The sequence below is a fragment of the Crinia signifera genome, chromosome 2, assembly GCF_055691185.1.
Source record: "Crinia signifera chromosome 2, ASM5569118v1, whole genome shotgun sequence".
NCBI lineage: Eukaryota > Metazoa > Chordata > Amphibia > Anura > Myobatrachidae > Crinia > Crinia signifera.
The window spans coordinates 174,666,557-174,810,735 of record NC_139218.1 but is presented as its reverse complement, the minus strand read 5'-3'; the positions used below and the strand labels follow the sequence as shown (position 1 = coordinate 174,810,735).

General features: G+C 43.6%; 1 protein-coding gene and 1 long non-coding RNA gene across 4 annotated transcripts; one reads left to right on the top strand and one right to left on the bottom strand.

Annotated features, from left to right (window-relative positions):
* Positions 1-37,078: 37,078 nt before the first annotated feature.
* Positions 37,079-100,710, bottom strand: LOC146060224 (uncharacterized). Its single transcript, XR_014470399.1, has 2 exons — positions 100,512-100,710; positions 37,079-38,669 (listed from the first exon to the last, which is right to left on the bottom strand). It is a non-coding gene; the product is annotated as an uncharacterized LOC146060224 (long non-coding RNA).
* On the top strand, positions 98,590-112,463 carry LHX1 (LIM homeobox 1). Of its 3 annotated transcripts, none has more exons than XM_083173213.1 (5): positions 98,590-98,786; positions 103,786-104,015; positions 104,517-104,791; positions 109,232-109,397; positions 110,780-112,459. In XM_083173213.1, the coding sequence occupies exons 1-5, from the start codon at positions 98,743-98,745 to the stop codon at positions 111,157-111,159; spliced, it is 1,095 nt and encodes a 364-aa protein (XP_083029339.1). In that variant the 5' UTR covers positions 98,590-98,742; the 3' UTR covers positions 111,160-112,459. The 3 variants fall into 3 exon arrangements, with proteins under 3 accessions (XP_083029339.1, XP_083029338.1, XP_083029337.1); XM_083173212.1 differs by lacking the exon at positions 98,590-98,786 and adding an exon at positions 100,783-101,616 and having other exon boundaries at positions 104,556-104,791; positions 110,780-112,463; XM_083173211.1 differs by lacking the exon at positions 98,590-98,786 and adding an exon at positions 100,800-101,616.
* Positions 112,464-144,179: the final 31,716 nt, after the last annotated feature.

Below are 144,179 nucleotides of genomic sequence, written 5' to 3'. Positions count from 1 at the left end.
GTATGACTCTACAAAGCATGTAGAGCATGTGCAGATCAATTTCTACTTAATGAACTCAAATTAAGCATGTGGGTTTTGTTTTCTGTCTGTATGCCATTTATATTTGATGAGTCTCGGATTTGTTCAGTGATATCTGTATTTTTTTTTTCAGTAGCGCAATTACATCAGTGATTATCTGTTTGTATATTGCTTGTGTTATGAGTATACACACCTATAGCACACCTATAGCACACCTTTGCACCTTTACCAGTTCGGGATTCAGTGAAAGGGTGCCATATGTAATGCTGTTGTCGCCGTTTAACCACTTAACCGATGACATTTTTCTCCACAAAACTACTCAAGAATTGTCAGGTTTCTTTTACTTTAAGTAAAAATAAATATGTTTAATAAAATATTCAAATATTAAAACATTGTGTGTATATATATATATATATATATATATATATATATATATATATATGACCCCAATCCATGCTCTATACTAATGAAGCAGCACCTCCTATGATCCCCTGTTAAGCATAATCCAAAAATAGAAATTACAGAAAGAAAGGTTTAGAGGGCGCTATGAAGTAGTTGGAAAAACAGCTGTAGTAAAAAGTATTTCATAACAAATTGTGTATACAACTCTCAATAAAATCAAAAGGTACAGTTATAAGGGTTCCTTTCAGGATATTGACAGTCAATAGCATGACTTCATCAAGGGCAAAAATAAATAAGTTTGATTGAGAGATTTGCACTGAAAATTATAATACATTACTGTGAAAATGTACAATCTTAAAAACATATTTATAAAGAATAATTCCTAACTAATTATTTTACGAGCATATATATATGTATATTTGGTACTTATGTAATATCTGGGCTCCCGTTTTTCTTATGAGACCGCATCCCCTCGCGGGGCTCGCTGCGCTCGCCACGCTTCGGGCACGGTGGCTCGCTGCGCTCGCCACACTATATAAAATCAACTCCATGCGTAGTTGGATAGTAGAGGTATGAAAAAATGGGATGCATTTAACATGGGAGCCCAGATAATACATAAGTACCGTATATTTATATATATCCCATGTCAAAGACCTGGCACTATTCAAACCAGTATACCTTATTCTGGTGCCCCACACATCCAGGCAGCAATGACTGGCAGTATAACTCACAACAAGCCTGGAACTCAGAAATCAATGGACTTGTAGAAAACAGCGGTTTCAACATTTCATTAATAAGAGGATTCCATCTCCAAGTCTATGCATTAGAAGCAGGAAAGAGGTACCATGTCGTTTAAACCCTTAGGATGTAACGTGTTAAGATGATGGATCCATCTTGCTTTGCAGCGCAATAAGGCAGCTTCTCTGTCACCACCACGTAGTGATGGAGCAATGTGATTGATCATGCGATCTAAGTTATGTCGTGCACTAATGAAGTGCTGGGCGACCGGTTGTTCACAGCAGAGTTTAGGGCTGCTTTTATCACAGATGTAGGTAAGACTACATGGGCAGACAATCTGGTACATGACATACCTGCTTTTGCAAGTCAAATGATGTCTGATGTGGTACTGTAAGTATTACCATTATGAGGATGAGAAATTTACCACCGGTTATCATAAACTTACATGTAGCGCATGAACATTTCTGATTTTAGGGATGCCCTTACCAGCTATATAAGACTTAATTTACAGATCTCTGAGGTTCTTTGCTCTGGAAAAGAAGGGTAGCAATCTGGTGTTATTGAGACCCAACGCCTCATCAAATTGTGGGCAGTGTGATTTTGCTATTTTATCGATTTTGTCTGTATGTACGTTATATTGACATACCCAGGGTATGCGACTCAATGTTTTATTTTCTTTCTTTTTGTTGGAATTATTTAATAATTGGGTACTTGTGAGTTATCCGGGCGCCCGATGTGGTCATCGCATGCCATTATAATAAGGCATACGATGCGATGCGATGCGACGCGTTTTACCATCGCGTCGCATCACGTCGCATCGTATGCTTATTGTATGGTATGCGATGCGACGCGACGCGACGCGATGTTAACAGTTCCCGCCCATTTTTAAACCCGCCCTCTGGCACATCTGGCAGAAATTCAGTGTGAGGTAGTTTCCAGAGGAGAGAGCAAGTGATATTCAGAGAGAGAAAGTGTTGTACAGCGTTGGAGTATATTTGTGAGGTGAATTTGTGGACATTTGCCCCAATATTGCCCCATTTGGTCCCTTACACCTGCCCCATTTTGGCCCTTACCCCATTAGTCCCAAAATGGCTTTGGTTGATGGCATTTTCAGCCTCCCAAAAACTGAGGAAGAGACAGTCGTCTTCCTGCAGGAGAAAGGGCTGCTCCCATCGACTGCCACATGCCCAAATGGCCACCCTATGCGCCTGTCCCTGAAAGAGCGCAAATGGCGCTGCTACATTAAAAGCTGCAGCAAAAAACAGAGTCTACGGGCCTCCCTATTCTATCCTGGGTGCAGGCTCCCCTTCATGACTATCCTGCGCTTCATCTGGTGCTGGTGCGATGAACTGACGTCAATCGAGTTCTGCGCTAAGAATTTGAAGCTCTGTAACAAAAGCACCATTTTCTATAACGCCTTGATGCGGGAGGCATGCCAATGTGACTTGCTGGCACAGCCTCAACGGCAGATTGGAGGCCCAGGGCAAATGGTGGAGGTCGACGAAACACTGTTTGTGAAGCGGAAAGCCAATGTTGGCAGAATCCTCCCACAGCAGTGGGTGTTCGGAGGAGTGTGCCGGGAGACAGGGGACTGTTTCATGGTCGCGGTTGCCCAGCGAGATGCACCCACTCTCCTCGGTGCAATTGTGGAACACGTGGCACCTGGCAGCACCATCGTCAGTGATTGCTGGCGCGCCTACCAAACGACTGAACTGGAGCGGGCTGGTTACAGCCACTTGCGGGTGAATCACCGGTTTAATTTTGTAGACCCGGACACTGGTGCACACACCCAGAACATTGAGAGACTGTGGGGTTGTGCAAAATGGCGCAACAAACGCCAGCGGGGCACAGCCCGCCATCACCTGGATTCATACATGCAGGAGTTCGTCTGGCGAAAGTGCCTGGCGGGAGACAGTGCATTTGAGCGCATTCTGCATGCGCTGACGTTACTTGATAAATAATGATGTTGATTGATTATTGTGTGCTTTCTGATTGTTTGTTATTCTAATTTATTCCCTTAATATGTTAATTACACAGTTATTCCCTTTAATTCAGTTGTCCTTAATGTGTCAGATATGAATGATATTGATGAATGATATTGGATGCTCACAGCCACTCCACTATCAACGTGAACCCGAAGCGTGGCGAGCGCAGCGAGCCCGCGAGGGGCGGCGGTACGCGTCCTACGACCTTTTCATGCCCCCACTATCCACGTCGGCGTGGAGTTGAGAATAGAATAGTGTGGCGAGCGCAGCGAGCCACCGAGCCCGAAGCGTGGCGAGCGGACACGGATACCTTCACAGGTAAGCGCGTCCCTTCACGGGCTTCCCAGGTGTCCACGTCGCCATGGACACCTGGGAAGCCCGCGAAGGGACGCGCTTACCTGTGAAGGTATCCGTGTCCCCTCGCGGGGCTCGCTGCGCTCGCCACGCTTCGGGCTCGGTGGCTTGCTGCGCTCGCCACACTATTCTATTCTCAACTCCACGCCGACGTGGATAGTGGGGGCATGAAAAGGTCGTAGGACGCGTACCGCCGCCCCTCGCGGGCTCGCTGCGCTCGCCACGCTTCGGGTTCACGTTGATAGTGGAGTGGCGTTCACAATGGGGATGGGACTGACATTGTGTCACTTTTTGTGACACTTTCTGGGGGTTTTGCACTGCTAAAATCGGGTGCGATCGCATCGCATCGCATGCCATGTGGTTAACATGCGATGCGACATGATCACTTTACATGGTACCCGATGTAAAATCGGGTTCGGGTGGTCATCTCGTCGCGTCGCATCGCATGCCATTTGGTTAACATACGATGCGACGCGATGCGAAATCGGGTTCGGGTGGTCATCTCGTCGCGTCGCATCGCATGCCATTTGGTTAACATACGATGCCATGCGATGCGACGCGATGCGTATACGACCAAAAATCGGGCGCCCGGATAACTCACAAGTACCAATAATTGACTTCTAGGGATAGTTAGCGAAAGGAATGGTAGCACGCTCAATAATGTGGATCAATTGGGTATTACAATAGTAGCATTTATTAAACTTATACTCAATATTAAAATATTGTAGCAGCAAGTGTAATCAACAATAAAACAAGTAAAATAAATAATAAGCAGTGGACATGAGATGTTTTTATACTTATTGATTTTGGAGTCCCACTGGTTGATAATGTGCTCCGTATTTAGAAAATCATAGGTCCCTGGTGTAGATCCATACTAGGTAGTGTATATCTTTAGAGAGTCCATGTACCTTGCAGGATTTATGGTAACACTGGAGTGCGACCCTTTTATCCAAGAATTATGCAGGTGGTTGTATTCCAATTGTAGAAATTATTTTTCTGGACTTATAACAAGGAACCAGTAAAGTGCAGTGCAGTGCAGCTGGAGCTGGAAGTTTGAATCTCCAATAAAACGTCAATAAAAATCCAACAGTTTCAGAAAATACAGGTGCTTTCTGACATGTTTCGTTGCCAGATAAAGTTGCTATCTGGCAACGAAACATGTCAGGAAGCACCTTTTTTCTGAAACTCTGTGATTGAGCCAATACCCTCCAGCGTTACCATAAATCCTGTAAGGTACATGGACTCTTCAAAGATATACACTACCTAGTATGGATCTACACCAGGGACCTATGATTTTCTAAATATGGAGCACATTATCAACCAGCGGGACTCCAAAAGTATAAAAACCTCTCATGTATCTTTTATATCACTGCTTAATAATTATTTTACTTGTTTTATTGTTGATTACAATATATGCTACAATATTTTAATATTGAGTATAAGTTTAATAAATGCTACTATTGTAATACCCAATTGATCCACATTATTGAGCGCGCCACCATTCCTTTCACTTTTTGTATTATTTTGGGGACTAGACACCCCCTAGTGGGAGCTGCTTGACACAACATCCCATTTTATGCACCAGTTCTTTTGTAGCCCCATCGCTGTAAAATACCCTTTATCCCTATAGGGATAGTTAGCACCTTCTCTTTTGTGGAGAGTAAATCACAAAGATGATATCCACTGTCCAAGAATCGGGTATTAAGTCATCAATTTGTGTGATAGCTGTGGCCCGGTTACTGTTAATTCGAAGAATTCTTAGAATTTGTGAATACAGCAAGCTGTAGCTAAACCTTTTAGGATGGCAACTCTTATGTATTATAATACTGCGTGTGGTTACCATGACAACCATTCTTCTTCCAGGACGAGGCATCACACTAACGTGCAGAGATGCCGGGCAGCACGCAATCCGGTCGTGTAGTGGGACATGCGTTAGCCTCACGGTAGGACGTCCTCACTATGCAACGTCTAATCACCGGCGCCCCGGCCACGGTGATGTCCGCGCCCTGATCATCATGGTGGGGTATAAGATGAGCTCAACTTTTATTAATCTTTGTATCCTGATGAAATTTCTACTTTGAGATGAAACGTTGAAACCACTGTTTTCTACAAGTCTTTATTGATTTCTGAATGCTTGTTGTAAGTTATGTATATATATATATATATCCGTCCAGACTCGGTGGCACTCCCCAATAATGCAAGATACAGTACACACAGGTATGTGGATAACGTTTCGAGGCACTTTATTGCCTCGTCATCAGATCTGATCTGATGACGAGGCAATAAAGTGCCTCGAAACGTTATCCACATACCTGTGTGTATCTTGCAATATTGGGGAGTGCCACCGAGTCTGGACGGATGTATTGGTGACCATCATTGGTCTTCTGGCTGAGCACCCTTTAAAGTATATTTCCTTTGGCAGACGTGCTGCTTCTATTGGGACATTATATATATATATGTATATATATATATATATATATATATATATATATATATATTACAAGAAAAGTATGGCCCCGTTGTGCGCTATTACCAGTATTACTAAGCTGCACCTCCGATTAGACTCTCCTGTTAGTGAGAGACTAAGGGTAGACAAAGCAAACAAAGGTATTATTGGAGTGCACTCCAATGAGTATCACCTAGCCTACACAAATTAGTACAAATATGGACATTAAATTGTCACAGTTGAGATTATGAACTTCTGTTGATCCTCAAAATAAAGATGTAGATTTGATTCAAAGGATGTAGCTCTTTATTAAAAACTGACCCAAAGCGTTTCATAAAAACAACTTCATCAGAGGCATGGCAAAAAAGGACCTTTTAATGAGGCCTTGTACAATTGAGTGAATCCTTTACATTGTAATATATTTCAAATATATTAAAATACAGCCATAATGACCAAAAAATTCGAGATTTCCATTAAACTATCACGTTGTGTGCACCGTGTCCAATTAATAGACTGGTTTAATTGATAAATAGAATAACTTCTCGTGGACTCCAGAAAATATGCCTTATTTCTTTGTCCACAAAGCAATACAAAGGTTAGTCACCCACCACAGTGGAAAAGGTCCTCTTATTCTCTATGCAGCTCAGTGAGAGAATAAGAGGGCCCAGACTGGAAATGAGTCCTGCACCATCAGGAATTTTAGGGCCCAGGACTCATTTCCAGTTTGGGCCCTGGGCACCCCCCTCCTCACTTAACTTTCCCATCTCCTCTTCAGCTGAGCTGCAGCCCGGAGGTCCCGGAGCGTAGGCTTCTTCAACTCAGAATGCCAGCGGCCAATTAAAATGCAGCACCGGCTGGTGAGCCAATCAGAGTTGGCGTACCAGCAGCCACTCTGATTGGCTCCGGGTACTGATAGGTTCAAAAGCCAGTGCAGTATTTTTATTGGCCGCCGGTGTCCTCGGTTAAAAAAGCATTCGCTCTGGGACCTGCTTTGTTCAGCGCACTAAGCACAGCGGAGGCAGTTGGGGGTTGCGGTGGGAAAAATGAGCTACCCGGCCCTTCCACAGGCTGGGTCCTGGGACAACACCCCCCCCCCCTTATTGGCGGCCCTGGCAAGTGGTTAAACACTGCTTCAATGGCAATTCGCATCCTTTGCCTGGAATTGAATTACCCCTTTGAGTTTACAGCTATTGTAATTTCAGAATCGTAATTAGGATTGTCACTTTTATGATATTTGGTTTCTTTCTTCTATATTTTAGCTTAGCACCTGGTCACCTATTGTGTGACTGTACTTGTCAAGCAGTTTAGAGCATGTATATATCCTTTCAGGTTTTGCTATATTCACTATGCATAACATTAAATTACCATTCATAGCTCTGTAAAGGGTTACTGGAGATCTTACATGCATGTGTGAACATATAAATTGTTTTAAAAGGAATCTGTCACCAGAAAGCGGCAGGGTATTATTCTTATTTATTGAGGTGTGAGGCCAGTGGAAAAGTCATAGCCCAGCTCATATATGTTGTTTAGCAAATTGAATCCGCTACAAAGCGGACCTTCTCCTGGATAAATCACTGGTGGAAAACCATGTTGTATTTTAGAACACTTAATAATAATACCATCTATAGATAACATTCCACAATACCTAGGCAGCATTTCTTGTAATATGTCACATACATGAAGATTATAAACTCCATTAAACAATGGTACTTTTCATCAGTGGAATGTTTGTTTAGTATTACAGTCATTCTAATGAATATGCCATTGGTATTTTACCTCTCTGTCAAAGTCAGACGACATATCCCCTTGGTGACATCATCCACTCCGTTGCTGGCAGCTTACCACTGCCAGTGACGTGCTGCTGTCAGGTGCATATTAACTCTACCGCGGTGCTATGGTCTAGCACCCTATAGGAAACAACTGAGATATCCTAAACTACCCACTGGCGGTAATGCAGGGCAGGCAGGACCAAGTTTGAACATTTGGTCCGGACTGAAGGACCTGGCAACAATTTCTTACATATGTACTATCACTGCATATGATGCTGTCACCATTGACCGAATGGTGAGGGTTATATGGGTGACAGCATCCAAGTAGGCATGTCAGACTGTACTGGCAGGAAAAAGAGGCAATTTGGAAGCCCCTGTACAAACTGGCTCTATATTACCTCAGTTGCCCCCCCCCCCCCCCTTCCAGTGTGTACTCTGAAAGAGTTTTTAGTGCAGCCGCGAACCTTGTCAGCAAAAGGCGTAGGAGGTTGCTTATACAAAATGTGCAGAAGATGATGTTCATCATCAAAATTAACTATCAATTCTTACAGGAAGACCAGAGTCCACAAAGTACACAGAGACCTGTGCTGGTGGACTCCAGAGGGGACAAATTAATAGTCTGTGAGGAGGATGTACATGAGGTGAAGGGGTGAGGAATTGGCGGATGAGGAGTAGGACGACATCTTGCCTAGGTAGAGCCAGTTTTTGCAGTATTGCCAGCTTATTTTGTGGGGGTCCAAACAAACCAGTCATGTGGAAGACCCTGCCGCTGAAATTATTTGTTTGTTAAAGTGTGCATGTCCTCTTTACACAAAATAAGGGTGGGTGGCAGGGCCCAAGGACAAATCCATCTTGTGCCTCTTTTGTTTTGCATTATGTGCTCTTTGGGGCCTAGTTTTTCAAACTGCCACCCTGTCTGTCACTGCAGTGCCACTCCTAAATGGGCCACGTGTCACTTAGCATAGTCATCCAGCTACCTCAGTGCAACCTTTTGGCCTAAAAACAACATTGTGAGGTGTAAGGTGTTCAGATTAGACTGGAAATGAGTGGAAATGAATGTTATTTAGGTTAATAATAGCGTAGGACAGTGGTTCCCAAACTGTGCGCCTAGGCTCCCTGGGGTGCCTCGGGTCACTTGCAGGGGTGCCTCGGGTTGGTCGTCCAGGACCAATTCAAATTATTTATGATCAATTATTTCTGGACATAACCAGTGCTGGTGGCTGCCAATCATAAAATGTGTACAATCAGAACCAAATCCTGCCCTTTACCACATAACTGACCCTAAGCAGCACATATAAACACAATATACTTAATTTAATATATATTTTTTGGGGCCTAGGGGTGCCTTGGAAAAATTCTGATACTCTAGGGTGCCGTGATTACAAAAAGATTGGGAACCCCTGGCTTAGGGGGAAAAAATCTGCAATTTTAGCAGTTTTTATGTTTTTTTTCCAAAAAATCTAGACCCAAGACCCGGAAGGGTGGTTTCGGCAAAACACATCCAAACCCCAAACCCTACAGAAGATCTAGACCCAAAACCACAAAAATGGGTGGTGCTTATCCCTAGTAAAAAACTAACTAACAATCTAACTTCGGAATGTCCCAGAGTTCCTTTATTTTACTGTTTGCCGAAGATTCATAAAAACTTATCATGCCACCAGGGTGTCCGATAATCTCGGCGAGGGATTCATTATACAGTCCAGTTTATATATTATTTGACTTTTCTACAGCCATGTATCCAAAAATGATCTACCTATCTACATTGTTACTGCATAAACTGGAAGCCATTGGTACAATCCCGTTGGGGACCTGGGTGATCACATTGGACATATGCATGTATACGAGTATCCCCCATGCTGGGGACTCAAAACCATTAGACATTTGCTGGGGGCTAATCCCTACTACTTAGGACCATGCGTGGACCTCTTTATTAAATTACTCTCTTTAAACCTACACAGAAATATCTTCATCTTCAACAGTAGCTTTTACCAACAATGCTCAGGCATTCTCATGGGTTCTCCGGTCGCAACATCATACGGGAATGCGTATAGAGCAGAATTGGAACAGGACCTATTTTAAAAAAATGACTTAGCCACATCTATTTTATGCTACATGCGTTATATTGATGATATTCTGGTTTTCTGGACTGGATCTGAGGGACAATTTACCTCTGCAATAGAGGAGATTAATGCCATGGATTGCCAAATTAAGTTCTGTCACAATCCTGCCAGAACTCAGTGTGTTTGTCCTGTCTTACCTGCCTGTCAGTCTTGTTTCTCAGCCTGCTGCAGCAAGATCTGAGTATTTGCTTGTAATGAGCACCTGGGTGATTCTGATTCAGCCATTAACTCTGTGGTTACCACTTGAAAGATATAAGTTCCCTGTTGGCCTCATCCAGAGACTGTTCCAGGTGTGGCCATTCCCAATCACCCGGATGGCCAATCAGTGCTGCTCTGAGGGGTTATCCTCCCAGCCCTGCATAGACACTTTGCTTTTGCATTGTTGTCAATAACTTGGGAGGAAGCTTCAGCTTGTGTTCCTGCTTTAGCTCTGTGGTATTCCAGTTACCCAGCATTTGTATCCTGCTTCCAAGACCCTGCACCAGCATTCCTACACCTGTGTGCCTCCAACACCCTGCACCAGCGTTCCTACACCTGTGTGCCTCCAAAATCCTGCACCAGCGTTCCTACACCTGTGTGCCTTCAAGACCCTGCACCAGTGTTCACCTGTTCCTGCATTACAAGTACCTGCACCAGTGTTACCCTGTACCTGTATCCAGTACCTGCTTCCTGTCCCTGCACCTGTGTTCCCGAGTCGCCTGCACCGGTGTTCCCGAGTCGCCTGCACCTGTGCTTCCAGTTACCTGCACCTGTGCTTCCAAGTTATCTGCACCTGTGTTCATCTGTGCCAGTGTTCATCCGTACCTGTGCTTCCGAGTTTCCTGCACCTGTGCTTCCGAATTTCCTGCACCTGTGTTCATCTGCACCAGTGTTCATCCGTCCCTGCATTTCGAGTTACCTGCACCTGTGCTTCCGAGTTACCTGCACCTGTGCTTCCGAGTTACCTGCACCTGTGCTTCCAAGTTACCTGCACCTGTGCTTCCGAGTTTCCTGCACCTGTGCTTCCGAGTTTCCTGCACCTGTGCTTCCAAGTTTCCTGCACCTGTGACCACTTGCACCCGCACGCTCCAGCATCTGCACCTGTGTCCACCTGTCTCTGCGTGCCTCAGTACCTCACCCGCAACCACCTTCACCACTGCCTACAGTGCTTCCGGCACCTGCTCTCCAGTGGTCCAACTCCGTGCTTCCGGCACCTGCTCTCCAGTGGTCCAACTCCGTTCTTCCGGCACCTGCACTCCAGTGGCCCTACTCTGTGCTTTCCAGCTCCTGTGCTCCCGTGCCTCTACTACGTGCCTCCAAGTAACTTATCAGTTCCCAGCTTTCCAAAGACTTTTACAGACTTTCAAATGTCCCCTGTACCAGTTCATTCTATGCAATAAACATTACCCATTTGTATCCACTTGCCTCCGTCCTGTTTCCATTGGGTTGTCAGCTAGCCACCAAGGTCACTCCCGGGTCCCAAATCCCCAGTCGTGACAGTATGCAAAAGCCCCTGGACTTGGCTAGTGACTTTAAAGTGGCTATGCAAAATCTGACAGCAATACCAATGGGAACCTACCACCACTCACTTATCCAGCTGCAAGAACTTTTGGCAAAAAATGTTCCCATAATAACTACGTTACTCAGTTACACTCCTGAGGTTGTGAAGCCCATCAGCTGCAGCTCCAAAGTGAAAGGAGTCTCAGTGACAGTGCCTGTGAAATCTGAAAGGCCTCCCAACCTGGTCCCAAGTGGGGGTCCGCGGTCTTCAGCCCCAAGTGGGGGTCCGCGGTCTTCATCCCCAAGTGGGGGTCCGCAGTCTTCATCCCCAAGTGGGGGTCCGCAGTCTTCATCCCCAAGTGGGGGTCCGCAGTCTTCAGCCCCAAGTGGGGGTCCGCAGTCTTCAGCCCCAAGAGGGGGTCCGCAGTCCTGTGTCCACTCCGGTTCCAGCCGGTTCAAGTACCTCCATTGATGATCCGGTTCCAGCCGTCAGTCAGGAGGCTCATTCGGTTCCAGCCGATTCCGACACCTCTGGACCTCATCCGGTCCCATCCGTCAGTCCAGAGTCCACTCCGGTCACAGCCGGTTCAAGTACCTCCATTGATGATCCGGTTCCAGCCGTCAGTCAGGAGGCTCATTCGGTTCCAGCCGATTCCGACACCTCTGGACCTCATCCGGTCCCATCCGTCAGTCCAGAGTCCACTCCGGTCCCAGCCGGTTCAAGTACCTCCATTGATGATCCGGTTCCAGCCGTCAGTCAGGAGGCTCATTCGGTTCCAACCGATTCCGACACCTCTGGACCTCATCCGGTCCCATCCGTCAGTCCAGAGTCCACTCCGGTCCCAGCCGGTTCAAGTACCTCCATTGATGATCCGGTTCCAGCCATCAGTCAGGAGGCTCATTCGGTTCCAGCCGATTCCGACACCTCTGGTTCTCATCCGGTCTTAACCGTCAGTCCAGAGTCCATGCCGGTCCCAGCCGATTCAAGTATATTCAGTGATCATCCGTTGCCATCCATCAATCCTGAGTCCATGCCGGTCCCAGCCGATTTAAGCATCTTCAGTGATCATCCGGTCCCATCCGTCAATCCAGAGTCCCTGCCGGTCCTAGCTGGTTCAAGTACAATCGGATGTCCTCCAGTTCCAGCTGGTCCAAGCTTGTCTACTTCCAAGTCTGTACTATCCTTCAGCCCAGAGACTCTTCCAAACTTACCTGATCCTGATAATTCCAGCCTGTCTTCTATCGACTCCCACTGTGTTGAAAAAACAGTTAGTACTCTAGAGACTCTATACTTTAACACAGATTTAGCTCAGTCCTCCAAGATGGAACTCCCCGAACAAGATCAAGCTCTTCTTGACCAATATATCAAAAATTTTCGGGCTGCCAGAAAACAGGCTGGTTCACAGTCGTCACCGAAGACTCAGTCCATAGATATGAAACTAAATTATATTGCTCTGTCTCCTTCCAAAGATTCCTTCGAGTTTTCTGCTGAATATCCCACATCTTCAAGGTCTGTACCCATGAGCTTAAGAGTGGGCTGTGTTTCTCTGTCTCATCCTCAAGTGGAATCTGCTACGGTACCTTGCCCCAACAAGTCTTCAGAAACCTCCAGTCAGAGCAAGGCAGTCTTAACTCTAGACATGGATTCTGATTCCGAGTATGATGAGGATTATGACTCTACCCCTTTCCTTGAAAATCCTGTTTCACCTTGCCATGTCTTACCTCTGAGCAAAATTCAGTTAGATGCTAAAGATGGCTATCCGAAAGCCCCTGGATATCGAACAAGATTTAATTTGAGTCTTAGTGGTGCCTTAGCCTCAAGGGCCCGATCTTCTCGTCTCTCAGTTCCAGTCAAAAATACTTCAGTTATCCCTGATGAATTTGATTCTACGTCTTTCTCCAGTGGTCCTCTTCGTCCAAGTCAAGTGTTCCTTCAAGACGGAAGTCATCCTCATTATCGTGTCCAATGGAACGGGAATTCCGTTTACATCGATGATGGATGGTCCACCTGTTCTGATGATGAGGCAGAATTGTGACTTTTCTTCAAAGTTTCTGAAATGTCCGGTGGCCACCCGTAAAGGGGGGGTACTGTCACAATCCTGCCAGAACTCAGTGTGTTTGTCCTGTCTTACCTGCCTGTCAGTCTTGTTTCTCAGCCTGCTGCAGCAAGATCTGAGTATTTGCTTGTAATGAGCACCTGGGTGATTCTGATTCAGCCATTAACTCTGTGGTTACCACTTGAAAGATACAAGTTCCCTGTTGGCCTCATCCAGAGACTGTTCCAGGTGTGGCCATTCCCAATCACCCGGATGGCCAATCAGTGCTGCTCTGAGGGGTTATCCTCCCAGCCCTGCATAGACACTTTGCTTTTGCATTGTTGTCAATAACTTGGGAGGAAGCTTCAGCTTGTGTTCCTGCTTTAGCTCTGTGGTATTCCAGTTACCCAGCATTTGTATCCTGCTTCCAAGACCCTGCACCAGCGTTCCTACACCTGTGTGCCTCCAACACCCTGCACCAGCGTTCCTACACCTGTGTGCCTCCAAAACCCTGCACCAGCGTTCCTACACCTGTGTGCCTTCAAGACCCTGCACCAGTGTTCACCTGTTCCTGCATTACAAGTACCTGCACCAGTGTTACCCTGTACCTGTATCCAGTACCTGCTTCCTGTCCCTGCACCGGTGTTCCAGAGTCGCCTGCACCGGTGTTCCCGAGTCGCCTGCACCTGTGCTTCCAGTTACCTGCACCTGTGCTTCCAAGTTATCTGCACCTGTGTTCATCTGTGCCAGTGTTCATCCGTACCTGTGCTTCCGAGTTTCCTGCACCTGTGCTTCCGAGTTTCCTGCACCTGTGTTCATCTGCACCAGTGTTCATCCGTCCCTGCATTTCGAGTTACCTGCACCTGTGCTTCCGAGTTACCTGCACCTGTGCTTCCGAGTTACCTGCACCTGTGCTTCCGAGTTTCCTGCACCTGTGCTTCCGAGTTTCCTGCACCTGTGACCACTTGCACCCGCACGCTCCAGCATCTGCACCTGTGTCCACCTGTCTCTGCGTGCCTCAGTACCTGCACCCGCAACCACCTTCACCACTGCCTACAGTGCTTCCGGCACCTGCTCTCCAGTGGTCCAACTCCGTGCTTCCGGCACCTGCTCTCCAGTGGTCCAACTCCGTGCTTCCGGCACCTGCACTCCAGTGGCCCTACTCTGTGCTTTCCAGCTCCTGTGCTCCCGTGCCTCTACTACGTGCCTCCAAGTAACTTATCAGTTCCCAGCTTTCCAAAGACTTTTACAGACTTTCAAATGTCCCCTGTACCAGTTCATTCTATGCAATAAACATTACCCATTTGTATCCACTTGCCTCCGTCCTGTTTCCATTGGGTTGTCAGCTAGCCACCAAGGTCACTCCCGGGTCCCAAATCCCCAGTCGTGACAAGTTCACCTTGTACATGAGTCAAACCTCTGTGAACTACTTAGGTGTATGCATCCAGGTCCCTGAAGGTACTTTAAACACCTCAATAATTCTCCTTCCGACCCAAAGCCATCACCCGCCAGCCTTAAAACAGGGCTTACAGTTTTCGCAGCTCTTGTGGGTGAAAAGAATCAGCATCTATGGTGACCAAATTCAAACAACATGGCTATTGCAACCAAACCCTTTCAGAAGCAAGAAGGAAAATCAACAACTTGCCATTAATAACTGAGAGCCAACTCACCTGGAGGCATTGCAAGATACTCAAAATGGTACTACAAGGACCAGCAGGCACTCCAAATGCTGGCCCCATCCATGCCTCTCAGTGGTTTAATGGTCCTTCACAGGTGCATGAAAGGGAGGGCTTCTTGGGGGGTCATTCTGGTTGACACGCAAAGTTGCAACTTTGCATGCCATTTAATTACCACCTGCACTAATGCCCGCCCCCCATCCCGCATGCCGAATATCCATTCTCAGCCTTGCATGCGTGGACAAAATCATTCAATGGTCGCTGACAATTGAATGATTTTGCAAGTGCTCGCAGATGTAAGATACCTGTCTGGTGTCAGAGGTTGCAAATATAAGTTTATGCGCATGTGCAGTGGCTCACCATTGCTCCCTTGTGTGAACACGCAGGGGAGCATGGTGATCAGAATATCCTCCTTACTCTAGGAAAAATCATTCACCCAGGACACTGCAAAGGTTCAGCAATTAGAATTGAATATTACATTATAATAGAATTACAGAGATCTCACATATTTTTACAAATACATGTTTAAGTCACCAGAATTATCATGCCTGCTCAAGTGTGTTACAGATTCATCAACATTGTTTTAGTGAGTTGTGCTTGATTGACACCTAAAGGGTTTACTATTATTAAATACATAATGTAAGTATAGTGATGTAAAACAAAATACAATTATTATTTTTTTTAGCAAACAAAATCCATGATTTAATTAAGTTTTGGATGTATGTTAGGCAACAGCTAAATATATATCACTGGTGCTCTTTTGTCTATAAATTAATTGATGACCCTATGATCTGTATGAGAGGAAGCATCAAGGAAACAAAAGTAGTCCAAACTATGCCATTAACAACATACTTACCCATAGAATGAAAAAGCACCAGCTTTGTTTATTAAAATGTCATTGATTTTAATTGTACATATAAATTACTAGTTGTTTTTGGAGAGGATCTGTGGGGTGTCAAAAGTTGTGCTATTTTTGTGTTATGTAATATGTGCATTGCACAATAATAATTTTCGTATTTTAGATTTTTAAATATCAAGAGATACAAATGTCCTAAAAAAAATAAATCCAGTAACATCACAACAGATCTAATCCCTGGCTAGTTAGGTCAGTGTGTCATCCTAACACCTTTTCAGTCCTATTTAAAACCTTTACTAATTTGCCAAGAAAAAACTAGCCCCAGATGGTTCTTGTTATTTCAATCACGTTCAGTCTGTTAATTTAACTTAGTCCCCCACAGAAGGTTTGTATTTCAAATTATATCCCTAACTTTCATCCATATGAAGGTGGTATCCGCCTCAGTTGGAAAGCCATTACTTCCTCTTATGATTCACAAATCCTCTTGAGAGAAATCAATTCAGTATAAAATACTATTTATTATAAGAAGGCTTTATAAATCTCGAACTGTGCTAATCAGAAGAAAAGTTTCATTTGTTGTTCTTTTAAATCAGAGTTAAACGGATGTTATAAAGGAACATGGCATACTACAGTAAAAGGAAAGGTATGTTACATAACAGGGATCATTTGGTATACATATGTAACTGGGAAAGATATAAGCAAGAATAACTCAAAATATGTGTTCATGTTCCATTCTACATATCCCAACATATATGCCTCAGTAAAACCTGTCATTTCCAAACATGTATTATGCATAGCAGATGTGGTTTGACTGTATTAGAAGTAAATGCTACAATCATATTACCCTATTTGTGCACATGGTAATACTGTATTGAAGTGTCATATATACACAAGAAAGAATGTGACAATTATTAATATGTTTTTCTTTTATTTATATTCTTTATTCAATTTTCACATAACATCCATTTTCCTTAATTTCATTTCAAGATGTTTCAGTAGTTTATACAAAACATTTATACAAAACATTTATACAAAAACACAAATATAACACAGATAGGACACCCCCCCAGCCTCTACCCCCTCCCACCGCTTGGTTGGTCTATTCTATTCCAATGTGGATTCTACTTTTATTTTAACACATCACGAATTCATCCCTATGCCTTAGAGCTGGGGAAGCCAACCCTAGTCCTCGAGAGCTACCAACAGTGCATGTTTTGCAGGTCTCCTCACAGAATCACAAGTGAGCTAATTAGCTCCATCTGTGTATCTTTTAAAATGTGTCAGTGATTAATGAGTGCAGCTGTGCAGCAGCTAGGTTGTCTGGAAAATGTGAACTGTTGGTAGCTCTCGAGGGCTAGGGTTGGCTACCACTGCCTTAGAGCTACTCCTAGTTTCATGGTTTTATGGCAAACTTCAGGTCTTCGTTATTTATTTTAGATCTTATAATTTATTTACGTCTTATTAGATACTGTAGGGTGACTATTAATTTCTAAAGTGCTCTCACTTATGCTAACTTATCTTGTAAAGTGCTTAATTTATTATTAGGCATTCCAAGTGCCATTTTCTTCTATACAACAAAGTGCAAAGTGCAGGTAGCTATTTGTTTACCTTGTTTTACGACTAATTCATCTCTAAATTGGAGTTTGTTACTGTGAGTACTCCAACAAATTTAGTTTATACAACCAAATCGTGATTAGAACCAGTGTTATCTTAATTAAATACATTTTAAATTTCTAAATTAGGGTGTTGCTCTATCCAACGGTGCCAAATTTTTTGATGTTTAAATAACACATTTCTGCTAACATATATATATATATATATATATATATATATATATATATATATATATATATATATATATACTTCCCAATTATTTATAATGTTGTATTAAATTAGCTGTTATGTGTCGAAAAGGGGAATAAATACGTACAACCAACTGCTAAATGAAATACAAAAATTATTTAGTTTTTCTTGTTTAAAATGAATGGGTTTTCCTGGAGGAGTCCAAGTAGAAATGTCCATTAATCAGAGTTGTTACTAGATGTTTTGATGCCCTGTACCAGAAATAGAATTGGCTGACATGTGCTGTATCACTGCTGAACCTGTAGGCATTCAAGCGGGACACCCCCACCAGCTCTCGATATCTATCTCTCCTATTATATGGTGGAGCTCATCACCGGGTATTAGTACACTGGAATCTGTGGTCTATATTGGATCTGAGACTGCATTATAACGGAGAAGAGACTGAATGTAATGCTGCGTACACACGGGGGCGATGGGGGCTGAAATCACTGGAAATATGGTCGCTGGTGACCATATTGCCAGTGATTGGGAGTGTGCCCTGGCGATAAATCGCCGGGTGCGCGCTCCCGTTTTCAGCCCCTTTCCAATCGCTGGTCGCAGGAGCTTGCTCCTACGACCAGCTAATTACCTCTGCGGCACCGCCAGCAGAGGTTCCTTTTCATCAGCGACCATCTCTGGTCGCTGATGAAAAGGAGACACTGGGCAATATATTGCTCAGCAATATATTGCTGAGCAATATATCTCCCCCCGTGTGTACGGGGCTTAAGTCAGGGGCTGGCTGGCAACTTTTAGCCCGGGGGAAAACATAAGAGAGTGGCCCTGGAGTGATAGAGGGCGGGATGCACCAAGCTGTAAGGGTACATCCTGCCGCCCCAGTGGTGCGAGTAGAAAAAACGACTTAGTGGTACTGTGCTGCGCGCCTTCGGCGCGCAGCGAAAAATGGGCGTGGTCAGGGGAGTGGCCATGGGCGTGGTCATATGACACAAGGGGGGGTGGTTACATGCCACCGCCCCCCCCCACAGAGTCTGTACGCCCGCTGACATACTATATAACACCACAATGCCCATGACATACTATATAACACTCCGCGATGCCCAAGACATACTATATAACACTCTGCTATGTCCATGACATACTGTATAACACACCATAATGTCCATTACATACTATATAACACCGCAATGCCCATGACATACTATATAACACCGCAATGCCCATGACATACTATATAACACTGCAATGCCCATGTCATACTATATAACACCGCAATACCCATGACATACTATATAACACCGCAATGCCCATGACATACTATATAACACTGCAATGCCCATGTCATACTATATAACACCGCAATACCCATGACATACTATATAACACTGTAATGCCCATTACATACTATATAACACACTATAATGCCCGTTACATACTATATAACACACTATAATGCCCATTACATACTATATAACACTGTAATGCCCATTACATACTATATAACACCGTAATGCCCATTACATACTATATAACACTCCGCGATGTCCATGTCATACTATATAACACACTGTAATGCCCATCACATACTATATAACACACCGTAATGCCCATTACATACTATATAACACAGCGTAATACCCATTACATACTATATAACACACCATAATGCACATTACATACTATATAACACACTGTAATACCCATGTCATACTATATAACACTACGCAATGCCCATGTCATACTATATAACACAGTGTAATGCCCATCACATGCTATATAACACTACGCAATGCCCATGTCATACTATATAACACTACGCAATGCCCAACACATACTGTATAACACACCATACACATTTGACACATAAGTGCCACTTACCTACATGCTCAATGCCAGGGGCTTCATGCCGATGCCAAGGTGGACTGAATTTGCTCGTTGCTCAGGGGGATAGATCTGTGCCACTGTGCTCATTGCCCAGGGGGATATATCTGTGCCACTTTTCTCGTTGCCCAGGGGGATAGATCTGTGCCACTTTGCTCGTTGCCCAGGGGGATATATCTGTGCCACTTTGCTCGTTGCCAAGGGGGATATATCTGTGCCACTTTGCTCGTTGCCCAGGGGGATAGATCTGTGCCACTTTGCTCGTTGCCCAGGTGATAGATCTGTGCCACTTTGCTCGTTGCCCAGGGGATAGATCTGTGCCACTTTGCTCGTTGCCCAGGGGGATAGATCTGTGCCACTTTTCTCGTTGCCCAGGGGGATAGATCTGTGCCACTTTGCTCGTTGCCCAGGGGGATATATCTGTGCCACTTTGCTCGTTGCCAAGGGGGATATATCTGTGCCACTTTGCTCGTTGCCCAGGGGGATAGATCTGTGCCACTTTGCTCGTTGCCCAGGTGATAGATCTGTGCCACTTTGCTCGTTGCCCAGGGGATAGATCTGTGCCACTTTGCTCGTTGCCCAGGGGGATAGATCTGTGCCACTTTGCTCGTTGCCCAGGGGGATAGATCTGTGCCACTTTGCTCGTTGCCCAGGGGGATAGATCTGTGCCACTTTGCTCGTTGCCCAGGGGGATAGATCTGTGCCACTTTGCTCGTTGCCCAGGGGGATATATCTGTGCCACTTTGCTCGTTGCCCAGGGGGATAGAACCCCCCCGGCAGGCAGGCACATACACAGCCCCCTGTGCCTGCCCGCCCGCACGCTCTCGTCTCCCCCGCTGTGTACGCGGGGGAGACGTGCTGCTGCTGCTGCTGCTGCTGCTGCTGCTCCTGATAGTTACAGCTCCTGCTGCTGGACCGCGCGCTAACCAATAGCCGCGCGCGGTCCAGCAGCAGGAGCTGTAACGAAATCATGAGAGCAGCAGCAGCAGCAGCACGTCTCCCCCGCGTACACAGCGGGGGAGACGAGAGCAGGGAAGACCCGGCTGGGGGGAGCGGCGCTAGCGCGCATATGTAAGTGGCCACGCCCCCCGCCACTTACATATGCGCACATGCGCAGTAAATATTTCGGCCTATTTGTTATGGCGGTACGGGGTACCGGCACCATTTGTTTTAATGGTACGCCGTACCACCCCGTACCGCCATAGTTGCACCCCTGTGCCGCCCATCATCACAATGCTCATCGCATATGTACTGACATATGCGATAAGCAACACAAAGGGCAGCTCTCTTGATAGGAGCTGCCCTTTGTGATATCCAACATTACCTGGACTTCCAAGTTTCTTACCTGGAAGTCCCCTGCACATGCGCACAAACCCAGGTGGCCACAGGGCTTCCTGTAAGGGATCCGTTTCAAATCCCTCACACAGCAGCACTGTGGGAGGAGCCCACCCAAAAGGGAAAAGCACATGTGGGAGAGCTAGATAGAGCAAATGGAAAAAGATAGTGGGAGAGAGCACAGTGAAGGGGGAGATAGCAAGAACGAGCACAAGGGAAAGCAAGAGAGCACACAGGGAAGAGTGAGATAGTGAGAGCGAGCACAGGGGAGAATGCGATAGCAAGAGAGAGAGCACAGGAGAGTGATAGCACAGGGGAGGGGGAGATAGCGTGAGAATGCAGGGGAGAGAGAAAAAGCCCAGGGTGGTTTTTAGGGAGAGACCATGGGGAAAGAGTGAAAGACAGCAGGGGAGAGGGAGAGAATGAAAGACCACAGGAGAGAATGTGAAAGAGACAACAGTGGAGTTTGTGAAAGAGACCACTAGGGATATAGTTAGAGACAGCACAGGAGAGAGAGACCACAGGGGAGTTAGTGAGAGACAGCAGGAGAGATAATGAAAGAGACAGCAGAGTAGATGGAGAGAGCGAGACCACAGGGGAGTTAGTGAGAGAGACAGCAGGAGAGATAATGAGACAGCAGAGTAGATGGAGAGAGTGAGAGAGACCACAAGGGAGTTAGTGAGAGGGACAGCAGGGAAGAGGGAGAGAGTGGGATAGTCCGCAGGGGAGATATTGAAAGAAACTGCAGCAGGTGAAAGGTAGAGATAGACTGCAGGGGTCAGGGACTACCTTTTTGTTACAATCTGAAGTTGATCACAGGTCCAGCCTTCTCCATCATGTGCGGTGTCCGAGGAAGCAGGGACCGGAGGAGATCAGTAGAAGACAGGAAGATCGTTGGGGGAGGGGCTACTGCAGAGCCCTGGCAGGAATCTTAGCTGGGGGGTGGGGCCTTAGAAGGGAACCTGTCTTACAGTTTCTAAGTCGGTGCTGCAGCTGGCCCCCTTGCTTGGAAAAACTGTCATCCCAGCTCTGACACACAGAGCTGAGCACAGGCGCACACAGTCTCCTTCCACACAGTGTGGTAAAGCTGCCTATGTGCGGCCATATCACAGCTTGGTAAGAACTGGGGACCTACAGGGCTTCCATAGCCCAGAAGATCCACAGTTACCAGCATTCTGTGATACAGCCACGCATTGGCAGCCTTACCACACTGTGGACATAGCCCTGCATGGTGGATTATGCTTCCGGCTGTGACAGTCCGATCACATATGCAGGTACAGAAAAACGCTGGACCACCAGGATACATCTTACTAAAGAGGTGGCCCACTGGCCCTGTACACTAGATGGCAGAGTGGCCCGGGGGGGGGGCATATGGCACCCTGCCCCTGGCCCAGCCCGCCCCTGATATAAGCCAATCAGCAGCTCCATGTAATGTTACATTGATGAGTGCGATAACTGTGTTGAGACTGACGGGACTACATTGAGAGTCTCCACAGTAATTAAAGATATGTTTTATGCCTGTTGCTGATTTTATATATGCCTGTAAGTACAGAAGCATTGTTAACATCTATCAATTGGAGGATTAATGACCTTTTGTTACTTCCTATGTGGTAACTAGTCAACGCTCAGTGACTTTAATTTACTGATAGTATTGTGTCTATGAGAATAATTTACATATGTTAAGGCCCATACACTTTAAACAATCCCCATCGACCCCGTGGTGAAGATTTTACTCCCAGGTGTGGTGTTGCATATTTTATGGGTATTGTATAATTTTTATTATTATTATTATTATTATTATTATTATTTTTGTGTCTGCTGTGCTTTTGGCAGCGACACCTGATCTGTTTGCTTTGGTATTTATTCTAATTAATGGATTGGTACACCTCCCTTCAGTGCACCCTGGCGCAGTCTGGCACCAGCATTATTTCTTTAAAATTTATTTAGCTTAAGGCAGCTGCTGCATAAGGGTTCTGGGACCCGAGGGAGTGGATTGCTGAGGCTGTTTGGGAAAAAAATAGTGGACGTATCTGAAAAAGACACCCTTCTTCTACATCTGGGGTTGGCAAACTATAGGCGGGCATAGGAACAGACAGCTGCTCAGGGAGTCAGGCACATATGAATCCAACCCACAGAGATCAGCACCAGGGAGAAAGAGGATGCAGAGCTGATGCAGGCAGATGTGGTATGGCGCTCCGACATTGGGGATCCTGACGGTCAGTATCCCGACGTCGGAATCCCGACTGCCGATGCTCCAACTGTGGGGCAAGCGCAAAGAAGCCCTTTGCGGGCTCATTGCACTCGCCACGCTGCAGGCTTGGTGGCTCGCTACACTCGCCACAGGTTCTATTCTACCTCTATGGGGGTCACGGACCCCCACAAGGGAGAATAGCCCCTTTGAGTCGGGATCCCCACTGTCGGAGTACCGCTAAGTCAGTATCTCATAGCAAAATAGACTGTGCCAGCAAGTCTTAAACAAAATCTGTGATGCTCTGCGCTGCTGTAGATTAGTAATACTTAGAATAATAGTCTGCTGATCAAGAATGCTGATCAAGAAATTTCCTTGGTACCATTTTTTCACTTATCATTGGAGACTCCATACGATTTATTATTCTGAGTGCTATCTTAACATTACAGCTCTATTTATAGAGCTATATATGTTACATTTTATCTAAAAGTATTTCTTTGTATGAAATGTTATAATTTTTACTATTGTTATTTTTTATGAAAATGGTTTAATATATACAGTGTGTCCGATTCATCATTCTTGATCAGCAGACTATTATTCTAAGTATTACTAATCTACAGCAGCGCAGAGCATCACAGATTTTGTTTTAGTTCTTTTGTCTTTTTGGTGAGCTCCAGTGAACTCACTAGATGCTTGCAGCAGCTAGCTTAAATTGAATTTAACACACTTGTGCCTTATACCCAATCTTGAATTAAACGCCAGGATTGTGGACATAAACAAAACATAAACAAAATCGCCATTTTATATATATTTAAAATCACCTAATCAAAATAGCTTAGTCAAAATCAGCCACAAGCAAGAATGGCACCGTGACTACAAGCCTTAGGAAGAACAAAGCATAACCCGGGCTTCCAGGTTCCATGCAGGCGTCATGGTGATATCGCGCTTGCACAGAAGCTGTGCACAGCTGGTGCGATCAGCTCCTGAAGTCAACTCCAGATCTCTTGCCTGCATCATCCACCTGGTTACTGATAGACAAACATGGCTAAACCGTGCCTGACTGGAGTCACTGCCACAGCGCAGGACAAAAGTCAGAGCCGGCCCTAGGCATAGGCATACTAGGCGATTGCCTAGGGCAGGGGTGTCCAAACTTTTTGCGACGAGGGCCAGATTTGGCAAAGTGTAAATGTGTGGGGGCCGACCATTCAGCCTGACATTCTTTGATTCATTAATCACATCAGAATGGTCCCCCACTCTGCCCCCATTCACTCTATGTCCCCCAGCCTGCCCCTTCTTCACTGTATGTCCCCCATTCACTGTATGTTCCCCACTCTCCACCCATTCACTCTGTTCCCCAGCCTGCCCCCCTTCTCTTAATGTCCATCAGTGCCTCCATTCATTGTATGCCCCCAAGCCTGACCCTCCTTTACTGTATGACTCCCATTCACTGTATGACCCCCATTCACTATGTACCCCACTTTGCCCCCATTCAATGTATGTCCCCCAGCCTGACCCTTCTTCACTGTATGTCCCCCACTCTGCCCTCTCCCTTCTCTGTATGTTTCCCAGCCCCTTGTGTGAGCCAGAGGAAGGAGAGGCAAAGCAGGCACTGCAAGGACAGGAGATGCTTGGGCTCCCACTGCTGCCCTCTTCCACTCTGCATGTTACGGGAGCAAGCTTCCCCCTTGCTGCCCCCCTCCCCAAACACTGCTGTCACTGTGATTGTGGAGTAGGGTGATATACGATTGCAGCAGCAGGGGTAGGATGCCAAACACATCTGACTGTGGCGGCCGGCACCTCCTCATTGCAGCAGACCGCAAGGAAAAGGCACGCTAGCCGGGCCGCACCTTTAGTGTCATGTGCTGTGCTTCCCACATCTGATGCTCTGCCCGCTTCCAGATGGAGGCTGCGGGCTGCTTGAAATGACAGCACGGGCCGCAATTGGCCCCCGGGCCTGACTTTGGACATGCCTGACCTAGGGCATCAGCCTATGCCTAGGGGCTCCCAGCCAATTGTCAGCGCCGCTGGCTCTGAGCTGACATGAATATTGCCTGACTGGCGCCGCATCGCCCACTCACCCACCCATTTTAGCGCCAGAATGGGAGCTTGTTGCTCAGTGCTGCAGCTGCCTGATGGGCTGCGGCTCTAGTGTAGACTAGAAGAATGCAGCTGTGCATAAGAAAAATGGCCGCTTGTGAAAAGGAGGGGTGCTGCGCATGCCCAGCATCTCCTCCTCCCATGGGAAGAAGCATTGCAACTGCGCAGATTGGCCTGCGGGGATTGACCCACAGCCCTCTTGGCTGACCACCCCCCCCCCCCCTAGTACCTCAAGCTGGTCACCAGAAGCCACCGCTGCTGCATCTAGCCAGGAACGTCCTGGTGCCCATAGCTGGCCCTAGCCAAATTGATGCCCTAGGCAAGATTTTGGTTGGCGCCCCTGTGCGCTAGTTCTACTTTTACTACCACTACATTACTGATCCCACTATACCCACCACTAACCCATCTATACCAACCACTACACTACCAACCCCTCTCTACCAGACACATCACTACCGCAAGGGAGGGTTAGTGTACCTATGGAGCCTCAGGCAGGATTTTCCGTATCGGAATGCCGGGGCCAGTCATTTGACTGACACTGACAGCTGACAGAACACATCCACCATTCCTACAGCAAGACACTGACAACTCCTTCTTCTCTTATACACAGCAAAGAAACCCAAAGATACCTCCTCCACCTTCTTACACACCTCTACCTCACACAGGATGGGATTCTCTAATATCCATGCCCACGGTCCGCCGCACATAGCCGGCAACCGCAGACATAATTATCGCATATGCAGTAAAATATGCGATAATTATGGCAAAGGACAGCTCTTGCGTTAAGCGCTGTCTTCTGCGGTGAAGCAGCTCCCCGGTGGCTCCCCCCTTCCTCACCTGGCCGGATGATGTGCTGCTGTGGGCTACTCTCCTCCTCCTCCCTGCACCCGGAAGAGGATCACAGTGCAGGGAGGAGGAGGTCACAGGTCCAGCCAGCACAGCGCTGTGCTGCCCAGACACAGGTAAGGGGGTGTTCGTGCAATGTGGCGGGGGTCCATTCAGGGCAGCGGTGGGTCGCGGTAGAAGCCCATAGGCTTCTATGGGCCATTGCCAGTTTTTGCAGGCGATGTCCCCCATCGTGGTAACCCAGCGGGGGATCTTTAGAGCATCCCAAATAACAGTGTTTTTACTGCATTTTTAGTTGAGAGAATTCTGCCCACACACTGACTGACACACAACAGTCACAGACTTGTACCGGAGTGGAGGTTATGCCCACTGCCAACCTCTGTCCTCTCACCTGGTGGCTCCCAATCTCACTGCACTTGTCTGCTTCAACTCCCGGCTAGTGGCATCAGCAGGACCGGCGCCACCACTAGGCAGGTTTAGGCAGCTGCCTAGGGTGCCGGCACTTGGAGGGCGGTGTGGAGTCAAACAAAAAAAATATAACAAGTGTGCTCTGAATAATGACACTAGCGGTAACCAAGGGTCTGTTTAGCTGCAGCTGCCGCTATCTCCGCTGTGTCTCTGCACTCCATGGTGGCAGGCGCTGCCTCAGCACCTGCCGTGCGCGCTAGCTCACTCCTTGGCAACCACGCCACTATAGAGAGATGCAGTATGTTAAAAACATAGTGACTGTGCCTTGAGTCTTGGAGGGTGTAGCCGGCACAGGGCTGGTGCTGACAGCGCCATGGAGTGCAGAATCACAGTGGAGAGGCACCGCCAGTACCCCATACAGAAAGCTGAAATGCCCAGCTCTCTCAGCATCCTCCCTTCCATATCTGTGTGGGCTGAGTTGTCCACCAGGAGCTGCTGCAGGGTGAAAGGTGTGTGACCCAGGGTATGAGTCAAAGCATCGGCGCAAGCCGTGGGATCGGAAGTACAGCTGGCCTTCCTCAGCTACCACAGGCCAGTGATAGAGGGAACACCTAGTCATATGGAGTAAGCTGCAGGTGAAAGTGAAGGAGAACACAGCTGAGAGTGATCCCAGGAACCGGAGGTCCCCACTGGGGAGATCGAGAACTGTAGTTAGATAAATCAGACCTAGAGCATCCCCCTACAAGCAGCCCTTTTCAAGCAATGGAGGAACAGGTTATTAGTGACCACAGTAGGGTAATTGTGCTCAAACCTTCAGGGTCATCTTTCCCCCTTAGATTAGATTAGATACGTCTTTATTGTCATCACCCCAATTAGGGTGACAAAATTCAGTTTAGCATCCATCCAAATACAAACATATAATAAAATACAAAAATGATCCACAGATAATTTACCATAAAACTATAAAACATATAGCCTCATCCTAACCCCCACAGCCTAACCCTAAGCATACCCCACCCAGCCTATCCCTGACCATACCCCATAGCCTAACCCTAACCACCCCCTATAGCCTAAACCTAACCATACACCCCCACCCACAACCTAACCCTAACCGTACACCCCCTCTCACAGCTTAACCATAACCCCCCCCCCCCCCACAGCCTAGCCATAACCATACCCTCCACAGCCTATCCCTGACCATACCCCCATAGCCTAACCCTAACCACCCCCCATAACCTAAACTTACCATACACCCCCTCCCACAACCTAACAATACACCCCCTCCCACAACCTAACCATACACCCCCTCCCACAGCTTAACCATAACCCCCTCCCACAGCCTAACCATAACCATACCCCCAACAGCCTAACCATAACTATTCACCATCATCCCATAGCCTAACCCTAACCATACACTCCCCTCCCACAGCCAAACCCTAACCATACACTCCCCTCCCACAGCCTAATCCTAACCATACATCCCCCTCCAACCCAACAGCCTAACCCTAACCATATACCCCGTCACAGCTGCCTTAGGGATTTCATTGCTGGATAACAAAAACCGGCACTTATGTATTATCTGGGCTCCCATGTTAAATGCACCCAATTTTTTCATACCCCTACTATCCAACCACGCATGGAGTTGATTTTATATAGTGTGGCGAGCGCAGCGTGCCACCGTGCCCGAAGTGTGGTGAGCGCAGCGAGCCCTGCAAGGGGACGCGGTCTCATAAGAAAAACAGGGGGCCCAGATATTACATAAGTACCCAAAAAACAATGTCTGGCATTGCACACCTCCCGAGTTGCAGTTACAGCCTGCGCTGCTGCTTCATGGCACACACATAGCAAGTATAGCAATGGGGCAGAGCTGACAAGAGAGGGAGGGCCTCTCTTTGCTAAGTACCCCAGGCCCCCTGAATGCTTAATCAGGCCCTGGATAGCGGCAGCTGCAGCTGAGGGTTGGGTTTGTGAGGCTGTACCTTGATAGAGCCACTTGCCACTGAGGCAGCTTTGTCGGCTTCCATTTCAGTAGCAGTGGTAATATACGGGTCCCAGCTGAAAAATACTGCCTTTGCGCTTTTTCACCTGAAGTGCTGGGGGGGTTATGCTTTAATTTGCCTAGGGCGCTGAGAAACCTTGCACCGGCCATTACTTTAGCAGCAGGCAGGGTTCTGGAGGAGGCAGCATGCACTGATGGCAACATTTTTTAAATTAGGCAGTTCCCATGTGCAAAGCTTAGTTGTGCTGCTTACACCCTGCACCCCCCTCCTGGGATGTTTCACATAATTTCCAAGAATACTACTGGGTGCTTTACTTGGTAGAGATCTAGTGGAGGGACCACATTGGCCAGCTACAAAATAAAAGGACGTCATCAGATGTACATGCCCTTTAAAATAGTCTATTTATATTTCACAAAAAAAGCTCATCCTATATTAAAGCCTTTCATCATTCAACTAGTGTGAACTTTGTCTGCACTTAATGAATGGATCAGCAATTCTAATTAGCCCAATTCATCCGCCTTATTCATTGCTAAACTCCCATTAGCTTTTTTGTAATGAAAAAAGTGCTGAAATATTTCCATTTTATTTAACTGCAACATTCTCTAAATTGTTAATAAAAATTCAATATAAATAAAGTTATTAAACACTTTTGGTTGGGTATATGCCTGTTTGGTAAGTGTAAAATATGTAAATGTGTACTGTACAGTATGACCCTTATTCTGATTCGCTCGCAAAGACAAATTCCTTCTCAAATGGACATAACCATGGCCCTTATTCTGATTGAGTCGGACGGCTGCGTGTGCGGTTGGACGGCCGATGTTTGGTGTTTGCGCATCTGCAGAGGCATTTCTGCGCATGTACGAATGCCTCGCAAGTCCGAACACGGCGTGAGTTCCGTGCAGAAAATGATCGGTCCGAACCATCCGAGCAGGGGTAGGAGAGGGCCGTGAAGGGATGTTTGGGCTCATTACCTTATGTGTACGCCCCGCGTTTCATGGGCGTTCCCATGAAAATGCTGGGCGTATGTATGGTAATCCGGCCGTGACACACGTGTGGGGGGCGGACATCTGACATAGCCGGATGTCAGCTGCCCGCCCATATCCCTGCTTTCATATGGAAAAATGTCCGAGTGGTCTGGAGCACTCGGTGCTGGCTGACCGCTCAGTCCATCATTCGATGTTTGGCAACCATCAGAGAATGGGGGAAGTTTCCACAGAGGGGGGAGGTGTTCACATGAAACATCCACTCGCGGTCCATTCGCTCGGTGTCTTACTGCATTCGGACAGTGTGAGCGATCCGTACGGTAGGCGGGGCTAAGAAACATAGAAACCTAGAAACATAAAATTTGACGGCAGATAAGAACCATTTGGCCCATCTAGTCTGCCCCTTCTTTATCCTTCAGGTAATCTCAACCCTTTTTTATTCTTATTTCTTTGTAAGGATATTCATATACCTATCCCAAACATGTTTAAATTGTTCTACTGTCATAGCCTCTACCACCTCTGATGGGAGGCTATTCCACTATTCCACTACCCTTTCTGTGAAGTAATTTTTTCTAACATTTCCCCTTAACCAACCTCCCTCTAGTTTCAGTGCATGTCCTTGTATTCTATTACGTCTTTTCCTTTGAAGAAAATTTCCCTCCTGTACTATGTTAAAACCCTTGATATATTTGAAGATTTCTATCATGTCCCCCCTTTCCCTTCTCTGCTCCAAACTATACATGTTAAGATCTTTTAGTCTTTCCAGGTAAGTTTTGTGATGTAGGCCATGAACCATTTTAGTTGCCCTTCTTTGTACACACTCCAATGTATTTATATCCTTCTGAAGATATGGGGTGAAATTTACTAAGATGTGAAATACACTTCACAGGTCATGTTGCTATGGGCAACCAATCAGAAGCTTCTTCCTATTTATTTACCACCCTCTAGAACAGGACAGGCCAACCTGTGGCTCTCCAGATGTTGTGAAACTACAAATCCCAGCATGCCTTGCCACAGTTTTAACACTCCCTTATAGCAAAACTGTGGCAAGGCATGATGGGATTTGTAGTTTGACAACATCTGGAGAGCCACAGGTTGGCCAGGCCTGCTCTAGAAGATAGTAGACAGGATTTGATTGGTTGCTCATAGCAACATGACCTGTGAAGTGCATTTTACATCTTAGTAAATTTCACCTATGGTCTCCAGAACTGGACACAGTATTCCAGATGAGGTCGTACCAATGACCTATACAGTGGCATTATTACTTCTTTTTTTCTGCTACTGATTCCTCTAACTATGCAAGCAAGCACCTGACTAGCCTTCCTCATTGCTTTGTTACATTGCCTCCCTGCCTTTAAGTCACTTCAAATAGTGACTCCTAGATCTCTTTCCTCCTCAGTAGTTTCCATTATAGTACCCTTGATACTATATTGAGCCTTTGGGTTTTTGAGTCCCAAGTGCATAATTTAAATGTTTTTAGCATTAAACTGTAGTTGCCATGCTCTTGACCAATTCTCAAGTTTACTTAGATCATCAGTCATTTGATTTACCCCTTCTGGTGTGTCTACTCTGTTGCATATCTTTGTATCATCTGCAAAAATGCATACTTCCCCTTCAATACCATTTGCAATGTCACTAACAAAGATATTAAAGAGCACTAGTCCAAGTACAGATCCCTCGGGTTCTCCACTGGTAACATGTCCCTCCATAGAATGCACTCCATTTACTACAACTGTCTGCTTCCTATCCTGCAACCAGGTGCTTATCCATTTAATTGTTTCATAATCCAATCCCACACTTTCAAGTTTATTTAGCAGTCTGCGATGTGGGACAGTGTCAAATGCCTTACTAAAGTCTAGATATGCCACATATACAGCCCCCCCCCCCCCCCCCTTTATCTATTATTTTGTTAACGGAGTCAAAAAAGTCAATAAGATTTGTTTGGCATGATCTCCCTGTAGTAAAACCATGCTGTTTTGGATCCTGTAAGTTGTTTATTTTAAGATATTCCACTATTCTTTCTTTTAATAGTGTTTCCATTAATTTCCCTACTACTGATATAAGGCTCACTGGTCTGTAGTTACTTGAATCTTCTTTGCTTCCGCTTTTGTGCAGTGGAACTACATTTGCTCTTTTTCAGTCCTCTGGAACTGCACCTGTATCTAGTGACTGGTTGAATAAATCTGTTAATATCACTACCAGCACATCTTTTAGTTATTTTAAAATCCTTGGATGTATTCCGTCTGGCCCCATTGATTTATCCACTTTCAGTCTTGAGAGTTCTGTTAGGACTTTCTCCTTAGTAAATGTTCTTCCATCTGCATTATTTTTATGAATGTCCTTGCAACTTAACTGTGGTCCCTTCCCTTCTCATTCAATAGTGAATATGCAGCAAAAATAATTAATTATATGATCTGCAATTGCGTTGTCTCCCTCCACCAAATTCTCAGTGTCTGTCCGAAGTCTTATTATTCCTCCACTTGATTTTCTCCTTTCACTTATATACTTAAAAAAAGTTTTGCTCCCTTTATCTACTGACTGAGCCATTTTCTCCTCAGCTTGTGCCTTGACACGCCTTTTCACTTTCTTAGCCTCCTTGCGTCTGGCAAGATACACTTCTTTGTCGTTATTATCTTGAGTCTGCTTGTATGTCCTAAAGGCCATCTTTTTTGATTTTACACTAGTTGATACCTCTTTAGTAAACCACACTGGCTTCCTTATCCTGGTACTTTTCTTAACCCTTTTGATACAAAGGTCCGTTGCCTTTAGTATTGCACTTTTTAATTTATTTCACCTCTTCTGCACTCCTTTCAAGTTCCTCCAATCCGCTAATGAATCGCTTAAACATCTCTCCATTTTTGCAAAGTCATCCTTCCTAAAATCCAACACCTTAGTTTTTGTGTGACTGGAGTTGGATACTGCCTTGATACTAAACCATACTGCTTGATGATCACTGGATCCTAGGTTCTCACCCACATATATGTCTGATATCCTGTCACCATTTATGAGTGAGTATTAAATCTAATATTGATTCTTTGCGAGAAGGATCCCTCACCAATTGCTTGAGAGATGCTCCCTGTAGTTGATCTTGCAAAATACTCCTCAAATTCACATCAGGTAGATTAAAGTCTCCCATGATTATGACCTCTCCCTTTAAAGCCATTTTAGTGACATCAAGCAATAGGCTCCTGTCCAAATCCTGCCCCTGGCCTGGTGGCCTATAGATTACCCTAGTGCAAATAGTGTCCTTCTCCCCCATTTCTATGGTCACCCAAAGGGCCTCAGTTTTTTCTTCAATGTTTTGTATTAAAGTAGCATTTATGCTTTTCTTTAGATACATTGCTTCCCCACCTCCGATTCTTCCCATTCTGTCCTTCCTAAATAAATTGTATCCTGGTATAGCTATGTCCCAGTCATGATTCTCATTACACCATGTCTCTGTAATAGCCACAATGTCTAGGTCATCCCTTGTCAGTATTGCAATTAGCTCAGGAATTTTGTCTCCTAGGCCTCTAGCGTTTGCACACATAGCTTTAAAAATTTTGCCTGTGCATCTGTTATTCCTAGCCATGTTCAGACAGTACAAAAATCAAGTCTAAAGTTGAAATGACCTGTATCATTATGTTGTTCAATGTCTGGTTTTTTTTTTTTTTTTTTTTTTTTTTGCTGTTCAGAAATCACTTTATCAGTAACAACACAGCTGCATGTCACTAAATCTAAAGATATAGTGAGTCTGTTCAAGTCAGGCTACACCTGAACACTAATGGCCAAATGGAGATATTTTGCACTGTGTTTGAGTAGACACCATGCAGCATGTAGTGGGGGTATGGAAAAGTGAAGGCTGTAGTAAAGCTTGTGTGGCTACTCAAAAGGGGGCATGTTCTTGAGTGTAGTGTACCACACCATATACCCCTTATTCACATTATGCAACCGAATAGTAGACCTCCTTAAATTTGTTCCTTACACATTTTGACACACGAAATGAGACAAAAATCATATTATGCCACATGAAATGTGCCACATTGCACACAAAATGAGTAAAGATTCAGATCATGTCACACGGAATAAGACATAATTCAAACAGAATTAGCTGAAATTCACTTTATGCCAATTGCTTGAGCCAACATTCACATGATGCCACAAAGAATGAACCAAAATTTCACTAGGATTGAGACAAACTTCACATTATGCCACACCGAAAAAGCCAAAATTCAAGCGAATTCTAATTCTAATTTTGACACAAAGTTCACACAGAATAATTCAAAATTCACAATATGCCACACTGTTTGAGCCAAAATTCACATGTAATAAATCAAAATTCACATTATGCCTCTCATGAGGCCAGCAGCAAGGCCAGATTAACAATGGGCCTGATGGAGCTACAGCTCCCAAAAAAGTCCCATTTTGTAGCTGAGGGCAAGGGCTTTCCAACGAGCCCAGCCATGCGTCACTAGCCCCCGGGAACCAGAGATACCACCAGGCAAACCTGGAACATTTTCCCCATAGGATAACATGGGACCCGCTAATTCCGACCTCCACCCGATTCCAACGGCTGCCAGTTACCCCTCCGGCATCACAGAAGCTCGAGGTTGATCTCAGTCGAACTCAAATCGCTGGACCTTCAATCTGATACCTGGTCCATAAGGGTTCATTGGTTCTAGAGATATTGTAGGTAAACCAATGTTTTTTTTTTCATTTCTGAAATGTACTTTCATGGCTGTTCATGTTGTTTGAGGACAGATTTCTTTGGAACCAAACTGCCCAGTTTCACGGGAGCAAAATTATTTGAAGCCTACGTGTAAATAGGTCAGTTGGTTTAGAAGATATAGCTGGTTGTTTAAAGGGGGGTGGGGGTGGTTTTCTCTCCCCTCATACCAGAAAATGCAGGGACTAGGCTGGTGTAAAAGGGGCCAGTCCAGGAATGTTCCTGCATTATCCTGGGACCATATTCCCGGGTAAGTCCCTGCATTTTCTGGTGTGAAAGGGGTATTATTTCAAATAGCAGTGCTCTGAATACAGCTGGACAGCCCCCTGCTCTCTGCCCGGCTGTCAATGGCTGTCTTTTCTGCCCGGCAGCAGCTGTACCCCAGTTACTATGAGCATGTATTCCCCCTTGGCAATGAGCATGTAATCCCACATGGCAACGAGCATGGAACCCCTGGCAATGAACATGGAACCCCTGGCAATTAACATGTAGGTAAGCAACACTTATGTAGCATAAATTTTAATAGGCATTATGTTGTTTGGCATAATATGTAATGGAGATTATGGTGTGTGTCTTAACATGTAATGGCCATTACGGTGTAAATTTTTAATGCGCGCCAATGCCCCAATTTATGAAGCATATTGTGCATTATTGCTCAATCTGTTTGGTACAGTGCAGGCATGTCCAAACTGTGGCCCTCCAGCTCTTGTGAAACTACAAGTCCCATCATGCATTGCCACAGTTTTGCTATTAGGAAATGCTAAAACTATGTCAAGGCATGCTGGGATGTGTAGTTTCACAACAGCTGGAGGGTCACTGTTTGGATATGCCTGGGGTAGTGTGTATTTTGGCTCAATCCATATGGCACAATGTGAATTTTGCCTTAATCTGTGTGCCATAGTGTGAATTTTGGCTCACTCGGAGTGAATTTTGGCTCATTAATGTAATAGAGGCAAGTACAGTATAAGGGGGTTACTATTGTGTTGCATGATTTGTATAAGGGGTATATGGTGTGGTAAACTTAGGTGACCACATAAAAGGTGCTGAAATGTTGTCTACCAAGTTTCGGCTTTCAGTATTATTTTTTAGGACTGCAGTGCCGCCTCACCCCGCAAGTATCTTGGGACATTGACGTCCCGCAGGTGCACCTTTGGAGTGCACCCGCCAACATATCTCCCTGTATTTTTCCTATGCCAGCCCCCTGCCTTTTCCAGGCATATATAATTAGTTGAAAGTATTTACACAAATACAGACACACCCATGAGCAGACCACCCAAACAGAACACTGGTCACGCCACCCACATTATTAGGTGCTGGCCACAACCCCTATTATTGCACATAATAGGCCCTTGATTGTCGCCTAGGCAGCCGCTGGGGAAGCGGGGCCGACGGAGGAGAGAGGCATCCCTGTTGCCTGACAACTGCTGAGGCAAAGCCTTCCCCTGCCAGAAGTTCGGGGCCAGAAGCGCAATGATGTCCTAGTTGCCTAGCAACAACAGGGACGAGTGCCCTGGGACCCGCGGCAGCCAGAGGAGAACCGTGAGTATGGTTCCTAACAGTTCCAAACCCTTGCCATAAAACTATCAATTGCATACTGAGTTTCTTTTTTTATTATAAACAGTCCCATTGCTCCTGTAGTATTAGGATTGCCTTGACTTAGAGTACATTGTTCAGTCATTAATTGTTCCTGTTAGGTCGGTTCAACCCTGTCTTCTGGGGTTACCCATTCAATATCAGGAATTTAACAACTTTTTTTCAAAAAATGATGCTGATGGACTTCTGCCTCACAGGCCTTATGATTGTGCAATAAATTTAGTGCCAGAGGCTGTTACCCAAAGGGAGACTCTATGCTCTTTCCTTGCCTGAATCTAAGGCTATGAAAGAGTATATTGAGGAGAACCTACGGAAAGGGTTTATTAGGCCATTCAAGTCTCCTGTGGGGGCGGGATTTTTGGTTAATAAGAAGGATGGCTCGTTACGTCCAGGTATTGATTTTTCGAGAGTTAAAATAAGCTAACTATTAAAAACTCATACCCTCTACCCCTTATCACTGTTTAGTTTGACCAACTCCATTCTGCTTTTGTGTTTACTAAAATTGATTTGAATTAATAAGAATTAAGCAGGGAGTGAGTGTAAAACCACCTTTTATACCCATTTGGGTCATTAGGAGTATTTAGTAATGCCCTTTGGGTTATCTAATGCACCAGCGGTTTTCCAGGACCTCATTACTGATGTTGTGCATGAGTTCCTGGGTCAGTTTGTAGTGGTATATTTGGATAAATCTACTCCAGATCCATGGAGGAACACCATGCTCTCTTGATATCAGTTTTCATTTAGGGCAGAGAGAATGACTTATTCGCCAAGCTTAAAAGTGTGAATTTGAGGTTCAATGAGTGTCCTTTTTGGGATACATGATATCCCTGGAGGGATTTCAAATCGACCCTTTAAAGGTGCGGGTGATTTTAGACTATTTTTTAGCTTCGTTAGAAGGCAATTTAAAGGTTCCTTGGATTTGCAAACTATTATAGGAGAATTATTACTTATTTTTCCGATATACTATCTGTGTATAGTAAATGCAATTTTGCTCCTGAGAAAGCTGGAGTGCTATATCCGGGGAAACGCGTTGAGCAGAACACCTTACACACTACCAACTGTAACCTATACCATCCATTGGATCCAGAGAATCCACCACTTTCATTAACTGGACACTGCATTTGGGAAATCTGCATTGCCCCTAATTAACCAGCATACAAGTGGACTGCATCTCAAGGACTTCTGAGCTCTTGCAAATATAGAGCACTTCAAGAGATCCGTAAGAGGCACGTTTGTAAACATTTCCTTCAAATCGTCATCAAACCCCATCTGCCAATATACCCACATGGAATGGTAATATAAACATTCAAAACTTTATTCAGTTGGAAAAGTGTGACCTCATACAAATTTACAGCAAATACAGCTCAAGTTTTAACTTGTATTTAATTGAATCAGGTTTGAAATAACAATCTTTCATTGTGGTTTATATTATTAATAATTTTGTTCTTTATTAAAAAAAAACACCTTTTTAAATAGAACTGTTTTGTATCTATTCAGCCAGTGCTGGAACCTTCTTTATACTTTACAAGTTGGTTTGGTGGCCATTTATGATGGAGGATCTGAAGAAATTCATCACTTGTTGTGAAGTATGTGCCAGAAATAAGAATCCTGAGGTCCACAATTAGGGTTATTACATCCATTATCCATTCATGTAAAACCGTGGATGCATATTTCAATGTTTTTTGGGTTTTTTCAGAAGATCTGGATATTCTGCCTTTAGACATTATGTCCAACTGGGGATCTCAGTTTGTGGCTGTTTTTTTGAGAGCGTTATGTAGAGTTTTGAAAATTATCCTGAGTTTGTCTTCAGGATATCATCTGCAATCTAACGGTCAGACAGAATGATCTATCGCTAGAGAAATTTCTTCGCTGCTATGTATCAAAGTGTCATAGTGATTGGGCAGAGCAGCTTCCATTAGCAGAATTCCAAAGTAAATGCAGTGGTGCTGCAATGAAAGGTCACACAGCTGTGGACATTACTAGTACTAATAAATTATTCTTACTAGTAGTGTCCATGGCTGTGGGCCCTTTCATTGCCCTGGACCCCGGTGCAATGCACCAGCTGCCATGTGGGTAGTTCCACCTCTGCATCAGGGCCAAAGCATGGCTGTTGAAGCAAGACACCAGGCTCAAAGCATGGCAAGCTAAGCAAGACACTGGGCCCAAAGCATAGCAAAGGCATGAAATGAGCCATGCAAAGGTATGCACTGGGGTCAATGTTGACAGGTGTCAACATTGAAAACTATACCTTGATAAACTCATATTGACCTTTTCATGTGCCAACCTTTTCCATGTAGACCTATTGTCTATGTCGACCTATTGCATGTTGGATCTTTGTCTTTGTCAACCTTGTTATTGATCTCTTGATTGTCTGCCTAGACACTATAGACCTTTCAATTCAAACCCTCAAAAGCATATTCTTAATTTCTGATAGACTTACCATAAATTTCCCATACATCATATAATGTTTATTGTCAATCAATTGTATTGGCCATCTGTACGAAGGACAATAAACATCTTTTAAGTTTGTACATTAACTTAAAAAGATCATCAGCATTTTAAACAAATATTTTTAAGTGAAAAATTATAAATTAAATTGTCAATGTTTATTCATTTTCTTTTGCATGGGCTTTTAGCCCTAGAGTCAATTGATGTTTATTTAAGCCCTCTGCACCTAGTTCTGAGCATTGGGTGTTGCGGAAGAGGGCAAGAGTCATGCCCTTCCTCCATCTCAGACTGTGGGCATCAGGCTATTGAGGATGGTCACCAGTGCTATGCAAGCCTACACTAGTGTTCTTTCCAGACTCTCATAATGGTGTGCTTACATATCTTATCTGCGGGAGGGTCCACAGTATTGATGACGAAGTCTTTTGTGTGTTCTGAATTTTCATGCATTTGTGGTGGCAATGCCTTATAGTACTCATGTTGTTTCTCTTCAGTACATGGTTGATCTGCATCTAGGTAAGAAGGAAAATAAAGAAATATTATGTGCATACTTATTTTGACTTGAATTCTTAACCATTACCAAGAGAAAGAACACTGAAGTACTCCCAAATATTAGAGAGTAGAGAAAAAAGAAAAGCAAAAGGAAGATGACAAGTGTTACTATTACAGGAGGGAGAGAGTCACTGAAAGGCATATGTTTAAAAAAAATGTGGGTTGTAGAGACTAAAAAAAAGTGTATGGCATAAAAAAAAAAAAAAAAAATAAGAGAGAGGAGCAGTAATAAACCAGGCACAAATAAACAGTCCTGAGGACACAGTCACAGCCACCAGCAAAAAGGTGCTGCAGCAGACACACACACACACACCAAGTGTCATGAATAGTGGTCTTAGCTGTCCATACAGGGCAGTGGCGTAGCTACCGCTCCGCAGCCCCAGCGGTGGCGGGGGGAGCCGGCGCCTCCAGGGCGCAGGGTCACGGTTCTCCAGTCTCACTGAGCCTGCCTGTGTGACAGTCCAGAGCTGCGGGGAGGAGGGGGATCTGGACCAGTGGATCTGGACCCGTGCGCCAGCCAGACACCCTGCTGACTGTCTCCAGTTGCTGCCCGGCTCCAAACTCCTCCAGCTCACTCAGAGCGTGTGCGCCCAGGGGAGAGCAGTCACCCGCCGATCACCGCTCAGCTGCAGGGCAGGCAGGAAGCTCCGTCCGCACCATCAACAGCCAGATAAGACTGCACAAACAAGCGGCAAGCTCCCCGCCCTGCCGAGCAGTCACCATCACCCGCCGCCTGTGAGTCACACTGCCAACATGGACTTCAACGTGGAGAAGCTGGCGGCAGATCCCGGCACTTTCCTGAACCGCGCAGGGCAGGTACGGGGGGCGGGGGTGGCTGGCTGGCGTTGGCTGTATGAGACCAGCACAGCAAATAGGACCCATGCGGCCATTCCTGTTACTGGGACACCGGTCAGGGGAGGATGATGGCTCCTTCCAACACAGCAGATTAATTATGTCTGCCATTAATCCGGGGGGGGGGGGCGCCAGAATATATTTTGGCAGGGGGAGCTACATTTCTAGTTACGCCACTGATACAGGGTTTAACATTAATTTATTGCTGTATCCAAACCTTCCTTCAGACTTTCTCAGTGATTACCTTTAACCTGACTGTTCACTTGGTTAGACTGCTCTGCTACTGCCATTAACTTGCCTTGCTTCTGGTGCAGGTTTCTGGCTTGACTGTTCTTAATTGAATATTAAGTGGTGACCTGGTGGTTCCTGATTCCATATAAGTATCCATGCATATCAACAGTCCATGGTTCTTATGTGTCACTAGTGTGCTTGATACCCTGTGTAACCTATTAGTAAGATTAACAACAAGTCTCTTCATTTCCTGTGCACCTTGCCTCATAACCAGGTTTCCAAGATGGATACAAATAATACCAGAACCTTGAAAAACAGTTTCTGGTGCCAGAAAGTGTGGTGCAGCTGTCACAGTTAGTAAGATTAAAGTGGCAGATGTAATCAACATTGTATCAGTAATAAGAACCTAAGACAAATCTTTACAACTAATCCTACAGAGGCAGAGATAGCATGCCTTGTAACAAAATCTACTATTTAAAAAAATATATGTCATTAAACCAAAAACATAATATTTTGATTGTGTGGATTTGATTCAAACTTGTATCTTTGTGGGTTAAGCCAGTGGTTCCCAATCTTTTTCAAATCACGGCACCCTAGAGCATCAGAATTTATTTCACGGCACGCCTTGGCCAAAAATCTCTTATTCAGAAATTTAAAAAAATAAAAACTTAAGTAAATTATTTTATATGTCATAGAAAGGTTATTTATGGATGAGGGACAGGATTAGCTTCTGTTTGTCCACATATTTTATTATTGACAGCCCACCAGCAATGTTTTTGCCTTTTACATTGACCATAAATAATTTGAATTGGCCCTGGACCACCAATCCCAGGCACCCCTGCATGTGTCCCGAGGCACCCTAGGGAGCCATGGCACACAATTTGGGAACCACTGGGTTAAGCAATTATGTCGCCCCTACTGGTATACTGAATGGACCAAGCATGAGATCCGGTTTTGTTTATAATAGGACCTCAGGGATGTACTTACTATTCAAAGATAATTAAAACTTTGGGGAAGGGACTTTGGCAATCCCTATTCAGGGATACCAGAGCAAGGATTCTCCATGCGTTGGTAAGTAACACTTTGAATTTTACTTCAGGTCTCCTAATTCCACACAAAATTTAAGTTATTAATTCCTTGTCAAGTTATCCTATAATAATAGGAAAACTACTAATAATAGAGCTTATTACAAGGCACTCATTAAGTAAATATCCTTATTTTGTATTTGTTTTCATTTTACAAAAAAATATTTTTGAATTGGCAAAATATACGTTCATCATGCTGGATCTAGTTGTACTTTGTGTGATGCTCTGAAGTAACAATACTCCTGTACATAAAATGTTTGCTAGGGCACTAGAGTATTAAGGATTCTTAGCAAACTGTACATCACAGCTTATGCATTTACAGTCAATCTATGAAAAACATACTTGAACTATTCACAACCCATTAATACATTAAGCTTTAAAGGATTTGTCCAATAAAACTGTATGTGGAAAAACATGTATAGGTAAGTCGCAATGAATTAGGTTAAAGTTGAAAAGGTCAGAGATTTTGCAAGTGATAGATCCCCACCGTGATCTCTGGTTCACCACACTGGTTGTCCCAAACAACTGGATGAAAATGTTTGAGTCAAGGTGAGAACCATACAAAGGTCAGTGGCCCTTTAATTAATTTATGGTCTGACACTTTTACATTCACACAGTGACAAAGTGTGGTAGATTTCTCTTACTATATATAAACATCAATGATGTTTATGACTTAAAACACACATCTTAAGCACTGTATCAAGGTTGCATGTCGTTTAGAATCTTGAACAATAATTACCACATGATTTGATAACAAACTAACCATTTACATTTTGTTTGCAGTAAAAAGCACTATATAGTATTCTCACTTTATATAGTAATTTCTAACTTCACTTTATCTTAGATTTAAGACATGCTTAAACATATGAATGATATGAAAATTGTGTTTATGATGCTGTCTGGTAGGTAAATTGCGGTTAATCGTCAAATTAAAAAATTGACAAAATTGAGTTAAGCCCCGTACACACGGGGGCGATAGGGGCTGAAATAGCTGGGAATATGGACGCAGGCGACCATATTGCCAGTGATGGGAGTGTGCCCCGGCGATAAATCGCCGGGTGCGCGCTCCCGTTTTCAGCCCCATTCTAATCGCTGGTTGCAGGAGCTTGCTCCTGCGACCAGCTGATTACCTCTGTGGCACCACCGGCAGAGGTTCCCTTTCATCAGCGACCATCTCTAGTCGCTGATGAAAAGGAGACACTGGGCAATATATTGCTCAGCAATGTATTGCTAGCAATATATTGCTGAGCAATATATCTCCCCCGTGTGTACGGGGCTTAAGACATGTCCTTCCTCATGCCTTGTGTCCATATTTGTATATGCCCTAACATTAAACAATCAAATTACAGAACTGATCTGCCTTTTTCACAAATAGGATGATTTACATGTCTAAAAATTTAAACAAGAATTGAACAAATATCAAAATATAATAAAATCATTGTGAATTTGGTGTAACTTCAAATGCCATCAAACTGTTTGATGGCAATTTTTTAATGTTAATACTCCTATGAATTTTAGTGTTCATGTGATCACCACCTTGCTTTACCCAGTACAAACATTTTTTTTTACTTTATTAAAAATACTTCCATCCCTGAGATTCGGGTAATGCCTCATTTTGTTTTTACTGTTTAACAGTTTGCAGCAATTTGAGAAAATCAAAGTGTATGTTCTCTAACCTATAGTAATCCCTGTTTAAAATTCATTGCACTTTTTTTGCACCTTATACTTCATTGTACATTCTTTTGCATACTTTAACACTGACAGGCATAATCAATAATTCCAGTAAGCAAGGTTTACTTCTCCTGACCTCCACTTACACCTCTGTAACATACCCCCTACAGTCGCCCATGATTTGCATATAAATAAACATCGCAAATCAGTACATGTTGAAGTGATGGCTGTGATGCTATAGTGATAATGAGATTACATAGCAAAGCATAAGGGGATTCCTAGTCACAACTGTGACCTTAAGGATGTCAGTGGATTCTGCCTTTGTTTTTTAATCCATAAGAAGTGGATGTGCTTATGTTTATATTACAGATCATGAGCCACACAGATGGGATCCAATTTATAAATAGCATTGGAAGTGTGTGCAAAGAGAAGGTGGCTTTTGCTATAGGATGAAGTTATATTTTTTTTGCTCTATGGTCTTTCTATTAGTGATATTGTCTTGCAATGAGCTTCTAGTAATGATTGAAGTGAAAGCTTATACTATATAAAACAAATAAGTTAAATACATCATATCATATTCCATGAGAAGGATGGCATCCAGTGGCGTAAACATAGCCCCGCAGACCCCACGGTTGCGTGGGAGGCGCTGATTAAATGTGGGCGCCGGGGGTCTGCGGGGCTATCATGCTCTAACCTGCTGCTGGTGCCCCTCTGTTCGCCGCCGCTGTCGCTGGGACCCACAGATGCTACTTATCTCTTGTTTGCGGTCCCGGGTGGCTCTTCTCCTGGCAGGCTTAATGAAAATGACCCTCAAAAAATGGCCGCCCCCATATAGCAGACACTTTTTGAGGATGCTAGAGGAGGCATCAGCCTCCTCTAGCATCGCTGAGCATCGCTGTGGCCACAGTGAACAGAGTGTTTGCCAGGTGCACGCACCCAACCTTGCGGCCACTGGGTGGGTGGGACAGGGAGGTGTGGCAGCCCATTAGCATATAAGAACGCACGTTCTAATAGTACTTGACTGATGACACGGTTGCAGAGGACTGGCAGCTAACATCACCGGATAGAGCTACTCAGGCCCTACCTTCTCTCAGAGCGTCTGGACCCGGAACAGTTGTCCTCATAGCACCCCATCATGGTGGCCCTGGCCAGTGATCCTGGGGTGCCTTAAGGAACTTGCAGGGGTGCCCAGGTTGGTGGTCCAGAACTAATTCAAAATATATAGTCAATGAAGTAGGCAAAATCAGTGATGTGGTTGACAATCATAAACTATGTAGACAAACAGAAGCAAATCTTGTACCTTACCAAATAATTAAACCTGTGTATGACATATTAGCACAATTTACTTGAGTCGATATATTTTTCTATTGTAAAGTTTTGTCCTTTTGTCCTAGGGGTGCCATACAAACAATTATGTTACTCTAGGCTGCCATGATACAAAAAGTTTGGGAAACACTCCATTATTGTGTTTTGTATTTTTTTTATCATTTTTTAAAGCATTTCAGTAAAAATCCAAAAATGTGTTTGTCCTTTGTAAATAAAACATACATTAATTTACCAGTCTAAAATTTATTTAGGGCTAATGTGTTTTTAATTGTATGTATGTACACTTTTTTGAAGGTACATTAATTGAATGTATTTGGGGGTGCATTAAGGGAATTTGGTATTAAAACACATGTATGAAGAGGATTTAATTTGAACAATTGAACTCATATGTTTTTTATAATATATTTCATTTGTCAGCTCTGGAGCCTGTCAGTAATTATTAAGCTAAAGCATTAAATTGAGCTGCTGCTTTGCAGTGTCACTTTATGCCCAGTGCTGTAAATTAAGGTGCTGCTTTGCAGTGTCACTTTACTGCATTAGGGTCGCATAGCAGTAGAGAGCCCAGAAGACTGTCAGACCTCACCAGAGCACAGATCACCAGACCTTGGGTGCCTAAGAACCACCGACCGTTCATGTTTTCCAGGCCACCCAGCAGATACACAGGTGTACTCATTACTCAGTGATATATTTTAAAACAACCAGAGGTGGAGCTAATTATTTCACTTGAGATTCTGGGCCTTATTCTAGTTCACTCTTAGAGGCAAATTCCTTCTTAACTGGACAAAACCATGTGCACTGCAGGTGAGGCAGATGTAACTTGTGCAGAGAGAATTAGATTTGGGTAGGGTTTTTCTTCAAAGTGAGATCTATATTGCAGTGTAAAAATAAAGCAGTCAGTATTTTCCCTGCACAGAAACAAAATAACTCACCCAAAGCTAAATCTCTCTGCACATGTTCCATCTGCCCCCATGCAGTGCACATGCTTTTGTCCAGCTAAGAAGGAATTTGGCTCAAAGAGTGAACTAGAATAAGACCCAGAGTTTGGAAAACACTGAGCTAGAGTAATGACTAACTTCGAGCGAGTGGGCTACCTCTTTCTGTGACTCCCAGTGCTGTAAATTGAGCTTCTGCTCTGCAGTATCACTTTACTGCATTGGGGTCACATAGCAGCAAAGAGCCCTGGTGACTGTCAGACCTCGCCGGAGCACCATCACCAGACCTTGGGGAGGTGAGTATCAATTTTTTTTTTTTTACACAGCTTGTGTGTCCATTTGGACACACATAGCTCATCACTCTGCTAAAGGGCAGAAAAGACTGTGCTGGGGTAGGGAATTCGCATATGAGTCCCGTGGTTTAGCCAATTAGCCCAGATTGCATTTCCTATTATAAGTATGGAAAATGAAATCTGCTTACTAACAAAACATGTGAATTAATTTTTTTTTCACAACAACTGCTCCAAAAGCCCTTTAATGCATTCCGGTAATACCAAAATAATGTGAAATGGGTATGAAAACATCCTTTTTCACATTGTTTCACAATCCACAATTGCTGGTTAAAATAATATAATTCTGTTCCTTCTTAATAAAGCTTTAATGCATATAACCAGTGTTCCCTCTAAGCTGACATTTAGTACCGGTACACATACACAGAAAGGACCTGGGGTCACAGGACAAAACATATAAAGTCCAGTACCGGTGTGGGTCCAGTGATAACTGCGTACGATCCTTTTTGTGGGTTTGAAGAGAGTGTTTTGTGGTACCTTATTCCAAGGTGCAGAAGGGTCTGCCAGCAGACTTACCCGTCACTGCCGTGTTGCGTACATCTCCACATACACCGATGTACGTGGAGTTCCCGCCAACACCGCTTGCGCAACATGGCAGTGACGCCATTTTTTTATACTATCCAGGGTATCTGTAGTGTACCCTTACACCCCGCAGCTAACTACCATCGCACATGGACTGTGGCGCTGTTTTCTCCCCTCTACCAACTCCTCACAGTCCCAGTGCTGCCTCTGATTAAAAACCCTCCCATGACTAGGCTGCTGCTGCTGTTATCCATGGGCCTGAGAAGCATGTAATGAGCTCCACCAATCAGAACTCAGCACAAACGTCTCAGCCTCTGCCCTCTGGTGCAAAGTGTCATGGGACTTAGTCAACTCCCAGTAATACACTGCACACTTGGCTCCCAATGCTCAGCACCATTAATCATTGTCACATTGGCAGATATGTGAAGCTGCAGCACTACCCCACTCCCATGCGCAAAACCTTTAGATAAAAAAAAATACATATATATATATTTTTTTTTTAAATACATGCCAACCACAGGGGGCCCCTAGCTAGAGGGGGGCCCAGGGGCACTGACCCCTTGTGCCCCCATTATAATCCGGCCCTGGTCTTAATATACACATAAAGAGATGTCCTGAAAAGCAGCCTGTCCCTGTAATATGTAAGAAAAGAAAAGATTGCTAATGCAATCATTTTATTGCTCTGTTGGGACACTGCGGTACTACTGTGCATGTGTCACACTCACAGCCATTGCCTAGAAGGTTTCCATAGAACCCTTTCCCATACAAACTTAAAAGGGCTGTTTCTGCTGTTTGAAATGTAGAGACAGCAGAATATAGCAGTAAAGGTGCATTTTGGAGAGTCTGTTTTCAGGGGATATTGTGCAAATATTGTTTTAAAAATATGCCCGTTAGGCATATTTTATTCCCAGTTACAATGTAGGGTGTTGACATGTACACTGTTTTCACCCAATACTGGTGTTCCTACTCATCTATAACATTTCTAATCTCTACAAACTACTATTCTCTCTACCAAAATGATGTGCTACAGGGAGACTTTCACCAATGTGTATTTGTGTGCAGCTTTGTTTGCCATTTTTCATGATTACATGTTTTGCAGGCCTACTTTCACTGTTGAGTCTAAAGGCTTTTGGGACGATTTCATCCGATTTCGGCACTTTGGGCTAATAACGGTCCCGTGCGCATCGGATCGGATCAGGGAAGTCGGGTGGTCAGCACATAAGATCACCTCCGACCTCCAGACTGACTGGGGGAGCAGCATCGCTCATAAGGGGGACGCTGGAGCGGGCAGCGGGTCCTGAGGCTTTAAATAGCTGGTGGCGCCGGCAAGTGCTGACCTGGCCGGGCGGTGTGATCGTGGCGGACTGGCGGGTATTAGATTTTTAAAATTCCTGTCAAATGACTGGCCGTTCTCTGATTGGCTGAAAGCTCTCAGCCAATCAGAGAACGGCCAGTCATTTGACAGGTATTTTAAAAATATAATACCCGCCACTGCACTGCCCGTCCCCGCTGCTGATGTCTGTGAACACACACCACCCCGCCACTCGCCGCCACCAGCTAGTTAAAGCGTCAGGACCCACTGCCCACTCCCGCATCCCCCTGATGAGGATCACCGCCTGCCCCATGCTTCGTATGGGGGCCTTAAGATTGGGATTGAGTTGGGACTGAATAGAAAGTACTTTTCACACATCTGTACATTTCTAAAGTGTGAGTTTTTGGGAAAGAGATGTTGCCCATATCAACCAATCGAATTCTAATTACCATTTATCTAGCACCTTCTAGAGAATAATAACTATAATCTGATTGGTTGCGATGGTCAACATCCCTTGCTTCAAAAAACTCACACTTTAGAAATGTACACACGTGTGCAAAGTACTTTCTATTCAATCCCAACTTGATCCCGAACGAATCGGGATTGAATCACACAGCACCGTGTACACATTAGACTAAAGGTGCCCACAGACGCTACAATTGTACTGTGCTATGCGTTTTTGACTGTACAATGGTTCTATACAATTTTTCTTCCAGCTTGCTATGAGATGTGCACTTGGATGCATGTGATGAACCCATGTTTGTAATGTTAAATTTCAGATGTAGTCTAAAAAGTACGTGCAGCACGTACTTTTTTAGACATACAATATCGGGCTCCTGGGAACGCGCATCGCATCGCACAAGCCCATAAACACCATCCAATAATTGTACATAAGATGCAATTTGTGCTTAAAAAGTACAAAACGCATTCGATAATTGATGCGTCTGTGGGCACCTTTAGACTATATAGTACAGATCCTCAGGGCCGCGCATCGGGATTGAATTGAATTTAAATGTGTTCCATTTCCGTTCTATTTTATTTGGATTCAGGGGTGCCGATTTGTGTTTTTGCTGGGGGGTGCTCGGGGAGGTGTGGTCTCCTGAGGGGAGGGCATGTCATTTGGGGAGGGGGTGTGGCCTTGCAGTGTGCTGGCCTGGGTGGTCCTGGGTCACGGTGTGCACATGGTGATTGGTGGCTAGTGCTGCACACTGTATACACGACACATGGCGGTGTGCTTGCCTCCCACTGTGGGCACACAAGCTGCACAGGGAGGGCGATGTGTGTATGGGGAGAGCACACATTGGGCAGCACGCACGCTGCACTCTGCCCGATGGTTGTTGCTCGCTGGAGCAGTGGCTTTGTGATGGTGCCGGGCATTGTCTTGTGTGTGTGGGTGGGCATGTGCCAGTCATGTGTCCCAGACGGCAGGTTTGGTGGTGTGGGTGCAGTGGATGTTGATCGGCAGGTGGATGTGGCCTGGCAGTGGAACTTGGGAGGTTGGGGTCCAGTGGGTGCTCATAGTTTTTTGTGGGTGCTTGGGCCTTTGAGCACCCACAGAATGGCGCCTATGTTTGGATTTGATTATGCTTTATATAAGCAAAAAAAAATAGAAAATTAGACAAAATCGAACCGTGTGTATGCCATAAAAGAAAAAAGAATTATCCACAATTGTATTTCAATTTCCTGTACATACACTACATAGTTAAAGTTCCTGTATGAGAATACTTTTTCCTAATGAACGTTGAGGTGATATTTTTACATGCAATTTGCCAGACAATCTTTCTACATTTGCTGTACATTAGCTTATTGGGGCCAACAAGCGTGCTTCAGCAGCTCTCTTCAGGGCCCTTATTCTGATCGGTGCGGATATTCCCGCATTCTTACGGTGCGGTCCGCACGCCACGGTGTTTTTCCGCATGCGGCCATCGTCCGTAGAAACGCCCACGTGTCCTCCGCATTCGGACGGACTCACTCTTTAAGAACAGGGCGTGTTTACGGACGACATACAAATCATGCGTGTGCGGGAGAAACACTCCGATTCGTCACGGTATTACAGAGTATTACAGAGTATGCTCGGGAATACCGCATCCGAACGGGAGCCAAGCGGTGCTACCGCACGTAAGCGGAGGATTTCCGCAAAACAACCCACTATGAAGTATCTTCTGCAATACATCACATGACCCACTTATTCAATTACCTACCCTCATAAAAAACAGCTTATTTGGAATTGGAATCAATTAGATTCCAATATATCCTTACAAGCATGCCTAACACATGCATAGCACACATTAACCCTTACAGCAATGTAAGTGCAATGGTTTCAATTAAAGCACTGACAAGCGGCCTATTAGTGAGTAATGAGTAAAGGAGTAGATTCTATTGGGTTCAGGTGTTAATGGTTGTAGTCATTAGGCGTACGTTCGCCTACCGCATGAACGAGTGGTGTCCGCAAAGCAATAGTACACTTGTGGACACCGCACATTTCTGCCCTTTTTTCATCGCGTGCATTCGGAGTGGTTTCCGAATGTACGCCCCCCAACATAAGTGTACTCCCCCGTGTCCGCCCATGTTTCCGCCCCGTTTTGCCCACTTTGAAACTACGCCCATGTGTCATTCCGCATGACGCCCATAATACGCCCCTATTTCCCGACTGATAGCGGCGAACAGTTTTGGACGGGATTTGGCCGAACTGGTACGGAGTCAATGCGTGGCACATGCGCGTAGCGTTCTCCACGCATGCGCAGACGTCATAAAGACGCGATCCGTAAGTACGCGGTAAAGTCCGCATCAATCAGAATAAGGGCCCAGGTCAGCAGCCAAACCAACTGGTTTACGAATGACACTCAGCCCCAGGTGCTGTGTACAAACTTGGCCGGCAAGCTGAGAATTGTCTGTTCGGCTGATTATTGCACAGTGTGTACCTAGATTCAGCAGCTAAAAGGGAAATATGGTGTTTAACAACTGATGTGCAGGTACTGACAAAATGTGTAACAATTTCATTATGGATATTGTAATATAAAATCATAATGCTATATTACAAATTAGAATTATTTTAGAGATATTTACATCTAGTGGACCATAAAACAAGCAAATTGGGTATTGATAGTAATTAGCACATTTCCACAATCACACTAATTAGCTATTTATATTCCCTTTCCCTTTCCACTCAGCTATCCCACTGGGGAAAGCTAATGTGTGCCCAAGGCTATATTTACAGTTGGTGCTGGCCAAGGCTCTGTAAGTGAATACACCCAGTAATAGTGCACCCAGGTGCTCACTTTCCACTACCCAACACATAATCCTAAATTATTTTTTGTGGGTAAGGTAGTTATTAAAAGACCAAAGCATAAAAAAGTTTACCTAATTGGAAAAATGGTAATAAAAAAAAACATGACAATATGTTTTCTCTTTACTATGCTTCCGAATGCTTAAGGTTTGTTGTAGAGTGAATACAGTCAGGGCTGCCACTAGGAATTTTGGGGCCCGGGACTGATTTTCAGTCCCCCCCCCCCAATTGCTCACCCGGTGGCAGCGGTGTGGCATCACCCTCCTGCATCCCCTCGGTCCCTCCTCGGTCATGAACGCACATTGCACAGGGCAACCTGCAGAGTGCCGAGCCTGGGACAGAGGGGAGCGCCCGGATGATGCTGATTGGTGCTCCTCTGTGTCCTGGGCTCGTCGCTCTGTGGGCTGCCCTGTGTGGTGTGCGTGCCTAGATGACCGGGAAGCTCCCGAGTGGGGGGCAGTGTGCAGGTATGGGGGGTGGCGCCGTGGGCAAAATGAGCTCCCGGGCCCTTCCAGAGGCCGGAGCCCAGGAAAGCTGTACCCACGGCACCCCCCTGCCGGCGGCTCTTAATACAGAGTTGCTGCTACCATCAAAGTCTATATGAAATGTTGGTATTTCTGTAACAGAAAAAATGAGAGTACCAACTTTTAACTTACCAAATTATTTTTATGTGATTTTTATGTGATGAATTATCGAGTGATAAACTTTGCCTACATTATTAATCAAAAATAACTTCCTGTAGTATAGCTCTTTATTTCTGTAGAAAAAAGAATGGCACATATAATAAACTCATAAAATATTGAAAAATGTACTGAAAAAAGTAATGGTATACTAAGTAGCCCTGCAAAAATCTACATATCAGTGAGCTACAACAGCTAAACACTGAATTGAAGCACTACAGAAAATGTTCTCGGTGTCTATGAATTTAGGAGCAGCCAGTTATTCTCTGTAACACAAACTGAGAGCATATTACCACTGTCATAGAGGTTTTCCTTAGTTTGGTCAGCAGTGTCTAGGACGACCCCAGCATGCACAAGGTCAACATGTAAAAAGGGTAATACATGGAAAAGGTTGGCACATTAACGGTAGACATGAGAGGTTTTTAGTTATTGGGGGGAATTCATTTTTATCTTGTAGCACATGGACCCCCAATAAGTGCACAACGCAAAAGTCTGCTACCTTCTGTGTTTGGGCTTGTGTGAGAAAGAGATGTAATTTCACTCTCTGCCAGCAGATGGCAATGTTTTGGAGACTCACGGACACTAGACATAAATAGGCCTCAGTAAGTACCAATGAAGAAAAACACGGAACCAGCAGATGAGGAGAGAGATGCAGAGAATGCTGGACAAAGGCACTCTATGGGCACACTAATGGGCAGGCAAGGGATACCCATGGGGTATATTGTACATATCATTTATCTGTAATCCTTATACAGGTTAGGTAAGGGGGGCAGAGTAGGCAGCAGCATAGGTGTGGACATGGCAGACTAAAAACCGGGAGCCCAAAATCAAGGCCGTTTCTTTGAGCCTATCCCCCTTCACATAAGCTGACACTATATAGATAAATGTTGCTAAATACATTTTGATTAAGGAGTACAAAGTTGGAGGGGCGGATCATGGACATCTCCACGTAGAGTGGGAGCCTCTGGTCTACCTGACATGCAAGTGCCCTGAAGCGGCACGCAATGGAGGCAAAAAAATAACCCCTATGACCGGTGGAGCACATACCTGACCAGACGCAACAAAAGTGGAGGGTGCAGAACCAGAGGCAGAGCGCAGTAAGCTGAGAGCCGAGGGTAAAGCGTGTCCCGGAGTGAAGTCAGCGTGAGGTGTCCGAGTGCACGCTGGGAGAGGCGCAGACCCGGAAGGAAACACACAGGCTGGCAGAGCGCCGGGAGTCACAGCAGACGGAGGTACACAGAGGACGCGAACGCAGTGGAGGAAGACCAGGGGCTGCGCATAGGTAAACAGTGCTCCCCCGGCACACAGACACAGAAGGGGACCCGGAGGCGCCGGCGTGAGAGGAGACCAGAGGATCCCCGGCAAGCACAGGGCTGCAGAGGCCAGGTGGAGATCACTATTGGTGAAAATAACAGCACGGCAGATACCTGGGAAGAGACCACATGTATGATAAAGTGGAATGCGACGTAGAAAGAGGTCACTAAGGTATTGGGGTCTGTGAACAGTGGGAGGTCTATGAAAGAGGGTCTGTGTGTGGTGATAAAAGTATACAAGGACTGGTGTGCTGTACACAAAAAAAGAGAAAAAGTGTATAGTGTGTGAAGCCGTACCACTGCAGTTACCACGTCAACACATTAATAGCCTCACTGGTTGCATGCACTGGGGAGTGGAAGGGTTAAAAGTATACCTGCGCAGCCCAAAATAAAAATTACAACTCGTAGGTGTCCTTCAGGGGGTGTGGAGATGGGGAAAACAGGGCAAGCAGCTGCTGCAGCAAAGCTGGAAAGATTTGCAAGAAACGCTGGAGGCCAATCAAAATTCACAAATAATGAATCCAGAGAGTCAGTGTCACCTAACAAATCAATATTATCTAAATCCTCAATATCAGACCCCATACCAGAGACCACACTCCAAAAACTGCTAGAGGCCATAAATGGCAGTGAAATAAGGCTTGGAGAAAAGATAGCACAGACCCAAGCAGAAATTGTGTTAATGAGGCAGTCAGTTCAGAACATTGAAGTTGAAACGAGAATTTCACAACTGGAGGACACGCAGGGCCCATTAGTGGCACAAATTAAATACCTTACAGGTCTCAATGGTGTGTAATCAGTTAGCAGAAATGGAGGGGCGGTTATGCCAAAACAATATAAGGATAATTGGGATACCCGAAAAAAAAACAGAAGGGGGTGACCCTGAGGGTTGGTTAGAAAAATGGCTGACAACCCAGTTTGGAAAAGAGACATTTTCAGCACATTTCTGTGTGGAAAGAGCTCATCGAGTTCCACTAAGACCACAACCCCCGGGAGCATCACCCAGGACGATGATAGAAAAAATTATGAACTAAAGAGACCGGGACAGTATACTTCGCATATCCAGAAATCAAAAGCAAATTATGATTGATGGTTCCAACATTATGTTTTTCCCAGATTTTGCTAAGGAAGTGCAAATGGAAAGGGTGAAATTTGTAAACATAAAAAGGAGATTAAGGGAAATGGGTATTCAATACTCTATGATGTTCCCGAAGAAGCTAAGAATAGTTGCTGATGGTCAGACAAAATTTTTCAATAGTCCAGAGGAAGCATCTGGATGGCTGGATGGTCATAAAACAGAGAATTTTTTTTAGTTTCTTGTCTCTTGAAATGCTGCCTCCATTGTACGGTGAACATTGTATAAAGAAGAAAAGAATGCTATGTCAGAGAGACCACCTGTGAGGGTGATCTTGAAAAGCTATTGCCCCAAGGGTAGAGTAAATGTTAGGTAGGGTGCACAATGTTGTTGTTTCTATACCCCCTATATAGGGTAGGAATGGGGGGGGGGGTCAAGGTGTACTACTATGTAGGTGGTATACAGGGAGGAGGAGGGAAGGGAACAAGGGGGAAATGTCAAATGAAGTATGTCTACTAAACGAAATGTGCCTGTATGGAGAAAAATAGATAGTTATAGAAACACATGATAACATTTTTATATTGGAATACACAAGGATTAAATGATAAGGTTAAGAGGGCTATGGTGATGAATCAGATTAAAAAATATGGGGCACAGGTGGTATGCCTGGGTGAAACCCACTTGGTGGGGGATAGGACGATGGCCCTTAAAAGGGCTTGGGTAGGGAAAATGTTCCATTCCAGCTTTACAAATTCTGCCAGAGGTGTGTCAATATTAATTCATAAGAATCTGCCATTTTATCTGTATGAGACAAGAAATAGACCAGCTGGACAGATACATTTTTTTACATTGCCAATTGCATAGTATGCAGGTATGCCTGATGGCAGTATATATTCCACCACCTTTCCAGTATGAGGTACTACAAAGAGCAGTAGAATTCGTAGCTAGATTTAGTGGAGCGGCAGTATTGTGTTTGGGAGACTTTAAGAACGTTCTTGACCCCAAGATATATAGATGGACCAGAGGAAATAGTATAAGTAAAACAGGAAATAAAGGTATTGATAGGTTTGTGGGTGATAAAGGATGGAAAGATTGGTGGAGGGAAAGGCACCCCAGGACCCAAACATATTCATGCTCTTATCAATCACTCTCATGCATTGATATGACCCTTATGGATGACCGTTTAATGTCCCAAGTGGAGGGGGTGGAGTATCTACCCCGAGGAATATCTGATCACCCACCCATAGGATGTGGAAGTGTCACCCATCATGGTTAGAACAGATGGAGGATGGGTCAGTCCCACAGAATACAGTGTGAGATGTGGGGAAAGCCACTATAAGGGGCTTGTTAATTAAGAGAATATCCCAGATTAAAAAACTAGCTAGAGCAAGATGTGTGGAACTAGAAAGAGAAAATAAAGCACTGGAAATTATGTATTGGCAAGAAAAGACTGAGAAAGCAAAGGAGGAATGGCTAAAAATGAATGTAGTATGGATGGAAGAACTGCAGAGCCGAGCCATAAGACAAGAGGATTAGATCCCATAATAAATATATAACCTATGATAGACCTGGTAGTTTTATGGCAAATTTAGCCAGAGGGGATAGAGCATCAAATAATATAACCCAAATGGTAGATGAGCAGGGGAAAGTGGTTGGCACGACACCAGAAATAGTCCAGGTCTTTGTAAAATACTTTAAGAACCTATATACTTCCACAGCAGAAGGTAGTCCGATAGAAATAAATACGTTTCTGAGGGGAATAGAATTGCCCAAAATAAATAGTGAGATCCGAGGAAGGTTAGAGCAGCCCATAAAATTGGAAGAGGTGAAACAAGCTATTAAATCGGCGCCGGCTGGAAAAGCTCCAGAGAGGAGATTCGGCTAAAATAGCAAGTGCCGCTGCAAATGTCTCAGCTCACCCCGGAGTCCCCGCACGTTAGAGGTAGGGTCAGTACAGCTCACGTACAATTCTAAACGCTCTATTAAGAGTGAAAACATTGTTTTAACGGCTTTTTATTTACAGGTGCTTTTTCCATTTCCCCCTCCTTTCTTTCTATTCTTGGCATTATTATATCTTTTTCTCTTCTCTTACATAGTCATAGTGCTCATTTATTTTTCCTCATTTATACCTCATTTATTATTGAGCTGCTTATTTTATAGCTCAGTGCACACAATATTTTATCAATAACATGGGTAATACTCCCTCTCACAGTAACAGGCAGAGTAAACTTAGTAAAGATGGTGGACCTCCCTAAGTTCTTGTACATTCTGCTCCAATCTCCCGTATATATCCCGAATCAGGTATTCAAAATGATTGACAGCATCACGTCGTCCTTTATATGGGGTAAGAAGAGGTCTAGGATAAAAATGGGAACTTTATCGAGAAATAAGAGTCAAGGAGGATTGGGGCCCCCCGCCTTTAAAATATACTACATGGCCTCCCAATTATGACACCTGAGGGGATGGATAAGGGAGGAATGTGATGAAAATTTAAAAATAATGGAGGACCAAGGGAAAAAAGGGAATACACCCAAACAAATCCTATTTCAAAATACAGTTAGGCATATGAAGGCCCCACTTATTAAACAAGCGAAGAAATGTTGGGAGTATGCAAACAAGGTACTGGACTACCAGGGTGTGGACCCAGAGGTGCCAATATCTGCAATAAAAGGAAATAAAATAGGTGGCCTAGCGGGACGGGCGAAAGGACGTGCGCCTGGAGAGCTCCTGCAGAGGGTCTCCCAAACATCGGAATCCCCCACCTCCGCACCCTATACCAGCCCCCTAACGTGTGCTTAACTCACCTGCTGCCGGAGGGTAAGTGCTGCGGAGCCGGGGTGCACTTTTGAGTGCGCCTGCGGGTTGCGGCCTACCCGCCGAGCTAAAGCCGGGACCTCGATTTGGGCGCTCGCCCGCCGCGATCATCTGGCGGGTTGGAGCTGCCCCAATACGCTGCTGCAGGGGGCCCCATAAGAGCGGAGAACTCCCGCTGTCGACGCCGCTCGCCGGGGAGAGCCTGTAGGGCCTCCTTCCGGGCTGCGGCCTACACGCCATAGAAGCCGGGGGCTAAATTTGAGAGCCCCCCCGCGCCGGCCGGGCTCCGTGACGCAGTTAGACTGCGCATCCAGCTGCTAGTAGAGGGGGAATTGAAGCCCGACCTGCCTGTCTGGCAGGGGGTGACTGCCCCACAGAAAACCAGCGCTTCTCCACCCCCAGGACAAAAGGAGTGACAGGTGAGGGACACTGCTGACTGTGAGCTCCTCTCAGGGACAGCAGCCATTTTAGGAGCATCCTATATGGTAGTGGATGCCTCTCTCCCCCCTCTGAGGAAAATCTATGTGCTGTCTGTATCCAGCCCCTGTGTATATACCAACCCTGCTGTGGTGAGACTCCCACTTGCCTGATCACAATGCCCAAACACCCTATGCATTAACAGGCCCCTCCACACCCTGCGGTCTGAGAGCTTATACTGATCATATGAGCCGTGTTGAGATGACTTTACAGTAAATAACAGTGTTTGTATAATATTACAGTCAGACCCCTCACGCCTATAGTGCACCATATCCCAGTGTCATTTACAGCATTTCACATTTGTCACTATGCCTTCACGGAGAAGCAAAGTACCCAAAATTGTGTCGCAAGTGCCTTTCTTCAAACCATCACCCAAATCCCCTGCCACTAAAAGTACGCAGCCTCTAACCTCAAATTCGACCCCTCCCCCAACGCCGAACGTGACCTCCCCAGTCACGCCCTCCCAGGTGGGACCCTCAATTCGCATGGAAGTAGCGGATGATGAGGCGCTGACAGTAGGCACGCTAAAAATGTTGCTGACACAAGTTAAAGATGATGTCACGGCAGAAATCCGTACTTCGCTCCAGTCGTGTCAGCGCTCCATAGATGAACTGGGGGAGCGCACAGACGCCCTAGAATCTAAAATGGGAGAAGTGGTTGGCTCTCATAATGAGTTGGTCGAGTCACATGCCGCATTGGAGGGTGAGGTTGCAGCCATAAGGGACAAGCTGGCGGACATGGAGGATCGGTCACGCAGAAATAACCTTAAAATGAGGGGCATCCCTGATAACATTTCTAACAGTAGCTTGCATGACTTTGTGATAACCATCTTTAAAAAACTTCTGGCCTCGGCCTCACCCGCTGATCTGCTCCTGGACCGGATACATAGAATCCCGAAGTCGAGGAACGCACCTGATGGGGTCCCCAGAGATGTCCTTATGAGGGTACACTTCTTCCACATTAAAGAAGCGCTACTGAAGGCTGCTAGACCCACTTCTGACACTGCTGAAGCACTAGAATCGTATCAGCTGTTCGGTGACCTGTCTCAGGCGACTCTCGCCAAACGGCGATCTCTGCAACCTGTTACCACAGCCCTCAGGAAGGCAAATATACTCTACCGCTGGGGTTTCCCGACTCGCCTTCTGATCATGCGTGAGGGGTCTACTATCTCCATTTCTTCGGTTGATGAAGGTATGAAACTTCTGCACAAATGGAATCTATCTGGTTCCCACCCGGACGCTACTCCTGACCGACGACTTCAGCGGGACTGGTCGGAGGCGGAGTAGCGACCCATTAACATGGAGACTCATACCTCCCCCAAACTCTCTGGACTGTCATCCATGCTATACAGTTTTATCTTCCTTATATGGGTATCGTACTTGATAAGTAAGGAGTAACCCTAAAATACAGTTATGTTGTGTTTAGATAAGAGTCGCATATTTAGGACGTTATATTTTGATATCCACTGCTTGGTTGTCTGACTCGCGGGCTCCCTGTTCGTGGGTGCCTCTGCGCTATGTCATCAATGGGCAGGACCTGTTGTGCCCTGCGGAAGGGCCGCTGATATTCAAATATGTGCCCCTTTAATTAATGCGCAAAGTGACAATAGCTCTAGGGGGCGCTCTGGGATATACCCGGGAGTCTTTGCTTATAAGACAGAGTCAACAGAAACCAGCAGAGGTACTTATCTAGTTTTACCCTTCTTATATTAATGTGAGAGTCCCATGGGATATAACACTGAGTATATCTCTAATTTGTTCTGCTTTAGCATTTGAAATGGTGTTATGTTTAGATACCATCTTGTTTTCACTTATTCTGTGCTCAATGTAATTATTCTTTTGTTACCTAGGAGACCGCGGGGTGGTAGCCACTACCCCCCTGTAGATATGGATGAGGCGCATTTATTTTGGCGCCTTACTACGACTCTTAGAGTCGCTGTCCTTTTGTTCCCCCTCCTCTCCCTAGGCCTTTCATTGTCCTGTCTCTCCTTCCCTCTTGGTACCCCTCGACTCAACATATATATGCCCAATGTGATTGATATACTGATCCAAGGAAAAAATCAGCACTTTATGTCCTTGAATAATGGTTAATATTCTCTCATTAAATAGGAAAGGATTGAATTCCCCCCAGAAACGTAAAGTGGCTTTGGCCTCCTTTCACAAATTGAAAGCCCAAATAGTAGCCGTCCAGGAAACACACTTCAAAAGATCAGCCCCTCCCAAGTTTTTCGATAATAGATATCCCCAGTGCTACACTGCTAATGGCCCTCTTAAAAAGGCAGGAGTGGCTATATTGGTCTCTGCTAACTGCTCCTTCTCAGTCACCTCCCAACACTGTGACCCAGAGGGGAGATACATTATACTAGTGGGCACGCTGGAAAACACAGATGTCACCCTGGTCTCCTGCTATGCCCCTAACACAAGGCAAATTCCCTTCTGTAGAAAATTATGCGCTTTAGTTCAAAAACACGCAAAGGGAGCTCTTTTCCTGCTCGGAGACTTCAATACAGTCCTCGATCCTACTGTCGATAGATTCCGCCCTGGTGGGCATGTAGGCCCCCATGCAGTAGACCATCCTACCGGGTTCCGTCAGATCCTGGGCGAATATGACCTGCACGATGCTTGGCGAGCCAAGCATCCTGCGGAGAGGGACTACACCTTTTTTTCCCACCCACATCAGTCATACTCGCGGATTGATTTGGCATTAACTGACAAATGGACGCTAGCTTCCCTACGGAAAGTCGATATACTGCCTATGACTTGGTCCGACCACTCCCCCTTATTAATTACATGGGACCAGAGCTCTTATAGAGTTACTCCGGGCCCCTGGAGACTGGGTAACCATGCACTGTCCCATTTGGAATCCCGTCAAGCTATTCAGGATTCCCTCTCCCTGTACACCTCTACTAACAAACCAGAGGACACTAATGTGTTTAATCATTGGTGCTCTCTCAAGGCAGTGGTACGTGGTTCCGCTATACAAACAGCAGCTAGACTAAAGAAGGCCCGCGCTAGGGAGCTTGTATCTGCCGAAACAGAGCTGTCCAGACTAGAATCTGTCCATAAGGCGGACCCCCTTAACAAAGCTATATACAGGAGTCTCCTGCTGGCGAGAGATAAGGTGAATACCTTCTCCCTTCAGGAAGTGCAGCGGAATATAGCTAGACTTAATCAGCATTTTTACTCCTTTGGGAATAAAGCGGGCAGACTCTTAGCTAGGAAATTGAGAGGCCACAGAGCTAAGGCGAGAATTAATCTTATACATAACTCTCGGGGAAATAGGGTTGTAGACCCCTTCCACATAGCAAACACCTTCGCGGAATACTACTCCCAGCTCTATAACCTAAACTTGGACCCCAATACTCCTCAACCTGCTCCAGCTGACATCGAGGCTTTTTTGAGCAACATTGATCTCCCAGGAGTGGACTCCGAGACCTGTCTGTCCCTGTGCTCCCCCTGGTCCTTGTCGGAGGTAGAGGCGGCCATCGATGCTTTACCACGAGATAAAGCCCCTGGCCCCGATGGCTACCCTTCTAACTTTTATAAATCCTTCAAGACAGAATTGGCCCCTATATTGCTAGGCGTTTTTAACGGAGCTTCAGATTCCAAAAGTTTCCCGAAAGAGATGCTGGAAGCCAGAATAGTGGCGATTCCAAAACCAGGCAAACCTCCCACATCAGTACAGAATTTTCGCCCCATAGCCTTACTGAACACGGATCTAAAACTGTATGCGAAAATGATTGCCAACAGGTTATCCCCTCTGCTACCCTCTCTGGTGGCGGCTGACCAGGTGGGATTTGTCCCGGGCAGACAGGCCCCGGACAATACGCGTAGGGTGTTTAATGTTCTAGAAAGCTGTGATCTGAGTCAAGAACCTCTATTGTTGCTCTCTTTAGATGCCGAAAAGGCTTTTGACAGGCTACACTGGGGATACCTCAGATCTGTAATGTTAAAGTTTGGTTTTGGAGGCAGGTTCCTAGATTCTATTTTTGCTTTATACTCATACCCATCCGCGAAGGTGTTTGTAAACGGCTGCCTCTCTTCTAGCTTTGAGATTACTAACGGCACTAGACAGGGTTGCCCCTTGTCACCACTTATCTTTGCGTTGGCCATAGAACCTCTAGCCGAAAGGATTAGATCAGCTGGTGAGATTTTCGGCCCTGCTATTGGAGGGACATCACACAAAATATGCCTATTTGCCGACGACATACTCCTATGCCTACTACACCCAGAAAAATCTCTCGCTGCACTACATTTGGCCCTAACAGAGTACTCTAATATCTCATTCTATAAATTGAACACATCCAAGACTGAAGCCCTCCCCCTAAACGTTCCTCCGGAGACTGTTGCGCTACTGAAAGACAGATACCGATACGCATGGCAGACGAGGTCTATTAAATACCTGGGGGTGCATGTGACCAGGGACAGCGATATATGTGAATGTAACTTTATACCACTACTTAACGCCTTTGAAAAGCTTATTACAGAATGGTCTCTTCATGAGATCTCCTGGATGGGCCGAATCACGGCCTCTAAAATGGTCTTATTGCCCAAGCTCATGTATGTTTTCCGAGCTATCCCTAGGAATCCCCCCAAAGTTATTATATCTAAATTTAATACCTTGTTTTCTAAATACATCTGGAAGGGAGCTAGACCGCAAATCTCAAGGAAAACCCTTACCTTACCCAAACGCTCTGGGGGTGTGGCCTACCCAGATATTGAGGCCTATCAAATGGCTTCTATACTTAGTCAGGCCAGGGATTGGTTCGCACCTCATTCACCTAAACCGTGGGTAATTATGGAACGCTCCTTTCTACCTAAATTTCATCTTGCAGATCTCTTCTGGATACCCTCACATGCATCCCCAACTTGGTCAGGGCCGGGCGCAGCTATTAGAGCCACAATTTCCGCATGGCACAGAGCTATCAAAGACGATGAGGAGATATCCCTACCAGGCCCGGATTTAACGCTTAAAGCCATAGCCAGATTGATCCCTAATTTGCAGTTAGACAGCTGGGCTACAGCTGGCCTGCCCTCCCTGAAACAGTTATTCCCCGAAGGTATCCTCTTACAATTCTCCACTCTTCAGTCGCAGTATAATGTCCCTAAGCAAGATTTCTACAAATTCCTTCAAATACGCCACTGGTTATCCAATGCATTTCAATCTACATCTGGGGTTCCAGCCTTCCCTAGAATTCTATTCTCGAGACTGACTTCCCCGTTACATAAAGGAGGAATCTCCAGATGGTACGACTATCAAATTACCAAATCAAAGAAAGGGAAGCTACCAGCACATATTAAATGGGAATCAGACCTCTCTATTACTTTAACTGAAGAGGAGTGGGACTCTATCTCCTACTCCGGTTTTAAAATGTCCAAATGTCTACAACACTCAGAAATGTTCTACAAGCTGTGTCAGAGGGCATACTTCACACCTCAGCGGTTACATGGCATTTGGCCCTCCGTATCCAACTTATGTTGGATGAATTGCGGAGGAATCGGCACCATTCACCATATCTTTTGGGAATGTCCGATAATACGCACGCTTTGGTCTGAAGTATTTCTCCTCATAGCTGAGGTTTTGGGAATCCACATCTTGCCCAGCCCGATTGTTGCATTGCTACACCATAACACACATCTCGCGGTGGGAGATCAATATATACTCGGTCACATCCTGATAGCCACCAAAGCTGCCATAGGTCAACACTGGAAATCACCTGTCATCCCATCAATCAGACATATAGCAAACAAAATAAATAAACATTTCTTGCTTGAGACAGCCAACGTCAAATACTCACCCTCTGCTACTTCAATCCACCTGAAATGGTTTAAGTGGAGCGAATACAGAGAAAAACATGGTCAATCTGTATTATATACTGAGCCCTTAGACTTGGCAGTTCTCTCCACCCCACCGCATACCACGGATGGGTGATCTCGGCTCCCTTCTCATATTCCCTATTTGTATTGTATCGTATAATATGTTGAGGCCCCCCACCCCCGTTCCTTTCCCTACCTTTTCCTTCCTTCTGTTCCCAACCCCCTCCCCACCTTGTTAAATGTAAGTCTTGCCGACTGGAATAAGATATGGTGAATCATATTACAGATTATGTATCGATTTTAAATGATCTGCCTTCATATTGTTCCTCATTGTTCAAAGTATTTCTGTTCAATGCACAATTGTTACTCTCCTGTAAATTGCTCTTGTCTTTGCAAGACTTAATAAAAATCTATTTTGGAAGGAAATAAAATAGACAGTGGTATAAGGAATAGTGAGAGTAAGAGGTGTTGGGAGAGATTTGGCATAGTGAATATAGGGCAGATATATGAGAAGGGGAGTATAAAAACATTTGAGAAAATAGTAGATGAGTACCAGGTGGATAAGAAAATGTTTTTTTGATATCTAGAATTAAGAGAGGGTCTGAATTCCACATATGGAAACAGAGAGGTTATTATACAGGAATCCCCAATAAAACAATTACTGGATAAAAATGGAGTTGTGAGAGTATCAACGATTTTTAAAGTACTGTTAAACCAACTTGAAAATACTCAGGTAGAAAAAAATAGGAGGGAATGGGGTCTAGATACTGGAGAAGTAACTGAGTAAAGTACTAGCATCCCCAAGTAGGGCGACCTTCTCTATTAGGTATCAACAAATACAACTGTTTATAATACACAGGGTATACGTGCCACCAGTCAGATTAAAACAATATGACAAAAGTAAAAATGATATATGCCCTAAATGCAGAAAGTAGAGGGGTACATACATACATATGATTTGGCAATGTTGTAGAGTCCAACAGTTATGGGAGAAATTGGGTCAAGTGATAAAACACCTAGGCATCGGGAACTTTGTCCTAAATAGAAAATCTGGGTTACTGAACATCTTGCCCCAACAGGGTTTAGATAAGCACGATCAAAAATTTGTCGAGAACGTATTAATATTAACACTAACAAAAACACTAATATTTAAGAAATGGATGGCACAGGAAAGTCCTAAATTCGTACACTGGATAAATCTAGTAAATAGCACAATTAGGCACGAAATATATATTAAACGCACAAACCCTAAAAAAATTTCACCAAGTGTGGGATAGATGGCTGACGTCTAAATATTATAAGAGGGAAAAGAATATATAGGACACAAAGCACAGAGGATATATAGATGGCCAGTAGACCGCTAAGGAAGCTAGATGCAGATAGGAAGTAGAGATGAATATAGGAGCTAAGGGACACAAGTAAGGAAATCTAAAAATAACGACAATAAGTGGAGGCACAAGTACAAGTACCACTTGGGGTGGGGAGGGGGGTATGGGGGGGAAGTAAAATAGATAATGGTATAATGTAAGGGAGTAATATAATGTATTTATGAAATGCAATGTGAAGAACTGACAATGATGTAACACAGAATATATGCAATGTAAGGAGGCAGGAGGTGTGTAGATTACTCACCCGGTTGCTGGTCCTCCGTGCAGGCCAGGAATCCACACGGGCGGCGGGCGCAAATGACGGGACAGCCGGCGGATTAAAATGGAGCAGCTCTCCGTTGCCCTCACTGCCGTTGGAGAGCTGCGCCATCTTCATCCGCCGCCTGTCCCGTCATTTCCGCCCGCCGCCTGTGTGGATCCCCGGCCGGACAGCATACCGAGGACCAGCAACCAGAGTAAGTATCCCCTACCCCATTCACACCGGCCAGGTCCCCGGGTCAAACCCGGGAACAACCCTGCTCCATAGCAGGGTTGAAATCCCGGTATTTTGGCCCGGGAACCTTTCACACCTGCGCTAGACAGGCCCAACCCGGGAAATGATGCTGGTATGAATGGGGCATTAGGGATATTGTAGTATTTGTAGCTTGTTGCTGTGACCTGCATTAACCTGTTCTAAAATAATAGTAGTATTTGTAGCTTGTAGTATTTGTAGCTTGTTGCTGTGACCTGCATTAACCTGTTCTAAAATAATAGTAAGCATATATCTCTCCTACCTGCTTTGTAAAGTTTAATTCCATTACATATTATCTTTTTAAATTCTAAAATGTCATCATGTTTAACAGAACTAGATTATGTAATCAATATTATGTTAATGATAACTGACATAAGTTATTAATAATTGCAATGGAAACATTTGCACCATGTTAAAGATCTCTGTGATTTCTATGTGCCAAGAGGACCAACTATTTTAAGCAAAAATCTTTCTTTTCTCCCTGCTGAATTGACCGTGTTTTTGAATTTATGAAGAAAGATGTTTTAGAAGAACCTCCCAGGGGTCTCTCATCAGCTTTAAATCTCTGCTCTCTTCCCCCTGCAACACTTCATGACACAAAGCATACCAAAACAGCTTCCTTTTGCCTATGCATTAGCAATCTGTTTTACCTTTTTGACATCTCTCACACATAAAACCGTAAGAGAGAAATAAAATATATGTCTCTAGGTGAAAATAAAGCTTTGCCTCCCTCCTGATCTCTGGGATATAAAATAAAGCTCTGGCTTTGATAGTGGCTTTCCCTTATTCTGGAGTCGCCTTTGAATATAGGGAGACAATGAAGATGGATTAGGGAGAATTGGCCCTATTCTCATGGGGGCTTTTTTTGCCCTGTCTTATTCTATATTCTATTTTTATTTTTATTTTGTTTAGGTTTTTGTCTTTTATTTGCCCTTAAAGTTAACTTTGTTTTCTTGGTCAAAAACAGGAGATTTCTATTTTTGCTTCATTGTGTTATATAGTCACTGATGTTTACATTGCTCTTTCTTGTTCATTTGCTTTACCATGAAAATACGTATTGCATATGTATATCAATGTTCTGCTCATTTCTAGGTTAACATTTAATATCATAATGTTCCTTCCCACTGTGTGTATTTGGACAAAAGCAGATAGAAGTGTCTTCAACAGATTACATAGTATTTCCAGTATGCAACAATTATAATAGTGTTTTATACCTATATTGGTCAATTTTCTTGCAGAAACAAAATAATTTCACTAAAATAATGTAATACATAAACTTGGAAAAAAGGACAATTGGAATTGTTGTATATCTTAGTATGTGGTTTTAATTGTCATACATACATACATACATACAGTACTTTATATAGAATTACTATTTCAACTATAAAAAGAATGTACCATTCACAGAAAAATCACATAAACCATAAATCTTAAACTGCTGAAACATGTGCAGTCATTTAAAAAAATGCATGTGCTTAAAATCAGGGGAGGATTTAGGGGTGAGGGCACCCCTAGGCACAACAATAATGGCCACTCAATGCCTAATTGTTTTCATTTTGTTGATAAGCCCTCATTTGATAGTAGCCAAGTTAACAAATTAATATAAAAGCCACTAACTGTGACATTTTTTATTATGTATTCATATTATTTACTGAGTAGGACAGTTTACAGGGGCAGTATCTGCATGACCTCTCCATTTACTTCTTCGTCAGTACAGTGGATATTTTGCAGTCACTGGTGCATTTCAGGCTGATAGTACTATCAAAAGCATCCAAGTGCTGCCCCCAAACATGTGCCACCCCTAGGTGCATGCCTTACCTGCCTAATAGGAAGTTCAGAACTGCTGATAATATTTACAGTGTTACAGTTAAATTACCTCAAGCTAACTGATCCTGCTGAGGCCCTGGAAAAAATCACCAAAAACTACGATGTTTTCGCAATCATGGCTGTGGAAACACATCATTCCATGATCCAATGGGTCTAATTCAGACCTGATTGCAGGACATAATTGTTCTAAAAATGGGCAAAACCATGCTGCACTGCAGGTGGTGCAAATGTAAAATGTGCATAGAGAGTGAGGTATTTTGTTTCTGTGCAGGCTGCTTTATTTTTACAGTGTAAATTAGATTTCAAATTGAACACGCCCCACCCAAATCTAACGGTCCATACACCCAGCGTGTATGGAAACCTATGATAGGGAAAATTGCTGGGCTGAAAAATGCTCAGTGCATACACACTGTTTTTTGCCTGTTTTAGCAGTTTTCCCCATGGCGGACAATGGAGAGCCGTCCACTCCATCACTCATATGTAATACCAGCAGATGAGCAGCCAGGCCAGCGATAATGCTAAATCATGCATCAGTGCTCACTGCTCATCACTGCCCCGTACACACTGGACTGCTCTTTGTATGAAGACAGATAATTTTTCTGGCGGTAGAAATTGCGCTCTAGTCCGACACCCCCCCCCCCTCAAAAATCTGTTATTACCACACGAAAAATCTAGTTCTCCCTAAACTCTATATTCCACATAAAAGAGAGATTTGTTTATCTATATTTCTGTATCTTACAAAGGCATCATTGTGTAAAACCTATAGATATTCCAGAGCATTGGCCCACAGATCTGCTGACAATAGTAAACATTTCATTAGCTATCACATTAAAAACAATTAACAGTATTAAGTAAATTTGGAGTTTGTGTAACCTTTTTAATGATATTTTTGTACTGTTATATTAATATTGGTCTATATATTACAAAATTGTAGTCTTACAAATTTGATTACTTCCAGTTCATATAAATGTCTCATTTAGAAATGTAGGTACTCTTTACCTAGCACGGCGCCCATCGCGGGCATTGAATGCACTAAAAAATCGGGTGCAACGCGACCGACGCGATGCCCGCGATTTCCCATAGGGAACAATGTTAAATTTCTCAATTGACCCGATTTTACTGTTCAATGCCTCAATTGACACGATTTTTCCATAGGAAACAATGTTAAATGGCCCACAGAGGCCAAATAGCCACCCTGAAGTGTGAAATGGCCCCCACAATTGTTAACGCCACCCCACGATCAACATGAACCCGAAGCGTGGCGAGCGGCGGCCGTACGCGTCCTACGACCTTTTCATACCCCCACTATCCACGTCGGCGTGGAGTTGAGAATAGAATAGTGTGGCGAGCGCAGCGAGCCACCGAGCCCAAAGCGTGGCGAGCGGAGGCAGATACCTGTGAAGCCCGCGAAGGGACGCGTTTACCTGTGAAGGTATCCGCGTCCCCTCGCGGGGCTCGCTGCGCTCGCCACGCTTCGGGCTCAGTGGCTCGCTGCGCTCGCCACACTATTCTATTCTCAACTCCACGCCGACGTGGATAGTGGGGGTATGAAAAGGTCGTAGGACGCGTACCGCAGCCCCTCGCGGGCTCGCTGCGCTCGCCACGCTTCGGGTTGACGTTGATCGTGGGGTGGCGTTAACAATTTTGGGGGCCATTTCACACTTCAGGGTGGCTATTTGCCCTCTGTGGGCCATTTAACATTGTTTCCTATGGAAAAATCGTGTCAATTGAGGCATTGAACAGTAAAATCGGGTCAATTGAGAAATTTAACATTGTTCCCTATGGGAAACCACGGGCATCGCGTCGGTCGCGTCGCACCCGATTTTTAGTGCATTCAATGCCCGCAATTTTTTTACCTGCGATGCCCACGATCAAAATCGTGGGCGCCGTGCTAGGTAAAGAGTACCGAAACGTATGTTATTTCAATCAAGGTATGATATATTTGTACTTATATTGACCAGACTAAACCAACAGTAACACTGTCACAGTTTTCAAACCTGTTTTGTGAAAGATTAGTTAATTAGTTAACCCTTAAATATAAATACTGCAGTGAATAATAAATAGTATAAAACACTATCAGTGGTCTAACAATATCTCTACAGATCCCGCGGTGGCTTGGAGGCGCTAGGTAAGTTTGGGCTCCACGGGGTCTGTGGAAGCTATAGTTGGGGGTTAATGGGGCCGACACCACCACCGAATCTGTCACCCTCCTCACCGCTACCACCCTCCCCTTACTCACCGCTGCCGCGCAGTCCACTGCTGCACGCCAGGACCAGTAGATCCTCCTGTCTGCAGTCCCGGCACTCCTCCTGTTATATTGTCACTTGCGCAATGACCGCCCCTTCACAGCAGACAGTTATTAAGGATGCTAGAGGAGGCGATGACCTCCTCTTGCATCCTAAATAACAGTCTGCCATTTTGCAAGTGACATTCTAACAGGAGGAGCGCCGAGACTACAGACAGGAGGATCTGCTGGTCCTTGCAGGCAGCAATGGACCGGGAGGCGGAGGTCAGAAGGGGTGGAGGAGGGGGTGAAGGGGCCAAATCGTACGCCACTGAACACTGTTGTGTTTTTCCCAAATAATCTGTTTATAGCAACTTCTATAGAGGTATCCAATTAGGTGCAATGAAACATGGGGAGCGAAATAATTGAGTTTTTTTGCATTTTTTTTATCTGATCTTCCCCTGATAATTTTTTACAAGGTATCTAATTAGTCACATTGTCACAATGAATGCATAATAATAAATACACATACACTATCAAACGCTCACACATAATACCAAAACACCATAACATTCAGTAATATACACATAAACACATGAGATATCCAATTAGTCACACTGTCACACTGATATATAGTACATAAACACAGGGGCATTGGGAGCAGGACTGGCGGAGCTCTAGCTTAAATAGCTGAGGAGGAGAGGGTGCATGCCACCGCCCCCCTCTCCTCCCTCCTCTGCTGAGTCTCAGTGAGGACTGAAGCTAGGAGCCAGGACATGTGCCACAGGGGCGCAGAGTCTTGGTCATGTAACCCCTGGGAGTGCTGCAGTTGGACTTGAGCACCCAGAGGCTACTAATAACTTCTACACAAATAAGGAGAGAGATGGACAATGTCTTTTAACATTCCAGGAAGAGAAACTACACCTCCCAGGAGGCCACTGTAAAAAGGGGGAGGAGCTAAAAACGGATCTGTGTGTGGGAGGACTGGAATCCCCCAGTGCATGAGGGAGAGGAGATCAAAGAGTATCCAGAGAGAGAGACTGTGCTGTGTGAGAAGTCCAGGAGAGGGGACCCTGTACAAGAAGTCACAATATTCTTGATATAGACAGAACTCACAGTTTGAAGAAGGATTCCAGAGCCAGAGGGAGTGCTGTGAAGTGACAGTGAGGAGCACCAGGGAGAGGCTTGCATGCACCTCTGAGGAAGGACACATTGCTAGTCAGCCATCTTGAGTGAGAATCAAGTTCAAGTCTTGTGATCCCCATGTGTGCAGATAAGTAACTGTTATTTAAGTGGGGTTTGGACTGTGTCTGGCCACAAGGGCTGAAGAGTTAGGGATAGATGGGAGGGCAGGTAAATATGCAGCAAGCATCATGCATTTGAACTTATACTCCATGGTATTCCCCTGATGATAAATAAAAGCTGTGGAACTACAAGTCTCAGGATACACCTAAGCAAGGATACAAGCTGAGGAATTACTATTTGTTGCTGCATACAAGTGTACACACTGGGATTGTTCTACTTTACTGCAAAGGATTAACAACTCCTGCAAAGCTGTAAACTGGACAGAGAGTGTTTCCAAGCCATGCTTACATCAATATAGAAGGGCCCCAACTTGCAGTGCACTGCTCCATTTGTGTGGTTGTGTGTGGTATCATTGTGCATGGAAGGTATTGTAGAGTTATAAGTAAATATGCTACATACAGCACATGTGGTTATTCCCATTAGCCAGCACCTGTAAGGTTAGTCTCTGAGATACTGAGTCAGTGTAACAGTGTATGACAAGTGATGTTTATGTCAGAGACTGTTGGAATCATTTAGAGTTATTGTGCTAGCCGATTGTCCACAGTATAAGCTAGGAGCTGGTGTTATGCTTTCATCCCCAATGTCCTATTATTGTATTTTTCCCGTCATTCTGTCATGTCATTCCAATGTATGATTTTCATATAAAATTACAAAAGCTGCATTTAGTTGCCCCAGTTAAATAAATGTGCCAAGTTGGCTTCTGCAGCACACAGTGTGTCACAGCGTATTAGTACTGGGCAGGGGGTTTCCCGAATCTCCCCCTGGTGTACTTCCAGAACACTCCCCAGAAGAGAAGCAGTGATTCGGGTGGAGGCACTGCCAATAAAGTTCAGAGGTGAGATACACCTACATCATCTGGTACATATATACCCTCACTTCGCATACTACAGAAGGGGGTGTTACAGTGGAGGCACTGCTGAGATTCTGAAGACATCCTCAGTGAACACCACTCAGCACAGACGCCATGGATAGTATAAGAGAGGAAATGTATTTGTGGTGTGAACAGCAGGCTGCAGACCCAACCCAATGTTTAGGGATCTATGGGGATTCTCAAGGTGTGACCGAGGATGAAGTCATGCAGGTGCTTCACAGGGTTTATGGGATTGAACAGCCTAAAATACTTGGACAGAAACATAGAGATGCTGACAAGACCAGCCTGATATTATGTGAGACACAAGCAAAATTGGATAGAGATTTTCTTCCCTCCATCATAGTTGGGCCAAGTAAACAAAGATGGAACATTGTTATTCCTTTGAAGCCAACACCCCTAGCTACAACACCTCTTATTGCTGAAGTGTCTGATGGAAATATTAGCCAACAAGTATTCTCTGCCACCAGGGAAGAAAATCCTATGCCGTCCTCCTGTACTAGTGAAACTGACAAGGGTCAAAGTGAACTGTTCCTCACTGCAGTACAGCAATTGGTGGAACAGTTAGGAAAGTCACAGCATGATGGGAGCTACAGAAGGCTCAGAATCTTCTCAGGACTAACGCCAGTCCCTGCTGGGGAAGAAACTTATGAAGCTTGGAGGGAGATGGCCTCCCAATACCTGGCAGAATGGCATTGCTCAGAACCCTATAAGAGACAACGGGTAGTGGAAAGCCTGAGAGGTCCAGCTGGAGAATTAATCCAAGCTGTAAGGAGAAGTAATTCCCAAGCCACTGCTCAAGAGTACTTAGCGGCTCTGGACCGGGAATATGGGATAGCAGGGGATGCCACTGATCTTCTATACCAGCTACGACACACTTACCAGGAGTCCGGGGAGAAATTGTCCAGTTATATCTATCGGCTGGACAAGCTTATCCATTTTATCGTATCAAAGAAAGGGATATCCCTAGCAGAAGTGGACAACATGCGTATGCAACAGTTGTTAAGGGGAGCTTTGTCCCTTGACCCAGTAGCAATGAAGATAAGAAATTCTCAACTTGGGAAAACATCACCTACCTTCCTTCAGCTAATAGAGGATGTTAAGCAAGAGGAATCTATAGTCGAGTCCAGAGAAAGGGTGACCAAGAAAGTCAAGGTTGTACAGCCAAAACCTGATGCTGCCCTTCCCGGTGCTGAGCTAATGAAGATTGTGGAGAAACAAGGGGAACAGATTGCCCAGCTGTTGGAGATGCAGAAACAGATCCAGTCCCAGATGCAGAAAGGCCACCTTGCAGAACGACTACCCATGTCAGAAGATATCTCCGCTCGGAGGCAGGGAGAGTGTTTCAATTGTGGAGAAGTTGGGCACTTCGCTAGACAATGTTCACATAGGTGGAGAAAGAGGAGGTCTCCTTCACCATGCCCAAGGAATGGGAAGCCGGCGGAAAACTGAGGGGGAGGACCAGGATACCCCACACTGGCCCTCTAAAGAAAGTGAACATTAACACTGTGGGGAACTCTAACCCAGGATGGAGCCATTTTCCTGAAGGATTGCTAGGCCCTACGCCTCATGTTCCTGCATCGTTGAATGGAAGATCATGTATAGCTTTGCTAGATAGTGGTTCTCAAGTGTCCATTGTGTTTGAGAACTGGTACCGAAAGAATCTGTCTGACTTCCCCATCAAGCCATTATGTGGACTGACTATCTGGGGCTTGAGTGACAAGAGTTATCCCTACCTCGGATACATCACTGTACCATTGAAGTTCCCAAAAGAAATAGCTGGAATAGAAGAGGAGGTAGAGGTGGTTGCACTTGTTTGCCCTAATAGTGAAGGAGAACCTCGAGATGTCCCAGTGATTATTGGAACAAACTCCCACTTGTTTGAGATACTGGCCAAATGGTGCAAAGAGGCAGGAGGGGCAAATTATGGTAAAACTCTTAAAATTCACCCTATGTGTTTGGATGCTTATAAGAAGAAGGAAGAGGGAAAGAGTTCTTCAAAAGATACCAAATTGCACATGCAAAGTTTTGATCACTGCTTTGCTGGAAGTGATGCTGGTCAAGAAGACAAACAATGGCTTGTTGAGCAGATGCTGCAAAGAGAGGCTGCCTTCTCCTCAGGGGACTGGGATTTGGGCCAAGCCAAAGGGGTAGAACACCACATCAGGCTGACAGATGACAGGCCTTTCCGAGAACGGTCAAGACGCCTAGCACCTGCTGACTTGGATGATGTTCGAGAACATTTAAGAGAGATGCTCGAGAATGATGTAATTGAGAAATCAGAGAGCCCCTATGCATCCCCTATTGTAGTAGCTAGAAAGAAGAATGGGAAAATACGAATGTGCGTGGATTATCGGACTTTAAACAAGCGCACTATTCCGGACCAGTACACAGTCCCTAAGATAGATGAAGCCCTTGACTGTCTTCAGGGAAGCAAGTGGTTTTCTGTGCTGGACCTACGCAGTGGATACTATCAGATATTGATGAGTCGGAAGGATGCTGACAAAACCGCTTTCATCTGTCCAGTTGGATTCTTTCAGTTTAAAAGAATGCCACAAGGAATAAAAGGAGCCCCAGCCACTTTCCAAAGATACATGGATGAAGTTGTGGGTGACATGAACTTCAGAGAAGTGCTGGTCTACTTGGACGATTTGATAGTATTTGGCCGAACATTAGAAGAGCACAATGAAAGACTCCTCAAGGTGCTGGATCGCTTAATGAAGAAGGGGTTGAAGTTATCTCTTGACAAGTGTAGTTTCTGCCAAGCCAAAGTCAAGTATGTGGGACATATTGTGGACAGGAATGGAATTTCTACAGATCCGGCAAAGATAGAAGCAGTGATAGAGTGGCCTCGACCAACAAAACTGAAGGACTTAAGGTCATTCTTGGGGTTTGGTAACTTCTTCAAACGGTTTGTCCCCAACTACAGTAAACTTGTCAAACCTCTTACAGATCTAACTCGGGGTTACCCAGCTCCAAGAGGCTCTCACCAGAAAGAAAAACCATTGTTCCGGGTAAATGATACCTTTGGTGAAAGGTGGAATGAATCGTGTGAACAAGCATTTGAGGGTTTGAAAAAACTGCCTGATTCAAGCACCCGTTCTGGCATATGCTGATCCAGAGTTGCCATATATTCTTCATGTAGATGCTTCCTTCGAGGGACTTGGAGGAGTGCTATACCAAGTGAAAGAAGGAAAGCTGAGACCAGTCTACTACATCAGTCGAGGCCTCTCACCCAGTGAACGAAACTACCCAGTGCACAAGTTGGAGTTCCTGGCCCTTAAGTGGGCAATTGTTGACAAACTTCATGACTATTTATATGGAGTACCATTTGAAGTGCACACAGACAACAATCCTCTTACCTATGTGCAAACCACAGCAAAGCTAGATGCAACGGGGCACAGATGGTTGGCGGCCCTGGCCCTTTACAATTTCACCATAAAGTACAGACCAGGAAAAAGCAATGTAGATGCAGATGCTTTGTCAAGATTACCGGGCAGGTTTGTGGAGTCTCAAGAAGATGAATGGATAGAGGTGCCTGCTCCAGATGTGAAGGGGATGTGCCACGAGGGGCGAGTTGTGGTGCCCCCAGTCAAAGAGTGCCTAACAGCCTTAGGTGCCACAAAAGATGCACTACCAAGACAATATTGCTGGTTGAGTCAATTGGAGCTCAGTGATCTTCAAAAGCTGAGTCCATGCCAAGTCAGAGAAGATCAGCAGAATGACTCTTCTATAGCAGCAGTTAGGTGGTCTGTAAAACACAGACAAAGACTCCTCCAGGAGAGTTTAAAAACGGAGGAAGCTGTCTTGCTGAACCGACAGAGGGAGTCCTTGGTGGTAAAGCAGGGGATACTGTTTCGACAAACCAGTCACAAAGATGGGAGAGAGAGGAGCCAGCTTGTATTACCCGAGAAGCACCGTCCCATGGTCCTCCGTGCTTTGCATAATAACCACGGCCACCTGGGAATAGAGAAAACCATGACTTTAATTTCAGATAGATTTTATTGGCCGAAAATGGAGAAAGACATTGAAGCTTATTGTAAATCTTGTGGGAAATGCATACTCCGTAAAGCACTCCCAGAGAAGGCAGCACCGTTAAAGAACATCTCCAGCAATGGCCCCTTGGAGTTAGTCTGCATTGATTTTCTGTCAGTGGAACCAGATGAGAGCAACATTTGTAACATTCTTGTTGTGACAGACCATTACACTCGTTATGCTCAAGCCTACCCAACAAAAGACCAGAGGGCTGTGACGGTGGCCAAAATCCTATGGGAGAAGTTCTTTGTCCATTATGGATTGCCTGCCCGCATTCATTCAGATCAGGGTCGGGACTTTGAGAGCAAGCTCATAAAAGAACTGTGTATTGTGTGTGGGATAAAGAAATCAAGAACTACTCCTTTCCACCCTCAAGGAGATCCCCAGCCAGAAAGGTTCAATCGGACACTTTTGGGAATGATGGGCACTCTGGACACTAATAAAAAGGCACATTGGAGTAGGCACATCAGCCAGTTGGTGCATGCTTACAACTGTACGAAAAACGAGTCCACAGGATACTCACCATATCGCCTAATGTTCGGAAGAGAGGCTAGATTACCAATCGACATCTGTTTTGGAGTAGACACTGCTGACCCTAAAGAAAGGCCCCATTTAAAATATGTACAGCAGCTGAAACAGGAACTAAATGAGGCCTACAGAATAGCTGAAGCTGCTGCATCCAAAGCTGGACAACGAAACAAGCGTCGATTTGATTTACGGGTCAAGGAGCATGTTCTGGAGCCTGGTGATAGGGTTCTACTTCGACACTTGGGCATCCCAGGTAAACACAAGTTAGCCAATCGGTGGAGAAAGGATCCTCATGTTGTGATTGCAAAATTGCCAGACATCCCAGCCTACACGATAAAACCTGAAGGACAGACAGGCCCTATAAAGACCTACCACCGACAGCATTTGCTCCCCCTCAAAGCTGAAACCAGGTTCTGGGAAGAGCAAGAAAAAGATGTGCCTAAAGTGTCCACAAGCAGAAGATCAAAAAGATTCAGAGAGCCTCTCACAGAAGATAATGAGGAAGATGATGATTGGGGTTATGATGCTCCAGGGCCATCAAGAGAAATTAATTGCATACAAGATATCCCAAGGTTCACTGGGTCTACCGAGGGGGCCCCTATGAGACATCCACAAGTAGAAGAAAGTATACCTATGGTTTCCATACCATATGAAATAGGCATCAACCCAAGGATATCGGGAAGGTTAGATTCCCAGCATCCAGAGGAAGGACTTGAACCAATCAATGACATTGATAGGGATGTGGTTGTTCCAGATGTGAAGAATACTGAATGCCCCAGAGGAGTGTCAGGGGGAGAGGAAGGGACCCCAGCAGTTCAAGGTCGGCCTAAAAGGACACCTAGAGCTCCAATGATGCTGACTTATGATAGTCCAGGTCAAATAAGTGAGGTTCCTAGGATGATTCATCCGTGCTGGGTCTACCAGTGGCCTTATGTAACTCCCATATCTATTACGACAGGGCTTGTTGAGTATGACTGTGAAAGTTTATTTAGACAGGATGTCTTAACCCCTATTAATTTTCAGGTTGTGGGACAAGCCGCATCATCTGTTCATTATGGACTTGCCCCACCGGGGGAGTGTGTAACCCCTGGGAGTGCTGCAGTTGGACTTGAGCACCCAGAGGCTACTAATAACTTCTACACAAATAAGGAGAGAGATGGACAATGTCTTTTAACATTCCAGGAAGAGAAACTACACCTCCCAGGAGGCCACTGTAAAAAGGGGGAGGAGCTAAAAACGGATCTGTGTGTGGGAGGACTGGAATCCCCCAGTGCATGAGGGAGAGGAGATCAAAGAGTATCCAGAGAGAGAGACTGTGCTGTGTGAGAAGTCCAGGAGAGGGGACCCTGTACAAGAAGTCACAATATTCTTGATATAGACAGAACTCACAGTTTGAAGAAGGATTCCAGAGCCAGAGGGAGTGCTGTGAAGTGACAGTGAGGAGCACCAGGGAGAGGCTTGCATGCACCTCTGAGGAAGGACACATTGCTAGTCAGCCATCTTGAGTGAGAATCAAGTTCAAGTCTTGTGACCCCCATGTGTGCAGATAAGTAACTGTTATTTAAGTGGGGTTTGGACTGTGTCTGGCCACAAGGGCTGAAGAGTTAGGGATAGATGGGAGGGCAGGTAAATATGCAGCAAGCATCATGCATTTGAACTTATACTCCATGGTATTCCCCTGATGATAAATAAAAGCTGTGGAACTACAAGTCTCAGGATACACCTAAGCAAGGATACAAGCTGAGGAATTACTATTTGTTGCTGCATACAAGTGTACACACTGGGATTGTTCTACTTTACTGCAAAGGATTAACAACTCCTGCAAAGCTGTAAACTGGACAGAGAGTGTTTCCAAGCCATGCTTACATCAATATAGAAGGGCCCCAACTTGCAGTGCACTGCTCCATTTGTGTGGTTGTGTGTGGTATCATTGTGCATGGAAGGTATTGTAGAGTTATAAGTAAATATGCTACATACAGCACATGTGGTTATTCCCATTAGCCAGCACCTGTAAGGTTAGTCTCTGAGATACTGAGTCAGTGTAACAGTGTATGACAAGTGATGTTTATGTCAGAGACTGTTGGAATCATTTAGAGTTATTGTGCTAGCCGATTGTCCACAGTATAAGCTAGGAGCTGGTGTTATGCTTTCATCCCCAATGTCCTATTATTGTATTTTTCCCGTCATTCTGTCATGTCATTCCAATGTATGATTTTCATATAAAATTACAAAAGCTGCATTTAGTTGCCCCAGTTAAATAAATGTGCCAAGTTGGCTTCTGCAGCACACAGTGTGTCACAGCGTATTAGTACTGGGCAGGGGGTTTCCCGAATCTCCCCCTGGTGTACTTCCAGAACACTCCCCAGAAGAGAAGCAGTGATTCGGGTGGAGGCACTGCCAATAAAGTTCAGAGGTGAGATACACCTACATCATCTGGTACATATATACCCTCACTTCGCATACTACAGAAGGGGGTGTTACAGTCAAATTACAGACTGAGACCCTGCACCCCTCCAAAATTGTCCGCTGCCTTAGACCCTAGAGGTCCTCCTGTACCTTTAGCACCTGTCAGCAGGGCCAGTGCTAGGTATCTCAGTATCCTAGGCAAATCTTCTGAATCCCCCCTCCCCTCAGTACAGCCACTGGAGACACCTCAACCCCCCCCCCCCTACTCAGCACAGACCTCTCTCTCCTCCCTCCGCCGGCTCTCCTGGAACCCCCCCACTCACCTCAGCATAGCTGCGGGAGATCTCTTACACCCCGCCCCCCCCCCCCCCCACACACACACACACACCTCTTATTAGAGCAGGCATGTCCAAACTATGGCCCTCCAGCTGTTGTGAAAGTGAAACTACACATCCCAGCATGCCTTGCAATAGTTTGAACATTCTCTATTACCAAACCTGTGGCAAGGCATGCTGGGACTTGTAGTTTCACAACAGCTGGAGGGCCATAGTTTGGACATGCATGCATTAGAGGCTGCGGGAGCCCTCTCTCCCCCACCCACCCTCCCTGGCGCTCCTCAGCAGGCCTGTGGGAAGCCACTCTCCCCCCAGCACTTCTCAGCACAGCGGCAGGAGCTTTTTCTCTTCCCCGGCTTCTCAGCACAGCAGAAGGCCTTTCTCCCATCACCAGGTGCTCAGCGTGGCAGCGGGAGACAACTTTTCTGGCAGCTCAGTTAATCATGCTGCCTAACTGCCTGGATGGCACGCATATAGCCGCCAACTGAGGGAGTGGATCTTGTACAGTTATTGGGTCGAGGGATATAGTGCAAAGCAGCTGTGGGAGGCGGGGACATCCTTTACTGTGCAGCGTGCACTCATTTTCTTTTTCAACCAATGCCGCCCTTCAAATGCTGGCACCAACCCCTGGCAATGAGCATTTAATTCCCTGGCAATAAGCTAGATACCCCTGACAATGACTAAGAAACCACTGGCAATGAACATGTAACTCCTGACAACAAGCATGTAGTAAGCTACACCTCAGGGGGAATTATGTGTGTATGTGGCACTAATGAGGGCATTATGTGTGTAAACTGCACTAAAAGGCCATGGGGGGGCGGAAAGTTTGTAAATACACCATTGTGTGTATAGCGTTATCTGAAAATGCTGCAAACACTAGCGCCGCCGGAAGAAGTTGCAGAAACCCCTGGCAGCAGGTATATTGGTTGCCCATAGCAACATCTCATGTGAAGTACAACTCACATCTTATTAAATTTCCCCCATAGTGAGCCATATTCATGTTACACCTCACAGAGGGCCTTATTCTGGTCTGTGCGTACTTTCCCGCACTCTTTCGGATGGCGTTTTTTAGCCGTCTGCGCATGCGTGGGCAACGCTATGCGCATGTGTCACGCAAGGTCTCCGTATTTGTTCTCACCAATACCGTACAGAAATGTGCACCGCATTCACTCATGAAATATGGGCGTATTATGGGCGTCATTCGGAACTACACAGGGGCGTAGTTTCAAAGTGGGCTAAACTGGGCGTAAACATGGGTGTACACGAGGGAGTGCACTAATTCTGGTACGCGTACATTCGGACAGCACACCGAATGCACACGAACAAAAAGGCAGGAAACATGCGGTCTTCATAAGCAAGTATTGCTTTGCGGACACCACTCGGTCATGCGCTAGGCATTCGGAACGCCCAATCAGTACGGGCGCACCTCAACCAATGTCAGTTGAACATAATACAATCCACTCCTTTACTTTTTACTCATTAATAACACTCTTGTCATTGCTTCAATTGGAAACCTTGCAGCTTAAATGGACCATTACTAAACACACAAATATATGCTGCATTTTTTACACACTTTTACACTGCAAGCAATGGACAGAACTTCCTATCACTAATATAAATATACATGTCACTTGTACATTTACCAATAAATGTAATAGTGGTGAGTTTTGCGAAAATACACCGCATCGGTGCGTACGGGCAGGTTCCCGTCCATTCTGACGCGGTAAAACCGTGCATACGCTGTAAGACCGTGCAGAATATGTGTGTGTCCACCGCACACGCAAAGGTTTGGATGTCGTCCGTAAACACGCCCTCTTCTTAAAGAGTGAGTCCGTCCGAATGCGGAGGACCGGTGGGCGTTTTATCGTACGATGTCCGCACAGCGTGGCGTGCGGACCTCTGCGAAATAAATCGGAAATATACGCACCAACCAGAATAAGGGCCATAGTGAGCCATATTCACTATTCTCCTCACTCTGTGACCCATTTTCATGTTATAAAACATAGTAGTGTTCCTTACACACATAATGGCCACTGTATTGCAATTATACACTAAATACCCCTCCTCCACAGCTCATACAGCCAAGCACCTGGGTAGAAGGTCAGATCTCCCCAGTAGCAACATGGAAGTCAGCTCCGCCTTCTCTTTCTTCTCCTGCAAAATATCCGTTCGCAGGTGTTCGGGGAACACGGCAAACGAGGGGAGGCGGGCAGCTGAATGGGCAGCAGGTGGTGTTTAAGCCACATGCAGCACTGCATGTGGCCTAGAATAACCCCCTATGTGTATTACATCCCCTGGGTGCACGACTGCCTAAAGGCTAAAGATTGGAACAGCAGGATCTCCCAGGCAGAGAAACAGATGAGCTGCTACAGTAGGTGAATATTCCTTTTTAATCCACTAACACTGACCAATTTACAGGGTATCAGTGTTCACGTGGATGAATTGTAGGTACAATTAATATAGTGCTACCTAATATTAATCCTTGGGGACATCTAAAATACTATACACCGTTAACAACTAATACAGACACCAATTGATTCTTAAAGTGACACCCATCATAGTGGATGACTTTTATTGTGGCTAAAGAATATTATTGTGTGTTAATTATTACCGGCCTCTGTATTGTATCTACAATTGTATTTTTTATTTTATCTATTTATATACTTTCATTTCTTATTAAGAATATTTGCTAAAATCCTGTTAATTTAAAATAAATAGTATCCTATTTCTAGCACAGTTTATTGTTTGTTTTTCTTGTTTTTCTTGCCATTAAGATTGAGTAGCCCTTTTAGACTGCTGCTGATTAAGTGCGTCTCATAACATCCCCATAGCGCTTGTTTTTCTCTTTTCATGCCTCGATCAGCCTGTCTCTGTAGCAGAGTTGTGGAAGGGTCAGAGTTATGCACACTTGCACAGACTGGGAAAATCATTGATTGTTGAGTGAGTTACGTATAGATTTGCAGTTGGCCGGCAATCTGCAATATATTCGCAACTCATTCACAGACTGGCACAGGGTGGGTTTTCACTCTGGGTGGCAACTATCTGATTGCAGACCTCTGCAAAATTGCACAGCAACAATCCGGTCTGAACAACCATCTAAATCATAAGTTTCTGTGAGAAAGCGAACTACCACGGAAATAACTGAAGTACAGTATACTGTAAGTTGTTCAAACCGTTAAGACACTCAAAATGGTATGCCATTGTACTGCTCACTACTTAAAAGCTTTCAAAGAAATCCCCTATGGACAAAACACACATCTGCAATGTCGAGAACATGACTTCTAAACTCTGCATCACTGCCTCATCCGCACCTCCTCGACACCCACCAATGTCAATCAAAGTGCGATTGCATCCTTCTGGGGTGAAAGTTCACTTTAAAGCTTCACATATGCTTGCTGCAGCCCGTTTGCAAATTTTCAGACTTCTGAAATTCATGCTGAATCAGGCCCATTGTCCTTCCATTCCTCCCTAATGACCAAGAATTTTTTTTTACCAAAGGAGCCAGGCTTGTGAAGACACCAGACAAGTAGCTTAATATACAGTATACATTCATCTTTAAGAATAGTCTAGCAGCAGCTATGCTTTTTTCCAGGTGAAGAAATCTTTCAGTAGAACTCAATGACTCTATAAGCTTAACACATTGAACACGTTTGGGGAAGATTTATTTTTAAAGAAATCCAAGCCTTGTGCGCAATACGATAAATCTAGCTGCAGCTTTGCATGCAGTTTGGAGAGGAGCAAGATAGGAGTGGTTGAGTCCAGTAAAGGTAAAGTTGCATTAGTGAAGGCTAAAGATAATCAGTGAACAATGTTCCCTCTAATTTTACAAAGGCTGTGCGCGGCAAAAGATATTGTCTGTGCAACTTTGGAAGAAAATTTTATTTTTTGTGCATCACATAACGGTAACCGTTAATGGTTAATTTTTAATAATTACAATAACTAACCAACACTGTATAATGTCAAATAATTTATACATTGAATTAGTCAATGCCTTTTCATGTAATATAAGTCGAAGCCTGGAAGGAGAGTATTCGTGTACTGATACCACTCATCACTGACAAATATCTTTTGCCGAGAGAAAAACTTTGAGGACGATAACTGGTATGATAACTGAAGAGTCATCAGTCTTCATACCAGTTATCATTTTAACAGTTTTTGGGGCAGATGTATTAAGCTTAAACAAGAGATAAATGCAAGGATCATAAAGAGAGATAAACATCCAGCCAATAACCTGCTAACTACCATGTTACAGGCTGTGTTTGAAAAAGTCAGTAAGAAGCTGATTGGCTGGATGTTTATCTCTCTTTATCGCCCTTGTATTTATCTCTTGTTAAGGCTTAATACATCTGCCCCATTGTTCTCAAAGTTTTTCTCTGTGATCTTTCAAACTGACCCAGTCTGCATAAATCCTAACAAGATCTATTGATCCTCCATCTTAAAGGTGACTCTTAACATGCATAAGCATTACCAAATGTACATGATGTAGACGATTCCTTAATTTGACTGACAGTGAGTGGACAATGGTTCTAGTAGAATCCTGAGAGAAGAAGGGTCTGATGCAAGTGATGTTGCAGAGTTGAATTGGTCAATAATGACTCCCAGGCAGCAGAGTTGGGAAAATGATTGAAATAGCAATGTTGCTGACAGTGATTTTTTATGAGGGATAAAGACTATAGTTTAAAGGAAAACAATTAATATAGTTTTGGCCATTTTAGGTTTAAGAAAAAGCTTGGACATTAGAAGGAGACGGTGGCGTGGCAACTGGACATCCAAAAAAGGAGACAAATGGAAATGTTGAGTTAGGTTATAATGGAGGCATAAGGAAATGATTAGTTGACCCAGGGCAGAGGTGTATAAAGAAATGAGTTGAGGGCCATGGACAGCACAGGGGAAGCGCACAGGATGGATGTGGAGAGGTGGAAACAGAAGTAGAGACAGAGAAGGAGTGGTTGGGGAGGTAGGTGGTTAACAAGAAAGGACAGTGTCAGGGAGACCATGGTCAGTGGTATTAAAGGCCACAGAGAAAGCCAGGATTATAAGGAGGGAGAAGTGGCACCTGTATTTAGGCAAAAAAAAGATCAATAGTGATTTTAAAAAGGGCAGATTCAGTGAAATGGAGGGTCATAAGCCTAATGGAGAGCATCAAGGATAGATTTTTTTAGAGAGGTTAGAAGGTGAGACAGTTATGAACAAGCCACTTGAGCATTTTTGAGGCAAAAAGAAGAAGAGAAATAAGGCATTAATTAGAGAGTGAGAAAGGCTCAAGGTTTTTTGCTTTTTTTAATGAGTGAAACACAAGCAAGTTTGAAGGATAAGGGGGGAAAGCCAGTGGAGAGAAATGGTCAAGTGAGCAAGGTGGGAGCAGGCAACGGGGGATAAATTTCTACCTGATCACAGTCAAAGTACTAGAAGCAAATGCTGTATAGAAACCAAGTATGTGAGGAGCAAGGATCACCATTGTGGAAGTGTGTGACTGTGTTAGGAGGAGGGGCTTTCCATTTTTTCATTGTCACTTTGTCATTGGGCTACATGGCTGTTACCAGGCAAGGAATTAATTACTATATCCTTCATTATAGCTCTCAGCTAAGAAATTAACATCCCCATTCATTTTATTTGCACAAATGTATATGCACCCGCTCGGTAGTCGCGTCATCTCGTGCAGGAGAGCTTCTTGTGCCGTTTGGATAAGCTATGTAAATGTCATTGTTTATTAAATTATTCTTTATGTCCTGACGAAAGAGGCAATAAATCGCCTCAGAAACGTTGACCGCACTTAGGTGTCAATTCAAGTTATTTACTTACCAAGTCTCCATGAGTGCCGGCTATAGCTCCATTTGGAGCAGTGAAGTATATATATACAGGTTGAGTATCCCGTATCCGAATATCCGTTATCCGAATTATTCCGAAATACGGACATTCCAGAAAGTGAAAATTTATTTTTTTTTTGCTAAAAACTCACTGGGGACATTTGTAACAGCATCACTGGGGACATGATATGTAACTGGCACTATATATGTGCAAGACAATGATTGCTTGGCATTCAAATTCAGTGCTGAGATAGTACATACATTTTGTTGCACGTTTTTGAAACCTTGTTTTTTGAACAATTAAAATATATTTGTGTGTATTTTATGTGGTAATAAAATATATTTGTGTGTATATTATGTGTTTATACAGCATAAATGCAAGATACTTCAAAATACATCATTGAAATATAAAAATATTCCGAAATACGGAATAATCCGTTATCCAAAATTCTCCTGGTCCCGAGCATTTTGGATAAGGGATACTCAACCTGTATATATATATATATATATATATATATATATATATACACAAAATGGGAGGCACGGTACTCACAGCGGGGAATAAATGCAAAGTACTGCAGGTATTCTTGAATACCTGCAGTACTTTGCATTTATTCCCCGCTGTGAGTGCCGTGCCTCCCCCTTTGTATATATAGAATTCTTTAGCAGAGGCACCCGGCCCAGGATTGCCAGCTCATGAGCAGTGGAATTGATGCCGGTCCATATGGAGTGATATATATATATATATATATCAGTTTGAAGTACACCGCCCTCCCAAATCTAACTCTCTCTGCACATGTTACATCAGCCCCACCTGCAGTGCATATGGTTTCGTCCATTAGAGAGTGATTGTGCCTTTCCGAGTGCATCAGAATAACCCTTTGTTAGGAGGAGGGGGCTATACACTTTGTCATTGGGCTACATGGCCCCTAATCGGTGAGGAACTTTACTTTGGCTAAGTAGCTGATAACCATGAAACAACGCAAACTTCCCACACCTCTACCTCTAAGCTTATTTGTTTAAAAATGACCCCGTTTCAAGTGAAGAATCTATATAAAAAGACAAAAGTATTTAGCCCTTTAAAAAGTGGCAAACACTAAGCAGAATGATGCCTTTCATGTGTTAATTTTTTTATTATTTTCACGTTAGATAAAGTTTTACTCAAGTTATTCACAGGAGTCAAATGTAATAGAGTAACAAAACAAAAATAGGAAGGACATACTATCTTCCTGTGATAGCTGGAAATAATATTGTGAACAGAAGTTTTCAGTGCCTTCATTTAAGAATATTTCTATCACAAAATGTGCTAAGGAAAATCAAAAAAATATTCTAACCTTCAATAATGATTCAAGCATGGGCCTAATTCAGCATCAGTTGTAGTAATATTTGCAAAAGTACAACTAGTCCCTCTAGCATGCAGGGTGGCGGTGCCCAGCAAAGGGCAAGGCTGTCCCGCATGCTGGCTATTGCCCCGCGAAGCAATTGCAAAGTTTTGCAATTGCATCAATATTATTACTAATATTCCCTATACATTGAAGCACTCACATGCTAAGGCATTGTCCAGACCATGCCCCTGCACTGCCGTGCCACCACCCCAGCAATGCCATGCCAATGTTTCAGCCCTTAGACTGATGCAACTGCCATTTAAGGGGTCGCACATGCGCTCAAGCACAGATTACCGAATGTCGCCTAGTGGCAATTTTCTGTAATCGATGATCCATGCTGAATTAGGCCCCATGATCCCTAAATATAAATTTCGTAAATTGGTTGCTCTGGGCAACATCTCTTCTAAGAACTCACACTTTACTTAATTTACCCATTGATATCTCAACTGGTAGTTAATAAAATAATCTGGTTTATTTCCTTAATTTTTTTGTTTTACCAGTGTTAATGATCTTTTCACATATTTTATGTATATTTTTTGTAATGAAATCTCATTTGTAAAATAAATAGGAAACATTTTATTGTTCCTAGAACAAAGGAATGTATATGCTACATATTATTTTGCCTTATCTTCAGAGCAAACTTGGGGAATGTGTGATATCTTTATCCTATTGGTGATCTCATCATGTCCCTATTTATATCATAGCCCACAATGATGTCATGCCTCTCCTTGCTGCTACACCACACCCTCAAGTTATTATATTGTGACTTAAATAAAACTCTTAAATACGTTTTACAATATCATTTTGGGAGGAGATTATTGTTTTGGGGGGTTTTGTGAGAGACACGATTAATGAAACTAAGTCTACTGAAAAGTGAGCTCTACAAGCAGATTTATTAGCCCGTCATTAGTTATAGGCAAACTCATAAAACAAACAGTTTAAAAGTTTATTTGTACATAAAGACTAGAAATGTACAGTAAGAGGACTTCGCATTGAAAGTAGCACTGCACTCATATATGCCAAGACAGTCCTCCTATTAATGAATTTGTCTTATGCCCTTTAGGATATTTAGTAACCCTTTTACATGGAATAAAAGTAAGTAATATAATACTGTTTAACTGTAGCTGGCTGACATATCACTTCTACGGGTTCATAAATACATGTAGAATTGTCCTTTATTAATGATCCGAGCAGTGACCTCTGATTTGCATGGGACTGGCCTGTGACATGTTTTCATTAGATATCCCCCTGCCTTTTTATCAGTCACTGATGAAAGAGAGACATAAATTGTATAGACATCTATGTGCAACATAGGCAAATGTCTGGGACTGATGCAGAGTAGGCAGCAAAATGGGCAGAAAATTCAATTTGCATATAGACAGAGCCATACACATGTTACAATTCAGGCTAAATTGGAGGCTGTTAGGAAGGTTTGATAACTCTCCTCCATAGGTTGGTTATGCCAACCTATTCTGGTGATGATTCTGGTTCACTCGCAAAGCAAATTCTCTCTCAAATGGACAAATGTGCACTGCAGGAGGGAAGATGTAACATGTGCAGAGAGAGTTAGATTTGGATGGTGTTTTTACTTCAAACTGATATCTATATTGAAGTGTAAAAATAAAATTAGTCAGTATTTACCCTGCACAGAAACAAAATAACTCACCCAAATCTAAATCTTTACGCACATACTAAATCTGACCCAATTATGTTCAAAACTAACAATACTGTTACATGCTTGCCGATATTTTTTTGCAGGAGGATCCCACTTTAGCCCCAGTCCCCCGGTGCCCCGCAAAGCCTTCCCTATCCCCTGGAATTTCAAAGCCCAGTCTGAAAATCTGGACTGCCCATGCGCTAGTCCGGCGTGATGGGGCGGAGCTTGGCACTAGCATGCATACTTGCATAGTGAGAGCTGCCAGGGAGACTTTACCAGCAGCTGTGGAGCAGTGGTAGCAGCTGTGGAGTCTTCACTTCACCCCGCATGGTGGAAGCTGCAGGACACAAGACAGTGACACAGAGGAGGGAGAGTGATGGGGGACACAGGAAGCAGATAGGAGGAGAGGCTGGGGGAGGAGCAGGTGTGCTCGTTACCAAGTTAGTGCATGTATTTCTGTGTGTGTAGGCTGGTAGTGACCCCAGTGTGTGTGTAGTCAGGTACTGACCCCTTTCAATGTGTGAGCACACTGGCATTGCGTGTGTGTGTGTGTGTGTGTGTGGGCTGGTATTGACCCCTATGTGTGTATAGTCAGGTACTGACCCCTGTCAGTGTGCGTGTGAGTACACTGGCATTGTGTGGGTGTGTGTCTGTGTGTAGGATGGTAGTGACCCCTGTGTGTGTAGTCAGGTACTGAACCCTGTCAGTATGTGAGCACACTGGCATTGCGTGTGTGTGTGTGTGTGTGTGTGTGTGTGCGTTTGTGTATAGGAGAACACTGTCCTGTGTCTTTCTGTATGTATGTATATGTGTGTGTACACTGGTAGTGACCCCTATGTGTGTAGGCTGGTAGGGACCCCTGTGTGTATGTATGTGTGTGTGTGTGTGTGTGTGTGTGTAGGCTGGTAGTGAACCGTGTGTGTGTGTGTGTGTGTGTGTGTGGTAGTAGGGCTGCCGACACTCCCTTATTTTGCAGGAGGCTTCCATTTTAGCCGCCAGTCCCCTCCGCCCCCAATGCCCCGCATAGCCTTTCCAATACCCCCAGAATACTCAATCCTCATCTAAAACTCTGGACAGCACAGCGGGGTCTGGCATGGTCATGCCGAAGAGGCCTGCCAAGCAATGCTGGCCGTGGTCAGCACAAGAGCCACCCAGGCCAGCAAAGCCTGCTAGTGGCCAGCCTCCAAGGAAAAATGAAGAAAATGGGTGTCGCTGCACTGGGCCATTCCCAGTTTACTGGAGACCACACCTACCTTCTTTGTAGCCCCACCCCCATCCCAGTCAGGAGCACCTCTGGTGCGGCAGGTCCTGATTTAACCATGCACAAGTTGTTAGATATGGAATCTCCCTGAAACCAGTTTCTGAAAGTAGGCAAGTATGCTGTTATGTGCTAGCTTCTATATATTATTAATTTGACTTTGTTCTACAACGTTAAACAGTTTATATCTGCATTAGCTCTTGCTGTTTACAAAAATAGGTAAATGAAAATTAGGCATTACAAACAAAAAGTAATATTTTCATTCATTATTCACTAGGCCAGTTGTTCCCAAAAAATTTTTAAATCAAGGCCCCCCCAGAGTAACAGAATTTTTTCATGGAGCCCCTGGGGCTTTATTTCTCATTGATTTAATTAGAAAACAATATTATATTAACTAATATTAAATTAAGTAAATTGTGTTTATATCTCATCCTCATTGTCAGTTATGTGTTAATGGACAGGATTCACTTATGTTTTTCCACATTTCGTCTATGACATTGGTCATAAATAGTTTTTTCCTTGGACATGGACCACAAATCCAGGGCACCCCTGCAAGTATCCTAAGGCACCCCAGGGTGCCAAGGCACACAGTTTGGGAACCACTGCACTAGGCACTAAGGGCCTCATTCTAGTTCACTAGAATGAGGCCCTTAGTTCTGACAAAATACTTCTTAGAAGGACAAAACCCTGTGCACTGCAGGGGGGCAGATGTAAAATGTGCAAAAAGTTATTTTGTTCCTGTGCAGGGTAAATACTGGCTGCTTTATTTTTACACTGCAATGTAGATCTCACTTTGAAGTAAACCCCACCCAAATCTAATTCTACTGTATCTGCACAAGTAACATCTGCCCCACCTGCAATGCACATGGTTTTGTCCATCTAAGAAGGATCTTGTCAGAAAGAGTGAACTAGAATAAGGCCCTAAGTTCTGCAACATTGTTACAACAAGGTAAAAACTTTCACTCCAAACATGACAGATCGCGAAGAATTTCACTGATATATTATAAACAAAAAAATAAGCTATCCAAAAATAATGCTAACATATACTTAACTTACTGGACCTGCTTCAGTCAGGCTTTCATGCCCAACACTCCACAGAGACAGCACTGACTAAAGTTGTGAATGAGCTGGTCACTGCTAAGTCTAATGGCCACTATTCACTACTAATGCTTCTAGATCTCTCTGCTGCTTTTGACACTGTTGACCACACACATCTCATACAAACACTACAATCCCTAGGTCTTAAAGACACAGCCCTCTCTTGGTTCTCATCCTTCCTATCTAACCGCTCCTTTAGTGTTTGTTTCTCTGATTCTACCTCCTCTTTGCTACCTCTTTCAGTTGGAGTACCTCAGGGTTCAGTTTTAGGTCCTCTGTTTTTCTCAATCTATACGTCATCTCTTGGCAAACTAATCAGCTCCTTTGGATTTCAGTATCATCTGTATGCGGATGATACTCAGCTCTACCTATCCTCCCCGGACCTGTCCCCATCTGTATTGAGCCATGTCTCTGAATGCCTTTCTGCTGTTTCATCCTGGATGTCATCTCACCACCTCAAACCTAATATTTCAAAAACAGAATTAATTATATTTCCGCCAATAAATGGTAGTTTCCATCCTGATATCTATATTGCTGTTGAGAATTGCAATAGTCTCCTTATTGGCCTTCCCCAATACAGACTCTCACCACTACAGTGAGTCCATCATGAATGCAGCTGTGAGGCTAATCTTCCTAGCCAGACATTCATTGTCTGCAAAGTTACTCTGTCAGTCACTTCATTGGTTACCTGTATTCTACCGTATTGAATACAAATTTATTTTACTTACACACAAGGCCATAAACCAAACTACGCCAACATACATCTCCTCTCTTATCTCAAAATATCTTCCAACCTGACCTCTAGCTCCTCCCAAGATCTGTGTCTCTCATCCACACTCATTACTCACTCCCATTCCCGATTGCAGGACTTTCTTTGGGCTGCACCCACTCTGTGGAATGCCCTCCCAAGCACAATAAGACTCTCCTCCAGTCTCCAAACCTATAAGCGTTCCCTGAAAACTCATCTCTTCGGGCAAGCTTATCAAAATCCAGAACCAGTCAAGTAACCTTGCATTCTGGTGGAATTTATGCAATAAAGAAAACAGTATCTATCCTTATGTATCAATGACAATTTCCCTATAGACTGTAAGCTTGCAAGCAGGGCCCTCCTACCTTTTGACTGTCTGTAAATACCGTTTGTTGTATCACTGTCTCCTTTTGTGAAGCACAAAGGAATATGCTGCGCTATATAAGAAACTGTTAATAAAAAAATAAAAGCATATACTGTACATAAAAATAGGTAGCATTTATAGTTTCCTACAGCCATATGGTGTTTAGGCTTTACATGCTTGCATTATATGAGCCATCTGTTGGACAGGTATAACTATTTATAGTATTGGTGAGACAGTAAGCAGCCCTTGGCAGGAGCATGTTCACTCATGCTTCTCATGAAACAGTACTGGAGGCCGGGTGTGAAGATACATGACAATAATGATGACCGGTATAGCAAGACCAATGTATGGATGATGATGATGATGATGATGATTATTAATCTTATTATTAATATTATTATCACTATATATACCGACAGTGACCACTAGAGGCCACTCGAAAGACCAAGTTACTCCTATGCAGAAAGTGAAAACAGATGTTTTCCCATTATAAAGTATACAACTCGCAAATTTAATGGGATGCGATTTTTGGTAAACCTTTCTAAAAATTGCCAACCAAATAGACTGACTGGCAAATTTGACAGAACCATGCACATATCATTGAGATCTGTGCATGGTTCTGTGTTAAAATATGTGTAAAAGTTAAAATAAAAAATATTGGCAGGGGAGGCCTGCTGGGACTTGTAGTTCACCTGTAAAAAAGCAATATCAGCCCAGCATCCACAGCCCACAGACATCGGAGACAGCTCTAGATGGGTGAAGCCTGGGGGACCCCTTTATTGGGGGGGGGTCCCCACTCCCCCAGGTACCCCATCCAGGGCTGACCAGCCACAGTGAGCATGATACAGCCCTGGGACCTTATGTAAAAAGTGTCCCCCGGCTGTGACATGACACGTTTGGCTCTTGGAGCCTGGTGCTGGTTCCAAAATACAAGGTACCCCTACGCTTTTTGTCCCCCGTATTTATGGAACCAGGTCCGTCTCAATGAGCCCGGGGCTTGTTATGCTCAGGAGGGGGGACCATGGCTCCCAAATCGCACATTTTCATGACTAGAAATAGCACCTTATCGCACCATATCGCATTTTTTCCACTAATTCACATCTCATTAAATATGTGAATTCAAGCAAAATAATTTTATTTTTAAAAAGTGCCATATGGTGCAATTTCGGAAAATGCGATAAAATCGCATCCTATTAAATGTCACCCTTTATGTTTCAAACTTCATGGATATGGAGAGAGGGAACTGTGAAGACAGAGATTGGAGGTTATACAATTACATAGAACGTTAGGTAAAGATGGGTATAGATATGGCATGTTACTTACCTATGTATATAATTTGTCAGCTACGTGACTAAAAATAGGATATGTGAAGAGTCTAAACGAATTTTCTGAAACAATAAAAATCCAATAATAATTGCTGAATTAAGACACAAAACACATTGATTCCAATAACCACATTCGCCTTATGTGTAGTGTTTAGCTGAGACATAAAATGAACCATTTACCTCTCCTCCACAAATGACTAGATTTGTCTATATTGGCTTTATTGTATATGCCAATATTGAGGGCCTGAACCAGAGGTGGAGGACTTTGTCTTTTTATTCAGTGTGACTGTGCCTTTATGTTAATGTTGCAGCCACTGGTACTCTCAAGCCCAGGAGCGTAGGGAGGGGGGAGCCAGTGGAGCACACGCTCCGGGCGCTGAATGGGTGCAGGGCAGCGGTGCTTAATGTGCCTCTCCTCAGCCCTCAGCCTGTGCTGCGTCTGTGTGCTGCCCAGTGCCTGCCCGCCCGCTGCTGCCCACTGCCTTACGTCATGGTCTTCATCTTCCCCATGTCCTGACTCCTCCCCGCAGCTGCTGCTGCTCGGCTCAGTCAGCTGTGTGATGATGAGCCGGCCAGACAGTGCAGCAGAAATCCGGAGGACACTCCCCTGCCCCAGCTACACTCTCTCTGCAGCCCAGCGTCATCACTCCATCCCAAGCGGTGGTTGTATCAAATTGAGTTGGAGGAGGCTGACTGCTGCTGCCTGCCTGTGTGACAGGCTGTGTTATCATGGTGCATCTCTAAATAAATCAAATATATGTAATAATGGGACAGTGGGTGTGGGGAGAGGGTGTTGAGGACTTATAATTAATAATAATATTATTAATATAATAAATAAGTACATTTATATTAAAGGTCTCATTTATTAAGGATTGTATATACAATGTGATCTGGGTAGAATGGTCAGTGCGATCCTGCCTTTGACCGCACTTCCCCGGCTACAATGGGCTACAGCCATCACATGGTAGCCACGCCCCCAATTCATTACAGGTCCGGGCACCATGGCACCTAGCTACACGGCCACCAGCTGTGGTACTAATATGCTGCTGAAAATAAAAAGTCACACCATTTCACTATCAAACATTGCACCAGCCCAGAAGATTTTCCATAAGGCTGCCTAGGGCATAGCAGGTCCCAAAGGCGCTCCATAAAGATACCCTGGCCATTCAAAACATTCCCAAAGTAGCACTGAGCTACTACCGCATGATGTCATGACATCACATAGACCTGCACGCACACCCAAAATCCATTTGATGTTATTGTATAGGATCAAAAATTATTGGACACACAAAATAACTTAATCCACTGTATGTGGAGGATTAGTTTACTTTAAATGTGACACAGGTATTAAGCCGTCTTCCAAAAGACCTGGAGCCTGATTCAGATTTGTACGCAATGCCAATGTTTATACAGCTCATCATTTATCAATAGACTGATCACACACCAAAGTACTCTATCGATGCTGGCTGCAAATAGCAGCAAAAATATAGTTCTATGGATTGTTACAGAAGGGAGGGCCCCAAACCGGTATCTTGCTTAGTCCCCCTTGAAGTCTAAAACTGCCTCCATCCTTATAGAGTTTTAAAATGTCTGTCTAAACATGACTCCAAAATCAGTGCAACTGCAGAAAAAGCCACAGTTGCTTGCCTTAGCACTCCCACTGAGCTGCCTCTGCCTCTGTATGCAGACACATTTCTGTTGTGCATAAACTAGAAGTAACCATCAGGATGCATGCACAGTGTGACTCAGACGCATGTGCAACATGAAATCATTGGCCATTTGCATCTGATGGCAGAACTGTATTGACCGTTGATTCAGGCCCTGCCTCTTTTGGCAAATGATTCAAATTAGTGGATTTCCAAGTCTCCTCTTGACTGGCTTTCCTCAGCCTCATTTTTGTTGGGGTTTTGCATATTTCACAATCAACAAATGACATCTGTTTCACATGTGAATTAATACTGCTTCTTTATTTTAAGTCAGGCTATATAACTTTTTCATATGCTTTAATGAAAAGGTAGATTTCACTTTACATTACTTAACTCATCACTAGATCACATTTCCTTTTTTCTGTATAATCATCAATTAGAAAATGATTGGTCAAGAACAAAATATGCATTACCCTATGACAGAACTCATACCTTATGACAGATTACAGAACTTTTAAAGCACAGAAAATTACAAATATTAAATGGGAAAATGCTATAATCAGATTTATGTGATTCTTTTTCATTTTTGCTTGTTAGATTTTGGCAAATTAGCATTAACTCAGTGTCTGAAGAATTACTGCATGATCATACAACAGCAAACACAGACCCTAGTTATAATCGTATGTCTGCAAATGTTGCTATTATACTACATTAGGGTGACCTCCCCAAAGCCACAAGGTCAGCCAATAAACATCCCTTATTTCTATGATTTGCCTGAGCCATGTGCTCTAAGCACCTTCAGCAATAAACCGAAACTTTATCACTTGCATATGAAGTGAAATGTAATGTCTTGTGCAGTTTTATAGTTATTTACTTATTTGTATTGTAATCCACAACTCTCATGATTTCATATCGTAATAAAGACAATGTTGAAGCTGTGGTCTTTTTGTTGTTATTCTGAAACTAACCCACAATTAAAATAAATCTCTTTACAGTTGAATGATCTAAGTCATATTGATCATTGACTTTACAAATAATGTTTACATGTTAATAGAGTGCAGCTCCGTGTCTTTCTGCTTTAAAAATAAAAAGCCCATATTGAAAATAGACATTCACTTTAGTGTTCCTCGAACAATTAATAGCAAATAAGACACCATACATTAGTCATTACTCATTCTCCAACCCACTATATAGCATTAGAAAAAAAAGGTATTGGCCCGTTTAATAAACCGAATATAATAGGTTACAGACAATCCCTGAATGTGCAGGAAAACAGCTACTACTGTATGGTATAGATTCGTCCGAATAACAGGGGGCGGGCAGCTCGTTATTCACTATAACTTGTGTTTTGGAAAGTTTAATTCGAACAATCTGAAACCAGATACATTAAAGCGTGCTAAAAGTAAAAGGAAAAGCTAACTGTACATTGACTTTGTCCCTGGTTTCCTAAAACGATCTTATCAACCTAAAATGAACTTATGAATAAGGCTCAGTAATGCTGAGCTTAACTAATTGGGGGAAATAGATAATGATTCAGGTCTTCAGTGCAATTATTGGTTTTTCCAAGTGAAATAAACAGCTGTTTCAATGACAGGACTGCAGGAGTGGATCCATATAAAGCATTGGATTTTTGCTGCCCGGGTTTGAAAGTCATAAAAATATTTGGTAGTTCTCAGGTCAATATCTGTGCTGGCAGATGGCAGCTGGGCTATAGTTTTTAGGGTGAGAAAATACATCATTACAAATATCATGAGCCCAATCCCAATTGGTGGTTCCCAACCAATAGGCATCGGCAAAACTATAGGAATCTGAGAATGGCCCATGTTGTGTCTGAACCTTGCCAGGGGGTACTTGGGCTATAGATTTTGCCCGCATCCCCTTATTGCTGTATTCTAGTGCACAGATCTGCATTCATATATAATAATCTGCTATTTACTATCCATATTACATTGGTAATTGACTGCAATGTAGAGAAATAAGATGTCACTAATATGAGTATAACAGATGAGTATAGCATCAACACAAACAACACAACTCAACACAAACAACAACAAAAAAACAGAACAATTAAATATCAGTATCGAGAAAATAGTGTGTGTTTCCATGCGGTCAGGCGTATTCACTTGTATTGACAGCGTATAGTAGATTAAAAATAAACCTTCATCCCAGTTTTAGCTATGACAAATGGGGGTATGTGTTTTCTGTATCATAGCTTTGGACAATGCAGTAATTGGATAGGTGAGTGGGTGCAAGAACAGCCTGCTGAGGACGTGTGTGAGTGCTGGAGCAGTCTTGTGAGGGCTGCTGGGTTAATACAGTGTATGGCGTCGATGGAAGACCTTACTTAAAATATTCCTCTGCAAATAATTGAATTGCCATCTTGCATTATGTAGAAGATGAGTGGAGAGGAGGCTATCTGTCTGCTCCATTCATTCTGTGCGCTGGAATCATATGTAAAACTTCAGGGCAGTGTGTGACAGCTCCCTGAGTCCTGAAACAAGAACCATGGAAATAAAATGTTCTGAGCCCACAAGTCATCGTTTTACTCGCCGTTGTTTATTGGGAATAGTTATCACTAGTAGTGACTGCTAACATGTACTAGTAGTCTGTAGCAGAGAGAGAGGGAGAGGGAGAGAGAGAGATGTCCTTTATTTCCGTGTTATCTGTGGAGCGATCATTGAGCACTTGCTATCCGTGTCTATTATGTGGACACAGAAGGGTGATCACTGGTCAAAGCCTAATTACTAGGGTTGTTTCCGCTACAACTTGCTTTATATAGCACTGTTATACAGCAGTGTGACTTATCTATAATTTATAGACAAGTGATAAGAAATCAGCTGAATTCAAAGTGGACAGTTCCCAGCTGCCTTGTTCGGGCTTTAGATTTATACCTGAATACAAGTGCCATTATAGAAAGGATGAATATTTGGGATATAGTTGAAATATCTTTCATGTAAAAGTGGCTGAACAGTCTCATAAACTATTGATTCAAACAATGCGAGGGTTAGCCCAGGTTACTGAATGGAGGTTAGCTGTAACAGTATGTGATGTGTTCTCAGGCAGCTGATCAAAGCTCTTCTGCTTAGTACTAATATTTCTCACTTTATTACCAAGTGTCATTTGCAGTCTTGCATGCCTAGAGATCAGAAAGGTACAAGTTGCAAGTGGGCAACGCGGGATCGCCGAGGTTAAGGCCATTTATTTTGTTGAATAATCTCCCTCACTGAGACTAAAGCGCTGGAAACAAACTTTCAACTTGAACTTTTCAACTCCGGTTCCACGGATCAGTAAGGAAAGCGGCCCAGGTATCCGCTGTGTGCCGCATGGGAGAGCCTGCAAACAGCAGTTCTCTATGTAGGAAAATGGATTTACCTGAATAAACTTACGCTATTATTAGGATGGAAATGAGCTGGAGACTTTAGGAAAATTAAGCCTATACAAATTAAATGACTCTATCTAAATGCACAAATGCAATGCAGGATTTATCATCTACAAAAAGCCATTTATGCGATGATGATGCCGTGGATGCTTCTGCAGTGCGGAGATGCGAGCGTACTTGCGGGATTTATGCGCCTATTGGTCAATGTACAGTAGTTAACGCCATATCATTGTTTTAGCTCTAGAAGCCTTAATTAATTCGGTCTTGTATATTTGTTCTTTCTAGATCCAGAGCAACTTACAAAATCAGCAGCAAAAGTAGAAAAACATCAAATCCCTTTGTATATCCATGGGTAAGAAATAAGTAGACATGACAGGCAGGGTAAATTTCAAGTTTGATCTCTCCCTGGAGTATTTAGAGACCCCAGGCTACAATGTTGGTTAATCTGGGTTCCCCCCGGCTATGATGATGTGTTGTAGCTGCAGATCTCCCAGCACACATCACTTGTCGCCTGTGCCAGCATGCCTGCAGGAGGGGTCCTGGCTACTGCTCTCACCAACTGTCCTTTGTACACAACTCGCAGGTGTAATCCCTTCTCGCAGCTACCCCTGTAATGGGTGACAATAGCAGCTTACTGTATTTCTTATATGTATCATTAGCTGTAAACCAATGACATTCCCTGGTAAGTAAGCAAATATATGACATGGGATCTTTAGCTGAGATACCAGTGATACAAACCCTAACAGACGGGTTTCACATCGTTAGACAGAGACTATGATAACTCCAGTATATAATGAAATAAATGTTTCTTCCTTTTATTTCCACGTTTTATTGAAGGGGTTTTCTTTTTCTATTTTTGTGCCGGTGAGTTGAAGAGGAAAACGCATGCAGGTAATTGCCATGTATAATGACACGCTCCAGTGGCTGCAGGAAGCCACCGACTTTCTCAAACCTCGGCCAAAATTTCTAACTAATTCCTTGCCAGGAAATCCTGACAATAAATCAATTCTCCTTTTAAAATGTGGGATCAAAAGGAAAGACTTTTCTATACGGTGTATTGGTTATGAGAAAGAGTGCATCGCTTTCCAGTTCGCTGATAACATAAAATGATTTCCTATGATCGTTTGTTAAGGAGCAAGGCTGGGCCACACTGCTGTACTCTGTGCTTACAGCCAGGCTCAGGTACAGATGGCTTGTGACAAGCCCAGTGCCTCCCCAGCTGCCTGCACTACAGCATGGCGCACAGTTGCTGTACCAATCCACACTCCTACACTGAAGTCTGTCTTATACCTGCAGTACTGTATATACAACTATATACTGCCAGATAGAGAAAATATATATATAGTATAAATAAAACAAATTTCTATTGGAGATGCACGCTTCTTGCTTGTACTATAGTGGTGTGCTGTTTGTTTTCCTGAAGTGGTTTATATTTGGTAAATATTTGTAAATGCTGTATATATATATTATCAGGTGCACGGACCACACTACTAGAGAGCAGAAAACGTTAGGTGTCATATTGTCCACTTCTATAAATGTACTTTATATTAATAGATGCTTTTTATAGATAGTTCCTAATAAAATCGGAGGTTTTTAACATAGGCCTGGAAGCAACTTGCTGGCCTGTGGTTAGAAGATATGATGGAAACAAAGATGACGGCGGTAGCAGCAGAAAATAACTTTTCTGTATGCAGCTGGTATCTGAGGATTTGCAGCAAGAATAACCAGATACTCCTCTAAACACATTAGAAAGCAAGGAGTCCAACATGAGATGCTCATCTCCTATCTCTTATTCATCCCTGACCAACACATGTCATCTGGGACTTGCAGTGAAAGAAAGAAGTCCCTTGACAGAAGCGTACAGCTGTCGCCCTATGGGTTGTATAGGAGTAGAATATCTCCAGACATCCCTACCCTCTGTTTTACATGAGAAGTGGCACATATGCAGAGAGGCAGAGGGGGCGGGCGAAAGGTTGCCGTATTGATTTCATTTTTTACCGTTTACCAATAAACGAGCAGAGAATACAAACAAACAGCTGAGGGGAATGACACAAGACATTGCTGGGGAAAGACACTTATTGCATCCAGTCTATGCACAGACAAAGAACATAGGAGGACAGGGGAGATTACATAATCTGACGCTGCCTTAAACTGGAAATGTGTCTGATCAGAAGGGGATAGACAGAGTTTCCAAACCCTAATGAATGTTACCATATCATTGAAGAATATCCCAGTTACTGGAAGGTATGGAAACGCACATTTTAAATTATTTTACTGCACTATGGAAAGTCTATAAAGGGTTACCATCTTAATACAGTTAGTAAATAAACATAGGACTTAGACCACGGACTCAGAATATGCCGGATTTGGGCACTTTATTGGCTGATGCATGTTAGGTCAGTATTTGGGGCTGATAACACTACTACTTTTCTATGACATCATGACAAATGTATGCGATGTGTAAAGCTATAGATGCCATTGCTTAGACACATGCAATGTAAACACACGGCAGGTTCACATCACCAAAGGAATTCCTCTTTCAGCAATATACCTTCTCGTTGATTTTTTTTTATGGATTTTGCATTTTACATGTGTGCATTTTATCAACATGTTTCATTATTATTATTATTATTATTATCATCATTATCATCATTAATATTATTATTTAGGGGCTATATTGTGCTAACCTTAAAGAATAGTTATCTGATGCTGTATCTTCTCAGTACTGTTTTCAATGGAATTTATAAAATCGCCTTTTATATCACTTTACATATCTTATAACTTTTCCCGAAGATAACACTACTTCTCACAATGCCCAAACACCTTGATGTATTGTGAACAAGAGAGTGACAACTTCTTATATCAGAAATACCACTCTGTCTGCATTACACTCGTACAAGCAATTTGTCAGTTTCAGGAACAAACAATTTGCAAACGACTATACGATTAAAAAAATCATAGCTTTAAAGTTGCAGATCCCTTTCTCACTGATGTTGTTTAATTAACAATCAACACCTAGCTGATACTTGCCAGTCAGACAGAAAACAGCCAGCTTTGTTTGCAAATGTTTATTTGTGAACTCAGCCAACAGTGTTCATTATACATCCAAGTGAAGCGCTTCCTTTATCTTTTTACAGCAAAAAAATGTAGATGATTTCACAATGCACCAATTATCAGCAACAATATTCGCCAGAGGAAAAAAAACGTTATAAATTACGACTATTTATTACATTTATTAGATGCGAATTTTTATTTCGACAGCAAATACCAGTGAATCACAGAGATAACGCAATTCCTTACAAAATTGCAAGAAAAAAATAACAATTACAAAAATAACTTCAAAAATAATCGCATTCAAGTCGGATTTTACTTTTAAGAAATTACAAGTATTTTAAATCCAATAATATAGTTTGCACACACTATATGCATGCACATTTTCCCTTATGTCACGTGATAAGAGCAGTGCCTCACAGATACTGTATGCCTTGGGTATACAGGAGTGCTTAGTGTACTATCAATACTCATTTATAAGGGACCATAGCTACAAACTAATGTTGCAGTGCGAGTATACAAAGTGTGTGTGTGTGTGTGTGTGTGTGTGTGTGTGTGTGTGTGTGTGTGTGTGTGTGTGTGTGTGTGTGTGTGTGTGTGTGTAGATAGATAGATAGATAGTGTGAACTACATCCAGGACATGTATGGCATGCAGCTAGAACATACAATAATACAGAAATGATAGAAGAAAATTGAAACCACATTAGAAAACGCACAGCATAAATCCAAGCAATAAACATGTGATCGTGAAAATATTATAATTAATGTAAATTTACAGTTACATACACGTATCTCCATCCATACATACATACATACATGCATACATATTACACATATACATACATACACATATACACACATATACACACACATACATACACACACATACACACACACACACACACACACATTACCTACCAGCTTCATCACTGTCTGCGCTAGAAGAAACTTGTACACTTATTCTTCAAATATTATTAGCGTTCTGTGCTTGATCCACCTCTCCAATAGAGTGAATACCTTACCAAATAAAAAATGAAAATATGACATTACCTAAAGGTTTTGACAATGGTTTGCTTTCCCTATTTCTACAAATGGTTTTACAGTACTATTAGAGCTTGGTGTCGTGGTTAATGGTTTACAAGGGGACTGCGAGAAGCTGATTGGCTGCTGCTGTGTGTTTCGTCACAGAGTTGTGCATAAGGCTAGCTCTACAGCAGCTGGGAACATGCAGTCCAGAGAAGACAGTTCATATGGAAAGAGACAGTGAGTGGAGCAATCACAGAGCAGTAGGATAACACTACACAATATACCACCTCTGGCTGCAGTCACTCTGCTCTGGCAATAGAGTCAAAGGGAAGACTTGAATCAGAAATTGATCTGAATCACCTGCAACCGCTATTTGGACACCTCGTTATAAACAACAGGACTTGGAAACCATTATTGGGCTAGCTAACTTCCTGAGAAAGACGACAGAGGTACTTCATCCCCTGGAACCGAACCTAAAGCCAATCCCAGCCTCTTACAGGGAGATCTGCCAGGCTTTGCATTGTTATTTCAGGCTATGCTGGTGAATAAGAACACAGAGCCAAACCACGGTATTTATTTTGGAAATCAAAGCACTTTCATCACTGACTGAGCTACCTCAGAATTCACAAAGCCAATTGATCGCTGTCAGATTTGTTTCCTCCTGTTACTATTGCTGCCTTGCCTCTAAGATTGGATCTCCACTATTGCAGAAGCTGCACTGGCCATTGGGCTGCTCCGAGACTGAGGGGAACACGGCCCGAAAGTCCTTTATTTGTTACAGAGCCATTGCTAGCGTGGGGCTGCTGTCACCTGGCCAGCCAGAGACAATGGTGCACTGTGCTGGGTGCGAAAGGCCCATCCTGGACCGCTTCTTGCTGAACGTGCTGGACAGGGCTTGGCATGTCAAGTGTGTACAGTGCTGTGAATGTAAATGCAACTTAACAGAAAAATGTTTTTCTAGAGAAAGCAAGCTTTACTGTAAGAACGACTTTTTCAGGTGAGTGCTGAAATGGAGACTAGTAATGCCCACATCTTCCTTTACAGAAAAAGGTCAATGTTATACCTTTGCACAGGTACCTAATGGTATACTTATTAATACTGTAAACTGTATGGATTAAATATGGCACTACTCGTGTTGCCGGTTTTCTCGCTCTCAGTTTACACAGGTTTGTTTGATCAGTGATGTACACACTGACATGCTGCTCTGTTCACAGGGATCATTTGTTAGACATTTTAATGCATATACAATACAATATAATGCTGTATACAATAGAGCGATCATTTAACGCCTTCCACCGAGGCCAACCTATTGTATGTATTATAAGTCTATTTGTAGAGGCGTGACTGCAAATCATAAACCTTTCGTAATAATGAACTATATATATATATATATATATATATATATATATATATATATATATATATATATATATATATATATATATACACACACACACACACACGATTAAGTGAATACAAATATCCCTTGATTTAACGTCTGACACATGTTCATATCAGAGTCGACATGAAACACATAAGAACTATGTATCCCCGGGTAGTCTACAAACCTCCCTTGTCAACTGTGAATGTATTTACCATCTGATGAATATTTTAGTGGTGACAAAGTACAGATAAAGACTCCTTGGAGATCGTCTGAAAATGGATCTAATGCCCCCGATCAGTATAAAGGGGGGAGCTGTTATCAGTCTGCTAGCAGATGCCCACCACGTATTTAGGAGCACAGTTAAGAACAACCCAAATGGTTTGATAATTATATAGCCAAAATGCATTTCTCACGCAGTGTTTTTGGAGGTCAAGCGGCAAGTTAAAATGATAATTTGATGGATGAAAGTGACATCTTTTCTGAGATAAAGAGCTGACCTTTTATGATCTTTACATGTAAATGGCCTTAAACAGGCCCAGAGAAAATGTCATTTTTGCACTTCAAGACAGGCAACATAAATACTGGTATGTATATAAACAATATATAAATATGAATAAACGAAACATAACAATATTTGGAAGCTGTCTGGCTTCTTATATAAACACACACACGCACATTTAATACAATGAACTTGTACATCGGATATTATAGGTTTAGTGTATATTTTGGTCATTTTACTTTATAATTCTTTGAAAACGAAGTATTTAACTGATTTTCACTGTATTTCCTGCAAATTCCTGTATTCAATTATTTGCAAGAATAAGTGTAATGATTGACATAACACATATATAAACGTATTTATATTGTAAGTAGTTTTAAATGTGTATACGATACGTGTGTGTGTGTGTGTGTGTGTGTGTGTGTGTGTGTGTGTGTGTGTGTGTGTGTGTGTGTGTGTGTGTGTGTGTGTGTGTGTGTGTGTGTGTGTGTGTGTGTGTGTGTGTGTATTCAGGGGAGTTCCAGAGAAGGAAATAACACTTTTAAATGTACTTAGAAGTGACTCATTGATTGGGTATCCTGTCCTGCAATGGTGAAGCAAAGGCCCCAAGTGGTTATTGGTTGTGGATTTTAGTAAATAAGTGATAACTGGATTTGAATAGCAAGGGTGTTTGAGGAGGAAACCACTGGACAATCCCATCACACATCCAGAATAGTTATTTGCACACAGTTATCCGCGACCAGACCTCACTGGGGTTTTTGTTTGTTAGTTTGTTTTGTTTTATTATTATTATTTTGCTTATCTTCGTCCATTCCATTAGATCCGACTATTATTTATATATAGATAGATAGATAGATAGATAGATATTTGTAATGTCCTACAATGTGACTCAATCTTAATTAAATACTTGTATATGTAATGTTTGGACAACACGCTCCCAAGCAGCAGTGTGCTCATTAAAATATTTTGTTTATTGTACTTTTGTATTGAGGGAATAAGGCAATAACACGGATGTACCACATTTGTAGCTATTATAACCCTGTAGTTATCAAATAATTAACTATTCATGAATAATCGAATATATAACCTAGAATACAGACACTGTGACATTTCAGCACAACTGACAGCGGAATGCAGGCACGCATGTATTACATAATATACAACATTGCAGTGTTATTTGGATGCGGTTTTGTAGTGATGGGGAAAGTATTTTAATTGTATATGTTTTACAGACGGTGTGTCTGTGTAAATGGTAATGAGATTTTATTCTGTGTCTCCGTTAGGCGCTTTGGTACCAAGTGTGCTGGCTGCGCCCAGGGAATCTCCCCCAGTGACCTGGTCAGGAGGGCAAGGAGCAAAGTGTTCCACTTGAACTGCTTCACATGTATGATGTGTAACAAACAGCTCTCCACTGGTGAGGAACTCTATGTCATCGATGAGAACAAGTTCGTCTGCAAAGAAGATTACTTAAACAACAATAACAACCCTGCCAAAGAAAATAGTCTTCTATCAGGTAAAAGTTGTGACGGCACATACTGTACAGTGGCACTAGTCCTCTGCCTCCCACTCTCTGTTCTCTCCTTGCAGTGTTCCCCAAATTCTCAATATCTTTTATATACCTAGAACCCCCCTCTCTCTCCACTCTCACTTTGTCTGACCCCTCTCGCCCGATAGATAGATAGATAGATAGATAGATAGATAGATAGATAGATAGATAGATAGATAGATAGATCTATATATATATATATATATATATATATATATATATATATATATATATATATATATATATATACATACACACACACACAAATATAGACACAAAAACTGGATGTTTTGTGGTAAGGTTAGCGTTGCTCAAACAAGGTAAAATGTAAAACGTGAATTTTGCAACTGATATAGTGATTCTTAGTACAATACCGCTAGGAATGGCTTTCTATATACAAGGTAGCGGTCCTGTTCTGATGCTATCATCCTTTGTGTGATATGATTTATTTTTTCCTCCCTGGAATAGTAACAGGCAGTGACCCCAGTTTATCTCCTGACTCCCAAGACCCATCTCAAGATGACGCAAAGGACTCTGAAAGCGCTAACATCTCAGATAAAGAAACTGGGATTAACGAAAACGATGACCAGAACCTAGGGGCAAAGAGGAGAGGACCCCGCACCACTATCAAAGCCAAACAGCTTGAGACCCTGAAAGCAGCCTTTGCAGCTACACCTAAACCAACACGACACATTAGAGAGCAGCTGGCCCAGGAGACTGGCCTCAATATGCGGGTCATACAGGTAATGTTCTTTCTTTTAATTAGAGGTCTGCTCTATCACTTACATTGTAAACGTCAGGATAAATATCCGCCCTATGCATCATAATGGGTAGCTATCGCTCTCCTTTTCATGGATACAAATAGTTGCAAGGATAAATTACACCTTACCTCCTAATGCAGACCAGGTATTTTTATCATTGTTTTTGGAAAAAGAAACTGTGGGGAAGGACCACTCATTAAAATCACTGATCCGTTCAAAACTTTTTGATGGGCCCAAAAATATTGCATATAGACTTGCAGGTGTAATAATATAGAGATATAGTGGGGGAAATTTAATAGAATGAGAGATTCAGAAAGTGAGAGATTTGGTAAGAAATCTTTAGTCTCTTTAAAGCGGCAATAATTTACATTGCCAAACCAGTTTGATTTTGCCGTGTAAATGATTGCCGCTTTAAAAAAATGGAGATTTCTCACCAAATGAATTTTTTTGTTTTGGCTTGTAGATCATTTCTTTATTGTGTCCTTGAAGGAATATGCAAAAAATAAAAACAAATCTGAAGATATGTTTTAAATGCTATTTATTTTGTACAACATATCTAATTTAATGTGTATTATTAATATTATTGTTGTTATTATTATTAATTCATTCATTTATTCTACACTGCAGAATTACGGTTTCAATTCTAAAGTGTCCAGGATGCTGAAATAGATCTTTTACTCTGAAATGGAATACTGTACAAACACTATTTCTGTATTCACCTCCTATCTCATCATTTATTGGCCTTAAAAGATTGAACAGGGGTATCAACTTGCAAATGGACTAGAAATTAATAACCATAAATGTGAGGGGTTAATGGAAAAATAAGAATGACAATGAGTTGGGATTATTAAAAGGTTTATAAACCCTCAGAGCTGGGGGTAATGGAGGGTTAAAAGATCATTAAGGCGAGGTTAGATTGGAAGAACCTTAGTGAGAGGATAATTAGGAGTAATCTTGTCAGGGTAATAAGAATTAACTCAATCATTCTTGACCTAAAGCGGGAAAGCCAAGCAAGGGGAAATCTAAATGCCTTTAAATGTTTAATTCAATACCAACTGAAAAAAAAAACTCAGTAGCCAAACCATTGAGTGTAAATATAGATTACAGAGTTGTATTATGAACCATAACCATATTCCTTTGAGCAGTTGGGTAGGATCCAAAGTAAAATGACTTCACTGAAATCATCCCGGACCAAGTTCAGGAGGTGATCCTCGGGGTGAATCCCAATCTCTGCATGTTTAACAAGTGACAATCGTGTATAATTGGAAGATTTTAGTGCACAGTACTTACCCATAAGCCTAAAGTGCAGCCAATAAGAGCCTATTAGTAACGGCAATGGGACAAATATATACAAGGGGGGCAAATGTAATCACGCCGAAACAGATCATACTCCTCCGCCTACAGATCTGCAGTTCACTCTTTAGCAGTAGGCTATACCAAAACATGCATTGACAATAAATGGAAAAAATATATTATCCGACTTTTAACGTCATAGAAGCATTAACTGGCTTTTCATATGTGCTATATTCTATTTTTTTTTAAATAGTCCATAGGGGGGATTTACGTTTTTATGAACAAGTAGGTATATAACAAATGAATAAATACAGTTAATATAAGACATGTAACGACAGATTTGATTATGCAAGACATGATTATCGGTTTGCAACTTTTTTCTTTACTATTTGTTGTAATATAGTTTCTTCAACTACTACTGGAATAATTTTAGTAAATCGTGCGATTACTTATAATCAATGCTGTTTAGTAGATGGAACTGAAATGAGCAAAACCAGTACAGCCATGAAACAGATGCAAAATCTGATGGAATTCTAATGGAATTATCGCACGACAAGAGATTGCACCTGCAGCCGCTGAAACATGTACAACACATAACTGTTGTACAGGCTCATGTGCCTGCATTACCTACAGTCAATTATCAATTGTCCAGTGTGATGAAAATATGGGTACTAAAGACAGTATCTTATTTTTTTTTTCTCGGTGAGATGATTATGTAGAAGGTCTTTTTTTATGCTGTACCGGGGGCAGAGTGATGCAATATAGCAGCAGCAGCAGCAGCAGCATATGTTCTATTATGTGGGAGGGATGCACATTCTATGTACGCATGCGCGATGTGAACACCTCCTAACCAGGGCTGCATAGCCAACTTTCCTGGTGAAAGGTTTCCATCAACTATTAATGTTAAAAAATGCAAAGTATCTCCCAAGTATTTAGCGATTTCTGCTTTAGCCACAAAGCCAAAAATAGATGTTAATTCAGTATGTATAGGGATTTATAGATCACACCGTGTAAATTATTAATTAGGACTCTGAAGTATTTTCTGTTAGTTGACAAAGTAATGGCTTGCGGAAGGATCTGGTAACCTGGTTACGTTTTGTGTATGACTACCGTTTACACATTGATATTTGAAGCATAGATGGTATATCACTTTTAATTATGTGTATGAATTTCGGATTTGAAGTAGAATTCGTAAATTGATACCAGTAAAACCTGATTTCCAATAGCTTTAGGAACATTTTAATGTCATTCGCCGCTACTGTAAATGTATTTTATCATATCTCCCAACATATCTGACTCATTCCAGTAGGAACAACATTTCTGGACTTCCCTCTGAATGTATAATTGTCATCACATATTTTGAACAGGTTAATTTATAAGTAAAGAGGAGTGATTAGGAGACCTGCGCTACGGACTAATAATATGTAGGTGCGTACACTGTGAGTAGGTAGGCAAAATAAAGAGAGTGCCAACCTTGTACTATATATCAGGTTAATGTATAGGAAAGGTGATGGCAATCATACGTTCAAATGGAAGTCCAGGAACAGAGCATTCTGTACCTCCTGGAAAAGGTTATATTGGGAGGTATGCATTTATGACGGTTGTGAGTCGCATCGTTTCCTTATCATGTAATAATACATTCCATATGTGACAATGGCAGTGCTGTACGAATACAGAATGTACATGGTAGTAATGACGGAAGTAATAAGTAACTACAGAAACCCATGGGCCAGGTTACGCAGCTGTCACCCCCTGGCTGGCTGATACACTTATAAATAGCTAGCAAAATAGCTGAGTACTGTAGCTACATTTAAGATTATTTTCTTTTTATTTATAGTAATAGTGCTGTAATAGTTCTAGAATACTTTTGCAGGCAGAATAAATGTTGTACATTCATTGATTAGGCCTATACCGCCATCCTCTTGATGTTATTGTTAGGGGGGGGGGGGGTCGTTTGTTTCAGAAATGTGTAAACTACTTGTTTATTCCTACCATTAACTATCAGCCCTGCGAGGCATAGAAATCCAGGTTAGTATTAGATCAGGAAATATCCATCAATCAGATTGTGCTCGGAAGATTTGTAACTGCTTCATTCTTTTTTAGAGCAGTTTACTTCACCAGACTTCTGACTCCATAGTCGCAAACTGTATGGTCACTGAAGGGTTTATTTACTAAGATGGGAGTTTCATTAAAGATGGGATGTTGCTATGGGCAACTATTCAGATTCTAAATATTATCTTCTAGAAAGTGCTAAATAAATTAGTTGATTCTGATTGGTTGCCCACAAGATCATCCTAACTTCTATAGAACGCGTATCTGAAGTAAATAAATCGTCGAGTCTGGATCAGATTAGTTTGTATGGCCTCTTATGACCGACTTTATTGTGTCGTACAGTCCAAGCAGTGAATGTCTGGGTCTAGCGCTCATTTATTAGTATTAGTATTTTGGTTCTTAATGTCCACCGAGATATTGGTGATTATCTACTTCAATTTATGGGAAGAAAATGAGTGTTTGCTGGCTATAATTTCATGCAGATTCTGCAACTAAATGCAATATATGTACTTTGGGCCCTTACTAGCTGTAAAGCAGAGATGCTTATTTCTGACATGCAGATAAGTAACAGAGCACCTAAGCACTCAAATTCAGCTTTTTTTTCTTTTTTTTTTGTAAAACATTGGTTCAAATGTCAGTATGAATATGGTAATAACAAATAGTAACAAAAAGTATGGAAATCAGCATGCTTTATTTATAATTATATCCAATCTGCATACATAATGCAGGCTATTGTATGGAAATTGTGGAAATTAAATAGATAGATAGATAGATAGATAGATAGATAGATAGATAGATAGATAGATAGATAGATAGATTAGATTAGATAACTAGATAGATATTTTGGGAGGCAAATATGCCACTTTTAAACCATGAAAGGAGTAAGCTAACACAACGCCATATAAAATAATACAAAAGAGACATAAAGCAAATAAACAGGCACTTCTGTGTAACAGATGGCGCATTGTGCGCATTATGCAGCTCAGACGTGCCTTCTATAGTAATGTACTGTGATGATGTGCCCATCATGTGTCACCCTCTAATGTGCATGCTACATATTACTATTCCCTTCTGCAGGTTTGGTTTCAAAACCGACGTTCCAAAGAGCGGCGCATGAAGCAGCTGAGCGCCCTGGGCGCCCGCCGGCACGCCTTCTTCCGGAGCCCGCGGAGAATGAGGCCGCTGGTGGACCGACTGGAGCCGGGGGAGCTCATACCCAATGGGCCGTTCTCATTTTATGGAGGTGCGCTCTATTGCTAACATGACACTTCTGGTATACAGGGGGGTGCATCCAAGCACTGCAACCACCACAAATACGGGCTGGATGCAGGGTTCTGGTGCCAGCTTACTGGGAATTTCACACAGGATGCCCCGCACAACCACTGCTATGATGTTTGTAAAGTCAAATTAATCGATAGTTTCTATAGTGTCTACATTTCTATTCATTCTTTTTTTATTTACATGTGGGTAATTAACACTGCATAAATAATGAGGACGCCAGTGACACACCCACAAAATGAATGTTCCATTAAATAGTTCTATTGCATTTTATCAATGATCGCAAAAATATAGTAATTTAAAAGGAATCGACAGAGTAACGTGCTACCTATTATATTTCTCTATCTACACAGCGCAACCTTACGCTACTACTGTATGCTCAATATGAGCACTTCCGTGTCCTTTATTCTACAGTTGTTAGCATTAGTGTACGCTTAAACATTGTCTTTCCCTTTATCAGTATATTTGATCAGAACAGACTTAAGAAAACTTTTGTAAATCCTTGTGTTTTCAGGCATGTAACATGCTGTTAATATTTAATGGCGTGTTTGGTAGATAAGTAACAGAGATTCCTTTTTAAATAGGCGCAGTTAGGAGACGGGAAAATATTTATCAGTGTGTCTCCTGAAATGTACAATACACATCTACATCTCATTACATTTCCACTGGCCAGTATATGCTTTCCGAATACAAACCTTAGCAGTTGGGACGCATCTGAAAAGATAAATGGGCCCCTTTTATATAAACATAAAATCATTTAATTCGTGTGAATGATAGTAGGATCATTGGGAAAACGTGACCCTGCTATACATATATTGATAATAACAATACACTATGATCTCTGTAATATCTCGCTAGTCGTATTTTACGCAGACTTTAGTTTTTGGTAAATGCGTTTTTGCAATGTATATGAAATCAAAATATATGCGAGTCCGAATTTTCTGTGGTGGATCTGTTATTCTGTTGACATTCTCGCCATGGAGTATTAGCTATGGAGTATCAGCATCGGGCGGTTCCACTGAAGTCTGGTAACTCGGCGCATTCTCGCTCTCATTTATAAAGAAGGTCCTATTTGCAAGTTCAGGGGGTGTTCATGGAGATTTTAATTTAGAAAAAATACAATCTTTAAGTTATAATACATGTGCTTCATGGAATAGAATTGTTTTAAATTAGTTATAATATATGTAGCAAGTTATCAGAAAAATATATAAAATTAGATAAATTGAGCGATGTGAATACAAGATATTAAGCATTGGCTAAAATCTAAATAATACAAAAAAATGGATTTATAATTTTCATAGCTCTTGCAAGTGCTGCATAATTTATATGAAATATTTTCCTTTGTAGATTACCAGAGCGAATACTATGGCCCAGGAAGCAACTACGATTTCTTTCCTCAAGGACCCCCCTCATCACAAGCTCAAACCCCAGTAGATTTGCCATTTGTACCATCATCAGGACCTGCAGGGACTCCACTTGGTACAATGGACCACCCATTACCCGGGCATCACCCATCTAGTGACGCCCAGCGCTTCACAGACATTATGTCCCACCCTCCAGGAGACTCTCCCAGCCCAGAGCCCAACCTGCCCGGCTCTATGCACTCAATGTCCGCAGAGGTTTTCGGTCAGAGCGCACCTTTTTCTACGCTATCAGTCAATGGGGGTGCAACGTATGGGAATCACTTGTCACATCCACCAGAAATGAACGAAGCGGCTGTCTGGTAGTTTATTCATAATCAAAGAGCACCCATCAGACTGGCACAGGTTGCTATCTCTCCTGACAATGCCATGGTGTGCAGAACTGGGAACTCTATATTATATCCCCAGTCTGAAACAACATTTTTCTTTGGATTGAAATACGTTGCAGGATAATGCCTTGGAATGTACTGGAGCAAAGAAATCCCAAACATACCTTGTGTAGTGACAGATCTAAAACTGGAGAAGCTGTTATGTGAAGTGCTGCGATGCCAGGAGATCACTTACATGGTACCAATAGCTGGTAGCAATCACAATCTTTAATTCCATAAACACGGCTGCAATGCCCCTAGAGTACCCTTATTAGGGATTGTTGTAGCCTGGATCAGTGTGTCTATTTCCTGCACCTTAGAGGTTGAAAGAACTAGTATAAGCTTCAATATATATATATATATATATACACACCTGAGTTACAGGTGGAACAGAACGTCTATTTGCCAAAATATAAAATACAACAATGTAAAGCCCTCAGCATCAACTCTTCTACCTTTACAAAGCTACTGACACAAATGTAGTATCCTCACGCTGAAGGTCTGATACTAGACCTGCTACAAGACTGACTTGAAATAGATTCTACCTTCATTGATAACGAAAACTAAAAGACTATTGAACTAAAACAGTCAACTGTTTACGTATGACGTTAAATTCAGGAGCCTAACGTTTTAGTAATAATCCAGTTTTAGAAACCTCTGTAAAAAAAAAACAAAAAAAAAACAAACAAACAAAAAAGCAAAATTTTTGAGCAATCAACCAAATGATTCATTTTCTTGAAGTTTTGTTTTCTGTGGATGTAACGGGACTGATTGAAAGGCATTTTGGTACAATGTGCTTGTTGTTATAGGGTGTAATTTACAGAAGGGAAAAGAAAGTGAACATAAAGTGAGGTGCCAAATAAAATAACTTAATAGCACAAAATACTGTAAGGTGCGTAAGCGCCAATCACCATAGAAAGTGTTTAAAATGTGTTACACGGTTTCAAACTATTTCATATACTTTTTAGTCCTGTTAATATCCATTGACTTGTTAATGGCTTATATAGAACCAGGCAGGTTTTATTTTTGTGTCCTTAAAGAAAGTCCAAAATATTTAAATTTTATGATCAAATATGCAGTTCCCAGCTGCGTTTTCTTTATATATTAAAATTCTCATACGTCTTTTATTGTTATTATAAGCCTAAGCTTGTGTGACCTCCAGTGCATATTAGACCATTCACTGTATGAAAGGATAACATGTTGATAATTTGTGAATTTTTAATAAAAAATAGAAAATCATATGTTTAGATAATTTGTATTTCATTTGTGTATCGGAGAGTGTTTCGCTCTACAAAAAAGGAATATATACTTTTTTTGCCTTTCTTTAATTCTTTTTTTTTATTGCCTTTAAAAAATAGAAAAAAAGAATCCGGTTTAAAATTATTTAAAAAAAATATTCTGGAATTGCGCCAACAATTTTTATTTGTAATAGGGCTATTTTTTAAACCCGCAATCCCTAATAAATAATTAGTATAATCAATAATACAAGGAAACTACACTAGACAGAGGCCTGCGTATTTTTTTCATTTGTCCTTTACAGTATAACAACATTTGTATCACTACTAGATAAATATAGCTTGCGATATATTTAGCTGCAGGAAATGTATGTCCAGGTATACAGTTGTTAAAATTTATATTACGCAGATTAAAAATGCCATGGCTGTATATGTGCTTTCCATCAATAGCCCATTTTAGAAATTCCAGATGTAATCGCAGTTAACATACAATTGTCGCAGTTCCATTGAACCGCTTAAATAGACTGTAAATACATATTTTTAAATAGCAATATTTAATTTGTTTTGAAGGTCATGTTGCTTTCAGTAATTGAACTACGAGTGCCCATGGCAAGGAAATGTGTTTTTTATTATGAAATCGCATAAATGGATTCTTGATCATTCAACTTATTCAGCAGGCGGGAGGTTAACGTCTATGAGAATAGTGTGCGCTATAAATATTACCATATATATTATGATGCAGGCATGCACACTATATTTAGTTTGCATTGACTGTACCAATGAGTATACAACGGGAACCTTGTTCTGCGTATTTTAGAATCCAAAAAATACGCTGCATATTACGCATGGCCAAAAATTTATTAGGCTAGTGTAATCGGCCGTTTTAAGAAGGTTATAGACGTTATTTTTTTAAATAAAATGTGCATATTTATTAAGATGAGTTGTGTCGGCAGGCTTGTTAATTTACATTTTTAATCATTCAACTTAAGTCTGTTAATAGAAGACAAAAAAATAACCTGAATCCACTCTTTTGGCTAATATTGAACTCATCTAGAGTAAATATCGTCTGATCTGATAGGTACAGTATGCTTGGGTGCCTGCAATCCGACAAATCATCTGATACTCTGAAAGTAATCAGGAAAATTAGACAGTAGTAGCATTTTTGAACGCTAAAAAAATAATGAAATTCAGACGAGAGAGAGAGAGAGAGAGAGAGAGAGAGAGAGAGAGAGAGAGAGAGAGAGAGAGAGAGAGAGAGAGAGAGAGAGAGAGAGAGAGAGAGAGAGAGAGAGAGAGAGAGAGAGAGAAGACGGGATTTGTCATCATCATCGGTGCAACTATGTTAACGCCACCGACTATGCGACTTTGCAAATCATTCCAAATGTAATGCTGTGCAATACAACAGAGTGATAAGTGATACATGGAAAGAATATAGTCAGAGCTTCTAATCTATGTTTAGGAATAAATAAAGCAACCGTAGGTGGAAGCTCTGCAATATTAACTTTAATGATAAAATTGCTAATCTCCTTTCCTACACAATCCGGAGTCACCCAGTCACCCAACCAGCATGAATACAAGTTTCCCATTCCCCATATACTAGAGCGCTGCCAGTCACGTGACATCTCGCCCCTTGGCTGTACATCCTCATATTGCCATGCCTTCTCCTCCTTTCCCTTTGAAGAGACCGGCTCCTAAGTCGTTAAGCATCATGTCTGTAGCACGGAGCAAGTGGTAATTAATGATATACCTCTGCCCTCTGTAGGACAATAGGCAGCAGTGAACCGGGCCGCTAGCAGCCTCAGTGATGTCTTGCTTTCAATACGCAGTTGAGCAAATTACATTTCTCAATTTCTTTCCAGACGATTTCTTGATGTAAAAGAAAAGCAAATCCGACAGCAAGGAGAGGGCATAAGGAACACTAGGGCGGAGAGATTCGGGTTTAACCCTATTCAGTGATGCAGGTGCCTGATTTTTCCGTGAACCGATTGTCAATTGCATTTTATTTTACACACTGTATTCTATTCCTGGCTCTACCAGATAGAGTGGCATGGCTGCACTCTGTTCTGGAGCCTCACCACTTATTGCACCTATGGTCCCAGGGCTTACAGTACATGTAACATACTGCCACTAGTCACTGACTAGTTTCTCAATTATTAGTGGGAGGTGGGGTTTGTCACCAACATTTGGGGTCACGTATGTGTGACTAATAGGCAGTGGTGTAACTTGATACATGTGGGCCCCATAGCAAACATTTGTAAGGGCCCCTATTCATCAACTAAGTCAGAAAAATGTATATAGAACATGACAGTCAAAGTGGGCCCCTCTCAGCTCTGGGCCCCATAGCAGCTGCACCCCCTGCACCTATTGTAGTTGTGCCAGGGGTGGATTTAGGTGCCAGGCCGCCCATAGGCACAACATTCACAAAAAAAAATTCAAATGGTGCAGGGGACAGCTGCCACCCGTAAAAGGTACCGCCCCTAGGCCCGTGCCTCACAGGCCTAGTGACAAATCCGGTCCTGAGTTACGCCCTTGCTAATAGGTGTGTGTGTGTGTGTGTGTATATGTATATCTATATATCTTAAGCCCCATACACACTAGGTGATATTGTTCACAATATCGCTCAGGGCTTTCTGAGGAATATTGTGGACAATATCGTCTAGTATCTACACTCCCTGTCGTTAACTATGTGCATTCCCGTGCATCGTTAATGACCCCCTCCCTCATCCAGGATGTCTTAACGAGGAAGGTCACTCTCCCTGTCGTCACTCACCTAGGCGCCAGCAAGTATTTAAGCACTTGCCGATGCCTCCCCAACACTGCCAACATCGGTGACAGGGGGCATTGGCAAGTGTGTATGCAGGGCTGAACTAGAACTTTGTGGGCCCCATAGCAAAATTTATAATGGTGCCCCCCTAACTCAGGTCTCTACTAGTGCACACCGTTTGTGGCCACCATTAGTGGGAACAGTAAAAATGTGCTCCTCCAATAGATATTTTAAAAATAAAGAATGCACACATTATATAAAAGGTGTGTGGCATCGCCTCAAAGGATAATGCCCCTCACATATTATGCAACACACTGCAATGCCATTACACATTACGCGACACACCGCAATGCCCATTACACATTACGCCACACACACCGCAAAGCCCATTACACATTACGCAACACACCGCAAAGCCCATTACACATTACGGGATACACCGCAAAGCCCAATACACATTACGCGACACACCGCAAATCCCAATACACATTTCGCAACACACCGCAAAGCCCATTACACATTATGCAATAATTACAAACTTACCAATGCTCTTTCTTATTCTGTCCCACGCTGCTCCTCAGGCACCGCGGCTCCTCTCTGTGTCACAGGTGCTGGAGTATGAGAGATCTGCGCACCGTCACCTTACTGCTGGGCAGTACATGTAGGAGCATGGAGGTCCATTTTATAATGTGACAATAGCAGGAGTGGGGGGGGGGGGGCAGGTGTGCATGCTGCTGCAGGGCCACCATCAGGTGGACACATGGGACTGGTGTCTCAGGCCCAAAGACAGGGGGCACGGCAGTATTGTGGTCCCAGATACAACACTCCTGAACTGCAGGAGACCACTGCTACTTCCGCCCTAGTACTACTGTCTGATCTAGCCTCTGAGTCAAGCGGCGCTGCAGCATTTTGAATTTGCCGCTCTCCTAAAGTAAATCACAGCTCACAGATCGTCAGCCAATCAGGAGCAACTGCCGATCTGTGAGCAGTGATTAGTTCACAGACAGTGGCAGATTTAAAATGTCACAAGTTCGTCTTACTAGTGATAGTGGGGAGCACAGGAGGGGTTGCCGGGGGCAGGGGAGGGTTTGTCGGGGACCGTAGTGGGTTTAGGCGGTGGGTAGAGTATCGGCGGCAGGCAGTGGGAGGCTGGGGGAGGTGGCGGATGCGGTGAGCGGCTGTGCGTCTCTGGACACAGACACTAACCACAATACTTCACTGGCAGGATTCCTCCCTTGTCCGCCTCTGCTGTCTCCATTTCCCTCAGGGCTGAGGTGAAAACGCTATTATACGCTGGTGATCCATCCTAATAAGCTCCTTGATAAAGGTCCGATTGTGGACCGAAACGTCGGGGCAGGATGAAAATTTCTTTATTGGAATAAATATTACTATTTGTGATTTTACACAAAACCATTGAATGCTTTGTCTATTGGTGCAACAAGGAGAGTGTCCATATCCCCCTCAGTACATTGAGGGAGTACTGGAGTATAAATATATATATATATTTTTTTTTTTTTAACATTGAGCATTAGTAATGTATTTTTAAAGCATTTAATAAATATCTTATATTACAATAAGTGTGCTTGATGATCCATTATCCTCAATTATAGGAAATATTATTTGTGATGGTTAGGTGGTCACTAGAGCTACGTTCTGTTATGAATACATATACATATATACAGGGGCGGATCCAGGATAAAATGACAGGGGGGGCACCATGATAAAAGAGGGTTTAGGTGGGGGAGGGCCAGTGTTAGTGGTGCCAGTGTACATGCTAAGAGAGCGGCAGAGAGAGGGTGGCAATGGGATTAAAAATAGGCCCACCATGGCAACAAAAGTGAAGGATGTAGTTGTGCGCGCCGAAGGCTCTGGAAAAGGGGGTGTGGCCACTCAACAGGGGGCATGTCCTTGAGTGTAGTGTACAACACCATATACAACGTCTACACATTATGCTACAAAATACTAGACCCCATTATACTTGCCCCTTACACAGGGGCGAATTTACGGAGGAGGGTGCCCCCAGGCACAACAGTAACGCCCCCCCCCCCTTCCCTAATTTAATTATTTTCATTGATTAGTTGTAAGCCCTCAATTAAGTTTGCCATTTAATTATAATAATAAAAAAGCCACTGATTTTTTTTTTTTTTTGAATTCTGCATACATATGAATTATTATCATCCTTTATGTATATTTACTAAGTAGGATAGATAACAGTGGCAGTACGTGCATGTCCGATCCGTTTACACTTTATTGACGATGGCATTTGTTGCAGTACAATGGAATTATTTAGCAGTTACTGGTGCATTTTAGGCTGACAGTGCTAAGACAAGCAACCAAGTGCCGCCCCCCCACATGTGCCTCCCCTAGGCACGTGCCTCACGTGCCTAATGGGAAATTCGCCACTGCCCTTACACATGATGCCAAATGGAATGAGCCAAAATTCAAACAATGCCACATGGATTGTGTCAAAATTCACATAATGCCACACGGATTGAGCCAAAATTTACATAATAACACACGGATTGAGCCAAAAGTCACAAAATGCCAAATGGATTGAGCAAAAATTCACATAATGCCACATGGATTGTGTCAAAATTCACATAATGCCACACGGATTGAGCCAAATTCATAAAATGCCATATGGATTGAGCCAAAATTCACATAATGCCACATGGATTAAGCCAAAATTCACATAATGCCACACGGATTGAGACAAAATTCACATAATGCCACACGGATTGAGCCAGAATCCACATAATGCCACACAGATTAAGACAAAATTCACAATACGCTTCATAAACAGGGACATTGTCCACCAAAGGCGCGCATTAAACATTTACACCATAATGTCCATTGCACGTTAAGTTACACGGCATGATGTCCATTATGTATTATGCCAAACACCATAATGCCTATTAAAAATTATGCTACATACAGTAAGTGCTGCTTATCAACATGCTCATTGCCAAGGGTTCCATGCTCATTGCCAAAAGGTTCCATGCTCGTTGCCATGTGGGATTACATGCTCATTGCCAATGGGGAATACATGCTCGTGGTAAATGGGGGACAGCCGCCGCCAGGCAGAAGTGATAGCCACTGACAGTGGCAGAGCCTGGCTGTATTCCGAGCACTGCAGGTCCCAGCTATTTGAAATAATACCCATTTCACACCAGAAAATGCATTCCCAGGTTGGCCCCTTTTACACCAGCCTAGTCCCTGCATTTTCTGGTGTGAGGGGGAGAGAAAACCACCCCTCCCCCCCTTTAACCAGTTATCTAATTTAACCGGCTATATCTTCGAAACTAACTGACCCATTTACATGAGACAAGTATCATATTGAAGAACTTTTGAGTGGGCTTTGAATGATTTTGGTCCAGTGAAACTGGAACGTTTGGTTCCAGAGTAATCTGCCCTCAAAGAACATGAACAGCCATGAAATTACATTTCAAAAATAAAAAAATCGATTTACACGCTATATCCAGGGGCGGATTGGGAATTAAAACCAGCCCGGGAAATATTTTGAAGCAGCCCTAACGGAGTCGGTAGTGTTGCTGTGCGCAGGAGGCGCGTCGATTTTTTTTTTTTTGGGGGGGTGGCCTATCAATATGGGGGTGTGGCCTATTTCAACAAGGCCACACCCAATTTTTGCCGCTGTGAGGGCATGGCTAGTGGCTCTCTGAGCTGCTGGCTATGTCCCCAGCCCCTCAGGCTGCAGAATAGTCGCATGCGTACAGCGTTTATTCTGCAGCCTGTGGGGCTGGGGAGATATAGACAGGGGGGGGGGGGTGAAAGGGGGTCTCCCAACACCGTAGAGTGGCAGGGTGAAAGAGGATGCAGGGAGGGAGGGGGGATGGAGGGTGGCGTAGAATGCTGGGAGGAGAGATGCAGAGTGGCTGAGAATGAAGGGAGTGAGGATTTACACAGGGTGGCACAGGACGCAGAGTGGGAATGCAGAGTGGCAGAGGATGCAGGGAGGGTAGTCACAAAGTGGTGGAGGATGCAGGGAGGGGAGACAGTGATGCCCATTATACATATGCCACACACCGTGATGCCCATTATACACATGCCGCACACTGTGATGCCCATTATATATATGCCACACACCGTGATGCCCATTATACATATGCCACACACCGCGATGCCATTATACATATACCACACACCGTGATGCCCAATATACATATGCCAAACACCGTGATGCTCATTATACATATGCCTCACACCGTGATGCCCATTATACATATGCCACACACACCGTGATGCCCATTATACATATGCCACACACCGTGAACCCAAGACGCTCCCGGCATCTTGGGTTGCCGGGCAACCACTGGGAGCATTGCCTGGCAACCCAAGACGCTGGGAGCGCTGCCCAGCAACCTAAGACGCTGTAAGAGTTTCCCCCACATGACGCATCACACCGGTAGTGACATCAGACGCCGCCCGCCCCAGTACCAGGAGCTCCCGCACGCACCTCAGCACTGTTATATAAGGTATGTTTGATTTGTCTTATTTTATACACCTTGACAAAGCGGTTAGCAGACCCCGAAACGTTGGTATTTCTTCACTAAAAATCGTTTCAATATAAATACCTCCAGAGTGCCTCTTTTTGTTCACCCAATTATATAGGTACAGGTGTGTGGCGGCCCGGCACTCCCTTCAACGTAGCAACCACCCCGGTGCCCTCTGGTTCAGTGGATAGAGAAGAAATGAGACAGGCAGCGGCACTCGTAGGATTTTTCAAACGATGTAATCAAACACAACAGCCACGTGGGGCCGGGCAGAGCAGCCAGCCTTTACCTGGACCAGCTGTGTGCGCACGCGCATGCGCACCAGCCCTCCCGCAGCCATTTTAAATGTGGGACAATGTGAGGCCGGCTGCGGCATCTCTGTGCACTGTGTGATTAAAGATGGCCGCGGCCCTGTTAAGGAGGGTGGGCGGCCGCTTCCACGCTAAAATATGCAGGCCCACTGGGAAACAGCCCGGTTTCCTGGCAGGGCCAATCTGCCCCTGAACAACAGAAACAACAATAATTATTTAATTATTGTTGCTATTTAGCTTTGTAATATACAGATGAAAAAGTCATCTGTATACATGGAAAAGTTAAAGCACAATGCCTTTGAAAACACAGAACTACTGTAGGCTGCAGATAAGTGCAAACCCACAGAATACCTTTCCACATAACCAACATACAGTACAGTACTGTATGTTGCTTCATCTTCACATTCACATTAACTGAAATTAGATTATTTACTGTTTACTAATACCCCATTCACACCAGCTTAAATTCCCGGGTTGAGTCCGGGAACAACCCGGTACTACCTCTGGTGTGAAAGGTACCCGGGACAAATTACCGGGCTAATTTGCCGGCAATCCAACCCGGCTAGGTAGCAGGGTTGTTCCCGGGTTCAACCCGGGGACCTGGCTGGTGTGAAAGGTAAAGGGTATACTTACCCGGGTTGCCGTGTCCTCCGTGTCCTGGCGCAAATGACGGAACAGCCGGTGGATGATGATGACGCAGCTCTCCGGCGGCAGCGAGGACGCCGGAGAGCTGCGTCATCTTCATCCGCCGCCTGTCCCGTCATTTGCGCCGCCGCCTGTGTGGATCCCTGGCCTGTGCGGAGGACCAGCAACCGGGGTGAGCATTCTCCCCACCTCCGCCGCCATCCCGCCGACTGCCCGCCTCCTCCCCACCTCCTGCCGGCCTCCTTCCCGCCCCCTTCTCACACCAGAAAATGCAGGGACATTTCTGGTGTGAATGGGTCCAAACCCGGGAATGTCCCTGCTTGTCCCGGGAACTGAATTCCCGGGTTTGTCCCTGCATTTCTGGTGTGAATGGGGTATGACAGAATGATGCCTTACAATGAAAAAATCAGACTAAATATATATATATATATATATATATATATATATACATACATACATACATACATATATACACTATCTACTTGCAAGCTGTATATTTCATTCAAATATACTGTAATTTATACCTTCAGTTTGAACTTAGAGTTAATAATAATAATTGTTCTCATATCTACCTCCCTTCCTTATTTCCTACAATAGAATTCAGTGTCAGTCACTGTTACAGATAAAATGTTTCTGCATGCTGCCATACTGAGCTTAGGGGATGGGTGACACATGGACACTTTTAAATCCAAATCCACAATTTCTGGGCATGCCACAATATGTAAGTGTGACTCCAGCTGTGCATCAATGGGGCAAACACATCACTTGCGACGCTCCCCCTACCCCTTGCGCATACCTCCACGCCGACGTCACGTCAGGCCCCGCTCTGGAAGTTTGCAGCCTTTCAGGAGCCCTCTGGCGTTCTTGTGGCGTCTGAACACACGTGGGGCCGGGCAAAGCAGCCAGCCAGCCTTTCCCCGGACCGCGGGAACGGCTGTGTGCGCACACGCATGCGCACCAGTCCTCCCGCGGCCATTTTAAATGTGGGACAATGCGAGGCCGGACGCGGTTATCTTTAATCAGGGAACAGTGCACGGAGATGCCGCGGCCGGCCCTGTTGAGGAGGGTGGGCGGCCGCTTCCATGCAAAAATATGCCGGCCCACCGGGAAACATCCCGGTTTCCCGGTGGGCCAATCCGCCCCTGGCTATATCTCTAAAACCGATTGACCGATATAGACCATCCTGGTATCATATTGAAGGTCCAGCGATTTGGAATTGAATGACATCAACCACAAGCTCCTACGATGCCAGGGGGGGAACTGACAGCCGTCGGAACCGGGTGGGGGTCGGAATTGACGGATCCCATATTATAGTATGGGGAAAAAATGTTACAGCTTTGCCAGGCGATATCTCCGGTTCCCGGGGGGCTAGAGACATGGGGCTGGGCTCGTTGGAAAGCTCTGGTCCTCATCTACAAAATGAATGACAGGGGGGGCACGTGCCCGGGTGCCCCCCCCCCCTGAATCCGCCACTGCATATATATGTGTGGTGTTGCTGGTCCTGACGAAGGGGCTGTGTCCCCATACAAAAACATTTGACTCTGAACTCATCAATACAGCGATTTGTTTTCTGTCATCCAATCGGCACCCACAACAATATTTCAGCACTGTATTATGCTTTCATCAGGTAAACAATGATAATATACATGTAAAAATAAACTCACTCACAATAATAAACAGTGGGGTTTTAGTTTATGAATTCACAATGCTTTAAGCTTACAGCCCTCATCATGGGACTACATTTTACCACAAGTCCTACTATGTCACATAGAATTATAAAACTGTAACTGCTGCTACATCAAAATCTGTATATTATAGTGAGTGTCGAGCTTTTTGATTTTTATTTGTACTTTAATAGAGGAGGCCCATGTGCAGCCTCTTCTGCCTGGAGCCCCTCCTTTCTCCCAACAGCATCACAGCAGTGTTGAGTTTGAGGAAACATGGCACGCCAACAATTTTTCTGGCAATTTCCTGCAAGCCGCTGCTATCGTTGCAGGACTCTGGAGCTCCGGAGGTGTAAGTATTTAAAAATGGGTGCAGCTTGTGCGGTGTGGGTCCCACCTAATCAGGGCCGCCATCAGGGGGGTACTGTGGGTATAGCTGACCCAGCCACTCTGACAGAGAGGGGAGGGCCCGGACAGCTCATACCAGCCACCGCTGCTGTCCCCAAGGCTGGCCCTACCATTACGCAGGGTACGTGGCTATTTACGGCCCCACCGGAAGGAGGGCACCATGAAGACAGAGAGCTGACATTATTAAAATGTAATATGGGATGCAATCCAATCGGACAGCCAGTCAGGGAAAGGTGGATCCTAATTGGCTGCCGGCTTCAGGGGAAGGTGAGAAGCAAGCCACACATTTGAAATAGCCGGGTTTCTAGTGTGGGGCTGCAGGATCTGCATACTTCTACACTACACCTTTCACAGCTCTTGAACGCAGGCTGATAGTATCCAAGGAGGAGAAGCTGTGTGAGTGTTTTTGTAATAAGAGAGATAAAGCAATGTGGGGTGTTACATTTTGGGGGGAGAGAAGAGAAGGACGTATTAATGTGATGGGGAGAGGAGGAGAGGTGTGCATTAAATTTGGGGAGAGGGAACAGGGTAAGGGGGGTGCAGAGTAAATTAATTCTTGTCAGTGATGTGGCAGTGGGGAGATCTAATAGTGCAACTAGTGCCTGTTAAGTTCTTCAATGATATGGATGTTATCGATGATATTGATATAATTGGATGATATCGATATAATTGATGACAGCACGTATCTATATATATATAGACACGGCAGCTCGGCACGGCCTTCTTTACAATTGCTGGCTGGGTGACCGCACTATATAGAGATAGATATCCACAGCGGCAGTGCGGCACTTCAATAATACTATGATGTGGCTGGGACAACCATAATTTATTTATAATAAATTATGGTTGTACCAGCCGCATCATAGTATTTATGGAGTGTCGCACTGCCGCTGTGGATATATATATATATATATATATATATATATATGGAAAGTATCCAACTCGAGCAGTAGTACTGCAAAGACCTAGGTGTCCTTCAATCCCAAAGGGAAATGTATGGTAGGCAGAAAATAAGTCACTCTAAGATTTTCAAAACTGCACGGCGGCAGTATGCACAATAAATGAAATTACACTGGTAAGGTGCAAATCGAGGTTTCCCGGGGGCTACCCGGGGGGACCTGACTATAGTCAGTGCCGGGCCCCACGATTTCTAGTGGCAGCCCTGCACCTAATGCACCTTTTTTAAATACGCCACTGAAATGTGGTCATATAGCACTTGCACCCCAAGTCTGGGAATTGTGATTGCAGTGGATTTATGTTGTAAATGTATAGTACTATACAAAAGTTTTAGGCAGGTTTGGAAAAAGAATTCTGCAAAGTGAGATGAGTACATGAACAGAAGAGAAATCTAAATCAAAGCAATATTTGTTGTGAACACCCTTTGCTTTCAAAACAGCATTCTTCTAGGCACACTTGCACAAAGGGGGTGATTTTCTTAAATGGACAAAACCATATGCACTGCAGGTGGCGCTTATGTAACATGTGCAGAGAGAGCTAGATCTGGGTGGGGTGTGTTGTAACAAATCTAAATTAGAGTATAAAAATAAAGCAGCAGGTATTTACTCTGCACAGAAACAAAATAACTCACCTAAATATAGCTCTCTGCACATATTACATCAGCCCCATGGTTTTGTCCATCAAAGAAGGAGTTTGCTTTGCAAACCAACCTGAATCACCCCTAAAGTAAGGAATTTTGTAGGATTATAGTCAGGTTTCTTATTTTTTTCCCATTGTTTTTTAATTGAAAAATTTGCTCCATTATCCATGGATGGGGTACAGAAAATGAAATAGGAGGGAAGGGAGGAATGGGGGGGGGGGGGGGGGTGATATATTACAGTACTGGATATAATTTAGGCAACCATAGACTAGGTAAAAACTTGTTTTACAATCAAAAAGGATAAATATAAACATGGAATGAAGCGAGTGTCACTCAGTAGTCAATAAGGTTAGTCTGGTCCAAGCATAAGACCTTCCCCAGAATCCCAGTATTCATGCCAACCAAGGCATTTAGTTGCGGGAGAGTTGGACTTAGAAGGGTGTGAAAAACCTATGGTTTCCATTTGGTATGCATAATACATTTTTCGAATAATCTTTGCAAGGGGCTTTTCCAGTTTTGTGCTATCGCTGCTCTAGTGGCTATTAGTATATGCCCTAGTACATATCGGGCTGTGGCGGGGACAGCCTCCGGATAGGTGTGGAGTAAGGCTAACAAAGGTGGCAGCGGGATTGGAACTCACACGACCTTAATGGCTAAAGCAAATACATCTCTCCACAACTGACGAAATTTGGGGCAGAATAGATGAAAGTTATCCCCTATCTCCGCACAACAGTAATTGGAGACTGATGGCCAAATCTTATGTAACTTGGCAGGTATGAAGAAGAGACCATGTATCATTTTAAAGTGTACCTCCACATGGTTGCAGCATTTAGCCATTAAGGGCCTTAATCTAGTTCACTCTTTCTGACAAAATCCTTCTTAGATGTACAAAACCATGTGCACTGCAGGGGGGCAGATGTTACTTGTGCAGAGAGAATTAGATTTGACCATATAAACCTCTTGTACTCTGCTGTACCTGCCTCTCGAGTGCCATTCATTCCTGGATCATTACATTGTCATACGTTCTGGGCACCGGGACCTGCTGCTTTGAGTCAATAGAGTGTCGGCAGGATTGGATACTCTATATATATATATATATATATATACCAATAAATTTGGTCTCGGCACTCCGGCTATACAAATGTTCAACGTTGCGGTGCCTTCCAGGAACCAGGCGTTCAAATATAACAATACAGTAGAACGGCGGCACTCGCATTCAACAATAGACTGAGTCCACTCAGTAGCTGCTTGTAAACGTTTTCGGTTTATTCAACCTTCATCAGACATATAACAGACAGTGAGTACTCACCAAATATATAGAAGTGCCTTAACCCATTCTCGTGTTCACCCTGTGTGCGCCGTATCTCTTCCCTCCTCCTTCCGTTGCGGGCGGCTGGAGGGGTGTCGGATCCGGCTAGGACGTTACCATGGTAACTTGTAAACAATTGTAGCCGTTAGAGAAAAATCTCTACAGCGATGACGGAGGAATTTACTACTGCCGCACACAGAGAGAGTCCACGTATCTGGGTGTGCACACGTACAACAATACTTTATCTCAGCATGTGGTCTTAATGAAAAAACATTCTTTAGTAATATTAACGTTATATCATAAAAAGCAATTCAACGGCAGTTGTTCATTAAGTCCCGCTGGTGCGACTGTATTTAGCCTTAGTATCCAGTACGATTTGCGCTGCAATAATTTTAAGTTGCGATCTCCCCCTCTGCGATCCACAAGGAATGTGATCTATCATGATGTATTTTAAACTTGATAGGTTGTGTCGATGCTGCTGGAAATGCTTTGCCACAGGTTGTTCCGCTGGTTTTCCCTCCAAGGCTATTCTGATAGCACTTCTATGCTGTGCCATCCTTGATTTGAAAGTGCATATCGTTTTGCCTACGTAGTACTTACTACACGGGCAGATTATGCAGTAGACCACATAGTTACTATTACATCCCAATTTATGTTTGATGGCAATTTTGTATCCATCATGTGGGTGTCTGATGTAGTCTGCTACAATAAGGTGCGTACATGTAGCACAACCAGTGCATTTGAAGTTGCCCAGCTTTTTCCTTAAAAAATGTGTTTCTTCTTTTTTATCAAATTCAGAAATGTCCGTTTTGACAACATGATCTCTTACATTTTTGCCCCTAGTATAACATGGTAGCAGTCTTCTGTTCTGAAAACCTTTTAGGTCTGGATCATTTTGTATGATCGGCCAAATGTGTTTTGCCAATCTGGTAACCTTTGTTGTTTCAGTGTTGTAATTGTTCACCCACACCATGCGATCTTGTTGTAATTGGGTGTTACTGGACTAATAAACCGAATGAATTAAAAAATAAAGTTGATTTGACCCGTCTTAATCGACAATTGCGCCTAAAAGAATATTTTGATAAAAAAGAACCTATTGAACAAAGAGAAAATATTTGTCCAATAAAAACTAAATCTACTTTTGACCCCATCTCCATAAATCCAGCCATAAAATCGTTTACCAGGACATTGAATGCAGAAATCACAAAAAAAAACAAATACCAAGGGATACACAATTTATCCAGGGAAGAAAGTAATGCCCTTAAAGACCTATCCTCCTACAGAGATATAATTATCCGCCCGGCGGACAAAGGAGGAGCGCTCGTAGTACAAGATCTGGAACAGTACAAAAAAGAAATTTATCGACAACTAAATGACACTGATGTTTACCATAAATTGGAGGCAGATCCTACACAACAATATCAGAGGGAACTTAATCAACTACTGAACAAAGCAGTGTTGGAAGGCATCATAACTGAGGACACCAGTAAAGCCCTAAGAATTACCAATACCAAAATACCCATATTGTACACAGTTCCTAAACTACATAAGGATCAAAAAAACCCTCCTGGACGCCCTATTGTGTCCGCTAGGGACTCCATATACTATAATGTGGCCAGGTACCTGGACCATTATTTACAACCAGTGATTCAAGTACAACAAACTTATCTAAAAGATACCAATACTTTCCTTACAAAAATAAAGGAATTAAACAACCTGACAGAGGGAGATTGGCTATGTACGGCAGATGTCATTAGCCTGTACACGAGTATCCCCCATGGAAGAGGATTACAGGCGGTCAGAGACCTCATCACTGACAATGTGAATTATGAGGGGCCACAAATAGACTTTTTTCTGGATCTCTTGCGCTTAGTCCTGGAAAGAAACTTCTTCCTATTTAACAAAGAATTGTTTCTACAATCACAAGGATGTGCGATGGGGGCATGTGTCTCGCCGTCCTATGCGAATGCTTTTATGTTTAAAGTAGAACAAAATCTCTTTTTTAACAATCAACAGCATGCATCAAAAATCAAAATGTACACCAGATTTATTGATGATGTATTCCTAGTGTGGTCGGGCACAAAAGAAGAATTTGATCAATTTATGGGCCAAATCAATATTCAAGATCAACACATCAAATTTACCTACAATATACAAGCTGAGGAAATAAACTTCTTGGATGTTAAACTACGGATCAAAAACAAACAAATCAGTACATCTATATATTCAAAACCAACTGATTGCAATAACTTATTACTAGCTTCGAGCCACCATCCAGAACCCCTAATCAAAGGATTGCCATACTCGCAGTTTCTAAGAGTACAGAGGATCTGCAGTGATCAAGAGCAAAAACTAGCAGAGATGGAGAAAATGAGAACTAAATTCCTTCAAAGAGGCTACAGTAACAAACTTATTGGAGAAGCTATGAACAAAGCGCTGAAACAGAACTCAGCAGCAACAACTTCCAGTAACACCCAATTACAACAAGATCGCATGGTGTGGGTGAACAATTACAACACTGAAACAACAAAGGTTACCAGATTGGCAAAACACATTTGGCCGATCATACAAAATGATCCAGACCTAAAAGGTTTTCAGAACAGAAGACTGCTACCATGTTATACTAGGGGCAAAAATGTAAGAGATCATGTTGTCAAAACGGACATTTCTGAATTTGATAAAAAAGAAGAAACACATTTTTTAAGGAAAAAGCTGGGCAACTTCAAATGCACTGGTTGTGCTACATGTACGCACCTTATTGTAGCAGACTACATCAGACACCCACATGATGGATACAAAATTGCCATCAAACATAAATTGGGATGTAATAGTAACTATGTGGTCTACTGCATAATCTGCCCGTGTAGTAAGTACTACGTAGGCAAAACGATATGCACTTTCAAATCAAGGATGGCACAGCATAGAAGTGCTATCAGAATAGCCTTGGAGGGAAAACCAGCGGAACAACCTGTGGCAAAGCATTTCCAGCAGCATCGACACAACCTATCAAGTTTAAAATACATCATGATAGATCACATCCCTGTGGATCGCAGAGGGGGAGATCGCAACTTAAAATTATTGCAGCGCGAATCGTACTGGATACTAAGGCTAAATACAGTCGCACCAGCGGGACTTAATGAACAACTGCCGTTGAATTGCTTTTTATGATATAACGTTAATATTACTAAAGAATGTTTTTTCATTAAGACCACATGCTGAGATAAAGTATTGTTGTACGTGTGCACACCCAGATACGTGGACTCTCTCTGTGTGCGGCAGTAGTAAATTCCTCCGTCATCGCTGTAGAGATTTTTCTCTAACGGCTACAATTGTTTACAAGTTACCATGGTAACGTCCTAGCCGGATCCGACACCCTCCAGCCGCCCGCAACGGAAGGAGGAGGGAAGAGATACGGCGCACACAGGGTGAACACGAGAATGGGTTAAGGCACTTCTATATATTTGGTGAGTACTCACTGTCTGTTATATGTCTGATGAAGGTTGAATAAACCGAAAACGTTTACAAGCAGCTACTGAGTGGACTCAGTCTATTGTTGAATGCGAGTGCCGCCGTTCTACTGTATTGTTATATATATATATATATATATATATATGTATATATATATATGCGCCTTTGGAGAAAGTGCAGTAGTGTTATGCACTCCTATGCTCAAATATGGTGTACACCACGAAAGGGGTGCAGACGATACACACAAGGAGCAATAGGGGACGACTCACGCACACAGATTGGGTACAATGCATAAACAGATAGTGAGTAAGTAACAATATAACACAAACAGGGAAGTACACACTACCTACTCAGAAGGTAGTGGGTTAACTAACAGACACAAACAGAGACTAGGGAGCCGAGGGCTCTACAGACAGAATGTATCACTAGCATGGAGTATATGCTCAGATGTAATAAAGCAGAAACAGTGGAGCGATATGTTATGCTTCAACACGTGGAAAGCAACTAAAGTGCGGTTGCTAAGGGCAACCACTGAACCCCGGAGGTGTTACAAGCAAATAAGGCTAGCAGCTCCTAGGTCCTAGATGGGAGTAAGGACCGTAGGAGTGTAGCCACAGGCCTAACCTCACTTGCAGTACACCGGTTCAGCTTACTGCCACTAAGCTGACACCTGGAAGCACTACACAATGAGGAAGGACAAGGCAGGTCTGGGAGCACAGCTGCAGATGTACTAGATCCACAGTGTGGAACAGGGACCCCAGCAAATCAAATGGCCGAGTCCCGTTTACTGCTAGGTCTGGACCAGACGGATAGAACACGGTATTCCAAGACCTATTTGGCAGTAAACTAGCAAACAATACAAAATACAATACAGTTCTAACTAACTGGTATTTCTCAGGAACAGGCTCACTGACTATTTGACTAAGATTCAGCAGCAAGTGGCCGACGTCCGCACAGGATGTTTATACCAGAAGCAGAGTGCCGGGCCGGCCCCCTGCTGCTGCTGCTGAGCATGCCACGCCTCCAGCCTGTGTACAGCTTGCCTCCCGGTTTTCATGGCGACGTGGCCGCACAGGGCAAGGGATCCTAACAACTGGCCCTATCAATGCGCTTAAGAAAGCAGCACTCCTAAAGTGCCTTACTGTTAATAAAGGCACACATAGAAGGAAATGGAAGAAAACAATAGAGGTGTGCTGTATTAAAACTACCAATCAGTGATATTGGGAGTTTTCCAGCGTATAAGAGTTCATCCACATTTTTATGTTCTTATAACAGCCACATATAGTTTAAATCTGCAGCCCGACGCGTTTCATCCCTTAGGACTTCATAAGGGACAATGAATCAATCCAATGGTAATGTGTCTTCTACACAATATAAGAATGGAGGTATGTCCTCTAGCTTAGTGTAAAAATGCAGTAACCAACAGCAATAGCTATGAGTAATTTGTTTGGACCACCTATTTGGCAAATGACCAAAACAAAACTTCGGCAGGTATATACTATGACAGGTAACTGACAGTGCTGGATGTGACAATCTTCTGTCCACAATAAAAATAGCCTCTCAAAGTGGGACAATCTGTGAGTCACAGGTACTCAGAGAGCCAGTGTGAGCCAGAGCCATATATGCGCCTTTATTGGGTATAGTTTGGCGTATAGTTTAGAGTATCATTGTATCATTAATTATACATATATTATTTGCAACATTGTAACAAGCGGGGTCTAACACGTGTTTCACAAGTTGCTTCTTCAGGACCGCAAAGTTTGCGGTCCTGTTAGAAGCAACTTGTGAAACACGTGTCCCCCCCGTTTGTTACAGTGTTGCAAATAATATATGTATAATTAATGATACAATGATACTGTAAATATATACCAATACAATGATGCTGTAAATATATATCAATAAAGGAGAATAGCTCTGTGAGGGAGAGCAAATGACTGTGTAAGCTTTCCAATATAGGAAAGCACAGGAGATTTAGATACAAAGTATATCTGAATACTAAGTAACAGAGTATTACTCCTACACAGTAAATTGATGGCATGCCTACATGTAATCTATGAAAGCACCCACTAGATGGCAACAGATCCACTGCAATAGAATAAAAGTTATAAAAATTAGTGGGAAAGTACATCAATAACCAACATAACGAATCAAAGGTGACCTAACTTTAATAAATAAAAATACAATCCACCTTTTGGTATAAAATCAGCTTACTAATAAAATCTATTGCAAGTGTGACAACTGTGAAACATTGCAAAATAAATACGTATCAGTAGAGAGAGGGAATTCACAGTGAAAGCCACCCATTATAGGAGAGAACAGGAGTTCTAAACACAAAATACATGTGTATACTAATTGACAATAATCACTCCTGTACAGAGTAATGAGGGCATGCATGTAATCTGTGAAATTCACACAAGATGGCAACCAATTAAAAGTGACCTAACCTACAGAGTCAATAAATAAATACAAATTAAATCCATCTCGAGTGGGGACTAAATCCCGAAGAAGGGACATCGAACTCTACTCCCTCGCAGGAACAAATATATCTCCTTTAGAACAATAAGAAATATTTACAATTCTTGTAATAAATAACAGCATTATTAAATTGCAATAAGCCTAAGGGAAACTCTTTTAATCTCTACGAACACCCATTTTTCTTCCGTGCACTGGCACGTCACATTATATGTTGTGTGTAGGTATGTCCAAAAAATGTTTTAACCTCTAATATTTCCACAAGCCATAGAAAGTGGCCATCCTGTGTGATCCTATATGTTAAAAGTCTGCACAGGACAATGTCCTCTTCTTTTTATTCATGTTATCTAATTAAAGTCTAAGTTTTAAATGATTAAAAATATATTTTCTCTTTAAATATTTTCTCTTTGGTGTGCATCCATTGTGCAAATTCTTCTATTTCCTCCTAAAATAACTGATCTGACTCTGCCCAGATAGCACCCTCCGCCAAACTATACCCAATTGTGTGCGGACCTCTAATTGTGCAAATTCGTCTCTCTCCTCCTAAAAACACCCATCCAGAAGTCTGGCCAGAAGTGGTCTTCAGGCGAAAACAAGGCCAAATGACTCAACTATGCAGGAAAATGGCAGTAGGTGCCCTGGACTGATGAGTCTGTTTTGCTGTAACAGAAGGCAGTTTGTACACTGAAGGGCTGGAGAGTGGTGCTGTTCAGTAGTGCACGCAGGGGGGGGGGTGTCTGAGTACCCAGAAACCCCCCAGGAATCTGAGGGCTCTAGTCTGAAAGCTGAGGGTCCCCTCTTTCCATGGGTACAAGGATTTTAAAAATCGGCCCTGGGGAACCAGAGATATCTGACTTCAAAGCAGTGGTCCCCATCCAAGCCTGTTAATTGCTCTCCCCAGTTAGATATTTCAGTTTCTGTCTGACTTAGAGTTTTTATGAGGGTATATTCCAAAAGCTGGGACTCTCCCCCTTTGAAGGACACTAGAAGCTGATCTCTACTGTGCCCAGAACCAGAGATATCAGCCTTCGAGGAGCTGGTTACTGCTCCAGCTGCAGACACCTGGTATGTAGTTTTATATTCTCATTGGCAGATTGCTCTGCCTCCTGAAATCTAATCCCATAGTCCCCAATACCATTTGGTAGGTGGGATTCTCTAATTTTTAATTCCATTAAAAGCTAAGAAATCTAGTTCCGGGAACTGGAGATATCTGCAGTCAAGCAAGCTGTCCTCCCACCAGAAAATTATGAATAATAAGCCCACTCCACTATACACCCCTCCTCTGTGTATTAAACATCTGGAAGTTATATATTGGGACCCCTTCATTCAGCCCAATGCCCCCTTCTCCCACCTCATCTCCCACCATCTGTGCAGTAAAGGGGTAATTAGTGGAAATTACTGAGCCCTACATGCTGAGCGGTTGATATAATACCCCCTACCACCCGCGGGACATCAAAGCTTCCGCTCACAGCACCCCCCACCCCTACCGCTGGAAGATAGGTAGGGGCTCCAATACATTGCTATGCCCAGGGGTCTACACTGCTGTTATGTGTATATATATATATATATATATATATAATGTATAATTATTATTATTTATATACATTTGGTCTTTCTATAATACTTTAACTGACCCGGCATATACTGGGTCACCAAAGTGTCCATCTCCGTGCTTTGCTCCGCCCCTCTGGAAACCCCCTTCTGAAAATCCTGCGTTTGCCCCTGCTGTTTGCAGGCAAAGTGTAGCACGAAGGAGGTTCCTTGTAAGTTTAAGGTTGCATTTCAGCAAATAGAGTTGAGGATATGGTGAGGATTAATAATGCTGAGAAAAACAGGCACGTAGTTATACATCATGCAATACAATCTGAAGGCATTTGATTGACTCCAAATTTATTCTTCAACAGCACAATGACCCAAAACATGATACAACCAATGTTATTAGGAACTATCTTCAGCTTAAGAAGAACAGGGACAGCCACCTTCTCTAGCATCCTTATAGCCGTCTATTGTGAGGGGTCGGCCATTTTGCAAGTGACATTGTAACTGGAGGGGCACTGGGACTGCAGACAGTAAACTCTGCTGGTCCCGACGGGCCAGTGGTGGCAGCCCCGTTAACCCCCAGCAATAGCTTCCGCAGACTGTATGGCCCCCAGAGAGCAGTGATCTCAATCATTGAGAATGTCTTGTCTTGTCAAATCTGAGGCTTGAATCTGTTCTGCAGCTGGAGAGTATTTGAAGCTGGGGTTTTGATAACATTTGCACACATATGGGGGTAACTCTCAGGGAATGAAGTGATGTGGAGGGTCCTGAAGGCAGAGCTGAGAAGAAAGTCCAGAAGAGGTAAGTAACATGAAATGACAATTTAATGACGATAAGTACAAGGTTAGCAAATCGGTAAATACTGAAGACAATAAAGTAATTTGAATGAAACCGGTAGAGTTCTTGGGATTGGCTGGAGCCAAAATAGTAGTTGAAGCCAGACTGGAACTGGTACAGTTCTTGGAATTGACTAGAGTTGAAATATAAAGGAACAAGAGTCGGTAGGAATGGGTGATTGATAGCCTGATAGTGGCAATTGATGGCGATATAGAATTATTGATAGGCAGGACTGGAGGCAAGTATAATGAAGCTCAGGTCAGGAACCAATAACTCAAGCACACCGGTGATGACTGTATCCGATGTGGTGCACTGATGGTGATGGATAGGATCAGATGATTAGATGAAGCAAGCAGTGAAATGGAGAAAAGTAATGGAGTTTGATGGTATCAAAAGGTAGCAATAGGTTAGAGAATTGTCTGGGACTGAAGGATGTGGCGAGGACCACTGGAGCAAGTCAGGCTGTGCAGCAAGAATTTAACATCAGGGAGGCCTGTGGCCAATAGAGGCTTGTGTTAATCTATTCTAAGTACATCTATTCAAAGGATAGCATAAACTTAAATAAGAACTTTGATGTTATACCAATGTTAAACTGAAGGAAAACAATCTATACAAACAACGGATTATTGAAGAAATTTTCAACAACAAAGGCCAATTTACCTTCCCCTCTCAACATGCATCTCCTGACTGTGTAACCTGGACTCTCAGCACTAGATCTGATCTATCAGAAACTTTTCAAGTTTCCAGCAATTGTTGGTATTTATTTCTGCTCATTGTACAAACCTTTCATTTCACATAATACCCTTAAGTCATTTTGCTTTAGACAACATTAAAGAAAGGTAAAGAACTAATATTACATTTGCCTTCTAATACTAACTTTTGCCTTATAACTGACAGCATGCTCGCCAAACTACTCTTTTTTCATATCATGTCATGGAATTCTTTCCAAATCTATTCATGCTACGCTACCACTACAGCTATTTCCTCTGTGCTTTTTTTTTTTTTTTACTTTTTAATAAAAAATTTCACAATTGAACAAAAACAATAATACAATACATAAAAGTGATATTAACAATACATGAATAGGGAGAAAAGGGAACTTAATACATCACCAGATATCATACATTTTGGAAAGACTTGCCAAATATTTTCAATTATACTAAGTTCACATTACATTTATGAACAGGTTTTACTGATTACATTAGTTAAAAATTATGAAAAAATAAATATTAATAATAATAATAATAATAATGGTCACTATGACAGTTAATAATGGTATATCATTTATACTATTAGGTGCTAAAGACCATTGGGAAACGTTTGCACATAATAAGGCTAATTGTCAGGAGCCATTTATTATGACTCAGTCCTGTCATGTCTGTTCTGTGTTGTTTTCAGTCTGTTTTTGGTATTGGACTCTCTAGTCCGGTGGTGAGTCCGTGCCATTGCAGCTCAATCTTCTTTCATCTGAATTATGCACAAACCTGGAGGTAAACCCAAGATCTGAAGAAACAGCTGATACCGACTAGGAGGCGGTGAAATACATAATCTACATATCTACTACCTACCCTCTCTGGATACAAAGATCTGCTGGAGCTTGTTTTGCCTGCCAAATTTGGGAGAATGAAAGACCATAAATATCCCCCTGGATCCACAGGTTTTATCCAGGGCTCCAGCATAAGAACACACTTGGGAACTCCATCTAACCAGGTCCCGTTGTGAAAATTCATCAGGTCTGGGCAGACTCAGAAAAGTAAAAGACCATTGTGTCCTTATATTTTACATTTATTTATTTTTTATTTTAAGTCTTTTTGGGAGCTTTTTTCACAACTAATCGAGACTAACAGTGCTGGCGAAATGTAATAGGGTGCGATTTTTGGACGAGTTCCAAACTCGCCAGAAATCGCACCTTTAAAAATCGCGTTTTTTGCCGCGAATTCGCATATGTAATGAGATGCGAATTAGCGGCAAAAAATGCGATTTGCCGCGATTTGCCGCGATTTTTAGTCATGAAAATGTGCGCATTTTCAGTCATGAAAATGTGCGCATTTTCATTAATGCGATTTTGTGCAAAAAAAAAAGTTTAAAAAAAACGGCGTGGGGTCCCCCCTCCTAAGCATAACCAGCCCCGGGCTCATTGAGCCGGACCTGGTTCCAAAAATACGGGGGGACAAAAAGCATAGGGGTCCCCCGTATTTCTGAAACCAGCCCCGGACTCTTGGACCGGTCCTGGTTCCAAAAATACGGGGGACAAAAAATCTGGGGGTCCCCCGTATTTTGAAACCAGCACCGGGCTCCAACAGCCCGCGGTGTCATGCCACAGCCGGGGGACACTTTTTATACAAGGTCCCCCGGCCGAAACATGAGCACCGTGGCTGGTCAGCCTTGGACGGGGTACCTGGAGGAGTGGGGACCCCCCCAATAAAGGGGTCCCCCCCCCCAGGCTTCACCCGTCCAGGGCTGAAGCCCGGGGCTGTCACCGGCGTCCGTGGCCAGTGGACGCCGGCCTGATAGGGTTAAATCCATCATACATATCATTACATTGCTTTTTACCGGCGAACTACAAGTGCCAGCAGACCTCCCCCGCATGCTGGGACTTGGAGAACCACAAGTCCCAGCATGCGGGGCATTAATGGGCCCGCTGGGACTTGTAGTCCACCTGTAAAAAGAATGTTTATAAAAAACACACACACAGAGAAGTAAAAGTTTATTACACACACACACCTCACTTTTACACCAGCGTTACTTACCATTCCTGGATCCAGCGCTGGTCTGGCTGCTTTACAGCCGGCTCCCCCCGAACTGACAGGCAGCGGGGAGAACCGGCTTTCTCCGTTGCTTCTAACAGCTTCTGTAGCGCTGTCCGAGTGCTACAGAGGCTGAGAGCGCGATTGGCTGAGCTACAGTATGCGTCTCCATGGAGACGCATAGCTCAGTCCTGATTGGCTGATCAAAAATCGCACATGTCTAAAAATCGCACCCTATTACATTTCGCCCTGCATGTTCAAGGAATTAAGTCTAACACCCAGAACTGTAAATTGTATTGTATGTGTTAATATTGTCCTTTATCTTTTAACCACTGGTCAGTGATTTAAAAATGTATGCATAATATTAGTTATTTTTAAAAAGTTAATAGCCAGCGCAGTCTTTATATGTTTGTTTTTAATGTCTGGAGGTAATGACCTCATTATCCCAGCTTGGGAGTTGGGCTGGATCTTTCACAGGTGTCTTGATCACCTGAGCTCTTCTTAAGACATTCTCTCCAGCACTGCCCAGTCGGTGATAGGTTCCTGGTTCCTTTTCAGGTAACTGCAACTTCCTGTTCACAGCTGGTCACCTGTCTGGGTATTGCTCTAGCAGTGCGTTCTGGCCTCGCTGCTGTCCTGGTCTTGTCCTGGTCCTGTCATACCAGTCGTTCCCAGCCTGCACTCTTCCATCTGGTGCAGCTGGGTGTCATGCTCCTGTAACTGTGGGTCCAGTTCAGGTCACGTAAGTGCTCCAGTGGAGCCTGGTTCTGTTCTTTATATATTTATAGTTCTGGCTAGCTGCCATATTCCTTTTGTTATTCACTTGTGGCAAGCGGCCCTGTTTCATTTGTTACTTCATATTTCCCTTGCTCAGCGGTGTAGCTAGGTGCCACGGTGCCCGGAGAAAGGGCGTTTTTCGAGCCCCCCCTCCCCCGCCCGATTTGTAGTAGGCGGGCTCTTGCGTGGCGAAAAGGGTACACGGCCTAACATTATACCACACACCGTAATGCCCATTGCACATAAAGCCACATGATGTATGTCCAATTACACATAAGGTCACACATGATGCCCATTACATACTATATAACAAACCGTAATGCCTATTACACATCATACAGACATTACATAGTATACCACATGCCATAATGCCCATTATACATTATGCCACACACCATAATGCCTATTACACGCTGTGCCTCACACTGTGATGACAATTACATGTTGTGCCTTACACCATGATGCCCATTACACATTATGCCTCACACCGTGATGCCCATTAGATGTTGCGCCTCACACCGTAATGCCCATTACACATTACGCCTCAGACCATGATGCCCATTATAAAACACATGGTGATGCCCATTACATATTATGCCACACACTGTGATGCCCATTACACATTATTACACATTATTTGACACACATGATGCCCATTACACATTATTTGACACACTGCAATGCCCATTACATATTATACGGCACAGGACAGACAGACGGGGGGGTCGATAGACAGATAGAACAACATAGATAGAAAGATGGACGAGGGGAGGGGGAGCACAGATGGATGGATCAAGGGGAGCATAGACAGATGGGGACAAAGTACCATGTTGGGGGACAGACTGACAGATGGATGGAGCTGCAGCATAGACAGAGGGAAGAGTTGGGGGGGCAAAGACAAACTGACAAACAGATGCTGGGATGCTTACCATTACTTTCTGTCCATCAGACAATGGCAGCGGCTCCTCCTCTCTGTGCGGAGCATTTCTGTCCAGCAAAGGCATCTGCAGTGGGTCCTCTCCCTCTTCTCCCCCCTTCATGGTGCGGCTCTGGGCAGCAGTGTCCTCATGATGCAGCTCTGGGCTGCGGCTAGTGTCCCCCCCGCCCCCCACTGCGCGGCTCCGGGCTCGATGACAGGAGCGCAGCAGCGATTCCTCTACTCCCACCATGACCAGCGGCTTCCGTGCAGCTGCTCCGCCTTCCAACAAGAACACCGGCAGGCAGGGAAGCGCGGAGTCAAGGTAAAAACCAAGAGAGTGCACTGGCTGCAATCATGGTGGGAGGGGGGGGGGGGGGGGGGCTGGCTGAAATTGTGTGCACGCCTATGCCTGGGAGACGTGCACTGCTATGTAAAATTCACATCTTCTGCTGGACCGCGCTAGCCAATAGGCGCTCGCGGTCCAGTAGCCACCAGTTGATTGGCTGCTGGACGTGAATTTTAAATAGCACCGCATCTCCCGGAACACAGCGGGGAGCCGGTACCTAGCGGGGGAGATGGTGCGGCAGGGGAGCGGGTGAGCTGGTGGTGCCGGCACAGCTCCGGCGTCATGATAGCTTCCAGTGCCCGGAGCTGGTACTCCACCGGCACTGCCCTCGCTACGCCTCTGCCCTTGCTCTGGCTCTTCCAGGTGTGGAGAGGCCCATGGTAGTGGGTGTATGCTTGTTATATGAACTTCTTGAAGCCATGAGCTTCTTAAATAGTTTAACATGTTTTCATAGTGCTAAACGTTCAAATATTCTCTGTAAAGCGCTGAGGAATATGTGTGTGCTATATAAATAACTGTTAATAAATAATAAATAAATAAATAGTGCTGCAGTAACATATCAGGAGAAAATAAGGCTGGGATATCTTGTTTCCGTGTCAATATAGTTTTCTTCCAGATTTTTTCAGGAACTGATTGAGTCAGAATAGATTCCAAGTGGGGCATGCTTTAAAAAACATGGGAAAATTCTCCCAAAATCTCTCACTTTCTGAAAATCTCACCCTATTACATTTGGCCCCAACTATTTAGTTTTATAAGGGTATAAAGCCCAAAAGCAATTGAATGGGATCAGGAGATGGTAAAGATATCACTTCTCTGTTCTTGACACTCATGAGCTTGTTACTTACTTCTCAATGTGCACTTTAACATCCAAAACTTGCCATCACACAAAACATTCACAAACCTCCACCAACATTTATTTAGCTCTTTTGCTTTAATTAGCTGGCGATATATCCACAAATCCAGACCCTAACCACCTGCCCCATTAACAATCCACTGAGTCAAAACATTATAGAAATCTAGCTAACCTCATGAATATCACATCTCCCATCACCCTCCAAGTCACTAAATTATGCCTTATTGAATACACGCTCTGTTTGCAACAAATTCAAAATCAGTCCATGACCTATTCATCTCTGTCAACTTCAGTCTGCTGGCTATTACAGAGACTTGGCTCACACAATCATACACAGCCTCCCCTGCAGCACTGTCACATGGTGTGGTTTGCACTTCATGCACACCCCCAGGCCTGGTAACAGTAAAGGAGGAGGTGTTGGAATAATACCGTCCCATTTGTGCACATACACAGTGCTACTATTAGTTCCATTACTCACGTTCACAAAATTTAAAGTTCACTCTATCAGGGTTTTCACCCCTTTCTCTCTGTGGGTTGCAGTTATCACCCACCCTGGGCTTCCCAAACAACAATTTTCCTCAGCCTGGCTCCCACACTTCTTATCTTCTGACATTTCCACCATCATCATGGTTGATTTAAATATTGCAATTGATAACCCACTTTCTCCTCATGCCTCTAAACTCCTCTCTGTAACTACCTCTCTTGATGTCTGACTCCTCTACTCACAAGGAGGGCAACTGCCTTGATCTTGTATTCACAAGACTATGCTTTGTTTCTGAATTCACTAACACTCCATTCCCTCTCTCTGATCACAACCTTATCACCTTCTTAACAACCTCCATTTCTTTAAACTCTATAACACCAAAATCATGCAAGCCTCCTCTAACCTACACAAATACTAACGTTATTAATTTTCAACAACTTTCTACCTCTCTGCAACAACTGCTCTCACCCATTTCTACACTTGCCTGTCCTGAGACAGCTGTATCCCACCTGAACCAGACTCTACAAACAGCCCTTGATGAAGTTGCTCAAGCTACTCTTCACAATCCACATAGGCTTAGATGCCAACCGTGGCACTCTAAATTAACAAGACACCAGCAAAAACGTAGATATGAACATCAGTGGCATACATCTCAAAATTCAAGTGACTTCATTGCATTTAAAACTACCTACCAGATTCAATATGTGAATACTGTTTATGCACTGCGATTGCAAAGACACCCTGTTGCATGTTTATTCTTATAAAAAAAGAAGATAGTAGTGCTAAACAATGTAAATTTAAAGAATTTAATAAGACATGAAAAATGATGGTTCATAAAAGCACAATAAAATAACAATATAGCACTGGCACCTATTATAGCTACTGAGTATACCGGTCCATTCCTCGTACACCGCCAAATGATTTTTGGAGAAGTTCCGGATAAAGTGAAAGTCTGTTAACTTAAAGTAGGTTGTATAGTTACCGCAAAGCAAAGTCCAAGTGAAGATTTTTAATCCTTGTTGAGGAAAGCAAATACTGCAGGTGTCTTCAGATGGAATGCTGTGGAATTTCCATAGTATTGCGGATATATTTGAAAGGTAATTGAACTCCGGTGGCGGCTGGTCTGGAACCTGATGGTGGTGAGAGAAGAAAAGAGGTCGCGTAAGGCACCATTGGCGACCTCTTTGCTACTCTCACCACCATCAGGTTCCAGACCAGCCGCCACCGGAGTTCAAATTATTTAAATTTACATTGTTTAGCGCTACTATCTTCTTTTTTTGTACTTTTCCTTGCTGAAGGGATTCTCACCCCCTTCTCTAGTAGCAGCTTCACAACACACCTCATCACAAGCGCCTAATTGGTTGTTATTATGACCATTTTTCTTCCATGTTTATTCTTATGCTTTAATGTTTGGGACCTGGGCCCAAAAAAAGCTCAGATTATGCCAGTGTTAACGATTGTTATGACTGTTGCAAAAAAGCTAATTCTTAGCCATTGGATAACTAGGAGTTCACCCACTATAACTGAACTGAAAAAAATGATGCTTAATACCATATTCTATTAAAGGCAGGCTCTTCTCTCAGATCATGAGAAGGGTGCTCCCTGCTTCTATAAAAATTTGGAACTCTACATTTTGAGCTTAGAGTTAGACCAATCTACCCAAACCCAGATACAAAGACTATTTGAAACCACTACGTGGTTCTTGCTGAGACAGATTTGTGGCTAAGGACAGATTATGCTTAGAGTTATACCTTATTGTACTAAAACTGAGATTACTAACTGTTACCTGAATGTTATGTTGTCACATAAAATAATGGTTGTACAGATGGATTCTAACTCGGTTGCATATGTTTGGAATGTATGTGAATTTGTCTTGTGTGTCCCTTCCCCCTTTCCCAAAACTATCCCTGTCCCACTTTACTGATTTTACTAGATTTATACATTCACAGGATACTCTATGCCATGGGTCTTCAAACTGTGGCCCTCCAGATGTTGTGAAACTACAAATCCCAGCATGCCTTGCCACAGTTTTGCTATAATGGAGTGTTAAAACTGTGGCAAGGCATGCTGGGATTTGTAGTTTCACAACATCTGGAGGGCCACAGTTTGAAGACCCATGCTCTATGCAAACAGAGTAACATGTAGGCCTGACTTTCTCATTTTTAAATCGAAAAGATTGTGATTGGTCAACTGACAAGTCCGTCAGCATCTCAGACATAAGATAGATATGTAAAATGGGAAGATCTACACAGCGCTTGGAGAAAACCCCTAGCGGCCCACACTCATGGGGGAAAGTCCCGGTCCCCCTGGTACTGACAAATACAATGGGAGTGGGGAATGTTGACGCTCTGTGGTTGATGTGGATTTGCTGACGTTAAAGAGTTTTGTGATGGGGTGAATGGATGATGGGGAGCTGGGAGCAATAACTGTAGGCTGTGTGTTGTGCCAGTGTGTGGACAGGGAGCAATAACTGTGGGCTGAGTGTTGGGATAGTGTATAGACTGGAAGCAATAACTGTAGGCTGGATGTTGATGGTGGGGATCAGGAGAGGGGGGTTTCCGACTGTGGGTGATGGTATAGTAACCTGTCCCACGATGTGGCAATGCCTGATGTCTTAGTAACTGATGGAGGTGTAGCAGTACCCCGGATTCCTTCACATCAAACCTTGGATCGGATGCGTGTACCTTTCTGGGCCGTTCGTACCACCCACCGTCTCCCACGCTGGCGCCTTAGTATGACGTCACTAGCTGGGAGTCATTGCGGGATGTACGGAGGAATCCTGTGCAGCGCCGTTGCTAGGTGACCGCCGTCAACAACTACAGGGTCGCTGTCGCTCATGAGTGGCTGCAGTATTAGTATGACCTTTTGGCTAAGATCAAGTGTAGTATCTGTTCTTATCAGTGGGTATGGACTGGCCTCTGGCAGAGAATAGAGAAAGGCTGGACTGAGTAGCTGCTCTGATGGGCGGAGGGTGTGGGACCCCTCTTTTTTGCCTGGGAGTTGTGAAAAGTCTGGCTGAGTACCTTCACCTCTGCCTTTGGTAGGAGGTGTTGTTTCCGTAAATCCACTGGTAAGAGGGGGGGGGGAGAAACACTGGGCCTAGTAGTTTGACTCTCTTGACGGGGTTCGTAGCCCCCGAAGGATGAGACAGCGAAAGGCTCAGTCTAGTATCCATTCCCAAGGAGCAGAGAAAGGCTGGGACTGAGTAGATGGCTCCTGTTCCAGAGGTTCGTAGCCTCTGATGGGGAGACCGCGAAAGGCCCAGCTTAGTACCTTAACCTTGGGATCGGAGAAACACTGAGACTGAGTAGATCGCTCTTCCGAGGGGGTCGCAGCCCCTAAGGGAGTCACTCGAAAAGCCCAGTGGAGTACCCATTCCCATGCCAGGGGCTGGAAAGTGCCCTACGATGGGAGCAGAGAAACACTTGGTCGGACACTGATCGGTCGGCTGCTTGGAGTCCGAGGCTGCACTGTGCCCCCGGGGAAACTCGGGGGTGCTGAACATGCACGGGTGATCCCAAAATCACCATGCACTAGTAAGCACTAGCACTGCGCACTTCCCTCTAGGTTAGCGCTTCACGTCCTTACCTCGTCCTTTTGGATGGGGTAGGACAATTTTTCACACCCCCTCCCCGGCCTTCTGGCTAGGGTCTTCTTTATTATTTATTTATTTTCCTTCTCACGTTCGTCACTTTCACGTTTTCTGTTTTTTTGTAGTTTGTCACTTTTTTTGGGTAGTGTGGTCGACCCTTACGGGCCTTCCATTTCCCCAATGTGCCGAAGCTCTCACCTTTTGGGGAGAGCTTCGTGCCCCCGAGGACGACCCCGAGCCGCAAGGTGGAGGGAAGTCTATTGAGGGTCTCTCCAAACCTTCGGGTGCGGAGGACCCACCGTCCTAACCCTTCCGGGGGTTGAGGAAAGAGGGTCTCTCTAAGCTTCGGCGAAGAGGACCCACCGTTCCCTATTTTCCCCTCTTCGGCCTTATGGTTGAGAGGGGTTAGGGGAAAAACGGGGCCCGTCTCCTTCGGGAGATAAGCCCATTCGATCGCACGGCCCCCTTTGCACGTGTTTA

What these genes read in the sequence shown, in the direction of transcription:
- LHX1 (XM_083173211.1), top strand. Translation starts at nt 101,447, where the DNA reads ATGGTGCACTGTGCTGGGTGCGAAAGGCCCATCCTGGACCGCTTCTTG. An exon ending in TGTAAGAACGACTTTTTCAG is followed by an intron (nt 101,617 to 103,785) that starts GTGAGTGCTGAA and finishes TGTCTCCGTTAG; the next exon opens with GCGCTTTGGTACCAAGTGTG. An exon ending in GCCGTTCTCATTTTATGGAG is followed by an intron (nt 109,398 to 110,779) that starts GTGCGCTCTATT and finishes TTTCCTTTGTAG; the next exon opens with ATTACCAGAGCGAATACTAT.